The 144,179-nt window shown below is 44.5% G+C and overlaps 2 protein-coding genes and 1 long non-coding RNA gene across 9 annotated transcripts; 1 reads left to right on the top strand and 2 right to left on the bottom strand.

The window, feature by feature from the left end:
- Window positions 1-14,040: 14,040 nt before the first annotated feature.
- On the bottom strand, window positions 14,041-68,146 carry PHF2 (PHD finger protein 2). 3 transcript variants are annotated; one of them, XM_021539556.3, is made up of 22 exons: window positions 67,989-68,146; window positions 43,910-43,995; window positions 38,185-38,299; window positions 35,686-35,846; window positions 35,040-35,181; window positions 32,509-32,695; window positions 31,789-31,951; window positions 30,846-30,933; window positions 30,181-30,287; window positions 29,793-29,884; window positions 29,388-29,477; window positions 28,256-28,618; window positions 27,348-27,467; window positions 26,650-26,768; window positions 26,130-26,308; window positions 25,850-25,923; window positions 24,658-24,815; window positions 20,052-20,329; window positions 18,923-19,018; window positions 17,925-18,034; window positions 16,518-16,779; window positions 14,041-14,986 (listed from the first exon to the last, which is right to left on the bottom strand). In XM_021539556.3, the coding sequence occupies exons 1-22, from the start codon at window positions 68,084-68,086 to the stop codon at window positions 14,898-14,900; spliced, it is 3,177 nt and encodes a 1,058-aa protein (XP_021395231.2). In that variant the 5' UTR covers window positions 68,087-68,146; the 3' UTR covers window positions 14,041-14,897. The 3 variants fall into 3 exon arrangements, with proteins under 3 accessions (XP_021395231.2, XP_021395232.2, XP_021395234.2); XM_021539557.3 differs by lacking the exon at window positions 18,923-19,018; XM_021539559.3 differs by lacking the exon at window positions 16,518-16,779 and having other exon boundaries at window positions 67,989-68,145.
- Window positions 68,147-75,338: 7,192 nt separating this feature from the next.
- FAM120A (family with sequence similarity 120 member A) lies at window positions 75,339-122,958 on the bottom strand. 5 transcript variants are annotated; one of them, XM_021539553.2, is made up of 18 exons: window positions 122,426-122,958; window positions 116,810-117,056; window positions 112,034-112,116; window positions 104,388-104,516; window positions 103,838-103,934; window positions 102,652-102,749; window positions 102,076-102,359; window positions 101,312-101,399; window positions 97,783-98,007; window positions 95,266-95,440; window positions 89,375-89,624; window positions 88,556-88,670; window positions 86,823-87,032; window positions 85,800-85,983; window positions 84,784-84,921; window positions 83,218-83,359; window positions 79,788-79,884; window positions 75,339-77,312 (listed from the first exon to the last, which is right to left on the bottom strand). In XM_021539553.2, the coding sequence occupies exons 1-18, from the start codon at window positions 122,897-122,899 to the stop codon at window positions 77,001-77,003; spliced, it is 3,348 nt and encodes a 1,115-aa protein (XP_021395228.1). In that variant the 5' UTR covers window positions 122,900-122,958; the 3' UTR covers window positions 75,339-77,000. The 5 variants fall into 5 exon arrangements, with proteins under 5 accessions (XP_021395228.1, XP_021395229.1, XP_021395227.1 ...); XM_021539554.3 differs by having other exon boundaries at window positions 102,652-102,752; window positions 122,495-122,958; XM_021539552.2 differs by having other exon boundaries at window positions 102,652-102,752; window positions 122,426-122,957.
- Window positions 122,775-143,415, top strand: LOC110475425 (uncharacterized). The gene is made up of 7 exons (XR_002466270.3): window positions 122,775-122,900; window positions 130,480-130,620; window positions 133,309-133,395; window positions 135,735-135,951; window positions 136,976-137,029; window positions 139,628-139,919; window positions 140,960-143,415. It is a non-coding gene; the product is annotated as an uncharacterized LOC110475425 (long non-coding RNA).
- Window positions 143,416-144,179: the final 764 nt, after the last annotated feature.

Genomic DNA, 144,179 nt, shown 5'->3' with positions numbered 1-144,179 from the left:
TCTGAAATTTTCCTTGGATTTTCTGTCAATTGTTTTTGAAGCGCTGGACTGGGGAAGGAAGGCTGTGAGAAGGCATCCTTTAGGCTGTTGAGGGTTTTTTCCCCTCCTTTAAAGAGAAAATTGCTGTTGTGTAATATGCCTGAACAAGGAAGTCTGGGGTCTCCAGACAAGCCTGTTCAGCCAGTTAACAACAGATTGCTTTCATTGCTTGTGCATGTCACGATTACTCTGCTGCTAAGCTCTGGAGGAGTTGGGGGAGGCAGGGAACCTGCCCCAATTCATTATTTTGGGTGAGCACAGGGGTCAAGGCCTGCGCCCTCCAGACTGGGCACCTTGCGCACTGTGCACATCCTGGGAGCAGCTCTGACAGCTTTGATTTTTCCCACACACAGTCTGTTGGTACAAGATGTAATCTGGGAAAGAAAGGGATGTGGACAGGATGACTGGGGACAACTGCTCCCTAGAGGCCTCCCCACTAAATACCCTCTGCTTTCCATGGCCTCGGGACAGGAGTGGTGTCAGGCTGCTAAGAGGCACAGATGGAAGTGAACAGGATTAAGCAGCGCTGATTAATGATAAGTATTTTTTCAGTAATGTAATGGCCCTTAAACAGGGGAGGTGGGGATAAAGAAGGGAGGATATTTCCTCAGCATATCCCATCCATGTCCATCCTGAGGACGAGCCAGCTGTGACTGAAAGGGGCCACCTCTGTCTGTGGATTCATTCCTGGTGAACATCAATTGGCTTCAAACAGAATGAGTGCCTGTTCCTGCTCTGCCTCATTGATTTAATGATTAAGAGAAGGAGACATGTCCTGTTGTACAGATAGACCTTGAGCCCTCTTCAGTGAGCAGCAATGGCTCTGGTAGGTTTTAGCTCAAGTTTATGCAGTGCAAGAGATTTCCATCTTTTAACTAGAGTGCGCTATCATTTTTTCATTTCTTCTGCAGGCAGAGCTGATTCCAGCAGCTGTTCATTATTCCCTGCTTGCTCTCCTCTGCTGGTAAAGTGTGATGTGGCATTGTGGGTTGGAGCTAGACACATGACAAACCTCAGCAAATAGGCATGAGTTTGATATGGCTACTCCTTTTAGAGGGCCTTTGGATTTCCCAGGCTCAGATAGTTGACTGGATAAGACGTCTCTCTGCCCAGCTCTCTGGCCAGTTGGATATCTGCATCTCAGCTAGAACAGGGTTGCCTGAGGTCTTGGCTTGGGTTTGAATCCAACCTATCTCCACCTTATCTGCAGACTTGTTTTCTTCTAGGTTTGCTGAGTTTGGGGGGCAGCTTCAGATCAGCTGCAATGTGGCAGTAAAGGACACGGGTGGGGAAATTCTGCTGACCTCTAAATGGAAAGACTCTTTGCTGACCACATAGAGTTCTCACTTTTTTTTTTAATCAAATCTGAGATATAGTAAAGATGGATGAAGCATAAACACAATTTAGCTGTGATTTTCTTCTGATATAAATGGATGACATTCAAGTTTTTTAAAACTGGTTAACAATAACAAGAGCTCTTAGGAGGCATAAAGGTACCTTGGAAATTATAAGTTGAAGAATCCACAATGTTGTGATCAGAGATCCATAGAAAAACCTGATGTGCAGGATAACTGAGCTGTTTTCTGATGTTTTGATTAATCTGTGTCACCTAATGGGCTTTGGCTCAAACCAACAGTTAGTTTTATTTAACCTAGAATGAATGTTCTTTGTCTATCCTCTCAACTGCTTTCTCCATGCTCATGAGGTTCTGCAGTACTCTGGCAGCAAAACCTGGTATCAGAGTGATCATGCTGTATTTTGTTAAAGTTGTATTGCTTATTCTAATTCCTCTCACTTCCTTAAATAACCGGTTACAGCAGAATCAGCTGACAAGAGCTTTAATTTTCCTCTCAAAGGCACTAGCACAGGGATGTCCTGAGCTTTCCCACCTGGACTAATGGGAGTAGTGAGGAGATCCAGGAATCCTGGATCAGGCCCCCTCACAATGGGTTTCATGCTCACAGCTGCATGTGCTGCTACCAAACCTTCCTTGCACTTCACCATGTACTTAAGGGCTGCACAAAGAAGGATGAGCTAATCCAAAAGAGAAGGCATTTCTAACTCCATTAACTTTTACTGTAATCTGAGAAAACTCTTTCCAGATTGTTTGTGGGCAAATTGCTCTTGTTAATGACCAGAGTGGAACTGGAAATATTGCCTTTCCTGCTGCTGCCAGCCCCCTGCCTGCTCACAGCCAGCCCTCACTCTGCAGCCGTGATTCCCAACACATGGAAAAGGGGAGCCAGAGTTCCAAGTGAGATATTTGAAATTCTGCAAGAAACGGGTTGGCTTTAACCAGGGTTTTCTGCTTTATTTCTCCTATGAAAGCAGTGGTTCTGTGCCTGGAAAAGAAGAGATCTACTCAGCGATAGGACACTTCCAGTTTAATATAATGTAATTTAGTTTTAAAAAGTAATGGAAAGCCATGATAAACATGCCAGCACTGCCCCTGAAATACCAGTGAGCTGAAGTCTCAGTCATTTTTCCAGCACTCTCAGCTTGTGTGGGTGATTTTGGGACTGCTATATTCAGTTAAAGGGAATTAGACTGCCAGTACATTTATCCTGCCTTCTCTAGCAGATAAACACCAGCCAATAATGACAGTTCATCTGTCCTCCTCTGTGCAAGAACACAGCAGCCAGAGCAGCTGGGGCTGCCTCTGGATCCCTGGCAATGTCCAAGGCCAGGTTGGACACTTGGAGTACCCTGGGACAGTGAAAGGTGTCCCTCCCATGGCAGGGGGGCAAGAGATGAGCTTTCAGGTCCCTTCCAGCCCAAATCACTCTGTGATTTTATGACACACTGAGGCGTATTTCTCAGCCTCCCTTTCAGGGTACAGGCTCCTTCTGCAGCTCCTTTCTGATAATGGCCTCATTTTTCTGCCTCATGGACAGAGCAGGTGATACTCATTTTTTCATTTTTTTTTATTATTATTTAATTTTGTATTGACATATTGACATGGAAAGTATAATTTTGTAGTCAGTTAATTAACCTCTCTTTTTTTTTTCTTGTGTCCATGGAAATAGCTAATCAAGTAAAACTGCAGAATTTTAACTGAGCAGATACAATTTCATTCATATCCTGCTGGCTCTGCTGGCTCTGCTGGCTCCCTGTGAAGGATGACAGTGGTGTGGATCTCTGGCCCCCATTTCCCAGTGTGATATCCCAGTATGGATGGCATTTCCTTACACTCATTACACAGAAACATCTTGGTTCTCAAATAAAATGTTAACATAGGTAATGAGTTGCTCCCTTGAGGACAGGAATGTACCATGCAAGAAACTTCCAAGAGGAGAAGAGTGCTGTTTTCATGAACTCAAGTGCTGCACTTGGAAATGGATAATAATGGCTGGTTTGATTATGTGTTTGTACATGAAGCCAAAACTTCACCCTGAAGCTGTTCAGCCACCACAGGAAATTGTTTTTTTGCAACAACTTAATTCAGCTGCATGCTTGCTTCAGATGAAATTTTTAGATAAAGCTGATTTAAAATAGTCTTAATAATCTTATTTTTTATAATTGCACCTGCAAAAAAAGTCTGAATCCCTCAATCTGCCATAGCTGGGAATATTTCCTAATTCTTTATACTTTTATAGGCTATAGTGGGAAAATGTTGGCCTCACAACATAAAGTCCTGGCCTTGCTTCATCATGCTGTGTACAAGATGTGTAAAGGAATTCAGAAATGGTACAACACAGAATATTTCCATGTCTTGTCCTCTTGGACTAAGTCAGTGGGGAACAAGGAGGTTTGGTGTAGTTCCCTCAGTATCTTTAACTTTTACCTGCAAATGAGCAGAATGACTTGCTTGGAAACCATTTGCACACTGTGGCAATGAAATACAAGTTGGCAAAGTGTCCTAGAGGTGAACGTGCACTCATCAGCCATCAGGAATCTGGTATTATGCCTCAAAAAGGGGCTTTTACTTTGCAGGTGGGTCCTGCTCATTTCTCCATAGGTCATGTGGAGATTATGTTTTAGGTCAGCAGCCTGATGAGGAGTGGCCCTACCAGGTGAAGGAATGCCAGATGGCTTTTCCCCCCTCCTTAGCACATAATGAAAGCTGAAAGAAAAACGTTTGGAGCTGTCTTGGGTTGCTGAGAGCTCATGGGTAAACAGGACTAAAAGTGCCATGCAGTCTGTGAATAAACCCCAGCAGAATTACTTCTGTACCAAGCAATACCAATTTTCCATCTTCTAACAGATTCTGACGGTTATTGTTTAGCATGCCTTGGCAGGGCATGAAAAGCTCTGTTCTCTAAACAAGACCCCACCTAATTTTTACCAGCATCTCCTTTTCTGTTTCCTGTAAGTAGAGGCAGCTTCCCCATTGTTTCTGCCAAATGAAGAAGGCATTGAAATAACTCCTATGGATAGATTGGTCAATCTATCCTGGACAGTCCTTGCTCTGGACATTTTTGTAATCACAGGACTCCAAAGACTTAAAAATGTAGACATTTTTCTTCTTCTTCTTTTCCTTCTTCTTCTTGTAAAATTTTTGTCAAACATTTTTTGGTACTTATTCTATGCACTTGTGAGCCTGTCCATCTGTTTCCCTCACTTTCTCTTTTTGAGTGGAGGACTGAGAGGCTGGCAAAGAGATAGACTCCAGATGTCAAGGGAAAAAAAAGACAGGAAAAAAATTCCCAGAACTGATCCCACCAGTGAATGTTCTGAATCAATGGACTCCATAGTTAAGAGCCTGAAGAGCCCTGCTATAACAAAGGCATTATCTGTGCCAGGAGCAATCCTGCTCCACTGTATTTGTACTCCAAACTTATTCATATTCAGAGGAAGTGCCCTGGGTCGGTGAGTGCTCAGCTCTGTAACCCCAAGGTCAGGTTTAATTGCTCTAAAAGGTGGCACATGGCAATGAATGAGCTCTAATGATTTAGCTAGTATCTATTTCACATCAAGAAGTTTCCACTCTGAGCAGGCCCTAATTGAAAGTAATCTGAAAATTAGGGAAAATAAAAACCATGCCCACAATGACCTAAATACCTATTTCCTTGAATTTTATGCCCTAAATAACCTCATTCCTGTGAAGTTTAATTTTTCCCTTCTGCTAAATATACAATTGCCTGGGAGAAATGATTGGTCATAATCAAGGTTTTTAAAGCTGCAACTGTTAAAATATTATCATTCTACTAAGAATTTTAGAGGGGAAAGCAGGCAGTGTAGAGGGAGGGAGTGAATATCCCCAGGCTGTCAGAGTGAATGTCAATGGAAACTCCGCTTGTACAGTACTGCTTCCACTTCTTTATATATGTTCAAGTTTAGATTCTATATATGATTTGAATATTTATACATTTATGTAGTTACCTACATGCACAAACAAGATCCCCACTGGGCATATTGATATATTATTTATGATTCCCCAATATGGGAAATGCCTGCTGAAGAGTTGCTGAAGATGTGTTCATGTAACTGTGGAACATCAGGCATCTCCCACCCAGCCACTGCCAGCAGGATTTGGACAGCCACATGTTCTTCCCAATGCTTTGTCACTTATCAGACCCAAACTCAGCCTGACCTGACCTTTCTGGACATGCTGTGCCCCAAGTAACTGGGTGCAGTGCCTGAATTTGGTCAGGGAAATCCCAGGCAGTTCACCCTCTAGTCAGGCACACTGTCCTACACCCATCTCTGTAGGGGTTGTGGGATGTGGTTTGCAAGCAATTAAAATACTGAAGTATTTGTTTGGAAAAGCAAGTGATTTCTTTATGACCTTGAACCATCAAAGACTAAGTATGCAATTAGTTTTAGCTGCAGTGAGGTATTTAAAGTCAAGCATGTGTTTTAGGGCTTTGATAAATCAGGGCATAGCAGAAACAAATTTGAAAATAAAAAATATACAGAGAGTGAAGGGGAGAGTCATTTCATACTGCAGCCCTGCCATTTTTGCAGGTTACTCATGTTACACAGATCTTTTGCCTGACAACACTCTTGGTGCTGTGACTGCCTGTGCATGGACAGAGCTGCTCCTGCTCTGCCTTGGGGCAACACTGGCAGAGCTCAGAGCCCTGCTGTGCTCAGCCCAGAGCGATGCACTTCAGCTGGGGAAGCTGCAGAAGCAGAAACACTATTTATGTTGCCTTCAGGTACAGGTGGAGAAATGTCTGGTTTAAATCTGAGTATCGGTTTTAGCAGAGGAAAATTATAACCATATGATCGTTATGGAACTGGCACAGGGTGCCCAATGCAGCTGTGGTTCCCCATTCCTGGAAGTCCAAGGCCAGGCTGGACGGGGCTTGGAGTATCCTGGGATAGTGAAAGGTGTCCCTGCCCATCATGGGATATTTAAGATGATATTTAAGGTCCTTCCAGCCCAAACCATCCATGATGATTCTATAATTATAACCATAAACAGTCTTTGGGGAACGAATAGTGATTTAGAACTTAACAAAGAGAATTTCATGTTTATTCATTTACAAATTAGTAGGATTTAAACTTTCAACAATTTTTCCAGAAGGCTCAGCTGTGGGGAGGAAGGTGGCAGTGGCTTATGTGCTATACTAAAAAGACCTCTCAAGTCTCCACAGGGATGCTGAAGATTCACAATTGGGAGATGTGTGCACATCCTGGCTGACTTCTAGGGGAAGCTAAAGGGACCCCAGTCCTGCAGTGGTCACCCTTATGCTAAGCAGTGTGCTATGTGCACAGTGGGAAGCAAGACAATCCACTTATTTCAGCGGTACTTAATAATTTTCTCACAGTCTTTTGTCATGTTGAATCTGACACTCGTTTCTATTTTTTCTCACCTGTGTAATATATTGGTATTGTTGCTTACTTCTTTATGGCTTTTCTAATCTAAAGCCTTAAGGAAACATAAATGCAAGAAAAAGGAACACAAGCCCTACGTATGAAAGACTTTTCTTTACAAAATGATAGAAACACAGTGGACAGTTAAGGACCTGGGGAGGACCATGCCCTAGTCTGTGTGAAATGACTGGGTCTTGCCTACAGACAATGAACCAGCAGTCCCTGGGTGGGGATGATGCTGCTGGTGTGTGCAGAGTGAGTCTGTGACTCCAAGGAATGAAAAATGGGGTTATCCAACCATCCTGCTGTGTTAAAATGTCCCTCTCTTCCCTCCTCTGCTACCATCCAGGCATCTTGTTGCAAAATGTGGACATTTTAAACTATAACTTGCCCTTGCTGAGCTATTGAGCCTGATTGTGTCTGAGGTTTTGGAATTTCCCAAACACAATAAGTATGTTTACATGCAGTAGTCAGAGAGGAAATCACATGTGAAAGCACTCAATAAGGAGATGGTATTTTGTTGCAATGCTCCATAAACCTTGTGTTTATATGGGGTTTTTAAGGCGAATTCAAAGCATATCTCCTTTTTGTGATGCATCAACAAGCATATCAAATGATTGTTCAAAACGCTTATGCTTTGTGCAAAAATAGAAACCAAATGGCTGAGTAATTTCCAAGAGGAAAAAACCCAACCTGCTACAGCAATTCCATGGCCTGTTTAAAATTTCTTTATAAAACCTTTTAAATAATAAAACTCTATACTCCCAATTAAAAAAACCTACTGGCTTTTATGGTTTTTGTTTTTAAATATTCAACATCATAGGGCCATTACAGGGACAGCATTTCCCCCCACTCCAAAGGTTGTTCCTGTCTCTTCTGCTCTCAGCCCTTTCCTTGACATGTTTATGGTGCCATGGGACATCCCATATCCCATGTCCTTGGCACAGTTTGGAAAAGACAGGAGAGGAGAGGGGAGAGGAAAGAATTCAGTGTAGGGGAAGCTGAAGAAGAAAAAACTCAATTTATGTTACCTTCAGGTACAGGTGGAGCAATCACTTAATTAAATCAGTTTATATTTTCACCATGTAGATCTAAATCAGTTTATATCTTCACTAGACCTTGCACTGACTGCTGCTGCAAACAGATGAGCAGGTCTCACTCTCACAGGTGTCATGTGCCACTTGAACCTCCACAGTTCTTAGCTGTCAGTCCCCAAATTTCCAGCCACCTCTCATTTTTGACTTCACCTCTTTGCTGGGACATTCCAGGCCTGACCACCACCAAGCCAAGCTAGGTACCACTCCACAGGCCCAGTACTGGTTGTAGTAATCAGAGGAAACTTCAGTGATTTCAATCTGGCATATGGTTCTGTGTTTAATGCTGTTTAATGAAAGCTGCTTTACTCATGTGCACGTGTACACACACAATTTATGCCATATTTTTCCAATTACTTCCCAACAGCTGATCCCTCTCAAATGGAGCTCTGAGGCTGGGTGATGGTAGTAGGTCAGGGCACACAGGCTCCCTGCACACACTTGTGATATGCTAGAATCTGTTATTGACAGAGCTGCCTTGTTGATAATTTTCTTTTGCAAGAGGCTGGCTGCTTAGATAAAGAGGAAGTGCCATGTAGTGCCAGAGTCAAACCCCTGGTACTTCCCTTGCTGAGCACTGTGTGATTGCCCCTGCAATCACAGGGACCAAGTGCAGGGATCTGCCCCAGGGTTCATGGGCGCTCCCCGATGCAGGCACAGCTGGCAGTGCAAGCCAAGCCCCAGGTGCACCTTACAAAGTCATCTTCGCCATCCCCATCCTCACAAAAAGCACGGACAACACATGTTCCAGCCTTTCACACCTCCCCAAAACAATGCCACGTGCCAGGCTCAGGTTAGGTTAACACCCCAATTTTCCAGCTGCTGGAGTTCCAGGAACATCATCCTGATGGCCAAAGCAAGCTGCTCAGCCCATGTCATGTTTGTCTGCAAGGAAATGGGATGTTTATGTTTATCCCAATTGATCCTGATGGATGACACTTTTGTTCCATTTAGCAGCTGCTTGGCCCATTTAATACCACAAAAGGAGATTAAGGTCCAAAGTATGTACGGATGTGTTATGAGTAACAGCCGCTAATAGCAATAACACTGAACAACAATTGCAAGTTTGGCTTTTAGCTGTTATTATTGCCTAAGGTTGGTTTGCTTTTCATATAAATAAATACATATCTGTATATTAAATGAATATACCTAAGGGCAAAGTGATGCATTTCCAGATAAACTCTCCAACTGTTCTAGATTTCTCAACCGAATCATTCTGGAAAATAATGCCTAGGAAGAAGTGTAATATGTCTTGTGAATCCATGGGTAGAGCCAAGCTCAAGAATGCCCCCACGGAGCTGTGCAGAAGGGCTGCAGCCAAACTGATCACCCAGGGATCCATCAGTCACAAACTGGCTCACAGGAAAGCTAAGCATACTTTTCCAGAAGGAATGCCACTCTGTCCTGCCAGCCTGCCTTGGGTACATGGAATCAACTCATGGAATTCTGACAAGGGCAATGCTCCAAGAAAGAGCAAATCCTTCACCAGCAGCACCAACAACCCTTCTCCCTGTTGGAACTGCTGAATGGGTAACACATAATTCCTGCCCCTGCACACCTCCAGTGCCTGAGCCAGGGTCTGCCTTGGGAAAGGGACCTGGGCCAAACTTTATCTCATCCAGCATAATGTGGCTGGGTTGGAGACCTGCAGCCCAGAATTGTCTGCTTATTTATGCCTGTGCAAATCCATTCTGTGCACGGGATAACTGTGACTTCCCAGGACAGGCCTGTGTGTGGGAAGATCCTCATCCAGCCAGGCAGTTACTGACCATTGGGGCCAGAGGGGAGACAGTTTTCAGGCAGAAATCCCCTCGATTTCTGAATAAAAATAACTTACTGCTGCAAAACAGCTAGAATAGTCAGGACCCTTTCATTACTGACTACGCAATGAAAAAGTCCAGCCTGTCCTTGGACACTTCCAGGGATGGGGCAGCAGCAGCTTCTGTGGGCAACCTGTGCCAGGGCCCCACCACCCTCACAGGGAGACAATAAAAACTTTTCTATTGCAAGGATGCCTCAGGTCAGTGTGAGGTCTGTCAGAATCCAGGGGGTCCTACCTGGAACACACCCATCAGGGCTCTGGAAGGAATAAGAGTGCAAAGCATTAGTGAACATCAGAAGCTCAATGGAAATAGGACTGAAACAAGGGCAGCAAGACATGATGTTTTGAGAAGCATCAGGCATGAGGACTGAGTCATTGCATGAGATAAACATCCCCATCTGATGTTGTTTCCTCCTCATATGCTACTGCACACAGCAAAAACATACTGAAGACAAGCAGCATTTCTTCACTGCAGTTAATTGCTTTGCTTGGGTCTGTTTAATTCCCTGTTCAGTTTTAAGCATTGGACAAACAAACTCAAGACTTAATATTCTCCTTGTTTTAAAGAGCAAATCTTATTTAAGAAGTGTTAGTACAATGCTCTCAGGCACAGGGTGGGATTGTTGGGGTGTCCTGTGCAGGCCCAGGAGTTGGATTCAATGGTCCTTGAGAGTCCCTTCCAGCTTGGGATATTCTGTGATTCCACAGTTCTTTTTTTACTCAAATCACATTTGTGTCACTGCTCAGAAGATGGAGAATCACAACATTCTTGGTGGTTTAGTTCTCCCTCTCTGCACATAGCTCAGATGAAAAGACATGACTGTGAAGGTCACACACTACTTTCTCTTTCAACCTCTGTGGCTGGTGTTGGAAGTTGGTGGCCCTAAGAGGCATCAGCAACTTCCTGAAGCAATCCTGAATGAGGGTTGGTTGTTGGTGGAGATTTAGGAAAGCATTAGAGAGAATAATGGATTAAACGTGCAAATAGTCAGTTTAAGGTGGTTTTCAAATGTGTCCATGATAGACAAGCTACAGGGAACAGCCTGGCAGGGAACAGCCTCTTGGAGAAACTAAGGTGTGTGACTGGGGAAAAAGAAAGGTTCCCTTTGTCTCGAGAGTAGAAAAGTCACCGAATGTGATGAAGGTTTAATCCCTGCAGATGGTCTTTAGCCACAGCATCTTTATTCACTCCTCACTAGCATCTGTCAAAAAGCTGTCATCATCACTGATACCAAAAGCCAGGCAGGGAGTGATTTGTGCAAACCCCACTCAAGATAACAAGCTGGTTAATGGTGATACTCCCTGTCAGCAGCCAGCTGCACTCAGCCTGACAGCTCCCTTTCAGGCCTAGGGAGCTCTTATCCACTGTGACAGGGCCCCACGGGTGGAATGTGGGGAACAAAAGCCCTACACAAAGGGAGCACTTTGGGGCTGGAGTGTGTCTGGCTTCCCCAGGCTTTGGAGAGGCCACATAGTGATGGTGGATGACAAGGCTCTAATTAATATTTCATTCTCAGAGTGAGTTATCCCTTGGGGGAAGTTAAAGGTTTGCACATTTTGAGGCAAAGTACCGAGGCTGGTGATCTTGAATGAAGAAAGTATGTTGAAAGGAGCTGCTGCAGTCTTTAACCCTGGGCAAGGGACATGTAAACCATACAGCATTAGTGCACAGTTTTAACTCTATAACTTGTTCTAAGTCCTATATTAAGGTCTGTTCCCATAAATTCTTACATAAGTGTTTCTAGAAAGCCTTCACACCCTCTTTCCTTTCTCTCTCCTCTGGATTCAGACATCTGATATTCCACATCGTGTGGAAGGTTTGTTCCCCAAACCAGCCCACTAAATACGTTTTATGGCAGCAAATGAAGTGGCCGTGGGCTGGAACTGCTGAGTCCAGCAAAGAAGGGAGAAAGAATGACCAGTGGAGGGGAGTTTCTACTGCACAGCTACATGCTCCCCGCAGACAGCAGGAGGGGTTCTTGTGAAGGGACAGTGAGTTTTGAGAGACCACAAAGCAAAAGAGCTGTGGCCATAGCAGGGGTCTAGCCCAGGGTGCCCACTGCCCAGCCAGTGGTGAGAAATGAGTGTGAACTCTTCTACAGTCCAAAGATAAACCCAGGGTGCCCTGGTGACCTCAGGAAGAAAGGGTTTCCCTTGGGCTGCTAAATGGAGCTTATAAATGAAGGAGTAGGGTAAACACAAAGACTTTCAAGATATGTCACCTAATTGACTCCTAAATGACTGCTAATTATTTGATTGAGTTGAAGGTGAGAGGACGACACGTGGTCACACACAGCCTGCAAACACTTGCAGTGTGTGATGGGAGGAGTGAGCCAGGAACAAGCCCAGTGAGCCAGGGAGCGAGCCAGGGAGGTGGACAGCCCCAGGCTGGTCCATGCCTCTCCCCGAGGAGGAGCGCACGGTGGAGCTCAATGTTTAACAAATACAGTGAGCTGGGGCACAGAAGTATGTGAAGTTTGACAGGAGAATGACCCGAAATGTGTCTCAAAGTGCATCTTCCCTGCAGGCTGGAAACAGAAGAAAATCTAATTCATTATAATTATTACACTTCCAAGAGAAAATAAGCAGGCTTTCTCTTGTGATATACAGAGAAAAACTTCCGAACAGTTTACACAAATGCTGTGAGTCCTGTGGGGTGAGCACTGAGGTCTGTGGTAGATGGAATGGAAAGAACGGCGCCTGCAGCACGAGATGGCATCAGGCCGCTGCTGGAAGCACTCCACAGCCCGGCAGAGCCCGCTCCAGCTGGGGAAAGATGAGTGTGAGATCTGTGAGACTAAGGTGTGGTTGTGCCAAATGTCAAATGGAGTGATTCTTGTCAGTGTAAAGACAGAAACAACAGAAACACAAACGTTGTGAGTAGTGGTTTACTAGGAGCAGCCAACAGCCTCTCTGCACGTGTGCACAGAAAACACCTCCCTGGCCGGGCTGTCCTTTGTACATTGGGCAGCACGCTTACGAATTCATGGGTGCCAGTCACTGCAGAGATAATATCAAAGGTAAGTCGAGTGTCCCACATCGGCACTCAGGACCTCGTGGCAGCCCCGGGCTCCTGCACAGGGAGGCTGGCACAGCGACTGTCACCCCTTGTCCCTGGATGGGAGCGGCAGCTCTGCGCTGCTTTTCCAGCGCGCGGTTCCTCCCGGTTGTAGCATCCAGGCTCTGCGGGCGGCTCTGCGGGCGCTGGGCCCTGGGTGAGTGCCCCAGGTGGGTGCCCTGGGTGGGTGCCCCGGGTGAGTGCCATGGATGGGTGCCCTGGGTGACAACTTTCACCCGTCACAGCACATCCTCAGCTGGTGATCCTTGCAGGTCCCTTCCATCTCCGGATATTTGATGATGGGCCAGAGGTGCGCGCGTGTTCCCGAGCCGCGGGAGGTGCTCGGGAGGCTCCATCCGACGGGTCCCATTTTCCCGGCTGCGGCTTGTTTCTGAACTGTGAACTCCCCCAGCTGGCCATAGCTCGATATCGCCACCAGCCACCGCAGCCCGCCCGAGATGTCCCTGCGAGGGTTCCCCCAAAGCCGCGGAGCCGGGGATGAGCGCTCGGCCGGGCCGGGGCAAGGGGCTGGGCCAGGGGCTGCCCCGTGGGGCTGCTGCGGCCATCGGAGGGGAACAGGTGCAGGCTGCAGGTGGCTCGGACCACTGCCAGCACAAGGTATCCAAGAGCAGGAAGCAGAGAGGTGGGAATGGCCTCGCATCAGCAAAGAAAAAGATGCAGGTGAGCATGTCCCCAAGGTATGGGAATAAATGGTGAGATGCTGCACGTTTCAGTGAGCACAAAGAAGGGGAAAGGCTGGAGCACCTGGTGACCCCCAAGAGGGAGGAAGCAGAGAGAAACAGGCATGTATGTTCACCCATGGGAGGTGGATGATGAGCTGGGAGATGGGTAGACACCTTTGGGTAGACCATGAGGTGTCTCACTGGGATACTCAAGACCATGCCCAACTGACCAGTGCTTCTTGTGGTGCTGTAGCAAGCAGAGGTGTGCTTACTACACCACATGGGGGTGGGTGACAGATGCCAGCAGCAGAGCCACCCCCTGTCTGTGCCAACTGTGGGTCCTTGCTGGCTCCTTCACCCACCCTCAGGGAGCCCTAGCTGCCTCCCCACCCTTCACCGACCCCACAAAAAGGCCAGGCCCAGGCAATTGTGTACAAAACCTGAAATAGTTTTACTTTGCTTTCTTTTTTTTTTTTTCCTTTTTTTTCTTTTTTTTAAACTTTGCTCTAGGTTTACTTAAGATTTTGTGAAGTTGATACAAGAGCATTTGATATGAATCGGTAAATAAAACACCGTCATAGATAGAGATAGCCACGATAAACTTTGTTAGAAATGTACATGTCGCGAAAAAATAATAATACTACTAATAATAATCATAATCATAATAAAAAAAGCCGGCGCAACGCCCGGGCCGGCGCGGCACTGTTGGCCCTGGTGGTGGCCCCGGTGGTGGCCCTGGTGGCCCTGGCACACGGCGGCAGGTGGCTCTGGTTCCCCACAGGCGCCGCGCCCCAGTAATGTGTGTATATAAACAAAGCCCATAAGAAATGTACAAATATAAAAAGCTACAAACATTAATAAATTACATCGTCACAAAACACGGAACACTCCACAAGGTGCTAGTAAAATAACTGTCTCCCTCCTCGTACAAGAAGTTACGCAAAGAGCTGGTACCGGCGGGCAGCGCCCGGAGAGACCCTCCCCGTATAAAAACCCGGCGGTGGTTATTCCAAAAGCTATGTACAAGCTACATTCTAGGAAAAGGGGCCTGGCATGCGGCAGCGTGGAGCAGCAGCGGTGCCTGAGAAACGCGCCCGCCACCTCCTCGCCCGACGCCTTGAGTCCTGCAGTCCCCTCCCGCCACGTGGCCTTGTCCCGCTCCGGCACTGCCGCCACAGCGGCTCGGCCACCCGCCCTGCGCGCTCGCCGGGCGATGAGGGGCCCAAGGCCGGAGCCGGCGCCGCAGCCAGGGGCCCGGTGCGCTCCTCCGTGGCCAAGATTAGGATTAACTTTTTGCGGCTAGTCGCTCTCAGCACTCTGAGAAAAGACATCTATATTAAAAAATATTTATAGCAGGATTCTGTACAGTCTGACCGCTGAAAGTTAAAGGGATTATCGTAGTAGTGGCCCAGAACTGGGTGGCAGTGTCCCTGAGGCCACTAGAGCAGTAGCTTCCCATTCCGGTGGATCTTCAGGATCTTGCCGAGCCGCTGCTTGGCTGTGGCCATCCCCTTCTTCGTACGCTTCCCTGGAAGGACAGCAGGTGTGGGGTGAGGACCCACGCCCACCCCACACCACCCCACAGACAGACCCTCCAGCTGCCTCCTGCCTCCACGGCCCTGCTGCCAGACCTGCCCAGCACCTTCAAGGACCCCCACCGGCACCCCTCAGGAATGGGGCTGCTCGCCACAGGACAGGGCTTGGCTGAAAGCACTGCCCCTGGAGAGCCAGCCCTGCTGAGCTGGGGCACAGTGCACACCCACTCTCGTGGACACATCCACACCTGCTCCAGGGAGGTGCAGCTCTGTTGAGCACCCTCCTGCCCCCACACCTCTCCTGGGCACCCTCCTGACCCCACTGCTCTGCCAGGCACCCTTCTGCCCCTGCAGTGCCAGCCCTGCTGCCCTGTGCCCTCACCTGCCCTGGCTCACTGCTGTTTTCCCACAGGATGACAATCAAACCCAGCCCCACAATTGCCATTCTGCTCCTCAGGGAGAGGCTGCACACACACAGAGACACACAGACACAGACACAGGCCCTATAGCTTTTCGCAGCTCCAGGCTCCTGGGCACCTCTCTGTCTTGGACCTGTTTCCCACCATTTCACCACAAAAGCACAATTCCAGGCAAATACATTCTTTCTACTCCAGCTCTGCAGAGAGTCACAGGTACCACCAGCTTCTGGCAGTACCCCAGCCCCTACCACAGGCTACACACATCCTGCCCTATGGTCATCCAAGCTGCCAGGGTACTGTGCACTACCTCTAATCTGCTCCACTCAAATACACGGAATTCGGAAACATCTGCCACATTGCCTCACTTGTTACTGGGGCCTTTCCCAGTGGGATCACACACAATTTTCATGCTAATGCAGTGTCTGTCCCACACACCTGCCTCAGTTACACTTCCTGAGCCAAGTTTGAGTGGAGAGTAGGAGGTCCCAGTCCAGACTCTGGCCCAGCCTCAGCTTTCTCACGCTTTCCCTACAATAGACAGCAGGCAATATCTTCTTCTCTCCTGCCTTTGGTTGTAGTTCTGTTATTTCCAAGGTGAGATATTCCTCTGCTCCCTTGTGGCAACCCTACAGAGAGATCTGCGGTGTGCCCTACTCTACATGTCCTGGGAGGACTGTCCTCAGTTACAGTCAGCACAGAGCTGGCATACAGCCACTACCAACACCACAGTGTCTGCCCCAGCCCTGGGCAGAACAGCCTTCATGGATGCATCCTCCCCTGGCCAAGGCTCCACCGGCCAGGCTGTCTGGGATGTGACCCTGTGGGTGCTCCTCCCGAGCTGGGGCTGGGTTGGGCAGCGCTCCTGCCAGCGACACCTCGCACCCTGCAACCACTAGTCCAGCAGAAAAACACCTACTTGGCCCCACAGTGCCAGGACAGTCAAGGCCACAGGCCCTATCCCTGACCAGATCTGAATTGCATCCACACGCCTGCACCTATGCATGCCCACACCACACACTGCAGTGGAGGCCCTGCGGAAGGCTCGGGTTCCGTGGCCCTTCACCCTTCCCCACTCCTGCACCACAACCCAGGCGTTTCCTGGTACCTTTGGCGAAGGCATTGTTCTGCGAGGATGATGAGGGTCTCCTCTGTGTGAGGAAAACACCGGGTGCCATCGGCTGCGATCCCCTGTTAGGCTGGGTGACCCCAAAGGTGCTGGCCCCTGCGGTGTACTCGTGATCTGTGAGGCTGCTGGCCTGTGACTCCAGCTTCGGCTCGGGGGAGCTGCCTTCCTGAGCCGCTTTGCTTGCGTTGGGGGCTGACAGCTTCTTTTTGGTATTTTTTTTCTTCTTGCCTTTTTGTTCCTCCTTTAAAATGACAAAGATGAAGCTCAGATTAATCCCCAGAAGACCTTTAGCTAGGGCAAGGGCCAGCGGCGTTGCTTAGGGTCCTGATACAATGGCACGCCAGGAGTTGGCCATGGACAAGCGCTCGGGGGCTGCTCCAACACGTCTGGCTCACAGCTGCACACACACGTTTGCCTCTCGTGCCTCTACATCCTTGCTCTGTGCAGGGCCTCCTCGTTCCTTACCACTGTGGAGAGCAGGAGCCAGCCGGGGCCGCACCGACACCGCCCTGGCACAGCAGCGTGGGCAAATCTTTCCATCTTCCATAAAAACTGGCACCTCCTATCTTCGGGGATCTTCACACCCTTGCACAACAGCATGAAGGATATTAAACATCCCACTGATTCAGCCTCTGCTTCCTGCTAGGACACACACATCATCCCCTGACCTGTAACTGCACTTGGACATGCACACTGGGATGGCAGGTCTGCTACTGTTCTGTGTCCCTTGTCTACTTTCAGCTCCTTCTTCTTCAAATATTGCCACCATCCTTAAAGCTCTTCTACTCAATAGTCCACATCGCAGAAGCCCAAGGCCACCATAACCTGCATCTCCACCAGCTTGCTGAGGCGCCTCACCAACCTCGTTCCAGCAGACCTTGTCACCATAGCATCTCACCATGTCACCTTTATGGGGCTTCTCTGACCCCTTCAGAGACCAGAAACTTACCAAACATCCAAACTGCCCCAGTTCCTTTCCTAAACTGACTCTTTGCTCACAGTCCACCAATCCTTTGGAAGCAAACCCTGACACTTCCCAGCAGCCAATCTGCACAGACAGGCAATCACACCAGTCAGGTTCTCAAGTACACATCAAATACATTCCCTTGAGGCAGCCTTCTCCTGTTCTACCCCAGTAGCTATTCTCACCCCCTCATTCTTCCCTGTGCTTTTCTCTGTCCCTTGCTATCCTGTGACGTGCTCAGGTGTGTTGTGACACCACTGGGCTTAGATCCCATTTATTTCCCTGAGACTGCAGAGCCTCATGTCACTGGCAGGACCAAACACTATGCAGGACTGGCACAGCACTAGGCTTGGGCACAGCTCTGCTGCTGAGGACAGGGCTCTCCTTTCCTGACAGCTCCTACTCTCCAGGCAGCCTCTCACCTGCTGTGACAGCTTGGCAGCGGCAGCGGCGAGTCCAGTTTCGATGGAGGCGACTCTCGTGCCTTCTCGCACCGGTCTGTCCTGCCGGGGCACCGAGGGACCAACTCGTGCTGCAAGGAGAGCAGAGGCAGGTGAGGGGCAGGAATGTGCTTGTGGGAGCAGCACAGCCACCACAGTGCAGCATGCTCTGCCCTGCTCAGCCAGGAGAGATGGAGACAACCTCTGTCCTTCCCTTGCCCAGGTACGAGTGAAGGCACAAGAGCCAACAGCCTCTGGGCACAGCGGCATGGGCAGAAGCTGCCGATAGAGATGTCATAGAGCTGAGCAGCTCCACAGCACCTGAAGCCAAAGCCATGCGGGTTTGTGCCCACATCCTGGATTATGAGTGTTATTTCCAAAGTGCTCACCTGCAGCCGGGGGAGGACATGCAGGGCCACAAGATTATGAGGTCATGCATGGGCTGCTTGTCACACACAGAGGGTGCCCTGCTCATGGGCTACAGGGCTCAAAGGAGTCCAGGGGTCCTCTTGCCTGTCACTGCCCCCAGTGAGCTCCAACAGACCCAGGGCAGACCAAACCCTTCCAGATCATGAGCTTCAGCTGAGCCTGAAGGAGACTATTCCTGCTCTCTCTCACTATTCCCACAGTCAATTCCCATAGTCAACACCTGAAATCCACAGCAACTCAGCTGTCCAGAGCTTGATTCACTGTTACACCACTGCTAAGGTGGCAACCAAATGATCTATTACTAAGACTGTGAGGAAAAATAAACCAGCCAAGGAATTGCTTTCTCCTGCCAGCTGATTGCAGGAGGAAGGCTAAAACTTCTTGGCAGGAATCCCAGTACCTGGATCACCTCCCACTGCCCTGGAAAGAGTTAATCCTTCATGTGATAAAGGAATCACTAATTGTGTGTTGCAGTTGCCACAATCCTTGAAAAATTTAGAGATTTGCATGAATTAGCCTGAGTCTGGGTAGGACAGACCACATCGACTTACCCGTGGGACTGTAAGGGGCATCATCTGAACTTTTCCTTTTCTTTGATCGGGACTTGAATACTGGATTATCTTCGTCTGATTCGAGGGAAGGGTAAACTACAGTAGGAAACAAAGGCAAGAGTTTCAGTTTAGGAAACAGCTATACCCTGCACAGAGGACCCTTGCTCTGTCCAGGTGCAGTGACCACAAGCATCACAGCTGGATGATCCCCAAAGTGCCACTGAGCACTTCTGTCACAGCTGTGACACTCAGAGGACTTTCCTCTGTTCTCATCCATACATTACCATTGGGAGCTGCTGTCTTTAAACTGTGAATGGCTCTCTGTATTCCTCTTTAATCACAGAATATCCTGAGCTGCAAGGGAGCCACAAGAATCATCGAGCATGACTTGGTTGCCCAGTAAAGCTGTGGCTGCTCCATCTCTGCAAGTGTCCAAGGCCAAGCTGGACAGGGCTTGGAGCAACTTGATCTAGTGAATGTGTCCCTGCCCATGGCAGAGGATGGAACTAGATGGCCCTTGAAGGTCCCTTCCAACCTAAACCACTCTCTGATTCCATGACCATTATGGCAGAACTGATGTAACTGCTGTAAACTATCTTTGTGCACATTTCTGCTGCAAATGCCTGCCTTCTCTGCCAAAACTCAAAACAGCATTAGATCCCTTTTCCATGTACAAGTTCAACTTCTCACTCCTCTCAGCTGGAGGTTTAATTGCTACTGTGCAGACAAGGACATTTCTGTCACAAGTAGCAGTACCTGACCCACATTTCTAGGACAGTCCCCCGTTTCTGGGTTGACTGCTGCAGTTTTGGGGGTCTCCATGTTTCTAGAGAGTTTCTCTCAAAAAACAGTTTCTGCTTCTCATAAAAGAAGTTTTGTGCCACGCCTCAAATCCAGCCTGCCTGGATGGCTGTGTGACCGTGGGCCCTGCAGCCAGTCTGCTGTCACATGTCTTTGCTCCCTTTGGTGTGCAGGTCCCTGTTCCATGCACTGCTCCTGCGCACGCCCAGCCAATCCCAGGGTGACAGAGCAGGCAGAAGCAGCCACAAGCAAAGGGACATTCACCAGCAGGCACACATGCGTCCATGCAGCCTCAGGCACACCCTCACTCTGCTTCCCTCCTACTTACCATAATCCGAGTCCTTAAAACAGGCATCCAAGTGGTCCTGGTCCTCATCATAGTCCTCGATGTCGATGCTGTTCTTTGTGCTCTTCTTCAGCAGCCGTTTCCCAGCATTTTTGTTGCCACCACCACCAGTTTTCTTCAAGTTTTGTGTGGAGAAGGAGTTGTTCTTCGCCTGATTGGTGCCCCACGACGTCTGCAGGCAGGACTCTGAGGCCTGGAGGTTTGCCATGGAGAGCATGCCCTGGATGGCTTCCTGTGTGCTGGGAGAGGCAGGTGGCTGGCTGTGGGGCACAGGGAGAGATGCCAGAGCACTTAGTGATTCCAGAAACACCAACCCCTCACAGGCAGCTCGCTCCTGCCAGGCAGCTGTGCTAGGAGAGATCCCCTAATTCCTCTGAGCAGCTGCACATACCAATAGGGCCAGTGCGGAATTTTATGGGACAGGAATGCCACAAAGAGCACCTCAGATGTGGGGGTGATGGTCCAGGAGCCAGGGAGATGTGGGCAGGTCCCTGGGGCTGTCAGCATTCTGGGCACAGCTCAGAAAACTTCCCAAACCCCACAGCAGAATCCCTGACACAGCAGTGTCTCTATACCAACTATTATCATCATCCTCCTCCGCCTTCTCTCATCATCATCTTTAAATATCTATCTATCTATCTATCTATCTATCTATCTATCTATCTATCTATCTATCATAATGTTGTTTTCCTGTACTACCAAATCATCCTCCTCATCATCATCATATTTCAATATTATTATTTATAATTTACACTATCAGCTCCTGTAAAAGGAGAGCTTATGGATCAGCACTGGTGGGGGATGTTGCGCAGCGCTCTGCTCAAAACTGCCTGGAAGTTTTTGGTCCCAATTCACATCATGGGCTGTCACCACTCCAGGAGCTGCTGGAAATTAATTCTGAGACTGGCAGAACACATCAGTCAGTATTTCCAGAAGGTTGAAGTTTGGGCAAGTAGTGAAATGCAAAATAAACCTTGTGGCAATAATACTTATTACACTTGTTATGCATTTGTTGTGCAATAGAAGCCACAAACATACAAGAAATTAACAGCACCGTGTCACTTTCTCCTACTTGAGCTTAATCTGGGCTCTAAACAGAGTAAGGTACAAGACCATAAAAGAAGTTTCTGGTCACTAATGGCATTTAGTCATAATCCCGAAAGTGAGTTAAGACTAATTCAGAATTTAACAAACAGAAGAACATCAAAAAACTTATTTAGGAATGAGCCATTTAAATCCCTCCAATATCATGCCTTCTCCTCTGCCTTCTCCCCAGCAAAGAAATATTTTGCATCATCTACAAGGAATTACCATATTTTCTTCCAGCCTTTTCCCCTGAATTGTTTTTCCAAACACTGGACTCTCAAAACACTGCAAACAGACCATCAAATACTGACCACTAAATGGGCAAATCAGAAAGGAACTGCCTTAAGCAACACAAACTTCAACAAATAAATGGTAGGATATGATCAAAACCAGTGGTTCTGAGGCTCAAACACCAACCTGAAGAGGGGGAAATATCTCAGAGTTGCACATGGAGCAGAGTGTTTCTCATTAGGGCATGTGCCTGGTGTGTTTCCATCAGGAGTATTTCAGCTTTCTAATCCAAAAAAAAATTCAAGAAGACTCAGGAAGCAATTTTGAAGCTCTGTAAGAGCCATATCCCCTTTCTGTAGCTTCAGCAATGATTTAAAAAAAAAAACATTTATGAAAGCAAACTATCAGTGAGTTACAATTACGGCTAATAAAATCATTTTTTTAAAAGAGTATTGGAGCAGGAACAAAGCAGCCAAAGTGCTTCTGCCCCTGCTGTGTCCCCACAGCCATCTCCAGACACACTGGAGGTGGCACTGGGGGATAGCTCAGACCTGCCTCCAGCCCAGCAGCCTTGTTGTCCTGTCCTGGGGTAAGAGCTGCTGCTGTGGCTGCACAGAGAGGGGGACACTCTAACAGATACACTGGCAGTGCTTTGTGCCTTCACCTTGCTTGTGGCAGCCCTGGTGTGGCAGCAGGCCCAGTGCACTGCCCGTCCCCCGTGCTGGCACTGCTGCAGCCCGACCTGGAATCCTGTGGTCAGTTTTGGGTTCCTCATGACAAGATGGACATTGAGGGGCTGGGGCGTGTCCAGAGAAGGGAGCAGGCCTGGAGAAGGGGCTGGAGCTCCAGGAGCGGATAAGGACATGGGAAAGGGGCTCAGTCTGGGAAAAGGAGGCTCAGGGGGACTGTGGTACCCAGGTTTGCCATTCTGTTCCTGGCATGTCCCAGGACAGGTGGAGCAGGCAAACAGCTGTGCTGGGGACAGGACCAAGCATTGATGGACTCAGGTTTTACCTCCTCAGTGAGCAGGGCACAGGAATGATCCCAGCACCCTCCATAGTGCAGGATATTGTGTAGGGAGCCGGTGCCTTGCTCTTCACCACCAACTCTACAACTGTCATCCCTCTCACCCTCTCTAGGCATATCATCTCCTTCCTTCCATCAGGAATTACTGAGTCTCCTACCTATATCTTCATATTTAGAAACTGAATTTATAATATTCCAGCAGAGTGAAATATTGATTTCACTTACTTACTGACATTTCACCTACTGATTGGGCAGTGGCTCTGGAGAACTCAGAGTTGTATAAAACTAAAGAACTCCAACAATTTAAAGTACAAACCCAGTGTTTTCTTCCATTTTTGAGTCAGACCTGGTCACAAGTAATTTTGCTCCTTTCAAAATCAGGTGATAACCAGCCCTCCAAGCTTTTTGCATATTTCATTTCAGTTCTTTCAGCCTGTTCCCCCACTCACAGCAGCCTTTCTGCAGGAGCTCTGTCCTTCCCTCTCTCCCTGTCTTGCTGATACACACAGTTGAGCTGCAGCTCTCTAGTGCACTCTAGGTAGTGCCATCAGGGCCTCTGGGGTGACCAGCTGCTAGTGACAGCTCAGTATTTTACAGAATAAGGCTTGCCATGGTTCGGATTCAGCCACTATCACAAAAAGCCCTGACCTGCTTCCCAGTGACTGGGAATCCAGCACTGGTCTGACAGGGATGCAGGCACTGACTGCTTGTGTGGGAGGAGATCCATAGGGCTGCTCCACAGCATCCACAATATACACATACAGAGCTATAAATACACACATTCTCTACTCTTCATCTGCCCTGCAAGCAGAGAAAGGTGGGAATTGTTCCTGAGAGTCAGACATGAACATACTGGCCTCATGCTGTGACACAGTGTGTGTTTGCATATCATGTTTCTTCTGATTTATTTTCAAAAAGACCACGTTATGGCCCTTTGAAAAGCCAAGTGTAATTATGATATGAAACACAGTAATTACATTTACCAGGGGCTTTTTCCAATCAAGATGCAGCATACACTGCCAAAACCCCGTGTTTATCCCAGACCCAGCATTGATATGACACATTCCCACTAAACCACCCCACACAGAGCAGTAACTCAGCCGAGTCTGGGGTGGGACTTTGATTTCAGAAACTACAGAGCCTTTAAACACCCTGGGTACAGCACCCAGGCTGAGGGGGAAAAGGCCTGAGTTTAAACTCTGTTCTGGTTTAACCCCTTGCCAGACAGCAAAACACACCCCGAGCAAGGCAGACAATTGTCAAGGACCATTTCAAAGCATGCAGTGAGCAGTGTTATCCACAGAATGGCCAGCAGTGTCCACAGGACCAAGGAGGATTTCTTTAAGTTCTTATAATAGTTGATAATTTTTCTTTTTTTATACCAAACTTCCAGCATGGAAGTTTTATTAACCCAGCAACTTTGTTACAGTGTCAGACACAGCTAACTACTTTTTGATCCGTCTAATCACCTGCCAAAATATAACTGTAACATCAACATAAACACTCATCCTATTACGGACCATAATGCAGAATGGAAAAGGAATTCACAGGGATGGCCAAGCAGACAAGTATTAATGTGATTATTTCTTTCCACCACTCACTGTTTGGATTGTTGAAGGACCTGGTGCTGTACCTTACTGGCCATAGGGCGAAACATCCAAAACTTTCCACGTTTCACATAAGACACCACTAAGCCCAGGCAGACATTTCCATTTCAGGTACAGAAGTGCCCATGAAAGAGTGTGCTTTTTTTCCCCAAGCCTTATTTTATGGTGGGAAGAAGAGTGATAACCACAGATGGGAGGTAGAGAGGGTGGGTGGGGCAGGGAGAGCAGTTTCCTATATCATTCTTTCAAGCACTTGGCATTTGTGACACCTTAGAGTTCCTTATGGGAGAAATGCTGGCTGTTTAGATAACTTTATTACAATCTCATTACATTAAAAACCTTAATTCCCACCCTCAAGCTGCAGTCACTGAACTCTCTCCTTCTTTTGAATTATTCATCTATCTATGACAGCATTATTGCTAAAACTGATCTTCAGCATCTACAGATGTGAAGTACTCTATTTGTTCAAATTACCAAAATCTTTCCTCCCTCTCCCTCCAGATCACAGGATAAAGGAAAATTTTGCTTACTGGAGAAAAAGCAGTTACCAAGCTGCAAAATTCCTTCTCACTCACACACAACCACAAAAATGCAATTTTGTTCACAGGTAAGAGGGAAAAGCATCCCCTGGTGCATACCTGTTGGTGTTATACTCTAAACCCCCAACTTCCTTGCTTGCCTGCAAAAGATCAAGAATTCCTGCTGCACTTCCACTCTCTTTCTTTACTTTGGAATTGCGTCCTGGCTTTGCCTCTGTGTCAATGTGAAGCAAATCTTCATCTGACGAGTCCTCGCTCTGCGAAAACAAGGAAAGGGCTAAAAAAGATGGAAACTCACTGAGCTGGTCCCCAAGAACAGCACAGTGATTTCTGCAGCCTGCTGCTCCTCCAAAGACTGAGGACTAGCCTTTGGAATTTGCTCTTAAAAAAACCCAAAAAAGCCACCAAAACCAAAAACAAAACCAAGTACATGGTAAAAATCCATTTCCTTGTAGCCTGGAGGATGGTAAGTTTTTCTTTTCCCATCCAAAGCTTTGAGATGTGATCCTGTTCATGGGATCAATTCCCTTTAACAGTGGTGTTTCCATCCCCACAGCAGTAGACTGGGAGGATCAGGCAGAGGAATGGGACAAACATGTACAACAGTGTCATGTGAGACTCTGGAAGGGAGCTGCCTACATTTGGCCCTCTCTCTGGGGCTGAGATTTCTAGACACTGTAGTCAGGTGCCTAAGAAAACAAGTTCTTCCCCTTTCCTGCCCTGCTTTCAGGCTGCTACAGCACCAGTCGTTATTGCTTGGGGTGCCAGTCTGGTGTCCAGGGACTCCCTCCTCCCTGCTCTTGCACAGGGAGACACCTCAGACCTCATGTACTGGCTCAGACAGAGGTCTGTACTTCCTCCTGAATGTCCCAGACACAAACCAGGGTGAAAAGATCTCCTTAGTACTGAAGGCGAAACACTCTGGTCATCTTTGGTTCTGTCTTAGCAAACTATTTTACCATTTCTGACTTATTCTAATAATAATTTGTAATTTGATTTCCAGCACTGAGCTTCAGACACAGGGCACACTCACACCTGGGCTGTCCCATCCTGCAGGTGAGTTCCACCCAGGCTCCCTGACACTGCAGGGGCTAGGCTGGGTTCACCTGAGTTACAAGTATTCTAGATCTCAGCCCATAATGGGCAGGGAGGCTCTGCCAAGTGGCACAAAACAAACCTTTGAGTTACTACATCACAGGAAGAGAAACACAGAATGGTTTGGGTTGGAAAGGTCCTTAAAGAACCTCATGGTCTAGGAGTGTCTCCTTGTGAAGGTACAATAACCTCATACCTTGTATGGTACCGACTCCACCTTTGGCTTCTTAACAGGAGTGTGATGCAGGGCTTCCTTTTTATCTGATAAAACTGTATAAATAAAAAGAAACAAAAAGTCATGGTTTCTTTCCCTTCGAAAACCAGCCATCCTATTCTACTCACATTTGACTGACAGGTAGGACATGGCTTTCTTTATTCTAGATCACATAGATTTTAAAGATTATATTGATTGTTTTGGACAATCACCACCTAAGACTTTGTTGAGCAGATAAAGATAAACCAGGCAATATCCTTACATGGCAGTTCTCTTTTTGCAGTGTTTTTCTTTCTTCTGATTGGAAACTCATCAATTTTTAGTTCACCATCATCTGACACATATTCATATTCATCCCGTACAGGTTTGGCTTTTTCCTCTTTAAAATTCTGCAGTGACCCAAACACACTGGTATTCAGATGAGTTTTGACTCCCTTTGAACTGAAAAAAAATATATTTACAAATCAGTAACAACACTCTGAGTAGAAAACAGCTTGTGACTTGACAGACAATTAGTATCTATCTCTATGCAGAAATACCAGTCAAACTGAATTCCTTCAGGGGTGCCAAAGTAACTAGAATAATTTTACAAATACATTTTTGAACCTACGATTTATATCTCAAAATAGGACTCTGCCTAGAGCACTAGAAGAAGTTTTAATGATAGGGTATTTTCTACATTGACCAGAAAGGCAGGTTTTCATCATCTTGTATAAAAAATATAAATAATGACCTTTCAATTTACTTTTTTAGTTGATGTACGTTGTCATATTTTTACTTACCCAAGCAACTTCTTATTAGAGAAAGAGAATGTGAATTTGCTGTCTTTATTTCCTGATAAAGGCATCTTTTCTGATTTGTGTTCCTCTTCCATTTTTAGAAGTGAATCAGGTTTACTGTTCTGAAAGGCAAAAGACCAAAACAAAATAAATAAATCATTCAAATGAGTCCTTTATGTTTTAGCTTCCCAGGTACCCTCAGAATCTAAGTCTGTTAAATTTTCCCTTATTAAAAATCCTATCAAATTTTCTCTGCAGACAAAATGTTCTATTCTATTTCACTCACCCTGCATTAGCCATCAAGAAGGACAAGCTTTTAATCCCTAGGGCATAATTCAGATTTCATTAACTCTAATTTTATGCCATTTAAAGATTAGTTATTGATTATTAGCTATTAGTTAGTTGTTGATTTATCATTAGTTATTGATTTCAGACTTAAACTACTAGGACTCTGTCAGAGCAAGGATCACAAAAGGGAACAACACTGAACCACCTCACTGATGTCTGGTGAAAAGGCACATGCTTTTGAAGAATCCATCCACCCCCTCTTCCTTTATCAGGGATTGATTGTTTCCTGCTTTATTTTCTTTTCTTTGGGAACGGAAAATTGGTGCCTCGTTCTCTCCACTTAGGCAGAGCCACAAAAAAATCCCCTACCCTTGGCTTATCATTATGTGGCAGAATCTAGCAGGAAACATCACCTTGTATTTCCATTTGGCTTCTGTTTTGCTTTTACTTTGCTCTCGAACTTCAAATTTCTCCACCTCATTCTGCTTGCTCACAGATTCCTTATTGGGAACACTTAAAACATTCTTTGCAGCCTGGGAAAAAAGTCAGGATAAAGTTCTCTGAATGAAGATGGAGTGTTGGCATGTCAGAAACACAGGCTTTATCTGGGAAATAACATGACATATTTTTGAAAACTCTCATTTATTCTTTTTGAATCCCAAATTGAGGTTTAATCAAATATTGCTCCTTCAGAGCATGCAGAACAGCAGCTGCACTTTTCCTTGATACACCAATACTCTCCTCTCCCTGTCTGTCACCCCATGACAGGTTTCACAAACTGCACACAAACTCTTAGAACTTCAGAAACATTTTAGGAAAGATTTATGGATATTTCTTCACAAACAGTGTACAACCATTCTTCTATCAGTGCCTTGATGGATCCTGGTACCCACTGAAATCAGTAGCAAAATTCATGCTGAATTACAAGACACCAGAATTAAAGGACATCAAAAAGAAACTTGACAAGTTTCTACGTGGGTAAAAGTGGAAGAAAACTACTGTTATGTTTTCAGTCAGTCATTCTAGAGTAACATTTCGAGCAAACGAGATACTTTAGAAAAACAAGTTCTTTCATCACTGACACCTTTTGATATCAGTGGGTTTCTGGGAGGCTCCACATAAATGAATAACCAGCAAAGAGTCAAATCAAACCCACCAGCTGGGTAAGAGAAGGGCAATGAGCAATTATAAACCATTCCTTTGCTTCTGCAGAGCCAGGCTTTCACAATGTGCTGCACATATTACTTTTTGCATGAAACCTACAGAGGGATTTTATCTCTCTGAGGGTGGGAGAAGAGGGAGAGGTTAAAACAGAACCCACCTTCCCCTTCTTTGGCGTCTCGATCTTGGTCAGAGCCTCCTTCGTGTGTGCCTCCAGCAGGTCGAGGTTGGGGATGGCTGGTGGTGGGCTCTCCTTCACCTTCTTTCCTTTCTTTTTGCCTTCTCCTTTCACTTTCGGTGTTTTAGGAGGTTTGGAGGGTTTGGGAGTCTTCGGGGTTTTGGATGGCTTGAGTTGTTTGGCAGTTTTCACAGTTTTGGGAGTCTTTTTTTTAGGAAGCTTTTCTAGAGGTGGGGGCAGAGGGGTGACTTGGACAGGTGATGGAGCCTCCTCCTTCTCCACAGGACAGATCTCCTCGGCTGTGGGGTTGGCACTCGTGTCTGCTTTGCTGGCCTTTGAAGCGTTCTATGGTTTGGCACAAAGCACAAGGTGTTCAGACACGCCTGTCCTGCTTTTGATATTCCCTCCGTTAGATGGGGAAACAACCCCAAAGATGCCCAAAGATGTGGTACAGGAGATCTGTAGCATAGGTCAGTCTGACCGAGGAATGAAGATCCCACCAAGGCCACAATAACGCTCTGCTCATCAATCCTCACCCCCAGTTCCCACCCCCACATTCCTCAAGCCTGGCCTGCAGTAACTCCAGAGGCTTGGTAGGGAATGTAACCCTCACTGGGTTGTACCATCACACAGCCTGTCCACAGAGGATAGATAAAATGAACAGCCTTCTGCTAAAAATGCTGATCAGCTCGAGCAAAAACCCTTTCCATTTAATTCTGATGTGATAAATATAGCAGAATCACATTTCATACCCTCGGGAAAAATTAGCAGTAAAATAGCTACCCAATTAAAATTAACACCGACTAATTAAAAAGAAATTATTTTCTGCTTAACTTGCTGTTCTGACAATCAGAAAACTTAAATACTGAATCAAAGAGGATCAAACGAATGACTGGTTTCAGTTTTGAGGTCTCTGGATGTAGTTAGGAACAGGGTGGAATGCAGCACAATGTGGTGCTGAAGCACAATGAAGGAGCTGAGCCAGCTGTGGTCACCTTTTGCTGTCACGCGTGTCCACCCAGCAGGATTTGGTACCACACTCAATGGGTGATACCTCCATGCATTTTATAGCCTGGACTCCCAATACAGTAAATATAATAAAAACAGCACAAACCTCACTTAATCTTATTTCTTTGGCAAGGTCCTTGATAAGTTGTGCTGGTTTGAAGTTTTCTGGTAGCTCATCTTCATGCTCTGCTAAAGCCTAAAACACAACAAAGCCAAATTGCTGTTTCTGTGCATATTTTCTTAAAAAATAAATAAAAAAAAAAAACTCTTGAAGTGACTTGTCTGTATTTTTTCCTATGTATTTAAATCAATCTTGACTGCATCTTTTTTCAGATATTATTTCATTTTCTCAACTGCAACATCACTTTGCTCACCCCCCATTCTCCCAATTCTTTCTCTTTCACATCTTAGAATTGGATGTTTTGAAATGGAGATGTTCTTTGTTCCAGAATTTCCTCTCTGCTCCAGCAACTGACAAACACATAATATTCATTCAGGCTGCCTCTCCTACCTGTTTTTTAGTCCATGACCTGAAAGCACCATTGAGAATCTTTGCTCCCTGAAGGAGATGAGCAGGAGGTTGTTGTCCAGCTTTATGCAAACCTAACCAGAGAAAAAAAAGAGTGTCATTCGACCACTGACAGCTACAGTTGTTTACAGAAAGCATTTAATTTGAAAATTGTAACTGGGAAAGCTGAAGTTAACTCTTTGAGAGTTGATACCCACAAATGAATCCCTACTACAACTTGATGGTAATAAGCAGTGCTTTTACGGTGTCCCAAATCCAGCTGAGCCTTCCCACCCTGTGCCCCTGTCAGTCATGGCTGCAGAAATTCAGGGTAACTGTCCTCAGATCCCAAAGCTGAGCCATCAGGGTGGGCGAGGAAATGCAGTTTTACCTTTGAATTTCTCTAGCAGATGCTTCCCCATATACCAACATGCCGTTTCAAAGTTGGGAAACTGGGTCAGACTGACAATTTTCAATCTCCTTTCTACTTCATATGCCCTGCAAGACAAAGCCACAGGAAACTCAGCATGACAGAGCACGAGTGTGTCACAGAAGTGCCAGAGTCACTTTGCAGTGGGTCTCTTCTCTGTCCTGCTGCTACGCAGGCTGGCCTCACGCCAAAAGCAAAACATGACAGCATTACTGAAATACTGAGATACAGATGTATGATGGTTTTATTGCACTATTTGCCCAGAATCAGTAAAGAACTCATTGCATTGTCTTACACTGGGCAAAGAGCCCAGCTGAGCAGGTGGGGGCTGATCCATCAGCGTGTGGCAGGTGCCAGGGTAAAACTCCAGGCAGTGTGTAACCTTTCTGCCTTCAGGATGTGGCCACATCAATCCAGGCATCTCAGGCATCCTCTCGTGCATTATCAACAGGTGTAAGGACAGCTCAGGATAAGTCAGCACGAGGGAATGTGGTCAGAGGGGACAAAGGTGGGTGCACCAGCCAAAACTGCCCAAGAGTCACACCAGCAATACTGTCAGTGATCCATTATTACTCATTTATTTAAAAATGAGCTCTACATAACATTAGATTTTAAAGACAGATTACCTCATCTGCATTTCCACGCTTAGACTGTGTAGAAAATGTCCTGCAAAGGCCAGGCAGTCTACTGGTGTTAGAGTTGCATAAATCCAGCCTAAAAGAGAGAGGAGAGTCCTCAAGACAAGAACTGGAAGGCCATTAGCACAGACTTTAATCCCAAATGATGTCTACACTTCACTGAGCACCTTGCTCCACAGGTACCCACACAGCCCAGCCCCAGAACTACAAATACTTTTAACAAAGCTGCCTCTCATCCCTTCTTTGTTTTGCTGCATAATGGCAGGTGCTTTCCTGTCTCCGCAAAGACCTGAAACAGACCCTGACATGCTTTGTCACAGTGTCAGAATCAGGTGTTATCCAAACATATATTTTCATACAAAAATCTACGCAAGTTAGTGAATCTCTATAAATTGCTCTGTGTTTGTTCCACCATCTGCTCCACAGATAGTCATAAGAGAAACACCTACTTTCCACTGCTTATACCCAAGGTAAAATTCAAGTGTGTAAACCTTTGGTGCAAGAATCTACTCACACACAGAGATCTGTAGTTCCTGAGTGTCACAGGGGATTAATGTCTGTGACAAGGATTTGGGGGTGTCATGGTCAGAATGCATGGTCAAATTCACTCAATGCAAATTGTTTGTTAGATGTCAGAAAGCACCAGTGACATGGTGGATACAGAAAGAGAACTCACGAGTTACTACAACCCAGCTAGCCCACGAGTGGAACACTCTCCCTACTAGTGTAACTTTTAAAAGGCTGCTAAAATATTAATAGAAAGGAGTAAAAGCTCTGATTTGTTTTGTTTGTAAGCACATGAAATAAAACTTCTACTGAGAATTAGACTCCATAGTTTGCCAGAGAGAGTTGTCAAATCCCACTCCTCTGGCATTTTGGATGTGCTGCTACTCTAAAGCATGAGGAAAGCTTTCCTCCCCCACCTGCTCACCTGATGGGATGAAGAGTGTCTGGCCTTGTTTAACGGTGCATTTGTAACATTTATCTACTTGGTCTGCAAAAAACATCTCACTGTGATTTGCTGCTGACTGCCAGCGTTCATACAGAGAAATATTTGCAGAGGCTGGTTTGATGAGATAAAAGATCTTTTCTCCCTGAATTAGAAATATAAAATTAGCAATGAGCAGCCAAATCAAACAACACTGCACTGGTGCACACACACAAAGACACACACACACACACACACAGAGTTATCTAAATATACATGTATGTGTATTTTGGCAGTATTTAAATAAAATTAATTAGTCAACTTCTTACAGAAGGGCTGAAATAATTAAATCACACCCAAACACATCTGCTCAGATTTGTGGGAGTGATGGTACAAAAAGGTTTACAGTGCCAAGTTCCATCACACTGCAAAAATAGAGCATGATATCTTTAAGGCCTACAGTGATGTATGTGCAGAAGGCACTAAACAAATATTAAAATCCTAACAGAGAGAAAATACACAGAGGGCTTCCATGCTCCAAGTGCTTTCTCACTCAGGAGACCCTGGCATCTCTGGGAGGGCACTCAAAGCAGCTAAAGCCCAGATACAGCAGGACAATGACAAAAAAACCTGAGAGCTGAATTTTGGAGAGAATTCTATCATGGTCTTTGTGGATAAAATTGAGTTTGTTACTAGATACACCCAAAAGCCAGGCTCCCTCACCTTCAGCACGTGGTACCAGGCAGAAGCCCCCCCAGAGTCTATGTGGAAGTCAGTGTAGCTGTCCTTCACGCAGATCAGGCAGTACTTGGTCACTTTGGGTTTAGCCAGCAGAGCATCGTCAGGCCAATAATTTTCCACCCAGGACAGCTTCTTAACAATATCAGGAGGCTCTACAAAGCTGGACATCCTTACAGAGAGAGTGGAGAACAGACAGGCAGCTTTTAAAACAGAGCACCAGGACCCTGGTACAGCAAGAAGCAAGTATGAGAAATACTTGCATGGCAAACTGGAGCAGCTCCTCTTGTGGCAGTGGAACTGCTCTTCATTCAGAAAATTAGGGATAACTGTTTACAGACAGAGATATAAGGTTTTTTAAGTGTGATGACTTAACAACAATCCTTTGCCTTCTTTCAGCAGTATCATCTATGATCAAATATGTGCTGGTTGTAGTTTTCCAGCCCCTGCTACGCAGGCTCAGGGACCAACCTTGCTGTGATCACAGTCACCTTCCCAGCCCCTCCAGAACAGAAATTGAAATGTGTGCATTTGGACAGAAATCCACTGGTTAGCAAGTCAAGCTTAATATTAATAATCCAAATAACAACATCAATGCTCATGGATAAATAACTCCTGATCTGATGGTGAGAATCGGCAATCTTATTTAGATTGAGTAAATAACATTAAAAGCTCAAAAGAAGGAAGAAGTCTATTTTGGGTTGACAATGTGAATATAATTAAAATATAAGATATATAATACATATTTCTATAATTTATATGAATTAATATATATGTACATTAAGAACATAATCTTGCAGGATATGTATCTAAATCTATACAAAATATTATCTTCACTCACACTGAACATATGTTCCCATTGATTTATTTATATCATTCATGTATTATGTTTTTGTCAAATACATAACATATACTATAATCACAGTTAAGACAATGCATGGCATGACAACCAGATCTTAAATGTTTCATCCTAGAATGTGCTAATTTTTTTATTCAGATAGTCCAACATTTGGGCTGATAGTGCAGGAGGTGAAGACTCACTGCTAGGCACTCTAAAATACCACATCAGTAAGAATATCTGCACTTCAAGCCAGTATTATATGCTCCCACATATCATTGTGCTCAGTGTCAAGCCCTGATGACAATAACTCCATTTCCATGGCAGGGAAGATGGAGTTGTGCATTCAATTAAACTGTCACTGTCTATGCTAAGAAATAAAATATTTGCTACTTATGTCTCGATTAGTGAAGTATGAACGACAGCTGCAGCAGTCCTTCAGGAAAAAAGACATCCCATTATTTGGGGATAATGGCAGAAAGCTGAAAAAATCTCTGCTGAGAATCCCGGTGGTCTCAAACCTGCAGTGAGCAGAGCTGCTCTCTGCAGTGATGGGGGTGAGCCACTAAATCCCAGCCACAGGGATTAGGGGAATGCCTGGGAAAAATGAGCTTGTCATTATCCACCAGTCTTCTTTTTTCAGCCTTTGTGCTGAAGCAGAATGTTTTCCAAAACAACCATTCTTTGTTTTTCTGCTGACATTCATTATCATCTGTGTAGTGTTGTTTGTGTGTAAAAGGATCTTCTCCTTTTCCTGGTGCTTCCCTTCTGGAAGCATCAGCTACCCCAAAGGATCCAGGGCTTGTGAAAATAACCTGCACAGCTTTTGGTGTTCAGTATCTCAGAGATGCCCCTGCCCACTGCTGGAAGGAAAGCCCTGCTCAGTTATGGCAGCACAGCTCCAGAGAGCACCAGGCAATGCCCTCAGCATTTGCGTCAGCTAATCATGGAATCACAGAGTGGTTTGGGCTGGAAGGGACTTTAAAAACTATCTCATTCCCATCTAGTCCTGGGCAGGGACACTTTTCACTGTCCCAGGCTGCTCCAGGCCCCAGTGTCCAGCTCGGCTGTGGACCCTTCCAGAGATCCAGGAGCAGCCACAGCTTCTCTGAACACGCTGTGCCACGGCCTACCCACCCTCCCAGGGAGGAATTTCTTCCCAGTATCTGATCCCTCTGATCTGCACCATCACCTCCAGCCTGCCACTGGGAAGTCAGCATGACCCTGACCCTGAGCTGCTGTCAGACAGATCACAGGTTACCTGGCACAAGCACTGAAACCAGAACTAGAACACATGCTGTAGGATTAAAGAATTATAACAAAATTACAAAGGTACTCTCCTCAAAGCACACCCAGTGACATGTTACCCTACACCTAAAGTCAGAGCATCCAGAAGCTGCTAAACAACTATCCCTAAGGAGGAAAAGCACCGTGGAAGGCAGAGGCTGAACCCAGCCACGTATCCCAGACACAGTGTGAGAATCAGTAATTTAAAATTACAATGTGTATATCATTCTATGTAAGAAATATTAATATAATTCAAAAATAAACACATAGGGTAGTACAGGATAGTACACAGATATGATATATAGAAATATGTTATATACAAAATAACAAATAAAAATTAGAAATCAAAATAAATCTGTAGTAATTACTGTGCAGCAGGCTGGACCCTTACCTGGTGTCAGAGAACTCCAGATTTGTGACATTTAAGACCCTTTTCCTGTTTGTGCTGTAGTAGTAATCCACAAATTCCTTGAGCTTCATCTTGCAATCTTTCTGCTTGGTGACATCAGTGACATCAACACTCCGCTCCGGACCTGCACATGAATTCAGTGGAGAGTACAGGTTGATGGACAGCCTGGCTTGCCCCCTTTTCTATGCTTGAGGGTGAGTTAACCTGTCCAGAAACATCTCGATCTTCTGATTTTCTGACCTTTTCAGCCCTTGGATCCTCCCTGTTGCTTATGTATGTACCCACACAGACACACATGCATAAAAGACCTGCATATACATAAATACCCATCAAATGGTGCTTTTGCAGTCATGTCCTGGGAAAACCATTCCTTGATATTACTTTGGCTGTTACTGCTTATGCAGAGCTCTGGAGAGCAGTGCAGGCTGACTCAGCCTCACTGCCAAGCTGCCACACAAAACAAGAATGACTTAACTGCTAACTACAACCTCCCACTACATAAAAAGCACTGAGACCAGCACAGCTCACAGCACAGACAATATTTTAGAATGCATTTTACAATTTTCCATACAACTAATTATTTCTATGAAGCAGCTGAGCTCCAAGCACTGCAATGCCAGGTACCCACCAACGTAGTTCTCGACGTCGCTGACGTAGAAGGTGGGGGCAGGCACAGCCAGGCCCAGCCCATCCTTCTTGGGGACCAGGATGGGCTCTGCAAAGCCCTTCTCTTCCAAATACTCTGCTGTCAGCTGGCTGCCTGGCACTTTCACCACTATGTCTTCAGCACTGCAAAAGCAAAAACAGATTCAGTGGTGAGGAGCTCCACGCTGAGTTTGGAATGTTCTGCATTTCACTGCTGAAAGGAAGACACCGTGTAAAATGAATTATAGGCAAATTAGGTACATGAGCCAAAACCCCATTTATTGCAAAGCACGAAGGGCACAAAAAAGTCATGCAACATCAATCGCTTGAGCCTCATGTTCCAGGAGACTGGGAAGTCCTAAAATAACAGCTTATAGCAAAAGACCATTTTCCTCAGCTGTAGGATCAGTCGAGCTACCAGTGATCAATGTTAAAGAATTAATGTTAAATGTTTCACTCTAAAGAAGATGAGGTTAAAAATGTTACCCAATCTCAAATAAATGGTCCTAGAGATGCTTTGCAAATCATTTTAAAGCAGTCGAATAATGTACTCAGGAAATATTCTGCAGATCATTTTGAAGTGGCAGGGACACCTTCCACCATCCCAGGGTGCTCCAAGCCCTGTCCAGCCTGGCCTTGTAACCTTCCAGGGATCCAGGGGCAGCCAGAGCTGCTCTGGGCACCCTGTGCCAGGGCCTGCCCACCCTCACAGGGAATAATCAATGTAATTGTTATCACTGCTACTCTTGCTACTCCAGCACTATTTTGGTATTAAACATTTTAGAACAGGATTACATGAATAATTTTTTTTGTCTTTTTGCTCCATTCAGTGTTCCTTTTGACCTGAGACCCTCCCAAGCACTCGCTGGGGGTTGTCACTCCCTGCCCCATGCTGGGAGTCACCAGTGATGCTCCTGGTCTGACCTCCCTGTCCCACCCAGCAGCCTCTGGCTGCCGAGTGCTGGGGCCTGGTCTGTTCCATCTGCACATCCCGTTCATTTGATTTGGAGGTGAAAATTCCTCCACAACACTTTGTGTCCGAGTCCCGGATCTTGCAGACATTTCTTTGTACTAGAGACCCTCCTCCTGTCTCAGGAGATTTCATTTGGCAGCAGGATTTTCTTATGCACATATTAATGAGTAACAAAGATCAAAAATGGGGGGCTGTATTATTTATAACAATTTTGGAGTGACTCAGAGATACTGTATGTGTGACTGTAGTCTCAGAGGCCACCCGAGGTGACTGAAATCAGTCTGACTGAGCCATAAATCTTTCTTAAAATGAGCTGTGCAACCTGTCAAATTACAAATTGAAAAAAAAAAAAAAAAAAAAGGGAGACAAAGATAAAAAATCTTGCAGGCCCCAATGGAAATAGCCAGGCAAGTAAAAATACTGGATCCTGAGCTCAGCAAAACACATCTGTAAAAGCTGCAAAACACTTTACAGGATTGTTTTCAGTTTTTTCTTTAAGCAGCCTAAGACTAGTATCTTAAATAAAGTGTGAAATTAAATTCTCCATAAAAAGGAAGAAGTTCTGTGTTTATTTTTCCAGTCTCCAAGGATTCTTCTAAAATAGTTATTAATAATTAAGGATTTATTTGGCTACAGCCTACATTAAAGAGCCAAAAGAAAATGATCACTCTCACAAATGGCTGTGGAGCAGCCTAATAACATGTGGGACATGTCACCTAACAATTAGCACCATTCATTAACCCAGTGAGAGAGCCTTTGTCATCCAGTGACTGAGCATGTCATTGTTCTGTCCAAGATGGGGACAGACTTCAGCAAAGTCATTAGAATTTTAAAAACTGGAGAATTCTATGCAATAAGTGGGTTAGTATCTTATGTAAGTGGATATTCTAGGGGCCAAACACACTTTGGTTCAGCCTGGAGAAGAGAAGGCTCTGGGGAGATCTTAGAGCCACTTTCAATGCCTAAAGGGAACTTGTAAAGAACAGCACGAGTGAGTTTCTCCAGAGGCAGATAGTCATACGACAAGGGAGAAGAGTTTTAAACTAGGAGAGATTTAGATTGAACATTTGGAAGGAATTGTTCCCTGTGAGGGTGGGCAGGCCCTGGCACAGGTGCCCAGAGCAGCTGTGGCTGCCCCTGGATCCCTGGCAGTGCCCAAGGCCAGGCTGGACAGGGCTGGGAGCACCTGGGACAGTGGAAGGTGTCCCTGCCATGGCAGGGGTGGACCAAGATGGACTTTAAGGTCCCTTCCCACCCAAACCATTCTCCAATTCCATGACCCTTGCCTTCCCAAATCCCAGCATTTATGGAAATCCACAGGCACTGGGTTCAGCTGAGAGGAGATCTGAATACACTTGCACAAATGTGAAAAAGGGAAGAGCCTGAGACATCTGCAATCAAACAGCACTGATTTAATCACCAGTTTTCTGCAATGTTTCCAGCACAGATCATCCCCAGTCTCACAGGACCCCAGCACTGCCCCTGTACCCCACCAACACCGAAACCCACCTTGGAAATGTCCGACTTCGCAGCTCTTTTATAAACACTTGGCTCCCATTCTGCACAGGCTTGACCTCTGTTGTCTGGCTGGTATCATGCTTATGCCAATTTCTTTTCTTTTTCACTGAAAAAAATGAATTGGACAGCTATGTTAAGTTGAAGATAATTATTAAGACATTGGCAGGAAGAATGAATCTTCATTTAATTTCTCACACAAGCAAAGTAGAGGCAACCCCCACCATGCTGCCCTGCAGATTTTAGTATTGCTCTCAGCGCCCCATTTGATAATAGTAGTGCAGCTGAACATCCATTACATGGTGAGCAGTGAGCATTTTGGAGCAGAGGGCAGCAGTTGGGTAATTGCTGAGCTGCAGTGCCTGCAGCCTCACACAAGCACCGGTTCTGGACACCCTGGGCTCTCACACTGCCCCTCATCCTCACCAGGAAACTCCCTGAAAGCCCCTTGGCACAACCTGAAGGACAGATCTGTGAGTGCATTCATCAGGAATTACCTCAGAATAAAGCTCTGTCCAGTAGTGCTGCATTTGACACCAAGTTTGAAGGGATTTTAGTGTGCCCTATGCACAGTAAGGACAGGAAGGGGAGGAAAAGGAAAAGGAAAAGGAAAAGGAAAAGGAAAAGGAAAAGGAAAAGGAAAAGGAAAAGGAAAAGGAAAAGGAAAAGGAAAAGGAAAAGGAAAAGGAAAAGGAAAAGGAAAAGGAAAAGGAAAAGGATTAGTTGCTAGAAGTGCAGGGAATAGAACTTATTATGGCTCAGCACTGCAGCTGATTGAGGCCCCTTGACTGTGCTCCCAGTGAGGGATGGACACACAGGACAGTCCATCAGGAATAAAGGGCCAGCAGGAATGAGCACACATGAGCCAGTCAGGTTTCAGTGTGGTTTTGCCCTGCCTCTGATAGTCAGATAACACAAAGCACGAAAAACTGGTCCTGCTTTTTCCCTGAGTCAGCACTATCTCCCTCAGCTGTTCCTGCTTCCACAGAGAGCCTAGGGAAACTCACTTTGGTAGGAAACAGGGTTTTTCCTCATTTGCATCATTCAAAGCCTCTGTTAATAGAATTTTCATATGTCACATTTTCCACATATGTCCATTTTCCACCCTTGTTTTACAGCATGAAATTCATTTCACCCCAAGTCCAGACCTCTTATCAAAACAGTAAGGGAAGGCAGCAGATTTCTCACAGATGGCACCCACTCCTCACTCTTTGCACATACACAGATGCATACCCTTTTCCATTAGTAAAGGAATCTGGAGCTAGAGATACAGTACATGAGATTCGGAAAGAGCAAATTTTGCTTTCCCAGCCACAGCCCTGGAACAACCCAAGGAAAGACATCTCCCAGTGAGTCCATCCCAGGTTTTGCACAAAGCATGTTGGGTTTATTAGTTCCATGCAGGCTCCAGCCTAGCTGGAGATATTCATTAAAGCTGCTAGTTCTTTATCTTAATGACTCTCAGGCTTAGTGTATTAATTCAATGCTCGTGGTAACAAAGAAACAAGCCTGGCTTGAATGCCAAACCTTCCTCCTCTCCCTCCCTTCCCAACCTCCACATCTGAATCCACGCTACGAGTGTGCTGATTGCACTTGCACTCTGAGTGCAAGACCCAGGGAAAGAGGTGTCACTTGCCACAGGAAAATTAAAGAGCTTAAGCACGTTCCTTTATTACACTCCAGATATCACAGAACGTTGGGAAAGGAAGGCGACAGGTCAGTGCTGGGTTAACAAATTCCCTGCAACGCTCCCAAAATCTCTGGGGAGCTCTCTGCCTCAGCACCAAGAGCTGGCAGGCATCCACCTTTCCCATGAACCTCCCATCCAGCTCTCCCATCCAGCTCTCCAGCAGAGGCAGCCTGGATTCCTCACCCCAGAGCATTCCCCAGAAGGGGCTGTCTCCTGGATGGCAGCTGGAGTCCATTACACTGCAAACACTTGACCCTTGGCCATTTTCACCCACACTTTCTATAGTTTATCTTTGCCTTGAACACCACAGTAAGCACTAAAGGCTTATTCTCATGTGCAATAGATCCCAGCTTGGGCCAGAAAAGCTACTTTTTTGTAATTTATCACAGACTTCTTTTTCTGCAGATCTTTCTGATCCAAATTTAACCTTTGGGAAGTCAAACATTGGAAAAAAGGAATCATTTTTTGCAAAAACTGTATCTCAAAATGAGTAATTCACAGGTATGCATATATTATTTCAAACCTATTTGTGCAGAAGGGATCACCAACTTGAATTCTCAGGAAGAATTAAAGGGTGGTCAAGCAGGGGACAGGGCTGCCCAGGGAGGGGTGGAGTCCACATCCCTGGAAGTGCTCATGGAACTGCTGGACATGGCAATCAGTGCTCTGGTCTTAACAAGCTGGTGATCAGTCACAGGTTGGACTAGGTGATCTTGGAGCTTTTCCCAACCTAAATGACTGTTTGACTTTAAAGCCCATCTTCTTCCAGCCATGACCAGGGTGCTTCCCTAGAGCAGGGATACCTAGGAGCACACTGTGAGCTCTCTACTGATCAACACCAAAGGTTGTAAGTACTTAAAGCCAGCCACAGCCTTTGGCTCACTCACAGCTGTGTAACTCCACTGAATCCAAAGGATTTCTCCTGATTTTCACTGTGGCAAAAGAGGCAGCAATCAAACCCAGCATTTCAGACTGTGAAAATGAGCCAAGCCTGCCCAAACGAAGCCCTTACATTTTACTGAAATTTTGTCAGAAAATGTCGGATGAATATAGATGGTTTTTCCCAAAGAGAAGTCCCTACACATTTCATTAAGCAGGAATGGCTTAAAATGCCATGTGACAGGAAGCAATCTTCTGAGAGCAGCCACTCACCACAGTGGTAATATGGAAAAATATAAGGAGAGGAAAATCATTTTTAAATTTGACATCTGGAAAACATATCTGGTAGAAGGTGAGCTCCATAAATACATGTATATTTTTAAATCCAGACAAGTTGCATAACAGACAATTGGTGTCTGTGTTTCCCTTTGCTAATCTCACAATTAAATCCTACCAGTGAACTATGGCGCTGGAACAACTCCTACTCCTTTATTGCAGAGCTGATAGTGCTGGGTAACGGATCTGAAGAGATTCCGGAGCAGTTAATAAGCAAAGGAAGCAATCTCCCAGCAGTGCCCAGGCCCTGCAACAGGACATTCTCCATGCAAATTCCAGCAGATGCAATTCACCAGCCAAGCTGCTCCCTCCTTCACTTCTTCCAGCTTTTAACTCCCCTGGCCGGATGTACTCTGCAAAGATGGGCTAGAGTAGAAGAGCCTCCTTTTTCCACAGAATCCATGATTCTATACATTAGCAGGGAAAATTACTATGCAGCTTGTGTCCTTGTCACCAAAACTCAAGGTAAGGACAGCAATGATTTATATATAAATAAAATTTTTGCACTTCACTTCTTTGATGATTGGTGTTGCATCTCAATAAATTGCCTGTGCTGTATTCAAAGGGAGAAAAGGAAGTGCCCTTGCTGTCCTACAGAATGGATGTTGGTCTGTATTCCCTCCATGCTGCATCCCCAGAGGGAAGAGGGTCAAGGAACACCTTCTGAGACCCCAGCTGCAGAGCTGCCCTAGATCTGCAGGCTGTAACATCAGAAGGACATGGAGCTGCTGGAGAGATCCAGAGGAGGCCCTGGAGCTGCTTCGAGGGTTGGAGTTCCTCTGCTCTGGAGCCAGGCTGGCAGAGCTGGGGGTGCTCCCCTGGAGAGGAGAAGCTCCAGGGAGAGCTCAGAGCCCTGCCAGGGCCCAAAGGGGCTCCAGGAGAGCTGGAGAGGGACTGGGGACAAGGGATGGAGGGACAGGACACAGGGAATGGCTCCCACTGCCAGAGGGCAGGGATGGATGGGATATGGGGAAGGAATTGTTCCCTGGCAGGGTGGGCAGGCCCTGGCACAGGGTGCCCAGAGCAGCTGTGGCTGCCCCTGGATCCCTGCAGTGTTTAAGGACAGATTGGATGGGGCTTGGAGCAGCCTGGGACAGTGGGAGGTGTCCCTGCCCATGGCAGGGGTTGGAACTTTGCTCCAGTAGCATTTTCTGCTGGTCTGAATGCTCTGGGACACATCAGTGGATTTTTATTTGGTTGAAAATAACTGAATAGACAGAAACCTTTTTAAAAGCATCAGAATATTCTTGTCAATTCAGTTATCCTTATCATAACTGGTATATTAAACTTGCAATCTTTTTATCAAAACTGCCACATCTTATATTCTAGGCTGACGTGCCCTGGTTTTTATAGAACTGATATTCAATTCCTGATTATAGGCTTTTGCTTCTTCTGACTGGGTTTTTCCCCTTGCCCTGAAAAGCAGGTGTCTTTCATAATTTTTTTTTTTTTTATGTGAAAGAAATAAACGTATCAGACCCATCTCGATGTTATGCACTGACAGACTCAGAGGGTGGAGATCCTGTGCTGCTGCTTCCCTCCTGGGTTAGGAACAGTTTGGGAGTGCCTGTAATCACCCCACCTCCAATCCCAAATCATTCACTTCAAAATTATTTGTGGTTATTTGTGTAACCAGGAAAACAAAACACTAGAAAGGCTGATCCTTTCAAACCACAACATTTTGTAGGGACATACCGATTTTGTTAAGTCTTTCAGAACCAACATCCCCAACGGGGATTTTGCCAGTTTCTCAGTTGGATCCTCTGGGAGACAGGAGCAGCTGCAGGTCATTCAGGTTTACAGTTCACATTTGATTTTTAAAAAATCACAGTGAAAATACAATTCTATTTTTTGCCCACAAAACAAACACTTCGGACTCTAACCCATTCCCACTAGAAATTTCTTAAACTTTAACAATTAAGGAAATACAGAAATAATTGATTGGGTTAAAAATTCTGAATTTTGACACAACAGGAGTCACTTTCCAGTCATCCCTTATTTCACATTAAATAAAAGCTCATCAGGATTCCCTCAACTCCAGCAGATGAGCATGGTGCTCTTCCTCTGCAGGATGCCCTCAGGTTGCAGAGCAGCAGGATCCTCCCTGGCACTGTTGTTTATTTATAATTACTGGTTTTCAAGCAAAGTATTTCATCTTTCACAGGGACTGGTTTCTTTTTTTTTTCTCCATTGTATAATAGAAAGAATTTGTGAATTAATCTGACCAAAGCAAACACATCCCACAATTCCTTCCCAGACAAAACTCCCACTGAGATCAACTGTCACTTTTGCTCAGGAGAATCCTTTTCCTGTGAAAGAACTGCAAGAATTGGCACCCTCAGTGTATCCTACAATTTTGAGTGACACTGAAATTGCTGCAATTCTATATCCAGGCCAAGCACAACAAACTGCTTCTTACTCTTCTCATCTGCAGACAGAAAACTCCATGGTAGGTTCCAAAACTCCCTCTATTAGCACTTAGCTGCCGCCATAGGGTTTTTCTAGCCTGCATTACTGAGTGTGGGCACAATTCAACCAAGGAAGGACACTCAGTTTTTTGGGGCCAGGGACTGCAGTTTTCCAGGTAAGTGCCTGCATGAGCTCACACACGTGCCTAAGGCTGCAGCTAAAGCTCCATGATCCAACCTGCAGCTTCCTCCCACTAACATCTTTCTTTACCTTCTGGTTTGAACTCCAACATTAATGGCATGATACTGAGGCATGCCTTTTGTAATGACCAAAACAAAAAGCTCCTGTTGTTCAAACACCCCCACCCTGCTCCGTGTCGGGGACTGGCTGCACAGGGGTACTTACAGGTTGACTTTCCGTGGGTTTTCTCACAATTTGGACAATGATATATGTCAATATCTGGTGCCTCTTCTTCTTCCACACCAACACAGCTGGAACACAAGAAGGTAAATCTGACATTAGCCCACCAATGCCCAAGCAAACCATTAATGATGACAGCTCCATGTGCTTGCCATGCAGCTGCACTGACCAGCAGCACGCTGCCCAAACCAGCTTTGGGGCCGTGTACACTGGTACAGACTGGGTTTTTGTAGCCTACATTCCTGAGGGCTTGCTCCAAAAGCTGCCAGCCAGAAGCCCACCCAATAGCCCACTGTGGAACTGCATGAAAATGTGACAGAGAGATCCACAGAATTTTTTTTTTTTTTTTAAGGAGACTATTTTGCACCGACACAGAGTTTGCCCAGTACCATCCCACATAAACCTGATTAACAAAACACACCTTCACAAAATATGTGTGGGCAGGTGTGAAGTACCAGAGGGATCTTGGCAAGGGATACCATGTGCACAACTTCCATAGGTCTCACCTCTGCTGCAATGTAGGAAGATGAGGAGGTGAAGCAGACACCCAGCTCAGCACTCCTGGCTGTGCCAGAATGCCACAGAGGTGGGTTTGGATGGGACACACCAGCAGCAGCCCTGGGCACACCCATGGACAATCCTGTGGGAGCACAGGGCTGGGGAGGAGCCAAGCACACAGCTAAGCATTGAAGCACCCAAGAAAAGAAGTCTGCACAGTCCAAGTGCCAAGCAGCCAGCCAAAGAATCCAGGTCCAGCACGGCACTGTCCTGTCCACAGAGGAAAGGCAAATGGGCCTCTGCTCCTGCTGCCTGTGTCAGGAGCAGCCCTGGCTGTGAGACACCACAAGGGAAAAGAGCTCAGTGGAGTGCTGCGGGATTCATCCCTGGTGCCTTGGCTCCGTGAGAGCTTAGCTAGGCAAGATCACCCACCAGAGACATCAGAGGCACCTTGAGCTCCAGCACAAGAAAGGCTGGATCACACTGGGCCAAGAGCTCTCCTGGGCTTTCTCAGCTTCATCTCCTGAAATGCCTCCCCAGTGCTCTGCAGGGAGCAGGGAACAGCTGCCAGTGCTCTGAATCAGCAGAAAGCACCTCAGTGCTCCTCAGCTGGCAGAGAACACCAACACTGCTTTTCTGCCAGGAAAAAGATATGGTCAGGGGTCATGCAGAGCCACCTCCATGCACAAGACCACATTCTGCCTCCTGGCATTCCACAGCAGGGCTGAGCACTGACAAATGCAGGAGTTCAGAGTTTATAACTCCTGTTTCTGCCCAAAGGAAGCAGAGCAGAGGATGACTGCTCCACCCCAAAAGCCAGGCAGCAGTTCTACCAAGCACTTCACAGAACCTCTCAGATCATTCTCACTCCATTCAAGCTCTTCAGGACACCAATGTTTCCAAAAACTGGTTCAGCAATGGGAGGAATTCATACAGGGTGCCAGAATGCCACCGAGGTGGGTTTGGATGGGACACACCAGCAGCACCTGGTGTTGGTCCAGAAGCAGGAAGGCCATGACCTGGGTGCTGATAAAAGAGGATAACCCACAATCCTGTGCCCACCCCTCCCATGAGAGTCCCTGGACCCGCTCCCTGAGGGCTCTGGGTGCCCTTGGCAGGGTGCAGGTGTCCAAGAACCAACACAAACACACTGGGGCAGGGGAGCAGCTGTTAAAATGCACCGTGAGCCCCATTGCCAGAGGTGGTTTTGAACCCCCTGGTGACCCCAAGGCACACAGTGGGGCACGTCACCATCGCAAACCACAGACACACCTGCTGCTGGAGAACAGCAACAACAAAACCAAGGCTGCAACAATGCTGGGAAAGGCCAAACTAGCTAAGAGACAGCAACACATCCTTTTTCTTATCATTGTAACTGTTGTGTCAAAATAAGATCCTGCCAGAAATCCTGGTGGGTACGGTGCTCCTGCTGCAGCTGTCAATGTGGGACCTAGCTCCCTTCAAAACAAAGAGCCCAGGGTGACAGAAGCTCTGCAACTAAAGCCAGAGACACTCTCATCTCCGTGAAGCCAGACTGGGAACAGAAATCATTACTTTGGAATTGTGTCAAAGCAACTGCAGATTTGGCTGATTTTTTTCATTAAACAGTTACTTGAAAAAATACTAAATTATTGTGTGTCCCTGGGAAGCCAGCAAAGAAAACTGAAGTTTGCCAACAGGAAAAATCACCATCACAATAATCCAGTATTGAGAATCCTGTACATATATAGAGAAGAATATCAGATTGGTAGAAGACACCAGAAAAAATAGTAGAAAAATACCAGATTAATCAGTAGAAAAGTTAAATCTTGGTAGATCAGAGCCAGTGTAAGAGAATGTAGAAGAGTCCTCCACCCACGAAGCTGTGTCAGCTGCTTATGCCACTGGATTCAGCTGGCTAAACTCAGTAAAGGTATAGATTAGGCTCTCTACAAGTGCTTGAAAACACCATATTTAGCTAAAGTAAGGAGATGAGACCCTTGGCATGGGATGGGAGGAGGTTTGAGCAGCTGTGGCACAGGGCAGTAGCTGCCCTGGGAGCCATTGTTCTGAGAGTCAAGCATCTGAGAGAACAACACAGAGAAGTAAAAATAACTGACCTCAAACTCCAGTGGGCCCCTACAAGACACAGTCAACTTTTCCAACTACAGCATGGCTTTGGAATAAGGTTTGGCCACTCACAGCTGCTCACAGGGAGGGAGAAGCTGCTGCCCTCTGTGTGGGAAACTGGGAGTGTGATGTGTCCAAGGGATCCTGCGGTGGTGTGTTGAACTGCCTCAGGAGATCAGGAACCAAACAGCAACCCACTCCAGGCTGTGCTGCTCCTCTCACCCAGCAGAGATGGGCTCTGCAGGCACTGCAACCAGCAGGACTGTTGATGGCTCCCACACAGATATAGGCACAGAAAACCAAATTCCCACCAAAAGTTAAAGCCAGACTGCCAGACAACCCCAAGCAACCATTCCTGCCAGCAGAGGAACAAGGTTTTCCTGCTGCCTGTGCTGGGTTTACAGAGCAAGATTTGGGTAGCAAGGGGCTGTGACTGACCCTTGGGTCGTGCTGAGCATTTCCACCTGGGAATAAAAAGCAGAAGGGAACTGCCAGCTGTGGTAAAAGCCAGGGTCCAGTTCTGAAGCATCTCCTACTCAATTTACTGTTTTTTCTCAGGGTGGTTAATTACCAACAATATAGAATCAAAGCATTTCTCCAGCTGAAGGAAACCAAGTCATCTACAGTGACTGAACAGTGGTGTTCTCCCCCTCAGCCCCTGAACTGCAGCACAAATGGAACTCTGTGGTTTGCGTCTATTGGTTTTTCCCATGAGAACATTCACTTTGGTCCCTCCAGATTTTTTTCTCAGCCCCATCTGCCCAAGAGAAACAAACATCAAAAAGACTCAAACCAAGCATTTCAAAATTATCAGATGGGTCTAAGGCAGTTGGCAAGGGGTCACAGCCAGTGCTTGATCACAGATGATGTGCCTGGAATCCGGGCAGTGTGTTTGGGATCCAGGCAGCGTGCTCAGGATCCAGGCAGCTTGCTCAGGAGCAGGATCTCACAGTGTCAAGTGTGGGACCTGGGTGCATTACCATTGTCAGGGAAGAACTGGGAAAAGCTCCCAGTTGCACTGTTGTTAGAAGGAAAAAATTTTTGCTTGGTGAAGGACAGAATCACAGAGCCATAGAATTGTTTAGATTGCAAAAGCCCTCAAAGACCATTAAGCCCAACCATTCCCCAGCACTGCCAAGGCCACTACTAACCCATATCCCTGATGGCCACATCCACAGGGCTATTAAATCCCTCCAGGGATGGGGACTCCAGCACTGCCCTGGGCAGCTGTGCCAAGACTGGACAATTCTCTTGTTAGAGAAAACCCTCCCTAGACACCCCACAAATCCCCTCACTTGCTGTGCCATGGCCACTAATGCCTGAGGGGCTGCAACCATGCCAGCAGGAACTGGGGGTGCACCTGCTGCGCAGGGCAGGGATGTGGGATGCTGGAGCAGCAGCCAACAACACCTTGCACAGCTCAAAAAACTTTTCTGCCCAAACACAGCAAAGATGGTCTAAGAGACTGATTGATTGTCCTGCATCCAGGAATCTTGTTGGAACAATTTTGACCAACCTAATGGTTGATTTTTAAATGGTCATTAAGTGATTTAACTCATGTTGAGGCAGTGTACAACTAATTTGATAATGAGATAAAAGGGAAATACTGAAAATGTATTAGAATTTCACCAAAACTGTTGTAGGGGAAAAAAAGAATAATGAGAAGCAAAGGCTTTGATATTGCAGCTGTTGAAGCTGATATCTCACCCACATTACATGGATTTAAAGAAGAATTAGCACATTATAAGCTTTTGCAGTCAGAGGCTACAAATTACACTTTTATTAGTAACTCTGCCACTTTAAAATTAAATGGCTTCTGTGTTGTCAGTGAAGAGATGTTCATGTTTCAGTATTCTGATAAAGTTAATAATGATTCTTTTGTTATGCTGGCAACACTAATAAAAGGTGAGTAAACTAAACTGGTTTTATAGCATAAATTATTCTGGAAACCATGGGTTGTCATCTGCAGGGAGGTGACATTTTAAGTAGCTTCAGGAGCAAAATTAACCCACATGGTATCTGTTCTATCAAAACCATATCACCTCCATTATCAACCAGAAAAACATATAGAAAAATATGAACAAATAAAATAAACAAGAAAAATACTCTTAGATGGGGAAGAAAATCAAATCTAGGAAAACAGAAATAGAGCCAAAGATAAAAACAGTCTAACTTCCCTTCCCTTCCCTTCCCTTCCCTTCCCTTCCCTTCCCTTCCCTTCCCTTCCCTTCCCTTCCCTTCCCTTCCCTTCCCTTCCCTTCCCTTCCCCAGCTCATGAAGACAAATCATCAAAGCTCCATGAAGTGCAGAACTCACAGCATTTTAACAGGTCACAATTAGTGATTACCCTGAGCTCATCCCTATCCCTTAACAACTGGTACTCCTCGGTGTGTCACCAATCACATGTTGCACAACAATGCTCTTCCTTAACAAGCTGTAATTTCATTTACTTCTGTAATTTGTACAGAAGACACCTGTCCAGTTCCAGGAGCCTCTACCACTTGGACAAAGCCATAGGTGCTGCAGAAAAGCAGCACTGCCCAGCAGTGGAGACTCACAATTCATATTTTGATGCTGGGCTAGTGTTAATTGTGCACCCCAGCATCCAGAAATGCACTGTGAGCACAAGAGAAGTTAATAAAAGACAGAAAAGGGGAAAGAGGGAGGCCATTTTGAGAGCAAGAAAATGAGCTGTTCCATGGGTTCATGTCTTCTGGGTTGTTTTCCTGGTGGCTTTACAGGGTGAACCCTGACCAGAGTTCTCTCCTGTGTGCTATCCAATGTCTCCAGAGCAAACAAACAAGCCTTTTCTTAAGCAGAAGGATTTGTCTCATCTAATCAGTCACATGTTTCCATGAAACAGAGATTTTGGAGAGCTGAAGCCTGCTGTCAGCTAGGGTTAAAGCAAAGCAGTGAGCTCAGGAGTCATTCAGGAGAACAGGGACATATGTTGCTGTCACTTCAGCAGGAGATCCAAGACCAAGGACAGCAGAAGGAACCCACATGCTGGTGTGGACACAGGGGTGAGGGTCCCCTGCATGGACATCTTTAATTAAGGCCTAAATGCAAGAGAGCCCGAGTTCTACTGGACAACCAGGATTTCACATCATCTCTCACTTGCTCACAGAAACACAAATGTGGAGAGAAAAGGATGGGAAAAGGGAAAAGGGAAAAGGGAAAAGGGAAAAGGGAAAAGGGAAAAGGGAAAAGGGAAAAGGGAAAAGGGAAAAGGGAAAAGGGAAAAGGGAAAAGGGAAAAGGGAAAAGGCCTCCTCTTGCAAACTGAACAGCGTCTGCGCAGTCCCTGCAAGGAGCCCAGCAGCTTCAGCAACACCTGAATGCATCCACCACAACATTCCAGATCCACCAAGACAACGGTGATACCTTCCTTCTATCCTTATTTCTGGACCTTGGTGAACCACTATGGTTATTTCTGGGGCTGATGAGAGGAAGTCTGGTCTTCAATCAGAAACTGAGACCAAAAAAAAACCAAGGTCCACTTGCAAGACAAGACAGGAGCCTTGGACTGGGGGCTCCTCAAGGGAAGCTGTGCCCCAGCTGGAGCGATGCCCACAGCAGCAGGGCACTGTCCTTTCCAAACCACATCTGCTGCAGGCCCCTGAGCCAGATACACAAAGGTATGGCTGGTGACTCTGTGCTTTGCCTTGCTATAAATAATAAGGTTTCACTTCCTTCACAGAGCTTTTGATTTGTTTCCTTTGGGAGACTCACAGGTTACAATGGCATTAATTCCTATTTGCCAGCCTTGTCCTTATAAATGAGGATCTTCATTAAATGAATGTTAAGCGATGAGCACTATAATTAGGACAGATTTAAAATGCAGTGTGCCTAAATCAGAGACTGCTCAAGATGTTATCTTTTTTATTAAGATATAATTTGAAGGAGAATCACTGCTTAGTTTAGAATGAAATACATTTTCCAACAACCTCTTCTCACTGAGAGCGAGCAAGGAAATACACCCTGCTTCAGAAGTGAAGCCCAGCTATCCTGATCCCTACTGCTGGCAGATCACTCTCTTATGAAACACACGTGGCTGAGAAGTGCTGGATGAGACTCTTTTCCCCCTAATTATTTTATGTCAACTCAAAATTCTATTCAATCTTGCTGTCATATAATTTAAAATAATTGAAGACTTAGAGACTTACCCCAACAATCAATCACACAATTCCAGCTGACTGCACTGCCTGTCATCCCAATGACCTCAGAGGCAACAACTTGAAGAGGTGAACACCTTAACCACTGGCTAGGGAGAATGTCTCATGCCATTTTTTGCAACATATCTCTTGCCCTACCCCCTGGCAGTGCCAGCCCCATCCTCTGCCATGTGAAAGACCTGACCTGGGCACAGAACATCTGTGGACCCACTACTGTGCCAAGGTGCTGCTGCTGGTCAAAACTGAGCTCAGCCTGTTCAGCAGAGAAGCTGCTTAGCCCTGTGTGACTACAGATGCCCTGATGTTTTTTCTCCTCCTTCTCATCACTGGGTTTCCCAAAAGCAGATGAGAAATAAGCCAAGAGGTAGGGAACCAGAGAAAGAGTGGCAAAAAGCAGGAATAAATCAAAATTGAAGGAAAAAAATTGCCAAGCCCAAATTCAAGGTCTCAAATTCTTGACCCAAAAGGTCAAGAAGTCCATTAAACAAACTGAACAAAAATAACTGTCCTCTCAAAATCATTCTGTTAGTTTTTGTTTATTCCTTGTGTAACTTCACTGAAAGAAGGGGCACTGGTCCACAAAGGAATCTGGCCACATCCAAAACTTTTTCAGGCTGGGTGGCCATACTGCAACTGCAGGGAGCAAGAAGGGCTCATCCCAGCCTGGAAGCAGGGGAGGTGACAAAGCAGACAACACCATTATGCAGGCCCTCCACAGCACCCCCGTGCATCCCAGACCAGCCCCAAAGGGTGCTGCGAGGATGATGGAGCTCCCACCTCAAGGGCTGAGTCAACAGGCTGCAGGTGTGAAAAGTCAACTGGTCTGCACATGTCTTGTCTCTGCTATTTTCTTCCTCTCCCCTCCTCCTTTCACCAATCACCTTCTGTTCTCTGGGTATGGCTTCTATTTTATCTTCAACTGACATGCAGGTGTCAGCCCAAACCAGAGCCAGCAGAGCTGCGACACCCATCCCACTCGGCGTGGCACCATCCACACAGCTCTGCTCTGCTGCCACACAGCTTCAAACAGATACTCCTGAGCAGACACACAGCACTGGACAGAATTCAGAAACAAAGCCAGTGAGCAGGCAGCACGTGTCCCCACTGCCCTGCACAGCCACAGCCAGGTGCAGTGCAGGGGCCCTTCTCACAGCTCATCTCCCCAGTCTGTGGCACTCAGTCCTGTGACCAACACAGCAGCTCCTCCACCCATGACCCACACTGGACTCTTGGCCCAGCAGAATGACAGAATCACAGAATCACTTACATTGGAAAAGAATCTGAAGGACATGGAGTCCAACCATTTCCCAGCATTGCCAATGCCACCAGGTGTCTTAATTAATTTCCCCAGGTGCCTCAAACCCTTTCTGCTCCATCCTACGGAAAGCAGCAGCTCCACACCCTGATGGAGTCCATAGCACCGGGGGCTGTTGCCAGTTTGCTCCAGGGACTAGCCTAACACTCACTTTACAGGCTCCATGTCCTCTGATCTGTCATCCTCACAGGACACTCCTAGCCAGTGTCTCTGTCAGCAGAATAACCTCTCACATGGAGCTTCCCCATGGCTGAGATCTACACACAAATGGGGTGGACACCAAGGTTATCCTGCTGAGGTCACTGAGAGCTTTACAGAGTAAAGGGCACTTGCAAGAGGAGTCCTGCCCTGGGGCTCTGCCTCAGTGTAAATGCTGCGTCAGGTTTGTGGCCACACACCGGAAAGTGGACTCATGCATAAAATTGCCCTTTACCTTTCCTTCCTCTGGCTCCCAGCTCATCTCAGTCTGCATAGGCAACTCTCCAGACCCCTAAAAACCTCCTCTTCTATCTTCAAATTTCCTGCAATACTTCTCTATGGAATTAGTGCTGGGCTGATCAAATAAATTCTTGTATATCTTCTGCACATAACTGAAGGATGGAGTGATGGAGTGCATTCTCTCACATGCACTGAGGCAAGCACAGCAGGAAAAAAAAGATCCCAGGAATGGATTGATTTTCATGAGCATTTTAGAAACTATAGGCTGTATTCTGCCCAGTGCAGAAAGGAGTAGGAAGGAGAATTGTCTCAGGGAAAATAATCCTTCAATTATTGTATGACCAACAAAATTCTGTGATATTAGTGTCTCAGCATTTCTTCCTCACACAATGTGTCACCTCAGCTGTTGACCACTGCTCCATGAAGAGCTCCGGGAGGCAGCCCCTGGGAACAGCCCACTGTCATACCAGCCTTGTACAAACCCAGCACAAATTGTCCTCCACAGAGAAGTGCTGGAATCCAGCCTTTTTGTGTTTTCACTCACAGGGCACCTTCTGCCCAAGCACAGGTCAAACTACCTTACAAAAATATCTACTGTTAGCATGTGCCTTTTGTTCCTCAGCAAAAACCAACTGGTGACACTGTGTAATAGAAATATTACCCACCATGGAAAAAAGAAATCAACCAAACAGAAAGTTTCTAGATTGTAGCAACCTGCACCTACTGCACAGCCCAAGCCTTTGCCAGCATCACACTGTTATGTGGCCTAACTAGAACCTGTGCATGTCAGCAACAAATCTGTTATTCAAAGCTGGAAGTCAGAACCCCCAGAATCAGCCAGGGCTCATTGCTTAGTTCCTTGAGACTTACAGAACAAGGTCTCAGTTTCAAGGTTCAGTACAAAACATCACACATCCACAAGGGATGAGGAGTGGACACTGCCAACTCTCTAACCAAGATGTATCCAAACCCTACAGACTAACAGAGCCAACTCCCATGGCAGACTGGTCCGAGTGTGCCCTGATAGCCCAGTGTGGCAGCAAGCAGCATTGCAAATGAGACTGGATTTAACCTCAGCCTTTCTTTGCTGGCCCAAGGATCTCGAGAGTATAAGCATCTCTATCAGGAGTGGCACCCCACAAGTGGCCAGGCAGGTAGGCCACCTTTCTGGGAGAGCCCCACAGCAGAAGGAATCCCAAAAGCTGGGCTAAATCTAAGCCCTGAGGAGCAGCCACCAGGATCAGCTGTGCTGCAATACAGACCTGTGTTTACCAAGCACTGCTCAGTAAAATATATCCGTTAGGTTTTGCCCTCTGCAATTCTAGGAATTACCTTTCGTCGTGGTTAGCACCTGGAGTCCTGACATGGCCCATCTCTTGGCAGAGCCACATCCTTTTACTTGTAAATCAGTTTTTAATATACACTCAGTCTCGCCTGCAAGGCGATGGGAACTAATACAAACAGGCATAATCTAACAAGTATCTAATATTACACATTTCATACAAGGAATGGCGCGAATTATATTTACTACACATAACAGTTTGACATGGAAAAAGAATTTTTTCATAAGGAAGAGGTCAATCCAGTCAGGGGTCAGGTTTGGATACTGACACTTGGGGTGGCCAATTGAGGGTGGACACGCCTCTGAGAACACAGAGGGGTTAAAAGCAGAACTCCCAGGAGAACTCGCTCTCTTTGGCTCCGGTCATTGGAGAGTGCAAACCTCCCCTGCCCAGTGGTGAGCTGGGTGGGGAAGGGGAAGCCATGTGGCCTGCAGAGGTAGGCCAGGGGGTGAAGGGTCTGGAACCGAGCTGGGCCAGTTCCTGTGGACGGAAGGATGGAGAAAACCTGAGATTTCTTTGTTTCCCACTCCCCCCTGTCCCCCAATCTAGAGGGAAAAGAGATAGAGAGCCTGCAGACACCTGGAAGTTTGCCGGCAGAGGAGAAGGAGAAAGGGGGGGGGGGAAAGATGCCCAGAGTGGGAGACAGGAGACGGAGTCCTGGGCTGAGATTTCAGCCGTCCGGGGAGTCTGGGACGTTTAACCCTTTTCTGTGAAATGAAGGCTTTGTGAAATATTACTCCTCCTCAGTTTGAAGGAAAGAGAGACAGCCTGGGACCTCAGATGTTAGGGAAAGAAGGTTGGGGGGAGATGATGGAGTGGCTTTTGGCTGGACTCTTTTTGTCAGCCATTGACTGAACCAATCCTTCCTCCAAGAGAGACTACATTTTAGGGGGATGCAATGGTGAGCCAAGAAACTCCTTCAGCAACTACCAGTTCAGGAAGGAACAGAGAAAAGCAGAGGAGGGTGTGAGGATGCCCTCCGTCTTCAGAGAAGAAGAGAAGGCAATCTCTGTTCTTGGACCCTTGGCCCCAGGGAAAAATGGGGGGGACTGTAGTTCCAAAATGAGACACTGGACTGTTGTCCCTGTTGGTCCTTGGCAAAGAACCCTTGAAGGGGCCCTATAAGCAGTCTCTGTCCATGCACAGTGGTGAGAGCACTGTGACATGGAGAGGAGAGTGGCACACTAGCAGATTTTCTCCGGGCGGTGCCACGTGTGACATGGAAACACAAGAGGTGGCAGCCTTGTTTCCTGGGGGTCTATGGTGCAAGGGAGACTCCTCTCTCCCCTGATGGACTCAGGATTGAATATGTGAAAGGGTGAAGACTTAATTAAGGATCCAAATGTGTCTCGCTGTGGTTTGTTGGAGTTGGGTGGTGGGAGGAGGAATGTTTTGAAAGGTTTTCATTTTGAATTTTGTGTGTGTTTTTTTTCTTTCTTTTTTTCTTTTATAGTAGTATAGTAGTAGTAGCTTAATAAAGGTTTTTTTTCCTTGTTATTAAGCTTGGGCCTGCTTTGCTCTGTTCTCAATCGCATTTCACAGCATTCAATTGAGAGGTTGCATTTTCATGGGGGTGCTGGCATTGTGCCAGTGTCAAACCATGACACCTTTAAAAATTAGCACATACACTCCAGGAAATAAGTAATTGTAAACCCTTACAAACTGACTTGCCCTAATCCTGTTGTTCCGTTTCTCCCTCCAACAGAAGCATTACTGCAAGTACATATCTCTGCTGTAACATTGTCTGTGCAAGACCCACGACTCACCAAACTCTTGTAACACTGATCTGTTATAAACTTACACCTGCAACCAATGATCCCTCTGGAATTTCTGATTTTGCCACCTGTCCTCCAAAAGTCACGACACTGAGCAACACCACTCCTTTGTGTTTCCTGTTTCTTCTCTCTCTTCTTCATTACACTGAGGATCTGCATGCCCTGCATGTCACATCCACAGACACACGTATGGCAGGAGCAGGCTGGAGATGGGCAGTGTACGTGCGTGACTAAATGACAGATAAATGCAAATAAACTAAATACCAGCAAAGCCCCAGACATCATTAACTTTGCACAGCAACAACTACCTGTACTTGTGTATTTATACATCCATGTATGTATTTATACACATTAATACAAATCTGACTACTGTGTGTATTTGATTTGCTTTAATTGTGACACCCATTTATATAACTTACTTTTAAATCTGAGGTAACTGTAATTTGCATAAGCATGCTCAAATCTTGCTAAAAATACTGATCAATGGTTGGTTCTCCTTTTCAGTCACAGGACCATTTTCATGTATTCTTTATATATACATATAAATATATAAACACATGGCAATCCTGATAGTACTTCAATGTTATCTTTTAATGCTCTGTTTTGCATGGCAAACACTCTGAACCAACTGCGACACTCACAGGGGAAGCTCCAAAATGAGCCGACAGTACAAGGAGGGAGAAGGAACAGAAATTATTTTCACTGTCATATTTACAAAGAATTTACTATATTAAACCAAACAACCACACAATTAAAGAATGATAAATTATTAACTGAACCTTCAAACCACTCTTGACTGTTCCTGCTGTTGAGATGCATAACCTGCTCTTGTACCTCAATTTAATTTCAGCACTTCAAATACATTTTCAAAAGATTAACATCAAATTTCAAATGACCCAATTATAGCTTTATCGCATTTTATTCCTATTTCAAGATGCAAACTGGCTTTATACATCTCCATGTTCTTCCCATGCCATTTTCCAGCTGGCTCACCTCCACCATCACTAATCCAGGTGACAGGAAAGGGTCTCCTGCCTATGGCGTGCTCAGCACCACCCCACTGTGAAGACAGCCATGGTGGAGACGGTCCATCATGCGTGTTAGAGCATATGGCATGTGTGTGTGAGAATGATGGATAACATCCTTGATAGAGGGAAACAAAGAGAACCTGCGTGTTCAGAAAGAAAACCATGGTAGCAACAGCCATAAATCACAGGAGTGTCCTTGGATCAGGCATTCAGACTGGGCATGGGCTGGTATGAAGTGTCCATGGACTTGTAAGGATTTGCTCCACCTGGTAACTGACAGGGAAACCGCAACATATTTCTTAATCATCCGTTATTTTGAACTGTGGAGGACCAGTAACACTCAAAACAAAATACCCAGTGACACCCAGTGCCACTAGCAGTAAGTCAGCAGTGGAGATTGCTCATTGTAGCACTGATGTAAAGTGCTCTTTTCTTCAGCTGATTCAGACATCTGCACATCCATGCACGTTGGCAGGAAGCAGGAACAAGGTGAGGCTTAAGGTCCCTCCCAAGGCAAATGTTTCTGGGATTCTATGGGAAGTCATAAATTTCCTCTTTTTCTCCAGATACTTTTCCTGCCTTTTTACAAACACAACATGAAGTGGCAATATTCTTTCACTGCTTGTGATTTATCAACACAAAATTAGAGCTCTGCCTTGCTCTTCTCAAAGGGAAAACCTTACCTGACTGAGCCCTTCCAGTCTATGCAGGATGTGCTCCACAAGACACTCCTTTAAAAGTGCTCCACAAGTCAGTCTTCCTTAAAAAATTATTGTGACATTTTCTGTGACATTTCCATCCCATAGAAGCCCTGTGGCATAAGCAGGACCTGGAATGCCAGCAGGCCAGTGCCACTGAGCCTCCCCATCAGCATGGTTTGCACTTAAAGCAATCAGTTCTGCTCAGAGAGCGATTTCAGAGTTCCACAATTGCAAAGAAACACAAAATTCAGAAGGAACAATGAAAAGGCAGCAGCAGCAGGTTGAGGCTGTGACTGCAGGCAGCCAGATGGGCTCTGCTCCCACTCATTGTAAGATTCCAGGTAAGTGCTCTTCAGAAACACCTCCTTAACACACATTTTCCTTCCTCAAACCATTTGCCAACTCTCACACCACAAAAAAGCAGAAATAATTCTTCTGAAGAACATTTGTGATTTGTATCTGGAAAACTTCCTTGGACCAAAGCATAAAACAGTTTTGCTTGTTCTAAATAAAAAGTCCCAAGCAACCAAAAAAACCCTAACTAAACAACAAAACCTACCCACCCTCCCTGCAGAAATCCTCCCGGGAAAAAGCTTAGGTCTGAGAACTTAAAAACATTAAGGCTTGGGTCATCATTGAACACTACAGGCAGCAGCAGTTCTGACTTCAAGTGACATGTTGAATAGATCATTTCCTACAGCCCCTTGCTTTGGAAGCATGAGGGAACAACCCCAGATCCAGCTCATCCCAGACCTTTGGGTATTTTTCAAGTAGGACTGTAACTGAATTCCAACAACTACTTCAGTTCAGATTTTTTTTACATGGAAAAAATTAGCAGTATGGTAAAAAGGGACATAATTGTACATGGGACTTAGGCAGCAGCCCACACTAGTTCAGGGCAGCCCCAGATGGTAACTGGGAGCAGAATGCTCTGCCCAGTGCCACTCTCAGTGCAGGACTGCTCTTCACACCATCTCCTCCCTGCAGTGTCACTCACAGCACCCATTTCCTTACCTGCTTCCCTCTCCATGCAGTCTGCACAAGTGAATCTGAAACGTGAACTCCCACTTTTCAGTAACACTCACAGCATCCCACAGGAGCAGTGGGTTGTGTTCTGCCTGCAAAGCAAAGGAATATCACCACATTCCCCCTGAACTGCTCATGGGGAGCAGTGAACCTGCAGGAGGAGCACACAGCTGATCACACCCAAACCTTGGAGGTAGCTGAGATATTAAGGTGTTCCTCTACAGGGCTGAGCAGGAACTCAACTTCAGCACTCTGCCTTTTACAGGTGTTTGGGCAAAATTATCCTGTTCTCTGTCAGTCTGGTGCAATGTCAAAAAGAGGGTAAAACTTGATAAAACTGGAAAATGCTGCGGGTGCTGACAGTGCTGCAGGAGAACGGTCCTGCAAAGCCTGGCAGGGCCCAGGGAGCAGGGCTGGGGTGTCTCTGAAATCATTTGCTCAGTTCCTAACAGTTCTGTGCAACTCTGTGTGCAAAGAATGAAGGAAAATAATGTGTCCAAGTCCTTGTGAGCCTTCTCCATCCATTCCGAGCAAAGTGTCCTGACACACTGTGCCTCTGCCTCGCACTGACTGTCTCCTCCAGTCTGTGACTTACAAGCAGCATCAGGAATAGTAATAGTTTTTCACCTATAGATGCATTTCACCCTGGTATTGCTCATAGTCCCCTGCAGTTTTGCTCGCACATGTTCCAGCAATCCTTGACTTCTAAGGACTTTGCTGCATCCATGGACAGACAGCCATTCCTTCCACAGCACCTGGGGCTGGGGTTGTGGGGTGCAGCAGTGCCAGCTGAGCAGAGGGGTGAGCGGCTGCGCTGGTGAAGCGAGCAGCAAGGGCTCAGGGAATGATGTGCTGCTGCCTGGGGTGAGTGTGAGGCTGCTCCCTTGAGTGCTGGAAGGATAGCACTGTGGGCAGGCATCTCTCAGCAGGAGCTGGTGTGCAGCCACCACAGCGCCTTGTGATTCCACCAGGCTGAACCTTGTCACAGGCCCATGTAATAGTCTAAAAATTTATTTTGAGGGACTGTTACATGCTTCTATACGCTTTCCTTGGTCCTTCAGCACTTCAACTTATCAGTGCTAGTTCAGCAGATTGGAGAGGTTTTTCTTGCTCCAACTCTGAACAAGGTTGAGGCTTTCTGCTGTTATTCATGAATCAATTCCAAAGGTAGAAACCCAATTTCAAAACCAGACTTCTTAAAAAGTAGCTAGTACAGCCATATCTGGCTCCTTTACCAGTCAAATGCAGATAACCAACATTTGTCTGATAAGTTACTGCAAATATAAACAAAGAATAAGGGAAATCTGAATGTGGAGTAGAAGAGATGGGAAAAACAATCACCTCAACATGGTCAAAAGTTAAAAGGTATCAGTATAAAACTAGATAATGAAGAGTATTTCTCAGACTGTAGAAGAAGTGTTCTACTATTTTAGCCAAACCCAGACGAACAATTTTATCACCTCACAAGTAAAGAAGATGACTTGAGCAGAAGCACATCAAAACATACCTCAGTGAGAAAGAAGTTCTTCACTAATGCAATAATACAGCACTTGGAAACTGAAAATAAGCAAACTTGGATTGGAAATACACATGATTTTTTCCAATAATGAACTAATAAATATTGGGACAAGTCATTAGTGGATATATTGACTTTCCCTCAAGAACAGCTGTGCTTTCATTTGGCCAATGTGTTTGTCCTGATGCAAAAGAGTTGGTGGATAAGTTCTAGATACTGCCAAGAACCACTTTGGTAGTAAAAGCTGTGAATTCATAGGAGCTTCTCAGAACACATCTGAGTATTTTAAGAACTCCTCAGCCATCTCAACAAGAGCAAATCCACCCCTTTTAGAACAAGCCCCATGTTTACCTGTAAGGAAATGGCATCCTCACCTTTTCCAACCCTCTTTAACATGCTCTACCCACCTTTTCACCTTTCAGTGGAAGTTTCATTGAAAGGCAAAGCCAGAGCAGGAATTAGTCAAGTCTTTGGAATGATGAATCCCTTATCAGCAACCAGCTGCAGAGTAGCACCTCCAGAGTTCCATAGGAAGGAGCAGGGATGAGAGAGAAGAGGCTGTCCAGAAGCAGCCCCTGGACTCTCTGGGGGTCTTGTGGCTTCTGATGGCACCTCTGAGACTCGGATTTCTGAAGTGATCATGGAACAAAAGACTTGGCAGTCCCACTGATCATGGAAAAAAAGACTTAGCAGCCCCACCTGTTTACCATTCTTTGCTCAATGACTCCTCATTCAGGTATCCGAGAGGACTGCTTAGTGACAGGTTTTTTTTTATTATTTTCTTTTTTTTTCTTTAATTTCCTGGGAAACATTTCTGGGATGTGAAGGAGCTCATAGGCTGTTCATATGCTATCCCCATGGCCTGTAAGAAACTAGGAGTTCCTGTGGTACTCCTCCTGGGCAATAAACTGCTCATTTTGGCTAAATAAATTAAGAGTACACTAGATACCCTCCACCTTCCTTAGTAACTGCTGCAATCTATTTCAGGGTATTTAGTGATCATGAATGGAGAGGAAATCCCAAGTGGATAGTATGGTGATCCAGGAGACACTGTCCCTGTTAACACATAAACCCAGCAGCAACAGCACTGCAAGTCCTTTTGCTTCCCCCACCTGCCCCAGCCCAGAACTTTGCTGAGATGCTCAATAAAGGCATTAAATCTCACTTACAACCTGGCTGTGGGGACTGTGCTCCTGCACAATGATCCTTGGCTGTTCTGTGTGCTGCTGACACAAGGGACATGGCACATATTGTACAGGAACAGCATTCCAGCCAATTTTCACGTTTCCATTCCCTTCCATTGAGATGCTAACAGAAAAAATGGAGGTTTAATAAAAAATCACAGCTGCTGATACCTAGCAGAAATATTTCACTTCTTTTTTGACTTGTTACATCCTTCCAGTCTGCCAGATGAGGCGAAATGCTGTTTCTGAGAGTAAATGTATTGTGTATTTTTCTAAAAGAGGAAAACACAATGAAATCCATGAGCAATTCCATAAAAACAATAAGGCAGCTCTCACATAGTTCCAGATTACTGAGTTGACAATTGCAAACAGGAAATTTAAAAATATCTTTGTTTCTGCAATTCTGGTTTATTTTTTCCTGTCAAAATATACAATTGCTTAACTTTCTGCTTGTCTTGACTACTTGCTAAAATAATGGATGAAACACTAAAAATTGCTGAATATCCCATGTCCAAGTTTTTAAAAAAAAAAACGTTTTCCAATTCCCATCTGAGTAGGAGTTGCCTTGGGGCAGTTTTCCTTATCTGTTGTTAATGGCCCCATCAATGCCTGAGAGATAACACCTTCCAGGAGGAGGAGGTGATTAAGGACACACCTTGTGACTCATAATGACCCATTGTGAGATGCTCTGCCCAAGGGGAGGAGCTAGGCATTCCCACCTGGATAAAACTGGAGATTTCTACACAGAGGGGAGCCTTTCCACAGGTTCTCTGAGAAGACACAGCAACTACATCTGCCATCCCAAGAGGACTGCAGCTGCTCCAATTTGGACTGCTACCAGCACACTGGCCAGGTTGTATTCTGACTTTGTCAGTAGCCTTTCCCTTTGTATTATTGCATGTATTTTTGTCCTTTTCCCCTTTTCCCAATAAATTGTATTTCTGACTTGGAGTCTCTCACTGGTTTTGCTTTCAAACCAGGACATCCCAGGAGAAGTCTATCCTGGTTACCTGGATAAGCACAATTATACCCAGGGAAACTCAGCGTCCTCACTCCTGCTCTGCCTGTAAGCACAGGACTAAGCCCTGGCCTCACCTGGAGAGGCAGCAGCCGTCAGTTTTTGGGGACATGCCTGAGAGGAAAAGAAGGAACTCCTCCATGGATGGCTGGCTGGGAGCCCTGCACATGTTGTCAGCCTCTTCCAAACGCCCAGGAGAGTGCAACAAGGAGGGATTTGCACTCTCCAAGACCGGGAGAAAATATTCATCCCTGGGTGTTCAGGGCTGTGGTCCCAGTGCTGAAGAGCACCAAGCACCAAAACAAAGCAGGAGTTCATGGAATCATGGAATTGTCTGGATTGGAAAAGACCCTAATATCATCAGGTCCAGCCATCCCCCCAGCATGGCCACGTTTACCACTAACCACGTCCCCAGTCTACACCTCTCTTAAATCCATCCAGGGATGGTGACTCCAGCACTGCCCTGGACAGTCTGTGCCAGGAATGACAACCCTTTTGATGCAGAATTTTCCCCCAGTATCCAATTTGAAGCTTTCCCTGGCACATCTTGAAGCCATTTGCCTCAAGATGTTGCAGCCTGATCACACCACACTGCTGAAGACTACAGCCCCCAGGACACCCCTGTCCACTGACAGTGCCCTTTGTGGGGAGCAGAAGATGCTCAGCCATCACACAGGGTGGGAGACCAACACCCCAGGAAAAGTCTACACAAGAGATCTGGTGAGATTTGCCAAACATGTTGTTATTGCCATTATATTGTATACCAGAGGTACTTGGATGCAACAGCCAAGTAACATCAAAAAATAGCCACGCATAAAGTCATGAAACAGACTGTGAAAAGGCTCTTTTTTTTTTCAGATAAAACTCTGGAAAGGAATTACTATTGGTATAAGTCAGCCAGTGTAAGATTTGATAATGTACACCCATGGTACAGAGTTATCAGTCACTGATAAGATGCATGACATGGTCATTAAGAAAACCCCACATGATTCCAGAACATCAGCTCACCTGTAGCACAAACAAACCTCCAGCACTGCTTCAGGGTACCTTTATAAGATAATCTTAATGCCATAAACCATGTTTTTATAAAATATTTTGAGAACTGTAGACGTACAGGCTGCCATACAAGAGAGGGCTATCTGGGCAAGGAGAACACACTCATTCTTCAGTGTAAATATACTACACTGCTACTACAAAATTTATATTGGTCAGAAATAAGAAAATACATTGAGGTAATATTAAAGACGATGACCTCTGAGTTTTGGAAAGCCTTAGAGTGACTGTATAATACTTTTTCTCTTCACTGGTATCTCCCCATATGTAGTTACATTCCTGATAATTTTTGTCAATACATCTTTCCCATTTCCTTTATTATGGAGCTATTCAGCACTAAGGAGAAAGTTCACCTTTGCTTGCAGATCTCATTTCTTTGTTGTGACATGGCTGGTAAGGCTGCCATCCCACTAGTGCTGAGCTCAATAGGTACCTAGGTGCCCACAGGGCTGCTCACAAAACAGTGCAGCTGAAGGCTTGGAGAGTACTCATTAAACCACAGTATTTTTGTCTTTTTAAAATTGAACATTAATTGTGTTTAATATTTCTAAGATTTTATCTTTTCAGAGGTAAAATCTGGTAAAATCTTCTAGAATTAGAAGAATCTTTATATACAAAAATCTTCTGTGATCTATACTGGTTCTCAGGTACCAGGAGGTTCACGTAGGACATGAACCTACACTACTCTTGGTAGTGTGGAATTAAATGAAATTCTTGTCCACTCTTGGTATTACTTAGACTTGGATTTTCAAAAACATTCTAGTTCAAGCATTAGCATGATACCTGTTGTGGGCAGGCTCCTGGAAAAACTGAGCCTGACATGTCAACTAACTCTTCAAGAAAAATTGAAATAACCTGAGATTTTTAGTTATTTGAAAAACTTACACTTTGGTCCTATCTGAACTCAGCACATGAAAGGAAGTCATTCTGGTCACAGCACGATTAAACTCAGGGATTCCCTCTGCTGTGATAAAACCAAAGCAAATAGCACTCTAGTTTTAGGAATATCCTCATCTTCAAATTTTACCCAAATTTCCAAATTTGTCCATAGCTAGGGATAAGCCTGGATAAAAGAGTAGATCTAGATGCTGCCGTGTAAAATCAGACCTATTTTTGAAAGGGAAAATGCTGAATCCTCTGTTATGAGCATAAAATCTGCCCACACACAGGGTTTAGCTTTGCAGTGTAGCAGAGAAGTGCTTTTCTTTACCCAGCCGTGTTTACTCTGTGTGCCAGGGCATCCTGAGTAACTCCCATCATCACTTTAGGCTGCTCTGATAACTGCATGAGCTACTTTTAGGTAACTAAAGCTTTTACTAAGTTATTGACCACTGCTAGGCCTGGAGCAAGAAGGTTCAAAGTTTAAATATACACAAAGTAATAAAATCAACACTTGTTATTTCATTTAGTGAGCACAATCCCTACAGCAGCAGGTATGGGTTATAAGACAGGTAACAAAATACTGCAGAGAAAATTAATAATTTACCTCCCTTCACCTACAGCTGTAACAAGTAACCCCATACAGATTTCTAGTCGAACAAACTGGTACAAAAAGACTGGTCTTGGATACAAGGTTCTGTAATGTTTCCATTGCAGATGAGACAGTCAGAGAGTCAGAGACCTGTCATCATGTACCAATTTTCCCAGCCCCCAGCAACTTGCCAGCAAGCTGCTCCCAGGAAGGGAGAATGGAGGGTGTCCCTGCGGGACAGCACAGTGTCACCAGGAAAGGACAGCCAGCAGCATCACCTGCAACCTGAGAAGAAGGCAGAGCTCCTCACACCACACAGCTGAACCCCCTGTCCCACATCACCTGTGCCCAGGCAGCACCTGGCTGGCCCAGGGACCCTGGCCCACGGCCTGTGGCACAGCTGGCACAAATCTTCCCGTCCAGCCAGGCTTACCCCTGAGGCAGCAGAGTGACCCACAGCTTCTGTTGAGTCTCAGCTTCTTCGCACATCAAGACCACTCCCTCTTCTTCCTCCTTTCCTGGTCTTCTTCAAAGAGCCAGTTCCCATGCCAGCCAGTCCCCGGCCAGCCCTGCTGCCTGCAGACCTGCTACCAGGCAGAACAACACCAGGACTCCTCCTTAGGACAGGACCCAAGGGGAGAGGAGCCAGCACAGGCAATGGAGGGGCCAGGAAACCAGCAAGCACCAGGCTGGCTGCAGAGAAGAGCACTGAGGTGTGTGGGACTTCATCAGCCCAAAGAGCCACACCAGAGAACAGATGACATGGAGAGGACATAAACAGTCCTGTGCTCACTTTGCCATTAGTGTCCTTTGCCTCTAAGACCATCTCTGTCCTTTCCAGACAGCTGGAAGCTGCTTGTCTGGAGCAGCTCAGGCAAACAGAGAGGACAAGAATCATCAAACCTCAGTCTCATAAGGAGTCACGGGGTTCTGTGAACATACCAACAGCTCCACGGCTCAGCACACTTCAGCAGTGTCCAAGGGTCCCCAGTGCATTTGCCCCAGAAGTAGAGAGAGCTCCATTACCCTGTGTCCAACTTCTAAACTACATTACATAAGCTTACACACTTTAGATACTTTGAAAATATCAATTTGCCATCAGAACTGTTGAAGTTGCCACAGAGATGTTGCCCAGCCTTAGATGAAAGGAACACTGAGACTGCTGCAGGAATAAACCCATGAAAAATATTTCTTTTAGATATTTGTGAACCCCTGTCAGAGGGGAAACATGAAAACACCTGATCTCCTTCTACAAAACCAAACCAGAAATGCCACCTTTTTTTTTAATGAATTGCACACTGTACATCATGTTAAAAAGAAACAGAAGTATGATTAAAACACCAGGCAATCCTCCTGAGCACTGCGCAGTTCGGCACACTGGCTCATGTTTGGTTGCTGAACCAATGTAACATTGTATTTTTTGTTGCAGTTTTGTATAAACATTAACATCAGTGCTTTGAGTGCCCAGGAGAGACAAAATTTTATACAACTCAATCCTGATATTTTTTCTATTTATTTACTTATATATTAGCAAAAAAAGCAAAGTGTCATAGATAAGCAGTTTGCTAATACTCCATTAACTTCTCTGATACAATTATCTCAGGCTTTGACACTGTGAGAAGTGTCCATCCTCAGTTTTCTTTCTCTAAAACAGGATGAAACAGAATTCATCTTCAGTTTTCTTTCTCTAAAATCAAACTCTGGGCACTACCATCAATTAAGGAAAAAGGGTACAAACTCCTCCCCCCAGCAGTGCTACAAATCAATTCCGTCCCTTACGCCAAAAATTAATCACCTTTCCTCCTGCTATTGACCCTGAGGTGCCCACAACATGATCATTTACTTGATCAGCTGCAAGCAACCTCTCTTGGTCAGTTTCAATGGAAAGTCACCATCCTGTGCAAGCAGCTTACCTCCTTTTGCTGTTTACTCTTCAGCAATTCACGCTGTTATTACTTTGCCTGAAAACCTAAATTTTTTCATGTCCTTAAACTGTCTAAGTTTCAAAGGCACATGCTTGAGGCTTCTCTCCAGCCTCACCTCACCATCTGTGCCCGACTCCTCAGTGGCACGGGCCAGCGCCATTCCTGCGAGCCTCCTGTCCCGGCCCGTACATGCGGAGCACCCTTCTGCCAGCACCAGCACTAGGACCGCCTGTTTCTGTATTTCCCTTCCTGTTGCGGATGCCCCAGTGCCCGCTCGAGCCTCCGTGAGCCGCACCAGGCAGAGCCTCTCGCCTCCGCCCCCTCTGACAGCTGTTTGGAGACTCTGCTGGGCGCTGGTCGCGATGAAAGAGCGCCAGCCTAACCTGACCGGACCTTCTCGTAAAAAGTGCTCATCCAGGTGATTTACCTGATTTTAACTGCACTTTTTACACTTCAGTCACTCCTGGGGAATTGCTGCGATGCCGCTGACGCTCCTCCGTCATATCCGAAGGGAGCGGGGGATCCTGCCGGGGGCTGTCCCCGCGTGTACCCCCTTCCGCCCAGTGACCCCTTTCGTCTGCACGGCTGCCCGGGTGGCGCGGTGGCTCTTGAGGCTCTCGGACCCCAGTCGCCGCCCTCGCCCCCATCACACCAGGCGCCGCCGAAGTTCCGTCGCCCGCCCCAGCTCCGCCGCGGCCGCCCATTGTCTGCGCGCTGGAAGGCACTTTGGGGGGAAACGAGCCGAAAAGCCGAGTCCTTCGCCCCGCCCGGCCTGCCCCGCCGCTCCCCTGCCCGCGGCCCCGCCGCGGCAGGCCCCGGCTTCGGGCAGGGCCGGGGCGCGCAGGGGTCCCCGGGGGCGGGGGCGCTGCCCGGCGGGGCCGCGGGGCGGGCGCTGCGCCAGCGAGGGCTCGCCCGCCCGCTCCCAGCGCCCCGCCCGGCCCGGCGCCGAGGGGCTCCGGGGCGGACGCTCCCCGCAGCCCCCGGCCCTCCCTGGCCATGTCCGCCCTGCCACCGGGGAACATCCCGCGGGCCCACTCCGCCGCCGCGGGGAGCCGCGGCGAAGGTGCCCGAGCCCTGCCCGAGCGGGAGGCCGAGGCGCGGGGGCCGAGCCCGCTGACAGCGCGGCCGAGCCCCGCAGCCGCCGCCGCGGCCCCTCGCTCCCCACCCCGGGCCCGGCCCCGGGAGGGACGCGGCGCGGAGCCGCGGACGGGCGGCGCAGGGCGGCCCCATCCCCTCCCCGGGCGCGCACAATGGCCCCCACCACCCGGAGCTCCGGTGTCACCGCGGGGGGAGCAGCTTTGTGTCGGGAATCCAGCACCAAACCCACAAAACACACAAAACCAGCGCGCGGGGAGCGCGGGAGCGGCGCCGGGAATCGCGGCTCCTCCTTCCCCCGCTCCGGGAAGGCCTGCGGGAGGGAGCGCGGCGGCGGGAGCACCGGGGGCGGCGGGGCCGGGGCCGGGGTCGGGGTGCCGGGCGCGGTGCGTTACCTGCCGTGGAACCAGTCCTTGCAGGCGTCGCACTCGATCATGAAGCGGGTCACGTCGTAGGGCAGCCGGCAGATGCAATAGACGGGCACCGTCGCCATGTTCGCGCCGACCGCGCCGATCCGCTCCGCTCGCGGCCGCCCGCCCGCCCGGCCGAGCGGAGCGGAGCGCGGCGGGGCCGAGGCGCCGAGGGGGGTGGCACGGGGGAGGAAGGGGAGAGCGGAAAAACAGAAATAATACAAAATAATAAAAAACGCTACAAAACCGCGATAGTGGATTTAGGGCTCCAGAGGGGCGGGCGAGCGGTGCCGGAGGACAGGGGAGGGCTGCCCGGAGCCGGGGGCCATGGCCAGGTCCCGCCGCCCGCCGGCGCCGCGGGCCGGGGCTCTCTGTTGTTGTTGTTGTTGTCCCTCCAGGATGGTGGTTCCCGGTGCTCGGCGATCGCGGCGGTGCCCCCTGGTGACAGCCCGGCGCGGCCTCCCCGGCGGGCCCGGCCTTGCGTCAGCCCGGAGGGAGCGGGGCCGAGCGGGGCCGGGCCGGGCGGAGCGGAGCGCGGCGGAGCGGGGCTCCCCGGTCGGGGCCGGGGCGCGGCGGGGGTTCAGCGGAAAACGCGTGTTTTTGTTAACCCCCGCCTGCCGGGAGGGAGCTGCCCCCAGCCCGAGCGCCCCCGCCCGCCTCGCCGGGGGGGCCTGGGGGGCGGTGCGGGGGCACCGGGAGCGGGGAGCGGCCGGGGGCTGTGGGAACGGGGGGACCCCGCTCGGGGCGCCCGGAGGTGTCTGGGACAGCGGGCAGAGCCCGGGAGAGGAGCGGGCGCCCGCGGGAGCGGGGGGCTCCGGGCCGCCCCAAGGGCGAGGAAGCGCGGAGAAGTGGCCGCAAGAGCGGTGCGACCCACGGGAACAACGGCTGGCTGGCTGTGCGGGTGGGAGGCAACCAGATACACACCGCGGCTGGTCCACACCTAAAGAACCCGAAAGAACGAGCTTCTTTCTATTCAGTAACATGATCTTAGTGGGTGTTTAACCACAGGGAGGGGTTTTACTGGGCAGTAAACGGTAAACTGGAACGAGATGGTCTTAAAGGTCTCCGGCTCAAAGCATCCTGTGATTCTCCATTTGTATAATTTCTGCTTATAAAGTCACCAGCTCTGCTCACAGCAGCCCTTTCCCTGCTGTGACACCAAGGGGATGGTAGTGAACACCTTGTGCCCACCAAGAATCAGATCGCAGCAGCATATGGGCTGTGTGGGGGGACACTGAGACCATGAACCCAAGTACTGCACAGCCCCACTGACCTCCTCCCACGCAGAGGCCAAAGAGGAACCATAGAGTGTGAGCCGGGGCTGAGGATGCAGAATCTTGCTGCCCTGCCATGCCAAGGCTCTGACAGGAGGTAAACAAACAGGCTGGGGGCTTTTGGAATGACCTCTATTCCCAGAGTGTTCAAAGGCCAGTGGCAATTTTCCCCTGAGGAGCGAGAGCTCCCAGGACCTCCCAACTAAGGTGGGATTTTAACTCTTCTACAACGGATTCAGCATTTTGAATCCATTACATTTGGTGGTGTGACAGGGAATTTAAGCAAAAAACTAAAACTGACATTTCTTAGACTTTCTTCATCTGTCTGCAAAAATCCTCAGATGTGGAGGAAAAGGGTGATTCATGAAGCCAAAAAACTTCAGTTTCAAGATTTTCTACAGAGAGGCAGCTGTTGAATGGCTGAAGAGGTGCTGTCACGATCATTCCCCTGGCCACTGCATGTATATGCCACAGGCAGGACTGTCACACACAGGGTTGTGTGTGACTGACAAACTTAGCCCCACCACAGGTGGCCTCTGACACAGCTGGAAGTGCAGTGACACAGTGTGAGGCCCCAGGCATGTGTCCTAAGCTGTCACTCAGTGCTTTTGTGAGTCTCAAAGTGTACCAGGGGACCTGTTTCCTTCATCACAATACACCATGCAAGAACCTGCCCCCTAAAACCAGCCCTTTTTAAGTTTAAATCTATTGGTCATGGCTTAAATTGTTCAGAGCTTCAGCCAGAAAGTAGAAGATCAAGTCCTGGGAGTACAGCCGGATGGGGCAGAATGGCTTGGGAGCCATCACAGAGCTTCACACACCTTTACACTGCTCCTCAATGCCAAGGACATCTCCCAGCACCACTCAGCTCAGGGTTTAAATGAGCCTCTAGAGACTGGCATGTCCTTTGGTACAGGATGGACTTTGTGCCTCCACACACCCTACAACCAGATGCTGCAACCTGAAGGGCCTCCCTCCCTTCCTGAAACCAGTGTTGTCATGTTACAGAGCATGGAAGCACAGGGTAGATCCATGATCTTGGAGGCCTTTTCCAAACAAAATGACTGTTCCCTGAAGCAGTTAATCCACACCACTTTCTGTGCCCATGTTCCCTCTCCCACTTGTTTACGGCCTTTGCTCACCCAGCCCATATCAGCTGTGAAGAATTTTTCTCATCCCCTTTCCTTAGTCCCATGAGCATCTCCATGCAAACACCTTTATTTCCAAGGCACCACCCGAATTCCAGTATTGTGTCCCAGCTGCTGCAGTGGGTGAGCCAACCCTCTGAATGCCCTGGTGTGGGAACTCAAAATGTCTCTCAGACATTTTTAGAGGTTCCAAGCCTTAATCAAAAGCATTCTAGACCCTAGCAAACAGCTAAAAAACAGCTGTAATTTTAAGTTTGAACCATAAAATGAATTACCAACTTTAGAGGTAGAACAAGCAGTCACAAAAGGTTAAATAGTATAGTATAAGTAATTACAAAATAGAAAAGAAATTTTTTTAGTATTGTACAGGGGAGTTTTAACACATATACAAGGGGGTTTTCACTTTGTACATAGGGGTCAGAAGTTCTAAGATAGAAAAAAGTAAGCTAATCCTGTTCTTCCTCCTTCTTTTTCCTTACCTCCATGTTCCTAGTGATGTTAGCACTCACAGATTAGTTTAGAATAAAAAAACACTTAGCAACGTAAGTAGTAGGCATTGAGAAATAATTATAAACATATTATACATAATATATCTTATAAAAGATAGCAGCAGCCCTGGGCGGAGAGAGACTAAGAAGACAGCAGATAGAGAGGATGTCAGGGTGTGTGTGTGCCTCTACCCAGGCCGCTGATCAAATAGCCGCAGTCCAAGAACATAATCTGTTAGATAACTAGCAATAAACTGCCTTGAGACCGAACAGCTAAAGCCTGTGGAGTTTTTCTTTGGAAGCACAGGTTAGAGGAAGAATTTCACCACCACATGAGACCCCAGAGCAAGGCCGGGGTTCTCACACCCTGGGGGTTTGGTGCTCCCTACAGAGGGCAGTAGGGCCATGCCTGAGTGCAGCCAGGTGCTCCGAGGGGCTGGAATCATGTCCAGCTCTCCATTGTCCATTGCTGACCCTCAGGTGATGCCATACCTAGCAGCAGAGTGGTGTGTGTGTAGTTTTACTCCTGTTTTTATAGTGTTCATGTTTTTATAAATACTGCCATGTGCCATAGTCACTTGGGCCATCTTTAATTGTGCTGGAGGATACTGGAGCTAACACTGCATGGAAATGTAGAAGCTCTGTTCTGACAGCTTAGACATTTTACTCATAATTTTTACAGGGATTATTAAATTAATAAACTTATGGGTGAGGTTGTCCCACTGTCCTGAGCTCTTCATGAACATTTCAACCCAAAAGGTACCTGGCTGCCCTTGGGAGGGGAGGGTGAGCAGTGGAGCTGCGCCCAGGTGCTTCAGCAAAATGCCATTTGATCACAGAGTTCACTGTTTGAAACCTTGAAATGAGTTTTAATATGTATTTTTAAACTGATTGGAAAAAAGTGGCACAGGCCCAAACAGAGGGCAGCGACCCTCACAGTGTTTCTGTGCAGGGCCATGAGCATTCTCTAGCCCAAAACTCCAAAGAAGAGGGACACACACAAGCCCATCAACCCTCAGGCTGATCTCCACTTATTTTGTCTCTCGCTAGGGATCAGGATACTTCCTGAGGCATCAGAACGTTCATTTTTCCCAAATTCAAAGCACCCAGGAATTTCCCAGATAAAAGAGATTTTCCAAGTGTTTAGAACCTTTTCTATTTGCTGAGAGCTGTTAAGAACCAGAAATTGGAGTAAGATAGCAGAGGAATCACTGTTAGAGCAGTCCTCTGCTCCCATCCCATCCCATCCCATCCCATCCCATCCCATCCCATCCCATCCCATCCCATCCCATCCCATCCCATCCCATCCCATCCCATCCCATCCCATCCCATCCCATCCCATCCCATCCCATCCCATCCCATGCAGTCCATTCTTTCTGATCTTTCTGAAAATGGGTCAGAGAGCTTCAAGGGACATGGGTGGTTTTGATCACCTCCTGCAGCCGATGCTCACTCCTCACCCTCATTCCTGTCATTGCACTGGACTGTGTTGCACTTATCTCCAGAGACTGGAACAAGGATGTTTGTCCCAGACAAGTGCTGCCCTCCCCCTGCATCACCCCTTCTCCAGCCACATCTTGTTCTTTTCTAATGGAGTGTTATTACCAACAATCCTTGGTTGGCTCCACAGCTAGTCCAGCTATCGGTGCTTGAGACACACACATTATTAACCCCTTATCTTCTGGGATCCTACACTGTCCCACTTCATCCCATCTCTGTCCAATGGGTGGGACCCACCTGGGCCGGATTCACTTTACAGGCTTTGGATGCGATCTAAAGGATCACACAGACTCTCACCAGCACCGGTACTGCCATCTGCCGTGGGGCTGGATCATTGTGGGGCTGGATAATTGCGGGGCTGGATAATTGCGGGGCTGGATAACGGTGCTCCCGGGCACCGGCAGCACTGAAAGACCCGCCACGGCGTCATCCTCATCTCGTTCCAGCGCAGGAGCGACGGCTGCACGCCCCGTGCCCCATTCCCCATTCCCCGTTCATTCCCCATTCGCCATTCCCCCTCCTGGCTGCACCAGGCGCTGCGGCTCCGTCCGGCGGACAGCAGAGCTGTTCACTGAGCGAGAGAACGGCCCAGCCGCGGGCAGGGCTTCCCAACCCCTGCAACGCATCCCTCCGGCAGCTCCAGCACGGACCGGGCACACCCCGAGCGGCAGCGGCGCTCCACGGCCCGGCCCCGCCTCCCCCGGCCGGCCCCGGGCAGGAAGGGGCGGAGCGGGGTGGCGGGGGCGGGGGCGGTGGCGATGGCGGGGGCAATGGCAATGGCAATGGCAATGGCAATGGCAATGGCGGTGGCGGGGGCGGTGGCGATGGCGGGGGCAATGGCAATGGCAATGGCAATGGCGGGGGCAATGGCAATGGCAATGGCAATGGCAATGGCGGTGGCGGTGGCGGTGGCGATGGCGGTGGCGGGGGCAATGGCAATGGCAATGGCAATGGCAATGGCTGTGGCAGTGGCAGTGGCAATGGCAATGGCAATGGCAATGGCAGTGGTGGTGGCAATGGCAATGGCAGTGGTGGGGGCAATGGCAGTGGTGGTGGCAATGGCAATGGCGGTGGCAATGGTGGTGGTGGTGGCGGTGGCAATGGCAGGGGCAATGGCAATGGCAGTGGCAGTGGTGGTGGCAATGGCAGTGGTGGTGGCGGTGACGAGGCCTTCTTGCCCCGGGGCCGTCCCACTGCCCTCCCGGCTGCCCGGACACTGCCTCGCAGGCGGGAGCCGAGAACAAAAGCGGGCCGGGACGCTGCCCCAGGAGTCCCCGAGCCGAAGCCTTCCCCGCTGCCGCTGCCCAGCCCTGGCCTGGCGGGGACCCGGGGAAGCCTGAGGTACAGCGCATGCTGCCGGGGAGCGGCACGCGCCGAGCATCGCTGCTCGTTAACACACACAATGAGTGAGGGAAGAGCCCCGATGCTGCTGCTGATAGCACAGAACGGACAGCGGCCCCGCGTCCCACCCAAAGAGCGGATTATCCCAGTTTTACTCTTGTGTTGGAGCTGGCTAATGAGATGCTGGTCACACCCTGGCTTTCCTTACCGAGAGTGTGGTCAGACCCTGGATCAGGGTACTGGAGAGCGGGTCAGTGCCCCAAACTGTCAGTGTTCGAGGGGCGTTAGGATAATGTCCTTATTAATGAGCTTAAATTTTTGGTCAGCCTTGAAGGGATCATGCAGTTCAACTCAATGATCCTTGTGGATCACTTTCAACTGAAATATCCCATCCTAAGCTATATTCTGTCTTCTGTTCTATTCTATTCATAAATTCAGGTGTCAAAGATATTCTTCAGGAGCAAGCCCAGGCAGTAGCCACTCATTCCATAGGATCACTGATTCCAGAGTCAGTTTAACTCACTGTATGAGGACTGTGTCAGTGCTAAATGCATCTGTCATTCAGGAAGCTGCTTGGGACAGCAAGCAGGCGGCCCCGTGCTCATCCCGAGGGGTGCTGGGCTCTCACAGCCCATCCATCCCAGCTCATTCCCAGTGCACCCACACCGGGGACTGGCACTGCCACATGGGACCACTCCTATGCACTTTGGGTTTGCTGACGCTGGTTATTCCATTCCAGCTCCCAGGTTGGGCTCCAAAAGGAAACCTGCTGGGCAATGGGACACAGAGTGCCCTGCAGCTGCTTGAGAACCAAGAAGCTGTCAGAGCAGACAAGTGCTGGCACGGGGCGAGTCACACGGCATGCAGCACGGAGGGCAGGGACAGAACCCCTCGGCTGCTACAGGGGGATCTGACTCGGCAAGGAGAGAGGACCGATTGCTGTCCCTTGTGGAAAACATAGCTGTGCTTCGAGGCAGGGCAGAGGGAGCTGTGCCCACTGCTCACAGCCTAGGGGCCGGGCTGTCACTAACATGACTGTGGACACCAAGCAGACAGGCATAGCACAGGAGAAAGCTCCCCACTTTACACCGAGGTGTAAATCTGCAGCTCCTCATGTTCTGTCAGCTGGATCTTGTGTAACAGACTCATTGGTTCCTGGCTCTGTAGAGGCATTGCTCACCCCTATCAACCTCTGTGAGCACCTGCTATTCTTTTTCTTTGAACAACTCCCCTATTATTTCGGGCTTATTTGCATCTCTTCAACCATCTGACATTTAAAGGTGACATCTAAAGGAGCTGCACACACCAGCAAAGTCAGGGCATGACTCCAACCAGGTGTGGTGTCCCCCAGCAGTAAGCGAACTACAGAATCCCAGAATGGTTTGGATTGGAAGTAACCTTAAAGCCCATCCAATGCCACCCCCTCATGGGCAGGGACGTTCCACTGTCCCAGGGTGCTCCAAGCCCTGTCCAGCCTGACCTTGGACACTTCCAGGGATCCAGGGGAGCCACAACCAGAGGCCATGCTTCTCGCCCCTGCCTTTTAAGAGGACACCACAGATCCTGGCAACTCAACCACTTGACTTGGGCATAGGAAAAACTTTTATTTACATGTTAATTTAAAAAATACTTGACAAAAAAGGCATACAGTATTTTATACTAAAAGAATAAAGATTTTTATTAAGCACTGTAAGTTGCATTCAATAGCCTTCAAAGACACCACACCACAATCCATCTACAACCAGCCAAACCCAACAGTAGTTCATTCTTGCACAATCCATGAGTTGGGGCAGAACTCCCTTCAACTTACATTAAGATACCTACTTAGCTCTGGCGGGCAGGGAATGGGGAATTACACCTCATTTCTGATCACTAATGTGTGATGAAGAGCATCAGGAGAATTATATGAAAACGAATATAAAGAAATGATTCTGATTTTGAAGTACATTAAGTTTGGAAACACTAACAAAAACATCAAAATGATACAGGTATATTTGCTTATACTAAATTCTTGATGGGAAAGTTCTCAAGAACAAGCCATTTGTTTCCTGCTACAGAAGGGGGGTACTTTTTTTTGAAGATCAAAGCGTTTTTTTTTTGTTTTTCACAGAATTTCATATTTGCTAATATGAAGGCATAAAACAGCAACAGAGAACAATAATGCATACAGCAATGAGTACACCAGGGTAACGTTGATATTCAAAACGGCTAGATAATTTTTTTTAAAGTTTTAGAATAAATGCAACAGAGGTCAATAATCACAAAATTTTAAGGTTAGAGCAAGATCAGTCAATGACTAAACATAGTTAACATCTTTTATAGGACTATTACTGATTATTAGCTTTTTTTTGTTTTGCAAATGGGCACAGTACTTGTAAGAATGGAAGAAAGAGGACAATAACATGCATAATATTAACTACACACTTTAAAAATCATGAACCATGCAGAAGTTTAGCTCAAATAGTAGTACTAATGGTCTACGTCTGATTCAAAACCACATAGTTCATTGATCACAGATGCATGGTATTAGTCACAAAAAGTTTCCTAACACATTGTGTTTGTTTTGAAAGGTCGTTTGTATCTTCTATGATTTCAAGTTTATCTCCATTTAACTCGCTCATAACATATGTATGATGTCTATTGAACTCAGCAGAACTGCAGTGTTACTGAGAATTGGTAGTTTCGAGTTTGCACATTTTTAACACAAAAGAACCACGGCAACGGTGATGAGATTTCAGAAAGAAAAAACTGTGGTTGTGCCTTTTTCCCCCCATAATCATGAAATCAAAGCCTTAAAGAAAGCTTTATTGTGACACAGTAATGCAAAATCAAATATAATGGCATACATATGGTGCCAAGTACTAAAAATTATAGTTTTACGCTATATATACTTAAAGACTGCCAAAATTTGTTTTCTTTATATTTCAAAAAACAAAACTACAAGCTTTTGTCATAACCAGTTTAAACTTTATGTATACTTCATTTTAAGTGCGGGAGTCAAATGCTCTTCATTCTTTTTTTTTTTTTTTTTTTTTTGTTTTATTGTAGCATTTTGACTACAACTGGTTAAAACTAAAAAAATGTGTTGTTTAAATCTCTGACATCAAAGAGGGATCCGAATTTCCAAAGTCCTCATTTTTCTCTTACGGAAAGGAAAAAATGTACGTAACTGTAGGCTCTCTTTCTTTCCAGATATTCCTAATCCTGACCCTTCCCAACATCCTTCACCCTCTATAAAAAATAAGTTTACTCTTCTTTTTTTAAGACAGTGGCCTCAAGAGCATCATCTTTATGGCAAACACTGTCTGCATTTAGTGCATTTAAGTGAGGATTCGTATTGCACATTTTAGAGTCATTACTCAAGGCACTTTCAGACTGATTGGAAGCCCTGATGTCTCCTGTATTCCCATTCATCTGGGAAGCTGGTTTTTCCTCAGTCACAACTCCATTTTCAGCCAGGGATCCATCTGAAGACACAAGTGAGGATTTAGATTCCTCGGATTTTGACTTAAGTTCTTTGGCTACTTCTTCTGCTGAAGCAGCGTAAGGAGGTTTGCCCTAGTTGTTAAAAAAAGAAGAGAATTACTGAAGAACCAGTGCTAAAAATGTATATAAATGTACAGTCTGATATAAGGACACTACAACAGGCAGCATGCAGGGCACAGGGTTGTGAGTGAACACCAAATATTAGGCATTTCTGAAAGAAGTGGCCCACAAAATACATGGAGAGGATTTTCGGTGTTCCCAGAGCCTTCTGATGCCCTTGGGGCAATGCTTTAGTTTTAACTTTGCTGTTGCTCTCCTTTCACAACATGAGAGCTACATAAATGTCTGAAACACTGAAACTGAGAATCAATGTACAGCTGCACTTTGCTCCTTGGTTCATATGTGCTGTAATTCAGTAGCAGGATTCCATGTTACTCAAATAAAACACGACTGTTTCCAGCCAACATTTGGAGGACTGCAGAGGCACCATGCACTATTACCTGCACCAAACTATATGCTTCCAAGATTAGGAAAGACTTTCATAAAAAAGCATATAGTAAAATTGTACAAGAATGAAGTATAGCCATAAAAACCAGACTGATGCAGCATACAATTAGTTTTTAAGTATTTATAATAAATCTTAGTGTTCCAGAAACATAATACGCTTTAAACAAACCAAAATAAGCAGGTTAGGCTGCTAAGAAGCAGCACGCTGGTCTGTCACACTCTTCACAAAGTCAAGTGCTAAGAAATGGCTTAAGACAGCAGCAAACAGCTCTGCAGTATAAAAACCTCCACTGTTGCCTACTAGAACACCTGCAGCAAGCTGCTGAAGGATTTTACAGAAGGACTTTGCAGGTGGGTCAGAACTGCTGTTCTCTAGCATTCTCATTATCCAGATAATCACAATTCTCAGTGCCATTGCACAGCTATGGGACTACACAAAGTACACTGATCACTGTCATTGTGCCTCTTTACAGACATCCTTAAGTTCAGCTTTCAAGACATGCTTTAGTTTCTTTCCAGAACAAGAGTGAAAAGTCTCATCTTGGGATAAAACAGAGCAGTCTGGTGTGTTGGATAAATCCAAAGAGCTCATTTTGGTCAGATTCCCAAGCTGAGGGGAGGAAGTGCCTCGGGCTGAGCCTGGCCCTGCACAGGCACTGCCTCAGTGAGGCAGAGGGGCCACTGGCACCTCCCAGCCTCATCGGCCCTCACAGCCCACTGTATGGGAACTTTCCCAAGTTCTCCCTGCCATGTGCATTTTAAATAATCCTTTTTCTCTTCCTGTAGAAGGAACATCCTATATGGCCTTGATGACCACAAAATGCAATCAGCTCAGGTCCATAGAAAATGCCATTTATCTTCTCCAGGCACAATTTTACACATAGGTCATTTACCATCCAAATTACATATCATTAATAAAAATGCAAATACCCAAACTTGATGGCACTTGTCAAGACACCTGCAGCTACTACCTGAACTACACTCCCATATGTACCCCTACAGTAAGCCTGGAGTATTTGGGAGCTCGTTTTCAGGATTTCCTTTATTTCAAAGCTTAAGGTACTCAGAAATTAGATGCCCTATTATTAACACAATGGTTTCTCTTCTACTTAAAAATGTGAAGTTTCAGATCCACAGATACACTATATGTCTACTATTTGTAGACATATAGTCTGCATACACAGCAATTTAACAAGAAAGAGAAGTATTTGAATTTTTACACCTGTAAAACAGTAAGTTTTACTGGAAGTTAATAGTTGCTTTATTATCTACTGGAGAACATTTTTTTACTGTCTGACACCTGAAAACACCCCCCTACTCTCAGGTCTCTCTGACAAATGGCATATCCATATGACATATTTATTGTGGAAGTTTTTTCAACTATTTACTACTCATTCATCCAAACTGCACAGCAGCCAGAACCATAGAAAAGGGAGGAAAATAAGAACTCTGAAAGCAACTGGCATCTCATACACATCAGCTGTGTGCCTCAGCTATATTTGAAGGATCCATGGAACAGACAGAAGTCATGATCCATGGACGCTCTGCAGGGTGTCACCAGGAAGGAACCTGCATACTCAGGGGGAAAGGTTGCTCTGCTATTCCCAAGAAGTTTAGAGTAACCTCTTACATCTGGAGCAGGGCAGCAGCAAAGATCCTTCACTGCTACAAACTTTCCTTCATGAGGCTGGACTGTGGTCCCAGAAAAGAAACTGGGGAAGAGTGGGGCAGGAACAGAACTGCTAATTTGTTTCAGCTTTGTATTTCTCCCATTTTCTATATTTTCTTCTACTCCCGTGGCTGGTTAGAGCTGTGTAGGCACAGGATTCATGTCAAAATACATTCTTCCACATCTGTCTTTAGAAGCAAAGTTTGCTTTAAGTGAGCTGTGACACCAGCCTGTCCTGTCACCGCTGTGCAGCTCACAGCTTCCACAGGTCGCCAGAAACACTTGCAGCTGTTAAAGTGGTGCTGGTCTGGAGTCCACCCCAGCCCAGCCCGTCACAGAGCGTGCTGCAGTCAGGCACGTGGCTTCATTACCTGAATTGCTCCCTGGCTTTTATAACCTCGCCCATAGTACCTTCCACCTCTTCCAAAAGTTCTTATCACCGGAGTGGAGATAACTCCTCTAGGTCGCCTGCAGGGGTGGGGCAAAGGGAGAAAATAAAACACTGATCAGTTTTGTTTACAACTGCTTTACATTTAGTTTTGTCAGACTATTATTTCCCTAGCTTTACTGTCTAGTGCCTATCATCAACATATCTTGAAAGAGGAAAGATACCTAAGACTGAATTGCAGGGTTCTGCTGCTTGCAATTGTATCAAACCCGAGAAACCTTTCATGTCCAGAGCAATAAAATCTCTTTCTAGATTTCCATGCAAAAGAAACAATAAATTACATTTTCAAGCTTTGCAGAAGCATTTTCCAAGTATCAAATTATCCTCATGGCATTTTAAAACCAGAGCTCAAAATACTTTCACCTTACAAGAATAGCAATTTGAGCCACATAGAAAGCCATTTCCCCCATTAAGTAACAGTTCCCAATGTAAACACATGAGACAGGCTCTGATAAAAGAAAGTGAGGCAGAATTAAAAAGTCGTGTAGGCACAAAATTATCTAAGAAACGGAGGGAATAAAGGAGTTTCACCTTTATCTGGCATGTGGCAGTTGGTAAGCTGGGATGTTTTCCAATGGAGACTCCCAACTTAGACACATTAGGTGGTGGTTTATGGTGTGATTCAGTACAGATTACATTAGATGAAACCAAATTCTCTCACCTTGGTCTCAAAGTTGTGCCAGGGGAGGTGGTTTAGATTAGATATATTTGGAAAAATTTGTTCACAGAAAGGCCTGCTACAGGCTGCCGAGGGCAGTGATGGGGTTTAGAAGCAACAGCAGAGAATGAAGAGAGAGGAGCTGTGGTTTGCATGTGAGTCCCTCTCACTGTGTTCCCTCCTTGCCAATCTCACTGGCTCTCTTTTTACAAGGTCAAAGTGTGTCCTTCAAGAAGCTGAGAAAACTTTTCCCCCTCAGAAAATCATACTAAATACACTGATAGATTGAGGCTAATACGAAGCAGCTGGTATAATTTTACACAATAAGAACAGCATCTGAGCTCAGTGTTGCAGAGACGTAAGGTAATGGGGTGAACAAGCCTTACTCAATCCCCTCTGCTGAAAGAGATAAAAATGGAATACAAGTGTGCAAAACTGGGCCATGAAGTAAGACAATCTGCTGTGGTGTTTCCTAGTTGTGACCTTTGGTAGGAAATAACCTCTACCAACATGAACCTGTTGTTAAAGCACTGGAGATCAGGGAAAGATTCTATCCCCAGAGGTGCTGGCACTGCCCAGGCCCCAGGGAATGGGCACGGCCCCGAGGCTGCCAGAGCTCCAGAAGCCTTTGGACAGCACTGCCAGGGATGGACAGGGTGGGATTGTTGCTGTGCAGGACCAAGGGCTGGACTGCATGATCCTTTAGGATCCTTTCTAGCCCAAAATATTCTATGGTTCTGTGATTCTGTCTTTAGGCAGAACCTTAGACACAAATTTCCCCTTAACTCATGTTTTCCTATTGGTTCCACTTTATCAACTGATCCAACAAACAGGTAAGCTTCCTGCAGTCATTTTCCCTCTGGCCTATTCTAGTAACTCTACATGTGACCAATGTCTTATCAGTGCTGATCTGATGGAAACAGGAAGATTTGGCATTGATAGTTTTCCTGTCTCTTTGGAGTGACAATCTGCACCAAACATTACTGCCTTAAGACAGTACCTCCAACAAAAAGAAACTTCAAGCATTTTATCTCAAATTGAAATCTACTACTGAAAAATCATATTTCTCTGTCATAAAGGTAGTGGCAGGAGCAGCAACACCCTTTCAGTGATCTGTTCACTTCCCAGATAAGGAGAGTTCTCGGTTCCCAGCTACTGACATACTGCATGAATTCAGGTATTTCCCTCTTCAGGAGATGGAGGAACTGCTGTCTTGTGTGGATATAAGCGAGCTCTGAGCCCTAGGCTGCCCACAGACCTTGCTCAGGGTGCTTTGGCAGACACGGGCTTTGTCAGGACACCAGCCATCACCAGCAGCACCTCCCCACACAGACTGCAGATCACTGGGAGAAGCAATCAGCTTCTGTTCATGTATCCTCATGAAAAACAGAACTGATGATCATCCAAGAACCTCATTTCAATGGTGAAAAAGGTTATTTTGTCCCCTGGTACTCAAGCAAACCTCATGCCTCCCCATCTTTGCTCACTCCCACTCTCTCTAGATGCTGCTCTGGATTAGTGCAGGGCTCCCAAAAGCCCCCCACACATACCTGACAGCTGTCTGAAACAGCTAAAACAACACTCAATACTTCTGTTTTGGCAGCTGGATCTCATTCTTGAAACCTGGGCAGTCCTAGCTAAACGGGGTCACCTCAAAGGGTCAGTTCTGCAGACACTGAACTGGTTCACATTTGTTCCCACTGCTCCTGCCTCTCCCTGGCCCTATAGCAGCTCCTATTCTCCCAGGGCTTCAGATTAACCCAGCTTCTCAATCAGCCCAACACGACAGGCATTCCAACAGCTCTGTCGACTCCAGCATGAAGTTTCATAGTGCACACTGGAGTAAATTAACAGAGAGATGAAATTCATGCAGTGCAGTCTTTCACACTGCTGCTCCCCAGCTCAAGGCGGCAATAAATCCATCAGCTTTGCTCCACTCCTAATACAGACAGACATCATACATAAATCATAGTACTTTAGGATTGTCTCCTGTAATAGACACAACCTTAATGAAAGATAAAGAGAGTTCTGTAAGGCACAGAACCAGCAAGCCTATGGAAAAAATACAATCTTAAAAGTAACAAACTATATATTTTTGCAATAAAGTACTTGGTTTTCAGACATGTTGTGCACCTATAACTTCAGCTGCAGTGAAATGAAGAGCTGAAGAAACTAATATTCTTTTAAGCACACTTCCATCATGACTGTAACAGAGAACTATTAAACTCAGAAATTAAACTCAGAAAACTATTAAATCCAGCCCTTCAGGTGTTTTCTGCTTCACAGGATTACATAATGTAGTTATTAAAACTGTTATCATGCTTCTTAATGAATGTCCTTTCATAAAAAATAAAGGAATTTAATGTAATGTATTTACTGGTTTAATGGAAAAGTCCGAAAGCCATCTCCTCATGCAAAAGCAACCTCTGTGTGTGTATATATATCTATATATATTTCAGACTGAGTATTAATTTTATTTGCACATAAAAATGCTTATACCTATACAAATGACTGATGAAAAGCATCCTAAAAGGAATGCAAATGTTTTTCTTGAATATTCAGTGGGTATAATTGACCCTACACATCCTAAAGAGTGTCATATGCAATCTCTACTGCTTCCAACTTCTCCCCGTTTTCCTTGCTTCCCCAGTCATTAAATCCCATGTGAGAAGCACATTCCCAGGCTGGCACTTACCCTCTGGCTGGTCCTCCCACGGACACCACCTGCAGAGGAAATGGCCCTCTCCCCCCTCGTCCACGTCTGCTTCCAGCCCAATGGCCGACTACAGTGCCGGCAATTTCAAGTTTCCCTCCCTGAGAAGGAATAGGTTGGACTCCTGCACATAAAAGCAAAACCAAACTTTGATCTTCACAATAATCACAGTAAAGCTCCAAATGAGTGGAAAGCTGTTTTGTCCAGATTTCACCACATAACCCATTTCCTCTAGGGATACTGTGAGATCATTGCTCATTTTGCAGTATTCCAGATGTGTTAGAACTCCAAGAGCCTGTTTCCCCCCACCCCTTTTTAAAAATATATATGAATTCTGAAAAGAAAAATTATCTGACATGAATGCTTTAGTTTCAGTAATTAAAAATGTACTTGAGATAGGCCTCAAGAAACCAAGGGGAATTTTACAAGCTGGCTGAAGACTGTTTTTTTTTCCTGCATTTTCGAAGAAGAAGGAATTCTTGCAAGTTCAAGGCACTTTTTAGCCAATGGCAAGTATCAGCACAGATCATATAGATTATGTTGGCAATAAAGAACTTACTAGACTGGATAAGCTCTACTAACACTAAGTTGCTATAAAAATGTAGCATTCAAACAGATCTAGTTTAAAAGGTGTATTTATCATTCCCCCTCAAAGAAGGCAGCTAAAGTTACAGTTGTCTAAGATGCAACTACAACTTTTGTTGAAGTTGCTCACATCTTTATACTTAATCAGCTCTGGGGCATAACATATATTTCAAGAAAGCCAGGTATGTGAACTGAGCAAGATGTTACTGGTAAGACCATCAGCACCAAAAGGGTTACAAACCACAGCATTTACACAGCCATAATTAGTCTCCAAATGTTATAGGCTGGGAACTACACTACTGATTGCATCCAGAAGGTTCCTACTTCCCTGTGCAAGTCCTTCAACTCCAAATACATATGTTTTGCACGACCAAAGTTATCTACACATGAAGCACTAGAGGTATGTTTGCTCTTAGGATAAAAGCTCAGAGGCCAGAAAGAACACCTAAATATGCGGGAAAAATTTACCCTCAACAGGTTTCCATTATCTCACATCATACAGGAAGTGAGCAATGGGTACATAGTAGGGAAGTAAATCCCACTCCTGTGTCCACACCAGCACTGATGCCAGCAGAGAAGGGCCCAGCAGTAATACCAAAGTCAGTCATTTCTACGTTGGTCTCTGCAAAAAGCTCAAACGTCCCCAGATTTTGTAAACTCCCTGTTAATATAGAGGCCAGTGGGTTACAGATGCCCTCTTCACCAGTGAGAGCACAGGAGACAGGCTGCCCACTGGGTTTTGGCCTCTCCTGTGTTTGGAGAAGGTTTCTGGCATGAGGAGGGCTGGCGCTGGGGGCTTGCGGCAGGGATGGGAGCAGAGCAGACAGCAGATGGGCAGGCTCTAGAGAGGGAAGCTGAGACAGTTAAGGAGACAGGGAGTCAGTAGGAAAGCCTCAGATCAACCCGTACAGTGGAGGAAGCCGTTGCCAGAAGCTCTAAGAAAAGGGGTTTGGGTATAATTACCGCCCTGAAACTTGCTAGTCCTGTTGCTGTCATTGCCAGAGAAGGCTCCGGAGTGTCCTGCCGCTGCCGCCACCCGGAAGGCCCGGTAAGTGCCTGTGGCTACTGTTTCCCCATAAGGGCCTCCGAAGCCATAGACTCCTGTTAGACCCAGGGTAAAGAAAGACAGGGGAAAAGCTGTGAGGGGGCCAAGCAACCAGGAAGGCCCCAGCAGAGAGGTTGCTGCCTCCTTTCCTTCCACCCTTCCAGAGCCAGGCGGGAGGGCCGTGCTCCCGTGGGCCAGGCTCCTGTAGGCAATGCTGCAGCACTGCTGAGGGAGCCCTGGACAAAGGTGTCCTGCTGTCTCAGCCAGGCAGGGAGCCTCTGATCCGAAGGGCAGGCCTTGGGGCTTGGAAAGGGATCCCAACTTCTATGGCATTGCAAAGGCTTGTGACAATTTTTCTGGCAGTGAGTATTGGTAGCTACAGTCATGGCAGCCCTGAAATGCCTGTGGCCGGTATCTATACACCTCTGGGCCTTGGTACAGAGAGATTTTGAGGAAGGGAGCAATTCTAGGAACAGCCTGGAATGGTTATGTCAGTATTTACACTTGAGGGTGCCAATGGTTATATGACTGCAGCAAAACACAGAAGAGTGGGGAGGAGAAAAGGTTGTCTTCAGCCCTGACAGTTAAACTGTGTCTGGTAATTTATAAATGTTTTGAACCAATTTACTGTGCAAATCAAAGCTTTTTCATACGGTCCAGTGTTAATCCATTCCTCTTTTTTCTAGTTCTACAACAACAGTAAAAATATTTTGATCTGGCGTAGTTACTAAAACCCTGATGAAAATACGCAGCAATACAGCACATTCCATACCACTGGGCTTATAAAAGTAACCCCAAAATACAGTGACTAGCACATGCCAACACAAGCTGACCACTTGCTTTTCTGTATTTTCCCTATGCAATTGACCAGAGTTGGTAGTTTTGGGAATGTGTGAGGTAAGGTAATGTGTGGCACCGCTGTCCCATCACTTACCAGCGAAGCCTCTCCCCCTGCCCTGAGGTGGTGGGACTGGCCCAAAGTGTCGAGGATACATAGAAGCTGGATAGAAAGGCATGGCAGGTGGAGGTGGGAAAGGGAGAGGATGGTTCTGCCTGGAGAAATTTAATCCTTCTAGGATGCTCTGACGCATCTTTTCAACCTTGGCTGCCTGCTCAGCCTAGGAATAAAGAGAAGGTCACTGAGGAACATTAAAACTCTCATTTCAATTGCATGAAGCTACATTTACGCAGCAAATTCAAAGAAAACCCCAAAATAATAGAGAAGTAGAGACAGAATCATCATCCTAAACCTGGACTGCAATCCAGAGTCTGTGCATACAGGCTGCCTGGAGGGTTATAACCCTGAGAAGGGACCAGAGTCACCATCAGTAGCAAAGCTAGGATCAGCTTTCCTCAAGTCACAAAAAAGAAGGGATACTATTTCATATCTTTCAAAAAGTTAAAACCAAAAAATTTGGGTTATTCAGTAAATTCTTTTATCAGTTTCCTGGTTTTCCAGGTGGATAGTAACTTTGCATGATTTGGATAACACAAAAAAGGCCTTCATTCATATTTTAAGATAATTGTAAGAAGCGTGAAAAGATTTTGAGCTGAGGACCCCAAGAATGACTTCACAGTCTGTCAAATCAGTTAGAAAATACCAGTTTTCTTTCACTATAAACCCAGTGTAGCTTAGTCCTTTGGACAGTCTGACACAAAAAGGTGGGACTTGAACAAATGAGCAGTTTCCAACAGAGTTTCCAACTCATCATATCAGTGTTTCCGTTTCCAGAGAGAAAAAAAAAAATCAAATTCAACTTGATGCCTCTTCTTCCAAATTGACCCAAATGCCACCCTACTCATCAAGAAATAAGGAAATAAACAGCAAAAGCTACCCATTAGCCATTCCCCTCATATATGCCTTTAAACAAAGAGGTGAAACGTGGTGAATGACAACCCACACCATGGAACCCTTGTGGACACATGGGATACTCCATCACCCGGCACAACTACACACCTGACCATCACAGAGGTCGATGAGCGGAACTTTCTCCCGGCTTGCTTTGATGAGCTTGGTCTGGAATAATTTCCCATCAAAATACATCCAGGGACAGCAGTGCTCCCATGGAATCGGCTGTCCGCAGGCGTCATTGGCAAAAAGAGCCATGTCCACACCACTCATAAAGAGAGCAGACAGCTGGATTCCGCGGGGATCCAGGTTCTCAATCTGTTAAAAACCAGAGTAAATATGTAAGATTGCAATGAGATGTAATTCAAACTTATTCCAATAGTTACATTATTTTCAAAACTCTTGCAAACAGAGGGATTTTAAAAGGTCATCCAGACTTTCAGAGGTTTGAGCAGAAGAATGCCCCAGAACCTCATATTTGTGCATCTTCAGAAAAGCTGTTGTCCCATCCACCTGCTCTGGAGACCAGAGATAAACACAAACCCCTATTTTCTCAACACGAAGTGCAAGAAGATATTTCTAAAGACACTTACAGGAAATAAGCACTAGAAAACTTCATTCAAAATTTTATTCCAAATAATTAAGTGCTTCTGAGATGTGTGGCAGAACATCTCAGGAATGAGCTCAATGCAAAATTCCATTTTTGTTCCTATGTAACACATATCTTTCTCAACTCCTTTATAATGGATTTTCTATTAGTTTGATTCAAGATTTTGCTTTAAGAACACATCTCTTAATAACAAAGTAGTGTGTATGCATATAATAGCTTTATTTAGGATGTAGGATACGGACACTAAGGTAGAATTAAACAGTGAATAATAAATAGATACTGGTCAAAGCAAAAAGGATTTGCTTGCAGCAAGTGTATTTTTAGCTCTGGCATAAGAAAATATTACTACTGGTATTCTCTGAAATACTTCTCAAAATATCAGCCTTTGCTTGGGAACATTTTCAAGACCTTGGTATTAAATTTTAAAATTAAACTCCATTACCACCTTCCTTAGGCATAAGCAACCTTTAAGAGCCCAAAGACTCTCCCACTCATTTTGCAGATAACACGGCTGGGTTCAATCAAATTCAGCTGCTCTTTCTGTCTGATTTCACAAGCTGCTTCCTATGAAGACAGTAACAACCCTGAAGGAATTACTGCATCTTCCAGCTAACCAACATACCTTATGGAGTAATCCACATTACTTTATGTATGATTGAAAAAGAAAAAAAAATTACTATTAAACCAAAATATTATCTGCTATCAGTGGCCTTTTGTTCTGTGTTGGAATGGAAAGAGTATTTTCTCTGGGAATTTCTTTCTTAGGTCTCTAAGAACGGTGATTTTTACAGCGGAGTTTCTTCCTCTTTGCATCAGATCTTAAGACAGAAGTGAGACTTTGATAACTCTGTAAGAGATACCTTTGCCAAAATCTCTACCCCTAGATGTCATTTAGACTGTGGGCTCAACATCCCTGGAAGTGTCCCAGCACAGCTTGGCTGGGGCTTGGAGCAACTTGGGATAGTGGAAAGTGTCCCTGCCCATGTCAGGGAGTGGAACGAGATAGGCTTTAAAGTCCCTTCCAGCCCAACCCACCCTGTGATTTTGATTTACTGTGTTGTGTTTGGAAAATGAACATTACAGACTATTGCAGCCATCTCTGCAACATTTTAAGCCACTATGACTAATATTTTAGAATGTATAGGCTTTTAGTGAGCCACAGTCACTAGTTAATTCCTGGATCAGCTGGAAACAAATCTCTTAAATTATATGAGTCCTAGTTAAGAGTTACCTTGAGTTCCTGAAGCTGGTCAGGTTCATACAGCTTTGGAGACAATGCTTGGGCAAGGAAAGCATCAAGTTCCTGGCGACGCAGAATGCGCACCCCCGGCCACTGTACCATATACCTGTGAGGGAAGCACAGCCTCAGTCAGTGGCTTCTTAATGGCTAAATCAGAAATCACCAAGGTAGATATGGGACATGTGACAGGAGAGAAACATACTCTGCTATTGAAAAGAGGAGCTTTAAGATACCACTTTTTTTTGCATACCAAGTAGCCTGTAAGGAGAAACAGTGTTTTAGTGCTCGAAAGGCAAGATGAAGTTCAATAGACAAATCTACATTTATCATTCTCAAAAATTACATTAAATCAAATTTAATTTCAATTAAATTTCACCATGTTTAAGATGCTAACCATGGATTCTGAAAGAATTATAAGCTAGTTGTCTTAAATAATTACCCCAAATGTAAGCATCTCCCAGCTCCTCTGCCCATTTTCAATGTGAAAATAAAACAGTACAGGATTTTGGAACTTGTGACTTTTTCTCTGGAAATCTGGAAGCTTCACACACAGAATGCTCTGAGGCCGCGAAAGTTGTTTTTTTTACTGAGGTGAAGTCTTGAGTACACTAAGGTAAAACTAATTCAAATGATACAACTTCTTTGCAACAAGATTTTTTTGTCTTCCCTTTAGAGACTGAAAAAGAATTACACTCATGCTTTTCTACAACTAAACCCCCTTCTCCTCATGAGGTTGCAAATATGAATTAACACTTCCATCCCAGAGTAAAGCCTTTCCTCGGTTCTGATGTCCCTGGAGGTGACACTAACCTCAGCACACAGCAGAGCACCATAAGATGAGTGGGCACATTAGTTGGGTTGAGCATTGCTGGTGTGTCTGATCGCATACAGGCCAGGAATGCTCTCATCCGTCGGTTCTTGTCTTCCACAGCTTTGCCAAGCCACAGCTTCTTCAGGTTTGGGCAGGTCCACTCCCTAAAGGCGAGGGCTTCCACCAGCTCAGGGGTCTGAGGAGATTTGCCTTTGTAAGCAGCCCATTCCTTAATTATCACCGGTGAAACTGCAGAATGGCAACAGCAGAAAGAAATCAGCCTGACTTAGTATTTCATATTCCACCATTTATTTCAAACTTCACATGCAAGAGATTTTAATTCAAAAAGCATCACTTTGAGACAGCAATAGGGTGTTGGATTACACTGCCCATGAAATTCAAACCCTGCATGGAGTATCTTTTAATTGTGATCACTTAAAAATTACAAATAAGATGTATACAGACATGCATACACTAGGAACATCATGCTAATATTTTCAAATGAATATACAACATAGAGGAAATAGACATATTTTTCTAAAACAAACAGCACAAATTCCCCTGGAAGTGTTCAGTGCCAGGGTGGATAGGGCTTGAAGAAACCTGGTCTACTGGAATGTGTTCCTGCCCATGGCAGAGGATTGGAAATGACAGTGTTTAAGGTCCCTTCCAATCTAAACCACTTTGTGATTTTAACTTTAAAATGCAATTTTCCCCTTAAATATGTCATATATGTATGTGATCATACTGTCAGATTTGACAATACTTGTGTATTATCAGAAACCTGCAGCAATAAATAAAAATAGTACATAAACACAAACATATTCCATAGATGGTCTTTTAAGAGCAATACGATCTTAGTCATTTGAATAATATTTAAACCTGGTATTATTATAGTTGTCTGTATCTGGTCAGCTACTGCAAGGGAATGAGATCTCAAATACAGGCAAGTATGGAGTTCTCCCTAAAAATTTTACAAAACATTATATTAAGCCTTCCCATTTATTGCACTGTTTTCTATGAAGAGGTTAGTGGTTTTGCGCCTTATCTCCCATTCATCCCCATCAGCACAAAGACAGTTCACTCTACATTGCTGCTATATCATCTTCATCCTTCTATTTGAAGACAACCAAAACAAAACACAAGTTCAAGTCAAGGCTGAGACATGATACCTTTGGTCTTGGAGCAACCCTGAGCCTGACAGAGTTCACAATGTGTCTGCACCCTTCTAACTCAGCCAGTTATGCAGTGTGGAAAGGTTCAAGGAACTTGTTAGTGCAGATTCAGGTCACAGCCTGGGGAGATTCCTTGAAGGAGCCCAGACCTGTTCTTTCTGCTGGAAATCCACTGGATACAGCCTGAGGAATACATCCCACTGGTGCCAGCACATGCCTGATGGCTACAAAACAATGGGGCAGCAACCTAATGTGTGATTCTATAGCCAGGGGCAGGCAAACCACAGCAAAGGTGATGGTCAGGACTACAGATAAAAGCTCCAGAACACCCCCCCCCAAAAAAAAAAAAAGCTCTCCTGCTTTTCAGGAATAAACCCAGACAAACATTACAGTTATTCTTCACAGAGCTCAGGGCAGTTTTACAAAGATCACATGCAGCATGCAAATAAACACTGATATATTTAGCTGGTCACCTCACTATAAAATCATGTTCTATTTTGGTTGCTCCCAAGTTTATACACCACTACACTCTAAAGATGGGCTCTAACAGCCAGCAGAGCTACCCTGCCCTACTGCACAGCTCATCTCTCTGGGTTTCTCTGCTTGCTTAGGCCTGGAACAGCAAACACAAACAAAAGTATGTCTTTTATGTTTGTTTTCAAACTGTTCTGTAATTGCTTTAGATATCAGAAGCAAAGCTGTACACACCACCAGTGTTTTCCCAATGTTTCTTTCACTTACACTGAATACACTTCTTAAGCTTAGAAGAAGGAAATATCTATGTTTAATATCTATGTTTTCTACCTTATGTTTCACCATTCAAATATGGTTGAAAGCTTTTAATCTGTGGAGAACTTCCATGGCCCTGTGACATGAAGGCCACAGGAAGAATACCTCAGTCTGTTCTTCAGCCACAGGCTACACAGGTCATGCTAGAGATGCACACTGCCTTCTACATTGTGCTAAATACTAATATTACTACTACTACTAATAATATACAAGACCCCTAGAATGGCTGGAGTGGGAACAGATCTTAATGCCCACCTTGTTCCGTCCCCCACTGTGGCAGGACGACTTGTGCCAGGGCCTGACCACTTTCACAAGGAAGAATTTCTTCCCAATATTCCATAATTGCTCTCAGGAAGCAATTGCCCTTGTCCTACCACTCCAGGCTCTTGTCCGAAGTCCATCTGCAGCTCTCTTGGAGTCTTTTAAGGTACCTGAAAGGGTTCTAATTCTTCCTGGAGCCTTGTCTTCTCCAGGTTAAAAGAGTCCTCCCAGAGTGTCTCCACAGCAGAAGTGTTCTAGCCCTCAGAACATCTTCATACCCTTCTCTGGACTTGCTTCTGCAGATCCATGCCCTGTGCTGAGGACCCACAGCTGGGTGCAGGTAACCATGCTTCTTGTGGAAAGGTTTAACAGGAAAGTCAATCTAGTGTGCTGGAATAGAGCTTCCTCTCTGAGTGAAGAGGATGAGGAATTGCAGCTGAATCCATTAACAAGCAACTCTAGCACTGTCCACCTGAAATTAGCATTTAATCCAACAGATGAATCCAGGTCTTGTCCATACCCACTAATTTTTCTAGGGCATTTCTTAAGCCTTTGAAAAAACTCTACTGAGACTGCTGCCAAACTCACTGCATTCTCAGCAGACAGAACCATGTATGGCAGAGGATGTATGGCATTTCCTCACATGATTTCCGCTGAAAAATAAGCAGTGTCTACCCTGAAAACTACATAGACTACAACTACAATCAGCATGTTCAGCCCCATTACCGTGGTGTATATTATACTGTTTTCATACCAAACCTCATCCTACTGCTCATCAGCACGTATGCATACTCACTGAGGCACGCCACAATATATGGACCTCTGCTTTCAACAGTACCCTCATGACATGCTATGGTTAATCCAAGCAAAGAGGGTCTGCATCAACCTGTACAACAGTAACCTGTTTAATGAACACCTGACTGAACAAGGCATTACAGACTCTGAAGGCATCAGTCACAGCAGCCCAGCAGAGCTCTGGTTGCCAAGCACAGCACCAGTGGTTCTGGTCTTATTCATTAACTTTGATTTTTAACCTAAAATCCTTCCTGCCAGCACAGATTGAGCTCAGCACACTTGATTTTGCATGAGGGCTACTGCCCAAGAGACACGGCTTTCCTCTTGGCAGGGCCAGCGCTGGATGAGTAAATCTGCAATGGGAACAGCACGTCACAAGGCTGCTGGGCTTAAAGTAGCAAACCTTGGGATCCAACCAGGAGCTCTGACAGCTTGTGCAAGTGTGCCTTTTGCCACTGAGCAGAAAGAGCAGATGGTTTCACTACACACATGTATTTATCAGGACACAGAAATAACCTAGTTCAGGGCTTAACAAGCAGAGCAAGGGAGACCCTTGGTTTGCACCCCCTGTGAGGGAAGGGCAGCTCAGCAAGCACCATGCCCTTGGCAGCCAAACACAATTAGGCACTCTGTGACCCAATATCTCCTGTCCTCTGGGAGCAGAGATGAGGCCATGTACAGCAAAGGCATCACTTAGCAGACATTGATGACTGAAGAACCCCACTGATTGCTACTTCTGTTGTTTCTTATTGGCTTTTAAACTTCATACAAAAAATAATTATTTAAAAGACAAGAAGTCATCCGTTTCATGAAAGATCCATTATCTTGCCATCCATATATTTAGTAATTATCCCTATGTGTCAGTTTATTATGCATCTTTCCCACCTTCCCATAATCCTCACATACAATATCCTTGCCAATTATTCAGGCACTATTTTTAAGTGTTTGGTTTGTACAACAAAGATGACAGGATTTTAGATATTAATATTCATTACCTCTCTACATAAATCTTAAGGATCATTTCTTCAGAAACTAATTTCTTGATTCTCTTAACATACCTTAATTCCTAGATTTTCTCTTAATTGTCTTCATAACCGTATTTTATAATGTATTCATTTTTGAGAGCAGCAAAATAATTTACACACTGGAGGAGAATGAGCATCACCAGTTCATTATAACCTGGGTGCTCAGAAAAGTTAGAGAAGGCTAATCAGTGCTTCAGATGCTGTTCTCTCCTTATATCTCACACAGACTGCCCAAGCCTTGTAAGAGAGCCAACCAAAATAAAGACGCTCCTGCACCAGAGCCCTTTCACACCCCATAGGTGCACAGAAGCCCAAATCCATCTTTACTGGCACTGCCAGCTTTGCAGCGAAGCAAGGAACTTTTGGGCATATGTTCAAATTGGCTGCTGCTTTTTAAGAGCTTGGTCAGTCCTAAGCTAGAAGTAGGTCAGTAGCTGAATGCGTCCTGCAGCAAGATTTGCCAGAGCTCGTGTAACTAAACCAAGTCAGCAGCAGTGTGCTTACCCTCCAGAGGTAAACTCTGGAAAGCAGGATAAATGAAGAGAAAATAGAGATTATATAGGCTTCCCCAGTAGCCTACAGAGAACATTCTAGGTTTACAAGATTAACCTGAAGCAGACCTCCAACACTCAGAATTCTCAGGAGGATAAATGATGACTGCAAATAAAATCACTGTTTTAATCCTGAAATGACCTTGTAACCCAGAATATCACTATGTTGTGTGAGTTTTAAGAAATAAGAAGTTTGTGAGTAGGTGTGCTGAGGTATTATTCAAGCAGGGTAAATACTGATCCCCACAAAGTAACTGGCAAAAATAAACAGCTTTTCAAATATCATTGAGAGATTATCATCTTGACTACAAACATACAAGAACATTCACAATCATAAATGGAAAGAGCATTGGGAATTAATGTAAAGTTTACAATTGATACTTATTTTTATCCTTTTACATATGAAGCTTATGAATGATGATTTCATACATTTTGAATATCTAATTTTTAAATTTACCATAGTGACAGCAGACTCTTACATTTAAATACTTGTGCTGCTGCTGCCATACAATGAGTACTTCAGCATTCCTGTAACCTTTATAAGCTGCTACTGAAAAGTTCAGTCATTTCCTTGTATGCATTCATTATAACAAAAACATTCTAGAATGAGGAATGAAATTACAGTAATTCCTGGAAACTGAAGACTTAAAAAGACAACTTTCAGATTAATGAGAAGATTAACATCCATATCTCTGAACAAGTAAAAGGATCTTTCGACAAGGTTGTTTGCAAAAATCTCATCTGTCCTCACACAGATCTACCTTTGGTTACATTAACACCCTGATTTCTGTGGGGTTTAAACCAAGATTTTATATGCCAATACCTGAAGGACATGTTACTTGCAAATTTTCCTTGCAATTTTACTTGCAAATTCGGGAAGCCAGGGCAAGTTAACCTGTGCACCCCTCATTTTTGAAAAAAAGCAGGCAGATTTATATGTGTATGCAGAGAATAGAAGTTTCCTAAAATCCAGTTCTGCCATACACAAATGGCATCACAAGCTGACATCACTCACTGTAGGTCTGGCAGCAGCTTAAGCAGATCTTCAGAACCAAGCCTCAGAGCTTGCTTAGAAATAGCAACATTTATAGCTCTTAAACTACAATAGGAAATAAAATTTCAAATTTACAACATCTTTTTCTCTTATCCACAGCATCCAATAGGCCTGAAATTCCTCTGGCTTCAGATACCCTGATGGGATCTTAGCAACAATTTCCATTCACATCATGGTACAAGTGGCTCTGAAACCACAGCAAAGGGAAGAGGAATAAAGCATGGGTTCTGCAGTACGTACATTCTGGTGGAAGTCTGTTCTTTCTAAAAGCAAGCCTTTCTGTTTTCTTTCTGCTTTCTGCCAAACTAAACAGGACTCCGTAAACATACTGACGCACTGGCCTATACAGAAGAGCAGCAGGAGGCAAGTCTTTGTTGGCTTCGTCTTCTATAGAAACGGCGATTTTGATTTCACCCTTTGGCATGAAAAAAAGCAAAGAAATATGATATGTTACAGTGGACAAGAAGCATTCAGGTATGCATGGCAACCCAATCCAACCCTAATACATGTCAGCTAGTCAAGACAAATGTGATTCAGTAGTAAAGCGGATCTCAGTTCAGGGAAGGATTAGCCCAGCCTGCTTCACTTCCTCCAGGTTCTGTTGCTATCTTCTTTCCCTTCTCCATCACATACATATTTGTCTGGACAAGTGAGGATTAACTAAATATTGCTCTTTTAATACAGGCATTTGGAAAAACAGTATACATGGAAATAGAGCAAAGTGTTTTAGACAGCCAAAGCACATTTGAAGCTCATCTAGATTTCAGGCAGTTATTTTAAAAAGCACTCATGCTGTCCAAAAACACCACTCTGACTTTTTGAAGCAGGATTTGAAACAGCACTGGGGACTCACTGTAAAAAACCATGCATCAGCACACCTGGACAAAAACCACCTAACTGGGAATTACTACAATAAGGCTAGGTTTGGATTACTACAATAAGGCTAGGTTTTAACACGTATGTAGAAATTTAGCATTTCATACCTTTTAAGAAAAATAGCATGAAAGAACCTTACAGCATTGTCTCTTAGAACAGCAACACTGTTTTCTATAACTGCACATCCAAACATATTAAGATATTCTTGGAAAATGGCTGACTGCACTGCCCCCAAAAAGCAACCTTTATTTTTAACACTGACAAGAAAACACTCCATTGTGCTACTTTCTCTTAAAAAAAAAAAACCAACCCTATTTAAACTATCCCAGTAATGAATTCTGAAGGTGACACCCTGAAGTGGTTACATTAGGATATTGTCAGGTTTAACTCTGACAACACTACCTTAGGTGTAAGGTTATGTCTCAAAGGTCTCTCTTAACAACAGCAACATAACCTGGAACATGTGTTCCATGCCAGGGTTCAATAGTTCTGCACTAGGGTCACAGAGACCCCCTGAAGCTCCAGGCTGAGCCAGAGGAGCTGGAAAGGGCTGGCAGGAAAGGTCCTGGTGGTGCTGGTGGCAGTGGCTGAACAGGAGCCCAGGTGGGCAAGAAGGACCAGGGCACCTTGGCCTGTTCCAGCCCTGGTGCGGCAGCAGGGCCAGGGCAGTGCCTATCCCCCATGCTGGACATTCTGTGGTCAGTTTTGAGCCCCTCGCAGCAAGAAAGAGCTTGAGAGGCTGGAGCGTGTCCAGAGAAGGGAATGGAGCTGGGGAAGGGGCTGAGAGAGCAGGGGAAGGAGCTCAGTCTGGAGAAAAGGAGGCTTGAGAGGGACCTTCTTGATCTGCACAACTCCCTGACAGGAGAGCAGAGCCAGGGGTGGTCAGGCTCTGCTTCCAGGGAACAAGGAACAGGACAAAGAAAGTGGCTTCAGGTGGCAGTGGTGGAGTCCCCATGAAGGGATTTAAAAGCCACATAGATATGGCACTTGGGGCTATGATTCAGTGGTGGCCTTGGCAGTGCTGGATAAACAGTTGTACTCAATGATCTTGATGATCTTTTCTAGTCTAAATGATTCTGTGATTAAACATCAAGTAGCATTTAAACATGCTAAGAATATTTTGCTATTTAAAGTGTGAAACAGAACTGGCATCAATAGTCATCACAGACCTTTTGATGCTTCTTCACTTGTCTTTGACAAAAAAGTGTAAGAACACAAGCTGTGGTATTAAACAAACAAATGGGAAATAGGAAATCCAAACCTCAACCTCGATGCAGTAACTTATAGTTTGATGGATTTCAGATCTGCCTGTGGTCCTTATTGTCTTGATGAGGATTTTTAAGGTGAATACAAGTAAACAGGCATGGAGACAGTGCCATTTTGCTAGCTGCTGATACAAAAGGGATTTCTTAAGAGTTGTTTTGTTTCTCTCAGGGCCAGCTATCAGTAATGGGAGGGGGATCAGATTAGGAGAGCAAATCTCAGTACTTTTGAATACTGAAAATAGAGAAGACTTGGCACAGACACCAAAGCACATATGCAGAAATTTTTAGATGGAAATAGACTCTGCATAAACACACACACACACACAGACATATACATCCATGCATAGAGATATATACAAATAACTGCAAATAGTTGGGAAAAAATAATTAATTTTGTAAATAAACACTTTTAATTATAGCCATCTACTGTTTACTGGAACAATGTACCATATCAGTGGTAAGAAAACAGGGGGAAAACTGGCTCAAGCGACTAAAAAGTGACCAGAAGTTAGAGCATTAAAAAGGATATAAAAATCTGATATGCTAGCCAGAAATGCCAGGGCAACTATCTTCACAGAATCATTATCTCACAGGACCTAATTTTAAAATGTCATACCTTGGTTAGGACATGAAAGATGTAAGGATACATTAACCCCTTCTTGTGCCTGTGCTCTGCCACTCGTAATACTTCAGGTGCTACTGGAGGTAATGGAGGGGTGGTAATATCCATGTGGTTTCTGGTGGGCATGGACAACAGGCATGGGATTTGTGGATTACTGGTTTGATTCCCTTTGACATCAGCTGCCTGACTTCCTGAAGAAGCACTAGAGGAACCTTCTGCCTGTAACAGAACATACAAAATAAAATGCTTTGTATGTGTCCAGAAACATACCAAGGAGATCAACCAGGAGAAGCAGAAAACCTCCTTCCTCACCCCTAAAGAAAATAATACATCTTCACGTCACACTGATGCAGTGCGCAGAATACATTATCCAAAGCTGGCTGCAAGGTTTTCATGAAACCTTTAGCCATTGTTTGCTAGTAGAACCAAATTACTAACAAAATAAACTTTTAACTTATTAACAGCAACAGAAATTATTATTTTCTAAAAATTTTAACTACATAATGCAGAAGTGTACTGATGGCCTTTTAATGACCTGTGAATGGACTTTTAACTCAGTATTTCCAAGATATGCCCTACTCAATGTGTTAACTGACAGCCACATAGTCTGTAATTTATCTAGACTTCTATAAACATAGCCCTTCTCAGCTTGCAATTCTACTCAAAACAGGGGAAATCACACAGTTCAATTAAATAACATGTAAAATACATAGTGTCCAAACTCAAAACCTGGTAAACCTGTTGGATTTTTGGCTGTTTGGGTTTGTTTTTTTTTTTTTTAACATAAAAGCCCTTCGTCTGAGAAGACTGTAAGAGAAAATGCTGAAGTTTTCTGACTGGAAAACTAAAGCGGCCTTCTATTCCAGTTCTAGAAATGCAGTTCATAAACTTATGGGAAAAATATAATGCATAAAAATATACTGTAAACCTCCCAGCCTTTACAAGGATTTTATGCTGATTTCTCAGATACAACAATAAAATTTTTTTGAGCTCATTCCTAAAAATTCTGGTCTTCAAAACCAAAATCTGGTTTTAGATTAAGAGTTCATGTTAAGTTAGCTTCATGCCTATAAATTATTATAGCAATAGTAAAATCTTTTGAGAGGAAAATTTCATCACTTGATGATACATCATGTATGAGTATTTTCACAATACAAGTAAAGAAGTTCACATGTTTCCTAAGACTTGAAAAGCAAGGCTGAAATGGAAAGGGCCAAAGCACGAAATCCCACAGAATATGTAACATAAAAAACAGGCCCAAATAAGCTCAGGGGTTCACCTCAGACCCATGAAAAATACTAATCTGAATGCAAATAACAAAAAATCCAAACACAACTTCCGAAAGTCTTCTACAGGAAGGGGAAGGTAGTAATAACAAGCTCTAGCAAAATATCAAAGGGCAACCTTCTTTTCAGATGATGCTTTAATCACACAATCGAAGAGGATGTTACTGAAAGATTGTGTTTTAGTTGGTAATACAGATATCATTTGAGTTATAAAAATTAAAATATACAGATGAAATGGTTAAAACCTGTAAACCAGAACATTTCCAAACCAATATGCTTAATAACAAATGTATTTATATCACACCTTTATTAAATCTGTGTTATAGTTATATCAAATATATCTATGTCAGGTTAAAGACTTTCCCTGTCTTCTACTACCCCAACAACTCTTAAGTCAGCAATACTGAACCACAACAAGAAGTTTACTGAGGGCACACAAGGAAGAAGACAAAAACCCTCACATGACAGCAATGCTTTTCCTGACTGCAGTACCCAGGCTCTTCTTGCATCTGCTCCAGCAATATTTCAACACCTAAACTGAGGAAACACCACAGTTTAAGGGTGATTATTTTCTTTAGAAATATGCATCCAGCCAAATGAGAGGAGCTTATCTTTTTAATGTAGAATTCACACTGTGAGATAACTGCAAGGAATTTTGATGTTTAAGTCAAGTGAAAGGAATGTCAAGACTGCTGCTACCTGCCTGACCTATACTGGATTTTCAGCACTTTACTTCAGAAAATCACCTATAGCTCACTCAGTTGAAATCTTCGTAGAATCACGGATTGGAAGGGACCTTTAAGACCATCTTGTTCCACCCCTGCCATGGCCAGGGACACCTTCCACTATCTCAGGTTGCTCTAGGCTCTGTCCAACCTGGCCTTGGACATTTCCAGAGATGGGGCAGCTTCTCTAAGCAATGTCTTAAGGAAGTACTACCTCTTTTCTCAATCACTAATTAATGTTTCACCTCTCCAGGAAATGAGTTCATTCACAAAATGTACTCACAGTCCTTCCTTTTGTGCTCAAAAGATACTTCTGCCTTCTCCTGCTACTGAGGGCTGACAAAGTGGTTTGATGATAAAAAACAAACAGGCAAATAAAGCTCAGGAGCATTACTACATTAAACTGGATATATTTAAGTCAGCCTGTGCATACATCTCCTGTAAAGTTTAGTGAGTGCTCGTTCAGCTCTGGCTCAGTGTAGGGGCTGTCTGTGGGAAAGGACATGCTCAGGGCTGGGTCACAAGGCAGCACAAGGCCCAGCCCAGCAGTAAAGAAAGGAATGTAATAGGTCAAATTAGCATATGCATATGGTGACTAATCCCATGAAGACACAGTTACAGGCACAGTCTGCAGAAATAATAACTGCTGATGGATGAAATCATCCACTTGATATTTTAAGCACAAAAGCCCAAGTTTTCTGGAATTCCTATGCCAAAAGTACAGGGAAAATGTTCTGTTTGCTCATAGTGTAACTAACTCAAGATCAGAGTTTTTTGACAGAGTTAAGAGTTGGTGTACAGCTCCACCATCAAGGCACAGAGATACTAAGTGCAAATGCTCTTAATGCTCTTTCCAAACAGAGATCAACCTTGGAATAGAGACAATCATGTTCTTGATTTGAATGTGGCTTGAAATCTCAAATTTAATAATGATAAATCTTTATCAAAGGCCATCTCACCCATCTTTACCTAGTTAAACAGCAACACTAACTGGCCCCATGGAGCTACTTTAACAAGTATTAGGTGAAATTCCTACCATGCAGTTATAAAGGATTTTTAATTCCTCAGCTGAGCTTTAATACACCTTCAGTGGCCTGTGGCTAACACTGATGGTGTCAGAGCTGTGTTTACTCCACTGTGAGTTACAGGATATGGACTCTGACTCCATGGACACTCAGATTGTCACACTCCTTCCTAAAAATCCAACATGCACTACTGGAAGCCCAGAGAGCAACATATGAGGGTGAGATTGTTGGCTAAGAGCCAAACAAAGTTATTGATTTGCTCCTGGTTCGTATCTAGTATTTTCTAAAACATCCTACTTCATGTTTGTTTTTATGTATATGCTATAATGTTGTGGAAAACTTCCTCCTGTATTCCAAAGTCGTTGTTTCGTAACTAACGAAGTGTACAGGTTTGCACTAAATACTATGGATCTATATTGAAAATCCTCCTCGGAGTTTGCAGTAAAGTTTTAACACAAAGTAATAAAATGTGAATTTAAGGAAATACCTTTGTTTGGTCTCCCAGCTCTCCACACGTTTGACCTTCTGACTGGGTTCCTGGCTTTTCCCAGCCTATTTTGTTCCCACTGACATGGCTGAAGGACAACAGAAAGATAAACATCATACTAAAATGCAGTTTGAGAGATAGTGAAATTAATCCTTGGTGTCTGTGACTAGAATTTTGGGCAAGATACTCTGATTTTAAGGGATGTTTTCTATTAAAAATGTCTATTTGCAGGAGTCTTGAAAAAATTTCTGACATTCACATTACATTACGCCCAAATTTAGGACATGTAAACAGTACAAGTTCAGTGAGGTTCTGTAGATTTTAGCTTCTGAAATTTTAATGACTTATACTATGAAGAAGGAATCTTTTTTATACAAAGTAAAGGACTGGAAGGCTTTATGACATTTACCAAAACCTCACTCTTTCAGTAAAACGTAAGGGCAGAAGAGGAAAAAACACCCAACACTTTTTGGTTTTGGACTCCTGCTTAAGGAACAAGGCAAAAAGATTGAACAATGCACATGTCTGCAGTCATAGTGGCCCAAAACTATCTTTTTAAAGTCAATCACATCACTAATTTGCAGATTTCTGCGAAGTCCAACTCTGCCAAGAGTTGGACTTCAATGATGCTTGTGGGTCCCTTTCAGCTCAGGGTATTCTGTGATTGAGTCTATCATTCTTACTTTCAGGATACAGGTAAACTATTTTGAAAGTAAATTAATTTTAACCAAAGCTGAATAAGAATATCCTCATAAGAAACTTACTTCACTGCACCGCCATTGCCTTCATCATTGTCAGAGGACGAAGATGTAGAAGAGGCAGGAAAATAGGTTGAATCCACATGATTAGGGCTCCCACTCTGGGCTGGATTTATTGGAGAAGACCGTTCATACAATGGTGTGTGTTTTCCTTCGTGAGGAATGTTACTGTAATTGTTCTGCTCAGACAGACTTTTTCCACCTGTTTCCAAGGTGATGGCTGGCTCAGAGAGGCTGTATGGGTATGGACCCTGGCCTTGGGCCCCACCCTGACTGGACATCTGCTGGGCCTAAAATAAAGGGATCTCTCTTGAGTGAAGGCAACTAAGGCTTTGCTTTTAAAACAAAATACATTCTTTAATGAAGTGGTCTTTTCCAAATATATGTGTTGAAACTCAGCCATCTTGAACATCCACAAAAACTGTTCCACCAGGGGCCGTAGCATCACTTTAGTTTCAGATAGAAAGTTCAGTCAAGTGAGTGTCCACACTGAAAACGCTGACTACACCTTTGCCACCTGGATTCCAGTTTGTGGAGTACAACAGACCTCTCCCCAAGGAGAGGGGCAGAAGCTGTACTTACCACAGGTTTTGCTTGTAGTGAGGTCTGTGGAATGTTAAGCATCTGAGAAGGAACATATGGTGGCACTATCCCAGGCATACCAAACTGATTTGGTCTGGCTGCTGTATTGCAGGGGAGGAAGTGAAAAGAGATGGAAAAAAAATGAAAAAAAACCCAAGCACTCATGAAAACACTCAGTATTTGACACAAATGTTACCCTATTTGTCCTTTTGCTTCTATGGTTTATTTATTCTTGTTCTGTTAGCATTTCTGTTTTCTCCTATGCTTTTAAGTCCATTTTATCCATTTTTACCTTTCTATTGAAATACTTTGTAGCTTGTGAAGTGTATTTTATGTCTCACCTTCTTTCAGGTCTTTGTATCTCTCATTGCTGCACACTCCTATTCTGTCTGGGAGTCAAAGGTAGCTTACAAAAAAAAAAAAAAAACCCAAGACGTGCCATAATGGAGACATTGCCAACACCATGCAGACACAGAATGCTGGCATTTTGTCATTTAAATATTTGACCTAGAGTAGCTTCTTAACCCTTTAATGCAGGTCTTTGGAAGGAAATAAGACAGCCCACATCCTCCAGAAAAGCAGGAAAAATCTGTGTCAGTGTACTAGTATGGTAACTGAAGATCTTTACAACATTTAAGCGAAAATGACATTTTAGTGTTAAAACTGGTGCATGAGTAGGAAATTCTGTGATCACCCATTTTAATTTTTAAGCCTTGAGAATAATCTGCAACACCACAACAATGTGTGGCTGCAATTTAAACAGGTTTGTTATTACACCAAAAAATCAAAGTCTATAAAGGAATTTCTAAAACATGCCAGCAAGGCCAGTGAGAAACAGAAACAGTAAGTATGTTTTAATGACTAGAAATAGCAACTGCTCTCATGAATGGGAGTAGACACCAGACTTCAGTTGTTGACAGCACCATTCTCTCAAGAGTCCCAATGCCAATGGATGCTGCAATAGCCAAGAAGAAAAGTAATCTAGGTTGTTGTCTTTTGGGACAAGAACACAACCTCAGCATATATCTTATGAAAACCTTCTTCTGAAACCTCATCTTTACAGGTCAGTGGGAACTGCCAGAAAATATAAACATTTTTGTAAGATGCTGCCACCAGTACCATTTCTGATTTAGGGTTACCCTAAGTTTTAGCTAAAACAAAAAGCCTGGCTGCTGTCATTACTTACCTAGGTAATGTGGTGGATGAAATGGCATAGGTTTATTAGTTGCCGAGTAATAAGCAACCGCTCTCTTAAACCGAGTAACTTTGTCATCTGTTCTAGACTAAAAAAAAAAAAAAAAAGTATCTATCAGAAGCTGTGCAGGTTTGTCACCTGCAGGTCAACACAGGATTGTACAGTAGTTAATGTACACCGTATCTCAGGATTAATGCCTATGGTCTGCAGCACTGCTCCAGTACAAGAAATGTTACATCAATCCATGTAAGGGTAAAATTTAAACATTCAGTCTTCATGTACAGCTTATTCTCAAAGGCAGTGCACACAGCTAGGTTAAAAACCCCTCTGGTTATCAATAATTTAAAGCACTGAGGGCAAACACAGTATTTTCATCCTTAGAAAGCAAGGAACATGAAATTAGGAGAGCTGAGCCACTGCAAATATCAAGAGATTCCTATTATCAAATCACTATTTTATCAAGTGCAATTCTTCAATACAAATGTACAGCAAAATTGATTAAAAAAAAGAAAACAAGACAATACTTGGCTTTATACTTTACCTGCGAATGCTGAAAAACATCTTTTGCTATGGCATCCAAATCAGCGGTGTCCTGAATGTTGCGGACATAGTCAGCTACGGCTTTGATCACTACGTCACACGGCGGTAAAACTAACTGGTGAGCACGTACCTGTGAGCAAACACGGCAGGTGAGCACACAATGGGGCACACAGCTGAACTCCCCTCTACTGACAGTACCTGCAACCTGTACCCACATGTCCTAGCTAACTACTTCTGGGCCTTCTACTTTGTTTTTAAGACTTCACCTTAAACAGAGACTAGCACAATTACAACTCATCTGCTGGTTAAGTATCAGCTCCAACAGTAAATGTCAACAATGCTGGTTCTTTTACTGCTTTCTAGTTGCACATTTCCTCCAGTACAAAATACTTCATCTAATTCACCATACACTATAATCTTCACCTACATTCACATACATATGCTAGGAAATATTTTGACAGTTTATTTTCTGAGTGTAAAGTAATAGCAGAATTGATGAAAAAGACCCATTGGAAACCCTGGTCTTCCACCTCAGCATTCAATTGACTACTCCTGAAAATAAATTATGATTTGGCCTATGATTATGGGAATGGCTGCTCTTATCCTACATGGGGAACAGAAGCTTCTGGCCAAGGAACCATCCCGGACCTCTGTAAAATTCCAGGCAGGGAGCAGTGCCGCCAGCTGGATCTGAAGAACTCCTGAACCATCAGCAGCTTCTGCTCCCATCCCAAGTGCTGCACAGAGCCAGGAACGAGGTCTCCAAACATGAATCCTACATTCAAGAGGAAGCCTCTGGAAGCTCTGCACAATTCTGAAGCACTCTGCTTGGGCCTATAGGGGCAGCTAGGTTTTTGCTTTTAACATCTTTTAATCTGTTTGTTTGCAAAATTCAGTGATTCAGAACCTGAGAGATGACTATTATAATTAACAGTTCTATTTTTAAGATACAAAAAAATTTTGAATCTTTGAGTCCTTACATTCTACACAGAGAGATCACACTTTACTAGAAAACAGTGCAATTCAGGCTTGTCAGAAACATTTATGCAAAATTCTGATTAATATTTCGATAGTTTTATCTTTCCAAATTTAAAACCCATACCACAACTCCTTTTAATTTTATACAGAGTGGACCCTATGTGATTATTTTCTTCCCTGTCCTTATCTGATCTACTTATGATGTTATCTTACACTGCCCTCTTCATATTTAGACCATGGAATTCTCGCCAGATACCCATTTCTATTAATTTCCTTCTCCTAATATCTACTTTTTACAAATGTTAGCATATTTATTCTTTATCTGGTCATTCTCTACCAGATAGGAGCTCTATATTTTATAAGCCTAAAGTAAACAAAGAAACAGAATGGCTAAGGGACCCTGAAGTCCACCCAGTTCCACCCCCTGCCATGGGCAGGGACACCTTCCACTGTCACAGGTTGCTCCAAGCCCCATCCAACCTGGCCTTGGACACTTCCAGAGATCCAGGGGCAGCCACAGCTTCTCTGGCCACCCTGTGCCAGGGCCTCCCTATCCTCACAGGGAAGAATTTCTTTCTAATAACAAACCTAAACCTGCCCTCCCCTTCAGGTTAACACCATTACCCTGTGTTCTGTCAGTCGATGCCATTGTGAAAAGTGAACAGTTAAGAACAGTTTTGTTTAGCATAGTCAGTGGCAGGGTAATTATTTCTATCTCAGACACTAAAGTCTAAGTTCACACTAGTTGCCCTCTGAATATAGACAACAATACTAAATGTAGATCACACTCACATGTAAGCTTAGAGTCACAAATATTGGTGACAAAATTTTGCCCAACTTTTTTCTAGAAGGAGGAATAGATTTTCTCATCCCTGGTAATCCAAGTCAGTTGCTGAACATCTCCCATTTTCCTCCTATGTGTAACAAATCTCTAAAACAGCTGAATCATTCCATGGCTATGTCATGCTGGATGCGCTCTCTGCAGAGCCCTTGCAGAAACCCTGCACTGCTCCCTCAGTGTTCCTGCCATCTCTGCTTGGAAACACAGTGGCTGACAGAAGTAAGCAATCTCCTGTTAATTTATGTGATCTCCATGATGGCAATATTGAATAAACCATACAAAGCTGGCATCACAAGTGGATAGCGCATCATTCGGGCACTAACAGCCATCTAAGGCCCTGGAAGTTTGAAGCCCAAGTGAGGCCTATGAAAGACTCACTTGGCATACTGCTCCCATTCAGCCACCTGTAAACAGCCTCAAGATCTCACTGGAGCATACTCTTAAATCCTGAAGTGAGAGCTTCTGGAAGTATGTTTTACAGACCTAGAGACATCTCATGTATTTGGACTTTCTAGTTTCAAAGACATCCAGTGCAGATGTGAGAACATCCTCAAAACTAAGAGTATCACGACCTATGCTACACAAAAGTCTGAAATTAAAATTGTGAAATAAAAAGTACTTTCCTGATATTAAAGAATAAAATATTCTTCTATTAATTTCAGAAATTTCCAGGAATCTGAAATTGTAGATCTTGCAAAGAATCATAAAGAATGTTTCTAATCCTGTGTGCATTAAAAGACAAGCTAAGTCTTACTGCATGTAAGGGCTAGGAAAAATTCAGACTTGCAGCAGAAGTTACAGAGCATGTGTTGGTGGTTCAAACTCATTTTTAGTGTCACACAAAGCATTTTAGGGCAAAAGCAGCAGCATGTTTCACCAATTTCTTATTAGAAGTTCCTTTTTTTCCCTTATCCTCTAGAGAAATGTTTTGGACAAGCAACAACACAGAAAATCAATTTTGGAAGGCAAACATGGGGGTGGGTTCCATACTTGCAGATAATCAGGTTGGAGAGCTTACACATGGAGAGGGACCCAGTTTCTTTGCTAGCTGTAAAAGGACTCCTTCAGTTTGTGACAGAGCACTGATTAAAATCACAAGTCACTTATTTGTGCATTCTGCAAAGACGAAGTGGGGAAAGCAATGAATTCTATAGGGGCATTTGTCAAAATGAGTAGCACTACAAACATGGAAGCAACAAGATAAAAATGTCTTGCAAAAATGCTTCTTTGGAAGAGAACAGATTCACATAAGCACAACTCCATGGGATGATCAGGATAAGTGTAGAAGGTACCTAAGCTACACTTGGGAAAAGCTCCCCAACTCTGGGAACACCCCACTGTCTTCAGGAAGTAAAACCTGAAGAGACTAATCAACACCACATTTACTGCTGTTCCTGCTGGAAACAGATAACTGGATCAGTTTCATTTCCAAAGCATTTTAAAAGAGACCTCAAACATTCCGTTGCTGTGAAGCAACATACAGGGAACATTACTTTTTCGCTAGTCAGTGAAAAGACTGAAGGAACACAAATAATGAGGAACACAAATTATGTCAGAAAGCAAAGGAGAGAGCAGAAGCACAAGCCAAAGATGTGATACAGACAGATTTCATGAGACCCGTGGACAGCCCAACACACTCCGAACCTGAGGGCTGGGCTGCCATCCAGAGCTCCCTGACAAGCCATAGGGATGAGCCAATAGGATCCTTCAGAAATTCTATAGCTATAGAAGTGAAGCCTTACACCTGGGCAGAAATAACCCCTCTGGCTACTCCACAGGCTCCAGGTCTGCCAAAAGGGACCTGCAGCCAGAAGAGACAGCAGAACAAAGAGGAGGCAGACCCAGGGATCCTACTTCTCAGTGCACAGCAGATCCACTCCAGAACATTTCACTCTGAGGCTACAGCTGCGTGTCAGAACAGTTGAGCTGTTGCAGGTCATCCAGATTGTCAGAGAGGAGCAATTGCTCTGGAAAGGGCTGAGGGAATGGGGCTTATCCAGTGTAGTAAAAACAAGGCTTTGCAAATACAGTTTTGCATTACCCACAGAAAGGTAACTGAACACAGAGAGCCAAGCTCTTCACAGCAGTACGTCGTGCAAGAGCAAAAGGCACCAGACATACCCTGAAACAAGAAGGGCTCAGACAGCACACAAGGCAAAGCATCTTCATCGTCAGGGCCATGACACTGCAGGGCAGGCTGCTCAGACAGGCTGTGCAGTCTCCAATCTTGGAGATTTTTAAGACTAGTCTAGTCAGGGCCCTGAGCAATCTGCTCTGACCTCAAGCTCACTGCACTTTTCACAGGAGGCTGTACTACATGACTTCCTGAGGTTCCATCTGATCTGTATTATGATTACCCTTAGCATCAATAAACCCCATGAACAACAAGACATTTACTTGAAGTATATCTTAATAGTGTCACCTTTGTCATCTGAGCAGCAGCAAATTACCTAAGTATCTACTTCATATATTAGTCTCCATCTGGCAAACACCCTCTGAAGTCAACAGAGGAGTAAGACAGTAAGACAGAATTTCCTAGAAAGATTCAGAGAAGAAGCCTAAACTGCATAATCTGGATTGCTTTCTAGAAGTATCTTTGCCTCTCCACTGAGACACAACAACCAAGGAAATGGAGTTTCCCTACATATTCTTCTTACATATAAAGGGAGACTGCATTAAGATTTGTTTCGAAGGTTACTTTGTGAATGAAAAGTCAGCACTTCTTCAGTGGTCTGTGCTCCCAAACAGGCATCAATTTCTTCCAGAGGTAAGAAACTGCCCTCCAAAACTAATTCTGACAGTATTACACATTGATCTTGAAGCTCCATACTGTAACAAGTTTTTCCAGAATAAGAACCAAATTGTCTTAAAGATAAATCCCAAAGAACACAAACAAAAAGCAGGATAATGCTGGTCTATAAACAAGGTCTAGCAATCAGATGATTTCTGAGGAAACCTATCAACTCCTCTTGTTTCAAACCCCTGATCTGGGTGGTCATTTCAGTGAACTCTGCTCTCAGGTAGGTGACAGGACTCAAGTGTAGGTCTCCACTCTTATGGGATTTTTCCACAGGCACATTTGGACAGATGAGATCCTGACTCAGACCAGGTCACAGAGCCAGCTTTTGATTCCTTCTCCTTCTTGCAGCAACATTAATTCATATATCTTCATTTAAATTTGGTCATGGAATCTTCCCAGTTCTGCTCAGCTGACGGTAATTGTTGGTATCTGCTGAAAGGCTTTTCATCCAGCACATGGAGACATTGTCCTGACTCTCAGGTTCATTTCCTTCCAGATGTTACTGTACAGATTCTTCAGTCAGGTTTTTCATTTTCCTCTCATCTTCCCATTTCTACTCAGCTTTCCTGGGTGAACATCCCTCCAATTAAAACAGAAGTATGGGTTCCTCTGGTTTGGATTTTTCCCTTCCCCATGGTGACTCATGGGGAGACCCAGCAATTTCCACCAGCAAAGCTGGTAGTTTCTTTTTTAAGTTACCCTTTTTCACTGGTGAACTGTCAAAGCTTCTCTTTCAGGAAAAGTATTTTGCTACAGCATAATAAAAGATTGAAGGAGAATGCAGAAAATAAACTGTACTTTATTAACTCTCACAGTTCTCCCTGAAAAGCAACAAATCTGGCCACTGGAACAAAATCTGTCAGCTTTGATGCTCAAGACCATACTGTTCTAAAGATAAAAGATTAAAATCTTTACACAATGAGAAAAAGCCTTCTAAATCCTGAGCTGAATGAGGTGTGGGATTAAAGCCCTTGGTTCCTGAGCATGAAGAACACCCAGTTGTGACTCTAAATAGACACAACAAAGCAAAGTTTGTAAGCACAGCCCAGGAAGGACATCCTGGGAAACAACAACTTCCCCCCATTTCTGGGTTTCATGAAGGCTTGTGCTTTTTGGGACTATTCTGAAACTACTCCTTGCTATCAGCCTTGTGGCTAATAAAAATGTTTTTTAGGGTTTTTTGAGCATCCATAGAATCTACAGGCAATATTTCTTTGTGCACAGGTACACTGAAGATGTCCCTACATAGAGCTGTGGTGACATCACTGATATTCTAGCATGTCAAGGAAATTAAACTCAATTAATGAGCTCCTGAAACAAGTCATGATTTCAAACCATGAGCACTGTAAAATTAAAGCTGAAACAAACAGGCAGTTGTTCCATTACCAGTAACTAAAAAAGACTGGTATGTTACAAATGTGTCCTTCCACCTGATAGCCCTGCCAGGCTGGAGACAGAGGTGCTGCGCTCAGTTTGGGGCTGTGCACTGAACAAATGACCAGCAAGCTGCCGTGAAATTCCACAAATCCTGTGTTGTGATAGTCTTTCCTCAGTCAGGGCACTCATCTGGGGATTTGCATTGCTAACAGTGCAGCAGTTTTTACGGAACCTTTTAACAGCCAATTGGGAACTGCTTTCATATCTAATCACATTGGCCAACAGATAAAATCCGGCAGGGAGGACTGCCTATGGCAGGCCAGGATGCTCTGAGGTTACGTGTTGCATTTCCTTGGGATGCCAGCTTACAAAGTCCAGTTGGCGTTTCCACTGAACAGGTACATCTAAATGCAACTATGACAAATATCTAATTTTCAGTCAAGTAATTTAATATAAATTTAGAGGGCTTTCCAGAAGGTCTAGATGTCTGAAGTCATAATCTGACCTGACTAACAAGTCTTCTCAGGCTAGACTACAGGAAAAAATCACCAGAAACTTTATCATCCACTTGGCAAGAAGCTCTACATTTTAACCTCTTTAATAAAAAATGGAAATACAGGCACACACACTCATTTTTTTTCACCTCCAATTTTAAGAGGAAGTAGCGAATATGCATGCAGGTTTTGTTCTGCCACTAGAATGTTCTGACACTTACCTTTCTAAACAACAGAGCGGCAGCAAAATAGAGGATGAGTGTAACATCAAATTGCTGTTCTCTAAGCAATGCATGTGCAAGCCTTGAAAATTCTGCTGAAAATCTGGAATGTTGTTTTAAATTCTACATTTGGCATAATAAGTTTTCAAGGCTTAATAAACTTTCAGACCAGAAGGGGAAAAACCTACCTATTTTTGCTGTAGAGATAACTAAGCAGTATGACAGAATTTACAAAAAACCAGATTATTTGCTACATGGTACACCTTAGGAGAAAGGCAAATAAATGTAATAGATGTATCTGTTGTGGCAGAGAGAAAGGTCACTATGATCCCATTCTCTGATGTGTCCAGTTTCCCTTTTATAGCCCTCTACTTGGCAGATACACGAGGCAAGTGGGATGAAGCAACAGAACACACATATTGTAAACTAAGAGCATTAGATAATTTACTTGTCTCAACCCCTTCCCCCCCACCGCAAACGTACCAAAGGCCACTTTAGCTTTCTCATGCAATCTGTTTCCCAGCATATTTACACTTTAAATACCAAAACCAGATTATTACACAAAAACTCAGAGCAGCAGAAAATAAAACAAGATGGTAGGAAGATACACAGCTCATTATTTTTGATAGCTGAAGAACATGACTAAACAAAAAGCTCTCCTCTCCAAGAAAGAGGAGAGGAAGAAGTTGCATTCTACAAGGCAAACTACAGCAGAGCTCTGACTTTTGCAGCTGAAGGACACTGAGGGGGATCACGCAGGCTAAGTTTAGCCTTGTAAGGCCAGTGACCCCAGGTATCCCCTGCAGCCAGGCACTGGGACACTTGAGGGTGAGCAAGCATAAGAAACTTGCAGAGCTGCTCTCAATTAAGCTATCACATTGCTCTTGTTAACCAGTAGCATTGATTTAATTTCTCCTAGTTATATTAAATTTGTACCTTAAGTGAAGCTAGTGGATGTTCTGGACCAAGTAAACTCCAATGAAAGGAAGCCAAATCTTCATCAGGTAGAATATGATTACCTGGAACATAATGCAGAACTCATTTAAGTGCACTGTAAAACATACACTGTTTCTACATACAGCAAACAAATCTGCAATCAGTCCTCAACTCCTGATCAAGAGGATTAACAGATTAAACTTGCAGATAGCGTTCTGTTACTCCAGAAAAAACTAATCAGCATGCTGCTGCTGCAGCAGCAAGAGCCACTTGGTGTGTGAGGACCACTCTTCCATGAAACCAGCTCACCTACAGCAGCAACAGAGCCAGGCACAACACAGAATCCACCTCAAGCCTGCATGTCCTATTAGGGAATCCTCAACAGATTTCACAATGCAGGTGCAAGAGAGTAAGAACCCGTTCTGTTGCTCCCCGACTCATGCTGGTAGGGGCCTTTCTGCAGGCCAGCATGTGCCACTACTGATCCACATGGGAGCTGCCTCTGGAATCTGCACTCTGCTCCACTGTGCAAGCATGGGTCAAGCAGCAAGGCACCAGCCAGGTTTATCTAACCCTCAGGAACACCAGCAGCTTCAGTGACATGTAGCAGGTCCCCAGTTCCTGAAGTTTCTTTTGATGATCTGACCAGGTCAGATGGGACCTTGGGCTGGCAGCAGAGAAGGAAGTGGCAAATTATTCTGTTGTTTCCATGGACAGAGATAGAGACTGCATTTACCACAGTGTTCATGTGTTCTAATGAAACATCACCTACATTGTTGTTTTTTTTCTCCAAAGCACATCACAAAAAAAAGAAAATTATTACTAGGAAACATTTAAAATACTTGTATTAATCAAAGACATAACTAATCAACCTCTGATGGATTTCCGTGGCTGTGGACCCAAACTTTACAAAGAGCTAAACAGAATGTGTTAACACAATTCTGGACGAAAACTTCAGGATATATTCAACACCTGGCTTTATGGAGCAGCAGTTTATTAATGAATCCACTGTTCATAAAGAATATGAAAAGATTCTCTGACTATTACAACAATTGTTTTCTTTCTTGGTATTTTGTTGGTAAAATCATCTTGTTTGCTCTTAATGCTCCTTAACCTGTGAAAGCCAGGAAAGCTGCCTGGTGACAAGCAGATGTCTTCTCAGAGTGGGAAGTCTTTGTGTCCAATCAATACTTCACCCACTACCGAGATCTCCAGCAAGGAGATGTTATCGGTTTTTTTCATTCAGAGCTAAACTTTAATCTCACATCAGAAGGATTCAACAAGTTTGCATATAACAGCCACACCCACTAATTCTGGTCAAGGTAAGATTAGACAATCTAGTACAGGCCTGCAAAAATCTATTGTAGCCAGTGCAGGACAGTTCTGTGATAACTGACAATCACTTCTGCAGACGCTACCTTTTAAAACAGTCAGGGCCTCTCTCCCTTCCACCAAAACTTCAATTTTATTTGGTCTCCATCTGTCATTGCAGTTAATTCATCCCGCAGAACACACATAGGCAGTGTTTGATCAATTCTCACCATGTACACTGAAGTGCAGCAGTGTCTTCTGTGGTCCAATTACAAAGTGATGCCTGTACTTACCTTATGTAGTTCTAAAATTTTACTGAGGAGCAAAACAAGATTCCATAACTAAACATGTAACCAAGTGCTGTCACAGTGGGAAAGAGATCAGCATTACATAAGCAACCTCTATTTCTTGACCTGGCTGAACAACCTCAACATATATTGATTTTCCCCAATTTAATGGCTTATTTTAGTGTATGCCTTAGTTTTCAGGTTTTTTTTTTTAATCAATTAGATGCTAATTGAAGCCACTGTCCTTTCTAAAGAGTTCACTGAATTAGAGCCTATATCTCACACTGGATTTGTTTTTCTACTTGCTGAAGCCTGGGTTGTTTATCTTTTTAAAAATTATTCTGTAGTATTTGAGTCAAAAGTTACAAAATAACCCAAATCAACTCCCTGTTTACATCAGCAGCAATTAGAAGAGAAATTTGTAACACCATGCTCAGAGGATGCAGTATCCAGGCCACATTTTAACCACCCATTCCAAGTATATCCTTTATATTACAATGCTACAATTATAAACCCCTTTCTGATGTGAGGCTGTAAGAAGGAAAAAAACCTGTAAACCAAGCCAACCAGCCACAGTGTACACAGAACCCCATCTGAAAGCAATCTTTACAATTTTGGCTCATTGAGACAGTCATAAAAATATTTTGAGGGAATACTGCAATAGAGACTATATCCGTGAACAGAACTCAATCCCAAATCACTTGCCATTGAGAACAATTTTTTAACTGCCCAGTTTAGTGTTGTTCCTCAGGCATCTCTAACTGTTCAATGTGAGACTCAAACTTTGAGGATGATTTTCCTTTTTCAGCATTCCTCAAATTAATTCTTGGAGTTAATGACAAGAAAGATTCTTAACACAAAGAAACTTTAGTTTTCTGGATACAGGGAAATACATCTGCAGCCCTAAAGCTGAATATGGATATCACAGCTATAGTGATTGTTTGGGCCTGCTGGAATTGCAAGCGTTAAACCAGCAACTTAACTGTGATTATTTCTGAATACATTATTTTATTCCTACACAAAGTACTAGCATGGGGAGTTATACTGCTGTACCTAGAAAAAAAATCACAATGCCTTACCATGTCATCAAATGCTCACTCAATTCCTTCCCATTGTGCTTCTATTTAACACAATCAAAAAAGACCCAAAGAGGCCACAGGAACAAGGACAGAATAACCTCTGAAGCCAGAGAAGTCCTCAGATATTCAACAAAAATATAAAATTTTAGCTTAGAAAATGAGCCATGCTAATTTAAACACATTCCATGCTACACATACCTGTATGCATATAGGTAAAAAGGTTGCAAAAGTTAAATATGTTGCCCATACTTCAAGCCAAATTGTATTGTTTGTTGTCAGCTCATATAATCACTTTCTATCTAAATACCTAAAGTTCCTAAAATTCACTCATATAAAAATAACAAAAAAGCTCCAAGCACAGGAAGATCTTCAGAGTATCTTCTGTTCTAACTCTGATTTCCATGAACTTTATTCTGCTTACTCATACTGAATACATATACACAAGAAATGCAAAGGAATACTCAGAACTAAACTTATAGCTGACCTGGGGGTTTTTAACCTTTGTACCGAGTTGACAGGGAGAGGAGAAAGCAACCAAATCTCTCTAGAGTAATAATGTGAAATTACCTCCAATTTCTTTCTCCTAAGAACATGCTGAAAACTATTTGGTCATGCAAGACAAGAGAGGAAAACCAACCAAGAGTTTCTTGCATAAAACTGCAAAGCCTTCAGAAACTTTATCAGAACTTATCTCAACTACTGTTTGATATAAGCAAGAAAAGCCCCAGCAGGCCATACAGCTGGCATTGTGTGGCAACTTAAAGCCACAGCTCCCATGAAGTCCATAAAGCGTATCTGCAACTGGGAAACTGCTTTTCTTTCCAGAAGTAATTCTTACTCATTGAACTGGCATGCCCCAACTTATTTATAGAGTCCAAAACAAAGCCAAGCAATAGTAGTCTGTAATGCAATTCCTGCAATGGCAGCTCAGCCATCCCTACTATTGCCTTTCCTCCCTACACCCATGCAGGCAGGAAAAACAAACTGATAAAAAGCAAGTCCAACTAGTCAAATACTTGTGGCTGTCTACAGCAAGATCCATTGGATCTTTCCTTCTTAACATAGAAGGTGCCTTCCTGGACTGGGAACAATGTTAAAGACCGCTAAAATATTAGGATTTCAAACAGCAATACAAAGCCTCTCTCATTGAGAGTTTTCAAGAAAGTTTTATTCCTCTGTCATGTAACCATACTGAAACAAAGTGAGTGAGAAACAAAAAAGAAAATTCAGTTTTCTTAATTTGTTTGCACAGCATGACAAGATCAAGAACATGACTGTTCCCAGAAAGCATTTAGAATGCTATTATAAATAAATCTTATTAATTGGAGTCAACTTTGTCAGTACTTAATTCACTCTTCTGTCTGAGAGAGTATGACAGTTATAACTCTATCACTGCTATGGAAATAGAGTGAGTGTCTTAAAACTGTCCCATTTAAGCAGAAATGTGAAACTGGAGACACTTCCACCTATGCTACTGAGTATGAGAACCTCACGGGCATGAGAAGCAGGAGTGCCAAGAAAGTATACAGCCAAAACCAATAGAATAGTACAATGTCGGTCACGTGTGCTTTCAGAAATGCGGAGTTTCACTCAATTATAGCTCAGTATATTTCTGCTGCACCGGACATGCTGCCATATTTGCCCAATGCTCATTTCTGAAGGGAAAAAAAATGTCCCAGCAAACCAAGCACCTTCACTCCATAGGTATTATTTTTAGGTAGAATTCAGGCCAAAAGCATACTTCCTGTCAGGAAAGTGTACCAGCGAAACTAGACCTCATACACTATACAAGACCCGAACTAGAACTACAACTGTCCTGGTTACCCCCACCCACAGAGAATATTCTGGCTAGGCAGAGCTCTGCTGAACCCTTGCTTTCAACTCTTCTTTCTAGATAGCCACAATTTGCATTGCTTGAAGATTTCTACAAACTGGGCATGTCTGACCTCAAATACACATCCAGCCCACCTCACACAGCAGGAATGTTTGGAACAAAGGGATGCCTTTCCCCAAGTACTTTGTCAAATTACACACACATTATTTTAAAACCGTTAATAGCAACTGAAATCATAAGGCTGACTAGCAGCATCTTCACTTACCTAAAAGAGCAGCAAAAATAGGAAAGCGATTTGGATTCAGGTCCAGTTGCTTGGCAACTTCATGCATTAGGTATTGGCTTGTTGTGAGGCTTTTCCCATTCCGGCTCAGTTTTAGGGCATGGGCACTGAAATAGTAAGGGATGTTGCACAATGCATAATCGGAGTCATATGCAACCAAACCATGGAAACCTTTTTCTCTACAGAAAGCAATTACTTCTTGATGATGATCCTCAATGCTCTGCGCAACCTATAGTGGAAGACAGAGCAATTAGCTTCAGCATAAATGGAAGCACTGATTGATCAAAACTATCATAATATAGTGGGTCTTTCTGAAACTATACATGTGAATTTAAAATACTCAAGATATTTTTAAGGAATTAAAAAAAAATCCAGTGATGCAGCACATACAGACAGGACATAAGGAGCACTCAGAAGCACAGCACACGCTTCTGGAAGCCAGCATGCCGCAGCGGCATAGTGAACTCATCTGAAAAAACTGCTTATTACCAGAAACACTTGAACTCTGAAGACATTACTGTTCCAGTGTCTGTACCAGCTCATGAAGAAAGCCTTGAGGCTGTGGGTACCCCAGCAGTTCAGCACACCAAGATGCCCCTCATGATCAAACAAACCCATGATACTTTTGAAAGTTTTTTGGCCCTCTTTTAAACAGGCCAAACACAACCCCAGACGAACAGAGATAACTTTGTTGACCTTTCAAATGCAAACCTTGCTGTATTAAGCCAACTTTTTTCCCATTTCCACCTTCAGCCTAATCCCTTCATGCACAACTGTATCTGAGTGCAAACTGCTTTGAGTTTTTAGCCCAAACTTCACCTCTCCACTCCTGTTGCCTAGCAAAGCACGTATTTTAGGCTACAGAAATCAGATTACTTGAAAAGACATGTGCAGGAAGACACAGGCCAATGCCTAATGTTGGATATATAAAAGGAACCCTTTCTAATCAAGAAGCTTATACTGAACATCCCATGAGGACAGGTCAGGACCTACAGTCCTGCATTCCAACACAGGTTCAGAACTGCTACAATTACAGTATGTACACAAGCACACTCAGCTACAGCCAGCTGAGGGCTTTGGATCCCTAATGCTTCTGCCATCCACAGACTTAATACACACTCAGTGATACAGAAATCCCCTTGGAAGTTGGGTGTTGGTATAACCCACCCTCATTGAGTATTCCATTTTAACAACAATACAGAGACCAAGCTATCCCAAAACAGACTAGTACAAAACTATTAACTTCAGTCTCCACAGCACACATAACCACAGCCTTAGTGCCAGCAAGGCTATTTATTTCCTCTGCAGAACAGGAGTCAAGGTCCCAAACTCCACAGCCCCGCAGTCACCCACAGCAAGTTTATAGTGACACTTCCTCTTCTATTCATGTCTTGCACTTGCTCAACCTGATGCTGAACTACCATATTTCAGAGAGGTATGTCAAATTTTACTTCTCCCATGCACCTTCATGAGATGCTCCCTTTCAAGTCAGATCCTGAGCAGCAAAACAGCCAGCACCTCACCTGCTCCTGAAAGAGACCAGTTCTCACCACTACTAATTCTACCATCCCGTAGTCTTCAGAAAATGTTACTTCTTCAGAAACTTCCTTGATGGACTGTTTTTGAAATTTACTTTGTGAGAAGAACACACACACATTTTTCTCACAATGATGCTGTCCTCTAGCATAAGGTGTGGGAGAAACCATAAACATTTTTGGAAAAATTTAAAGACATCAGATTTACATAGTTCCTAACTAAAGGAAGTCAACTTAGGCTTCACCCCACCCACCGGTCTTCACAGGTTTTAAATTAGAAAAATCCCTCCAGTATTTTTTAATTAAGGGTAGATAGATTTACATCATGTTCCTATCTCTAAACCCAACCTCTCTACATGCACAAAGAGCTCTCATCTATAAAAAACCAAGTGAGAACTCCTTCTGCAGCACTAGGTGTGACATGGGTGTGCAGATAATGCAAGAGAAGCTCTGTGTGTAGCTCCTCTGATTTTCTATGAGTTATTTCCTCTACCTCCACAGCCTCCAGTTCCCTCCCCATTTTATAGCGCTCTTTAACCCAGCATGAATCTGCTGTGTGTTCAGGGAATACCAGAATCCATGTTCAAATAACTGAACCATCACAAGGAAAGAAGTTGTATTTACCGAAGTACAGTTAACCCATAAAGCTCTAGCAAGACAGGACTCAAGAGACAGACCTCATGGCTCTCACAAATGCAGAGGTACCCAGGAATATGCAGGCTTCAAAAGCAACCCAGGGAGAGGGATGTGGTGAAAATCACAGCCAGAAATTTGGAGTAATTTTCAAGTCTAAATCTTGTATAAACATTAATGGTGCTGGTTCAGAAAGAGAGAATCCTGCCTGAGTAAATACACATGAGCACCCTTCTAAGTACTGAGAACAAAACAGCCTACCCAAGTATTAGAGTTATTAAGAACTCCACTGCCTAAATATTTAAATTTTAGCAAAACTACTTAGCATAAAAGTTTAAGAGTTATTCTCCCCAAACTGAAAAACACCAGGTCACAATGAAACTAAGAACCCACAGGATATTTGTTATAACCTGGAGGAACCTGTTATTTTTATATCCTGCTGAAACCATCTGTGAATGATTTATAATTGTTCTGGATAGAAGACATTACTTTTTCTCCTCTCTAACTAACAAACTGGATTAAATTCAAGGCCAGTTCCTTCCTTCACACAGAAACCTACTCCAGACTCAAATGTTCCCAAAAATATGAAAATCAGTTTAATATTTAAATTAAATCAGTCTTCTCAAACCCAACTTCTCAAAACAAAGTGAGAAAACATTACAATTTAACAACTGTCTTAGGCATATGTAGATTTTTTAAATCAGCTATACATGTAGATAAAAATTGCATTTTCAAGATGCATTTGCTCTGTGCCCATGAGGAGGGCTACACCAGAGTGAGAGTGATAATAAAACTGAAGGAGGATTTAGAGAAAAACAGATACATGTAACAAAGCAGGTTTAGAAATATAATGAATCATGTAAGAGAAGAAGAACAGCAGATGTGCTTTAAGCTCAGCAGTATCTTTGATGTGTATTATGCATGTGACAACTATAACCATGAAACATCCTTCCTAACCTGAAAATTAATCCATTACAATTAGATTTATCAAAAGAGTTTCTTGACAAATGAAAAAAAATGAACATCAAACAGAAATTGCTGATATCCTTCCCATCCCCAGGACAGCTGAGCAATGCAGAGAACCAGTGCAGTTGGGACATGCATGGTGGTGGCTCAGTGGTGTGGACAGCAACAACCTCTCCACCCACACCCCTCGGTGTCTGGTAATAAGCTGCCAACTCCCAGGACTAACCCAACACAGACAAATAAATATATACCTCATAAACCTTCTCCATCAAACTGGGGGGGATACTGTATTTCATGAGATTTTCCAAGTTTGGGGTATTTTTTTAATGACAGAAAAGGCACACAGTTTAAGTGTGCTTACACTCTAATAATTGCTTCCATAGATTAGGAATAAGGCCTGTCACCAAGAAACCATAAATGAGCTAAAGCTGCTACACTGGAAAGTAAACAAAATGCTACAGGTAATACCACTGTGAAATGCAGCAACTCTGTTCAGATTTAATGTACCCAAGTCAGGTCTGTAACAGAAAATGCTTAACAAATGAACAGCCACTTCAACATACCACAAAACTACTGGAAGCACTAAATTCCCACTGATATCAAAACAGCTGGCTTCCTGTTGAGTACTATGCATTTCTATATTGCATTAAAACAAGTCTCTAACACATTAAAAGGAAAAAAAATCCTTATTTTACCCCATTCGTTGCTTTTACTAATGATCTCTAGGTCTCAATAACAAATGAGGAAGATTTGTAATGCAACCACAAACTGGTCAAGGTAAGGACCTTCACTGCATGGGCCCTAAAACTTTTTGCTGAAAGAACAAAATAATTTCTTAGCTACAAAAGGTCTCCAAAAGTTCAAATGATAGGATGTTTTACTTATCATGCAAATTCCCACCATCCAAAAAACATAACACCACTTGGCTTCTACCATGACCAGGAAAAATGACTGCAGCAGACACAGCCATAACCTCCTCACTTTGACCAAGGCTAAGCCCAAGGCATCACGTTTGGCAAAGCTGCATGTGCCCTGCAAGAACAAGCTTCACCTCCACTTCCAGTTCATTCCATACCGGCTTGGCCTGGCGCCCCAATCCCCACCACGGCCGGGGCCACCACAGGGTGGGACCTCCACTGCCGAGTGGCCTGAACTCAGGATGGCTGTGCTCTAGCTCGGTGCTCCTCCACCGATGGGCCGGGCCCAGCGAGCAGGGCACTGTGAGGGAGCAACATGATTCCCACCCTGCTGGCAGTACTAGAAGGAACTTCACCCCAAGACACCTGTGGGGTGAGCTCCTTGGAGAGAGGCCTCTGTACCCCAGGGCTGCAGCCCAGCCAGAATGTTTCTAATCCGCTGAAAGGCCAAGTAACATTAAGGTGCTACTAGTGACCGAGCAATTCCGAAGGTAACATAATATTTTTCTACACAAGTAATTTAAGATAATAAAGCCTACGAGTACGTGTTTTCCTCCTGCTGCTCTTCCCCCACCAGCAGGAAGGTGAGCAGACAACTCCTGAAACTGCAGCTTCATCCCTGGGATTGCTTTTCCAGCGTCTTTTGTTTCAATATAGACAATCGCTCAGCTGAACAGAAACCATCCTAAATCAGGAACGCCATGTGGAGAGATTCGACGTGGTCATATCCTGCAACCTTTGAAATCCTAGCCTTCGAGCGCAAGATGGCCATAGAGCCCAGCTCCGACATGAAGGGCAGTTTCTGGGGCGGGAAAAGTGAGGTTGCCCCTTAAAATAAGGCGTTTAAAAGAAGGACTGTCAGCTTGGCACTGCCGATTGCACAAACTAGAAGTGTTGCTTATGGAGTAAGGAGCCAGTTAGTCTACAACTGGTTCTAAAAGCTTGTTGATACTGAGAAAACCCTGAGCAAACACGAAAACCTCCATAAAGCCAGAAGTGGCACCCCTCTGTTTTTTGCAGCGAGGCATTTCGCCTTCAGCCCAAGTTTAAAACACCTCGCCTCAGCCGAGAACTTGTTGCAGATCCATTCTGCGCGAGAACTAAACCGATTAATTATTTTTATCTCCCCTTAATAACTATAGAGATGCTTTTCGCCCACCCGCTCTCCCCTGCCGCACCACAGCCCACAAGGCAAGAAGGGACATTTTGAGGCAACAGAACGAAAGAACATGGAGGCAGAAGCCGCCCTGCTGCGGGCCGGGCCATGGGCGCTGCCAGTCGCCCCGCCAAGGCCTCCCGGCCTCCGGCCTTGGCGAGGCGGCGGGCAATGCCATGTAAATAAGTCAAAATTCCTCGGGGATTGAGGCCGCCGAAAGTTGTGCCGCCCCCGCGGGTCTGGGCGACATTTTGAGGCGCTGAGGGGAGCGGCTGAGGGTGCCCTCCCTCCCCCCGCGGGCAGCCCCCGCTGCCATCTTGGAGCCGGGAGGGAGCGGCGGGGAGGGGGCGCCGGGACCCCCGGGCGGGGGGGACCCCGGGCTCCTCCTCACCTTGATGTGGAAGCGGATGAGGGCCAGGCGGATGCAGTGCGCCATGCAGACGGGCGGCAGGAACCAGACCTTGGGCGGCGGGGTGCCCTTGTTCTGGACGTGGCTGACGATCTGCTGCGCCGTCTGGCGCTCGTTGCCCTGGCGCTTCACCCACTCGTGCAGCCGGGCCTTCTCCAGGGCGCCGTTGAAGAAGACGAAGAGCTCGATGTTGCCGTTGAAGCAGGCCTTGGCCAGGGCCGCCAGGTAGCCCAGCATGTGGTTCCACTGCCCGCCGCTCACCCAGTCCGTGTAGAAGCCGCCGTAGAGCCGGTGCAGGCAGTTGTCGGCGTCGATGAGAAGGCGCAGCGGGGTCTGGGGGGGCCGCTGGCGGCCCCCACCCACGAGGCTGCCCCGCGCCAGCTTCTGCAGCTCGACGGGCACCACGGCGCTGGGGCAGTGCTTCTCGATGTAGTCCTGGAATCCCTGCACTCCCATGGTGAGGACCGGGCGGCGGCGGCGGGCGGGCGAGCGGGGGCCCGGCGGCGGCGGCAGCAGCGGGGTCTGGGCTCGAGCCGGGCGGCGCGGCGGCGGCGGGCGGGCGGTGGGAGCGGTGGAGCCGGGTGGGAGCGCTGGCTGCCGTCGGTGGCCGATCAGGGGGGAGTTGTATAGATTAGTGGGGGGCTCATGGCTGCCGCGGCCGCCATGTGCTGCGCTCACAGAGCCATAGCTCGGGGATCCGGGCGGCTGCGGCTCCGACTGCCGGGGGGCGGGGGAGCGGCCGGGCGCGCAGGAAGCCAACCCGCCGCCGCCGCCGCCGCCTGCGGCAGCGAGAGCGGAACGGGCGGGACTTGGCGGCGGTGCCGCTGCCACTCACACACCGTGCGGAGCCGCAGCGGGAGCGCGGGGAGAGCGGAGCGCCCTCGGCGCCGCCCGTGCTCGGGGCCCCTCACCCCTCACGGCCCCCTGCTCTGCCCTGCCCTGCGGCTCTGGCCCGGCCCGGCCCAACCGCCGGGGCCGTTGCATAACCCGGGCATGCGCGGGAGCGCGGCGGAAGCGAGTGGCGGGGAAGGGGAGGGGAGGCAGCGAAGAAGGGAGGAGGAGGAGGAGGTGGAGGAGGCCGGGGGCGGCGTGAGGCGGCGGGATCCGGGGCAGAATTCTCCGGGCTCGGCTCGGATCGGCATGGCCCGGTCCTAGCCCCAGCAGCGCTCCATCAGCCCCACGGCCGCCGTGGCGGGCCCAGCTGGGGAGAGCGGCGCCCCGGGCACGTGTTGCTCGGGGGTGTCCGGCCGTGACAGGGCAGGAGAAGTGTTCCCGCAGCGGTTCGGTTCCGGCGAGGCGCCGCGGGGCTCCTGGCCTGATGCCGCACCCGACCTGGCCATAGCGCCTCCAGGAAAGGTGACCGGCTGGCCTGGCCTATCCCGGCTGAGCGTTGGCTGCTGCTGGTAAAGCTTCCAGGTTGTAGAATACCCCGAGTTGGAAGGGACCTACAAGGATCATCGAGTTCAGCTCCTGCACGGACTCCCCAACAATCCCACCCCGAGTATCCCTGAGAGTGTTGTTCAAATGCTCCTGGAGCTCTGGCAGCCTTGGGGACATGGCCAAACCCTGGGGAGTCTGTTCAGTGCCCCAGCACCCTCTGGGGGAAGAGCCTTTCCCTGATACCCAGCCTAACCCTCCCCTGGCCCAGCTCCAGCTGTTCCCTGGGTGCTGTCCCTGTCTTCGGGAGCAGAGATTGGAGCTGCCTCCTCGGCAGGAGCTGCAGCCCTGGTGAGGTCTGACCTCAATCTTCCCTCCTCCAGCTGAGCAAACCAAGTGTCCTCAGCCACTCTTTGTAGGGCCCCTCCAGACCCTTCACCATCTTCACTGCCCTCCTTTGGATATTCTCTAATTGCTTAAGATCTTTCTTGTATCGTGGCACCTGAAACTGCACACAAGACTTGAGGTGAGGCCACGCCAGTGCAGAATAGAGATTCACAATCACCTTCCTCAAGAATTTTGGTAGCCTTTTCACCTTAGACATGCTTAAAGTGGCAACTGCTTGCATCTTGAGATCTGCCATCCACAGGGCAGCCAAACTGTTGCCATAGCTGGTAAATAAGCATAAGTATCAACTATCAGGGAAGAAATGCATACATGAGCATTAGTATCAACTACTGGAAGAAATCTGTTCTTCACTGCACAGGCAGTGAGGAATTAACTGTCTTTGATTTTACCAGAAGAAATCGTTTCTTAAAAGGCCAAGGTGCCCAAGCTCCAGAGATTTCCTGCAAGTTTATCAGTGCAGTAATACCACAACATCTGTGCAGTTCTCTGCTGTTCAGGTGTTGGAAAACTACAGGAAGTATCAAGCTGCTGATGCTGTATGTTTGCATTAATATTTTATTAATTATTATATGCTTTATTAATGAGGAAAAGCATATTGTTAATGAGATTTCAGTCAGGCTGGATTGGCACCCACAGTAAATATTCCCAGCAGGGAATAGCTGTTGCAGCAGGAGTGGGCCAGCTCACTTCCAGGCAGTGAATGCCATGGGTGTGTGTCTGAGCCCAACTGGTGCAGCATCAGGATGATGGAGTAAAGAATCCTGGAAAAGCTATGGAAGTAATCAATGACAAGTGTATGTTTCTTTTTGGAAATCTGTTTTTGCTGTAATCTGAGAGTGTGGTTTCCTAAGTAAATATTCTGGTCTCTTTCTGAACTATTTTTCCCTTAGAATTCTTAAATTACCCTATAAGAATAGATATGTTATAGTAACATCGAAATCATAAAACTATTTGGAACTCTCTGAGGAACACACAAAATATGGTAGCAGGCCAATAGTGCTAATATAAGGAAAGGGGATCAATGAGAAAGAACTTCAGAATTTCAAATATTCTAAAAATTACCAAAATTTGTTCAAAATAACACATACTGCCATCCATGAGGTGTCTAAAAATCAGACTTTCAGACAGCCCTGCATGTATCCAATACTCCAATAGTGCAAAGCTTGATCACAAACAAGCCATTCTGTAAGTAGTCTTGTGAGTAATAATTGAGTCAAGAAGAATTCACTTCTTATCATTAATTGTCTCACAGGGTCTTCAAGCTCAATAGTCTTAGGAATGCCAAATATTCTATAAATAAAAGATGTATTTTTTTCTGTTTTGTTGTTTAGGAAGCAAACTAGTCCAGAGCACCTGCCACCAGGAGCCTGGCTGTCAGCATCTTTGGAGTCAGGGAGGCACAGCAGAACTGAGCACTGCCAGCTTGTGCCCAGCCACAAACACAGCCCTCCCTTCCCAATGAGAAGAAAGAGAGAGGAAAAGCATAAGGGGAAGCAAGGTTAATATTTAATATAAACTAAAAGTTTGGTCAGACAAGAAGACAGTGGAAAATAAGTTAAATTTATGGAAAACAAAATTACTCTGGAAAGCAGGTAGATTAAGCTAGACTCAAAGAGCAATTAATTAAAGACACAAGACAAAGAAAGTGTTTTTCATCAACCAGCAACAGAAAGCCTGCAGGATTCATCAATCTTCTTGCTTAGCACTGAGACACAACGTGTTCCACAGTTCCCAGATGCTGGTTGTGTAAGGAAGGGTTAATAGCAGTTGCTATTAAAGCCAGTGACTCATTATCCAACCTGAACAGAGGCAAATTAGGAGTGGCTCCCTCAAAGGAAGGAACTGAACAGTCATTAGGAAGAACTAACAAATAACCATGTCAGAGCAAGAGCAGAGGTGAATGTTATCAGTTTAGTCTTGGTTGCTCTGTTAAGGAAAGTCAGTCCCACAGCAAGATGAACATGGACACAGACTGTGGAAAAGACTAGCCACTGTGACCTGAAAGGTACGTCTGCCTGGGAGGAATAGATAAATAAGTTATCAATGGGAAACACTTGTTCAGTGTAATTTCGCTTAATATTTCTCCTCTTTTCTCACCTTGGTGCATCTTGCTGTGGACCTGCCACCCCCGAACTTCCCCATTCTTGCTGCTGTAGAAGAGCTCTCAGCCTTCACCTCACTGCCAGATCTACAGGTGGCCATGGGCTCACCCTGTGGGCAGGTGCTTTTCTGCATTGCGACTTAAGCACTTGCAGTTCTAGGCATGCCTGTCACTTAGTCGGAAAAAGTTGCAAAAATAAAATAAATTGAAGAAAAAATGTTGAGGTTTGAAAAAGTATTGGGGATAAAATTTGTCACTTGTTGCAATCTTGCTCTGATTTTGTATCATCATATTTGCTACCACGTGTGACATCCCTTTCTTGTCTCTTACATTGCTACAATTAAACTATACACCATCACACAACATTTATAGGAGGAGGTTTTTCACATTCAGGTATCTCCACAAAATATCAACAAACACCATCTTGCTTAAGCTTATAATAACTTTTTTTAAATATCTGTGATACTTCGGATGGAAGATTTTCCTCTTAGGACAAAGATGTGAATGTAGAAGGCATATCACTGACTTATTTAAAATACTTATTGGTCTCTGCATCAGCTTTCTAGGGACCACCAATCCAAAGAAAAGATTATTCAAAAGGTAGCATACTTTACTGGAGCCACTGCTATGCTCAAACTCAACATTTCTGATTGTCCATAGAGGCCAGCCTTTTAGAAGTTTGGCCCTTGGCATATGTGGGGTAATGTGGAGTATGATGGTGTTGCTCCAGCAAACTTTTAGGGCAAGAAAATGACTGACTGTGAGTCCTCCAAGCGCCTGGGAGAAGCAAGCTGGAGGAGGAGGGGGCAAAGTCGCTGGCTGAAAGAATTCCTCCTTTCAGAGAACAAGCGGCGCTTTCACAGCAGTGGATGCTCAGCCACAGCACACTCTACACAGATTACATCAGGGCCATTAGCTGCCTTTGATTAGTTTTAAGAAACAAAAGCATGAAAATTTTAAGTTCTAAACTTGAATTTTCAAGAGAAAAAGTATAAATAATAAGGGCATTATGGAGCAGGCAGTGAGAGCTGTTGGGGAGCAGTAGCACTGCTTCTTCAAAAACCTGGAACAGTAAGTAGTGCGCTGTTCCTGTGGCAGTGGTTTGAGACATACAAAAAGCCTGGGTTTAAAGCCTATTCTACTGCAGTTTTTGCGAGACTACCAATAATATTACAAAAAGATACTAGTAGAATTCTACAGGTTGATATTATAACAGATAAGATGCACTTGCCAGTGGTATCATGAGAGCACATCCGAGGTAAAATACATCTACTGTGGCCATTTCAGAAGAGCAGCTATCACTTGGAACACTTTAAAAACATGTCATTTTTGTTGGCATTTTTGAGATTAACACAAGTATCTCAGGCATGGAAGTAACAGAATTAGCTACTTAAATGTGGGGTAGGGCTGCCAGGTTTGGGAATACCATCCATGCCAGACCTTCACTTTCAGTCTGCTACAGCAGCTGATATCTTTATCTTGCCCAAACGCACAGCAGCACAGTCTGCCAGCACACCACCTGTAGATGTGGATCACATAGTTGCGTGTCTTACCATGGTCTGCCCGTATTTCATCCCTACAGTTCTTGCTGCAGAGTCTAAAATGGAGGTATTTAAAAACATTAAATTTATTTGAAATGCAAAGTATAAAGTTCTGGTGCTGCGCCTACTTGAATCAGCACACACAGAATGAAATGAGGTTCATAAATGCAGAGTTTTCAAAGTAGTGGCCTGGACATAAGGAATAGTTTGTGCTGTTCCTTTCCTGTCACATAATGGCTCTCCCATATCCATCCCAGAGGCACAGCCACCACTCCTGGGACAGGGTGCTCCTTGAGCTGGTGCATTTGGAGAAGCAGACAATCTTCCTGTTGTCCAGAACTGGCCCACGAGCCACCAATTAGACTGCTCTGAATGGCAGCATTCTGTTCAAAGGGCTGCTAATTGTATTTTAATGATAATTTAAATGCTGCTGCTATTTTCAGAGACATCCAGATCAGTAATTACTCATAGTCTATGTTGAGCTTTAAGCAGGTGCAGGCACAGCACTGTAGAAGCATCAGCTAATGTTATTAATGTTCTCAAAGGCCTTCACTGCCTTCCCACATGTCAAGAGCATCATCTCCTGTTCCCAGGCCTAAGCCCAGCCTGGGCTGTTCACATCTGGGATCCAACAGCCTAGCTGTACCACAGGTTGTTGCAGGATTCTGGAAGTAAGGAAAGAGAAGCAGTGAATCAAATTTACTTACATTCATTAAACAAAATTCTACCAATATTAATAAAAATTAACTAAAATTCTTACAACAAGGCCACTTCAGATCATTTTTCCATTAAGATAAAATACTAGCTTGATTGAACTGCATCCCTGAACACGGCATGGTCAAAATGTTTGAATAAACTCACCAGAAATGCAGATCCTAACAAGCTGCTTGCACAGCCAGGAAGAACATCAATCTGTTAGAGCAAGTCCAGAGGAGGCCGCCAAGATGATCAGAAGGATGGAGCACCTCTGCTACAAGGAAAGGCTGAGAGCATTGGGGCTGTTCAGCCTGGAGAAGAGAAGCTTCAGGCTGACTCAGTTGTAGCCTTCCAGTACCTGAAGGGACCTTACAAAAGAAATGGAAAGAGGCTGTTCACAAGGACCTGGAGTGACCAAACAAGGGATAATGGCTTCAGACTGACAGAGGACAAGTTTAGGTTAGATATTAGAAATTCTTGGCCATGAGGGTGGTGAGGCCCTGGCAAAGGCTGCCCAGAGCAGCTGTGGAAGCCCCATCCCTGAAAGTGTCCAAGGCCAGGTTGGACAGGAACTGGAGCATCCTGGGATAGTGGAGGATGTCCCTGCCCATGGCAGGGGTGGCACTGAATGATCTTTGAGGTCCATTCCAAGCCATTCAACTCTAGGGTTCTCTGACTCTCTCCTTGCTGTTGCAGCAGGAGCAGTGATGTGGTGGGAATGTGGCCAGCCTGCAGAGCTCACACTGCCAGAGCTGTGCTGTGCAGTGAGTCCAAGGGAGTAGAGTTTCCAAGGCTAGCAAATCAATACCTGCCATAAGCATGAAATTCCTTCCCAAATGTTTACTTGTATTCTGTACAAGATGCTCATAGTGTGTGGAGGAATCTATTCTCCAGAAAAAATATTTAGAGTGCAAGTCACAGTTTTCCCTTTCAGAAATTCAGCCAAAACACACCAAATGTGCTATCCATGGGCAGTGTAGTGCTGGTCAAGATGTTTATACATAAAACATTCTGTCAGTGACAGTAAAGCACTTATCTTGCCTGTGTAATTGATATCTACAAATGGGGAAGCTGGCTGAACCCTGTTCAAAAATACATGCTTTTAAGAGAATGTAGGTTAGCTTTAGTACAGTGGATTTTACATGCCAAACATAATCGGTCAAAATTCGGAAGAGACTGTTAATGAGACTGTTAATGATGCAGGAACAAAAGGGAGGCTTTTTTTCTCATTGGAAAATAAAATGCATGTAAACGAATCCTAATGCTGTTTGTTTTTGTTTGGTTGTTTGTGTTTTTTTGTTTTTTTGTTCTTTTTTTGTGTGTGTGAAGATTTATGTGAGATTAATCACTTTATAGTCCCAGACTATATTAGTCTGTATTAGTTTCACAAATCTACCCTCAGTTTGATGTGAGATTGCTGGCCTAGGACAAGAGTGAGGAGCTTGCTCCATTCTCTGACCAGGCACACAGTGAAGAGAGTGGTATCCTCTGTGCACTCCTTCCCCCAGTGGTGTTGTGCCTGAAGCTGCAAGAGCACCTCTGCCTGAGCAAGGCCCTGAAACAGCCCTAAAGGAGACATTTGCTTGTGCAGCTCAGGTGGCTGCTACAGAGCAATGAGATTCGCATGTGGGAAAAATTTTACATGCAATTTTTTGCAGCAAACTTACCTGAGAGTTTTATTTTCTATATAAATCATCTGTCTTGCTTGTCTGAGGAAGCTTTTAAGTGTGTTTTTTGTGTATCTCCCCATTTTCTGAGGGCCGTACAAGCCGTGGCAACTTTGGAAATGAAAAGTCATGAAAAATTCTTGCACTTTGTTACCGAGTGCTGGGGTTTTTTTCCTTTTACATCATTGATGGTATTTGAAACTGAGTAGGTACAAGGGCAAATAATTCCTCCCTTTTCTGTTTCAGCAAGCATGTGCCTCAGCTGCCAGCCTGTTCCTACAAACCCCACAGCTTGCACAGAGCAGTCGAGCTGAGCTGATGCCAGGAAAGTGAAGATCTTGTAAGACAATGTTTAAACTTGTGTATTCCCAGCTTTTGTAATTACAGGTTAGTAATTTGGTTTTCATTCTCTTCAGCAAGATCTGAGATGTTGGTGTCATAGGTTTTCTGTCTGATCTGCACAGGTTACTTCCATATCTTCATTTATTCTTTTAAAGATACATCATTTTAACTTTGTCCTGTGGCTTTCTTGCCTAAGATCAGTCAGGAATGTTTAAAATGTTAAAAAAAATTAAAGAATTAAATATTTTTGTATAATAGATATAAAAGATGAAAAGCGTTAAAACCCTGCTGCAAGCTTGTCACTCAATGACAGAAACTTCTGGAAGTTGTACACACATGCAGCCTGGCCTGCACTCAATGTCTTGACTACCATGAAACTAGAAATGTTAATTAGCATTAAAAAATTGTAATAGAGTTCTGAAAAAGAAAAAAGAAAACCAAAACACCAAGAAAAAAGGCAAATACTACACATCTTTCATTTATGAGAGCATTCTTATCTTCCAGAAGACATCAGTTTAATTTTCCAGTTACTCTCACTATACCCAGCAACTTTTGATCTCCCCCATGTAATACAGCACTGGAGAGTGTATCTTTAAATTCATTTATAAAGTAATTCAGGGCTGTGGGTGTCTTTGATCTGTTCCTCTCTGCTAAAGTACAGAAGAGAAGAACATGTCGCTTAGCAACCCTGTTTAGCCAGCACTGGAGGAGGCAGGAGGTATGGATGGTCCAGAGCCACAAAAGGGGAGGATTAAACCCCATCAGGAAACTAAATTTTGGAAAGTAATCTTTCTCAAAACTGAAGCAAGCAAACATGGCTGTTTGCAGAATTAGGTAATTGGATAATCTCACTTTTTCCTCTTTTTTTTGGTATCCACTTATGGTCTTCTAATAGCAATCTTCCAGCCAAATGGGAAGTTCTGGCATGGGATGGACAACACAGGGTTTGACAGCTTCAGGGCTGGGTTGCAGGTGAAGGGAACCTGAAATTTAATTTTAAGCCAGTTCAACAGATCTTAAATAGAATTAGTGTTGTCAAGACTAATGGTAAAGAATTTCATACTACAAGTTTAATCTTAACACTTCAAAAAAATTTTGTGTGAGTCTCATCCTATTGTACAATTGGACAGCCTAAGTGTCCCCAGCCTGACTTATTCAGGGTCACTTACCTTGTTGTAAATAAACCCAGAATTCTCTGAGTGGTTACCAGGCTCTGATTCACTGGTAACTAGGTAACATCTTAGAGCTGCAAAAAAAATACCATTTAGGAAAGTAACTTTGCACTGAAGCAAACAAGCAGCCCTCAGCCCTTTGTCCTTCTTGCAGCTGCAGGATGGTGATAGCCCAAGAGCCGTGGCAGGAGCAGGCACCAGCTCCCACTCATGCCCTTAGTGAGCAGTGCTGGCCTAGAGCAGATTTGATTGATTTTTTTTTTCCAAACATCAAATCCCACAGCAAGGTATGGCTGAGTTATGGAAGAAAAAATGATGATAAAAACCTGTGTCAGAGGAAGAATCACAGAACTACCCACTTCAGCATCTCAGATAAAAAATAGCTCGAAATGAAATACAAGCAAATTGTTACACATGGTCTTCTGTTAATGATCATAAAGCTTGTCCTAAATCTTCTTAATTTTTGCACTACTTTCGTGTACTAATCACCTATAACTTATCAGTGAACAGTTAAGAGAATCCCTAAATTCTAATGGTTTGGGTTTCTCCCAGAGCTCAGTGCAGGCAATCCTGTGCTCAAACTCTGTAGTAAAACTGCAGTTTATTAGACTGAGTACCTACCTCTATCCACAGACAGGGAGCTTGTAAGGGAGGTGGTAAGTGCTAGTGTGGAGCTCATTCAGAGCTGAGGTTCTTAGAATTAGTGTACTGAAGAACTTAATTCATAAGTGAGAAGATAATTTTTATTACCCATATATAGCAAAGATCTGTACAGTAGAATAATGTCTTCAATGGGAATTTTACTGGTTACTGTAGGGGTGCCTGGATTTTACCCAGAATCTCTGAGTGTGCTTTTTGTATTGGCAAATGCTCATGTAATGTGATTCTTTGGAGAAATTTAATTACAGAAAAATGTGTAAGGCACTTGGCATTAAGTGGCTTAAGTTTGTTAACGTACAGTATGGAGAAGAAAAGCCCAAATTAGAAGCAAATAACACTAGCTCAGCTGTGAGCATTTCCATAAAAACTGCTTTAGTAAGAAACTTCTATTTTTGTAGCACATATTTTCTCTATACTTTTATGATTATTTTCTCTATACTTCATACTTTGAATTTTATGATCTAAACAAATATAGAGGCTTTATTTGAAGTGTCACAAGCTGAAGCAAATCCCTTGGACTTGACTTTGTCTTTGCTCTAAGTTACACCACAGTTAACAATTCTTAACTGTAACTCAATATGAGAAAGTAATTTTGCTGAGGAAGACGAGGAATCCAGCAACAGTAGAAGTCTTTTACTTGCACTTGTGTTTACAGTAGCAGTTAATACATGTAGTGAGTTTTAGTTTTAGGAAACAGAAATATGTCACATCCATAAGGCCAAGATGCTCTTTGTTGGAGATTCTTGTTAAAAACACTTTCTGTGATTCCTGTAACAGATACACGACATCTCTAGCTTCTGGAGCAGACCTTGTGGGGCTGATGGTCTTGAAGAATATGTTTTGGACTACACTGACTTCCAAAACTGTACAATTAACATAGCTTTCTGCTTATGGCATTCAGGTTCCCAGATCAGGATGATGCATGGAAAAAGCACTCAGATAAAGCATCATTTGCCCAAACGTGTCATCAGAAACTGACTTCCTAAAGGTATGTCTCAAGTTGGAGAATACAAACAGATGTGTGATATTTTTCCATTTCAGAGCAATCATTATAATATCACTATGATGCAGATTACCTTCATGACTTCTTAATCTCAGTGCTGACAGAGAGAGAGTGATCTAAATTTGCAGAAGCATCATGTTGAAGAACTCTCAGTTTAGTGCAGCAATTCTTGAAAATATATTGGCCCAGCTGACAGTACTGGGGAAAAGAAGATTATCTCTTTCTTGGACCAACATGCAATAGCCCCTGCTCTCCGGGAAGCAGCTCTAATCTAAAATCTATCAGACTATTTCTTTGTCTTGTAATTTCCTCCTAAATGCAAATAGAATTATTCAGCTTTTTGTCATGATGTATAGAAAAGTGTGAAGTTAAAAATAAATCTCAGCTCCTCCTCAGTGGAGGGACAATGGCTGTCTTTTTAAACTAAAAGCCCACTGGTCCCATTGTCTTTGCTAAACAGTTGGGCTTCACAGAAAGGTTTTTTGGTGTTTGAGGGTCAGTTTCTCTAGAGATCAATAATTACAGCAAGGAGAAGTGCAGAGAAGTTGGACATCTTTGCTGCCTGCAGTACTACCTCCACATGTCTGACTCCAGCACCAAGCAGCTGGAATATAAATGGACTGAAAAATTCACTGAAATACTTTGACATTCTGTAGATGCAGAATTTGAAAGGATTATGAGTGTCTATTTTTAAAAGTAAATTAATAAAAGATACTGTAAGGCTATGAAAAATACTGTGTGGTATAAAGGAAGATCAGGAAATTCTAGTTTTTCTCACAGTGTAAGGCACACAGGCATTCACACAAAGAGATACAGTGTGCAAAAATATGGAAACAAACCAAAGAAAGCCATTCCCTGCTGGATTCCACTGTGTCCTGTTGCCTGGTTCCGCTGAGTGGGCATCATGGGACAGCCTGGCCAAGCCAGCCCTGCTTATGCCTGTCTCTCACTGAAATCACCACGAGTATCACCCCAATGGTGCTGCAGCTCTGAAAATTTGTGACTGGAAGCAAATGGTTTTGAAGGAGAGAAAAAACAGATGCAGAGAGGTCCTTGTCCTTGAAAAGCCTGTTGAACCATGCTTTTTTTCCTTGGAGGAAGTTACCTGTATATGACAACTTTACATGTAGCAGTGACAGTGACAGCATATTTCCAAGAAAGTGGAATTACTAATGTCTTGGCAGCATGAGATTGTTTTTATCCCAATTGCAAATATTGCTCTGTATGTCACAAAACCATTAGTTCCAACAGCCTGACCTTCCCCATTAAAGGGGCATAACAACACCTCATGTTTGTGGCTGAGATAAGAGAAGACAAAGGTGATACCAGTGTGTGACATATTACAGTGGTGTGTCCTGTTGGCGAGGAGTTGGCTTTGAGAAAACAAGCCAGCTGGGGAGGTGTGTCGTCCTTCCTCCTTTCTGGTGTGTGAATATTAAGTTAGTTGTTTGACATCATCTATGTTAAGATTTTCATAACACCACTGGCTTAAATCTGAATTATACCATAGAAATACTGGTTGGACAGGGCCTTCAAATCAGCTCCTGCCTTCTGCTAAAAGCAGGACTGAACCAACACTGGATTAGGTCTGCTGTGATTTTACCTGGCCAAATGTTTGGTATCCCCCTCTGGGTAACCTCTTCCCTCTGCAGTCCTCAGCATTTTCAGATTTTAAGATCATGACAGATCTGTCTCTGCAAAACACTGTTTTTAGCAAAACATCACATGTCCACAAAGATACCTTCCTGATTTCTTTTTTGAAATCTGAGTTATAATGAGGATAAATGGTATGTGATTCCTTAAACCTAAAGGAGACATCCAACATAAAAAAGCAATCTTAATTCTAAAATGACTATTTTAGTCATGACTTGTAAACTATGCAGTTTTGTCTACTTGATAATACCCATCTTAGTGTTAGATCTAAAAAAAAAAAGAAATTAAATCTGAAAACTACTCCTTTGATACACATTAAGTTATTCAGTTAGTAAATTAGTGAATATTATCCTGTTATTAGCTATTAGCATGTTACACTTCTTGATGTTGCTCATGAAGAATGCCTATGGAAATGAGGGGAAAAAATTGCCTTTTGAAGTTCTGCCACTTGATATGTTGACATTTCTTTTAATTTGTGACTGTCCTCTTGAATGCAGTATTCCACTGTTTGGTTTTATGAGAGATTCTTAATTTTTAATTTGTTCTCCCATTGATCAAACTTTTTTTTTAATGGGTAACTCTCAAGAAAATTAGCCTTTCAAGGAAACCATGTTCTCCTAAATAGTTCTTAATATCTTTCCCATTCAGTACTTTTAGCTCTTTTTCATTAGGGGACTTTCAAGGCCTGGTTAACCTGTGCCTGGTGCTACTGAAGAGAGCAAGAATCTTGCTGCAGATTTCAGGGAGAGCAAGAGAAGAACCCTGGGAGTGAAGAAACATCATTTGTATTCACTTTGGCAGATGGCTGTGTTTTAGGAGAACCTACAAACAGTTCTTGAGGCTCTAGGGTAGACTGAGGAGGGAGTAAAATGAGTGAAAGTAAACAAGGTATGTTGCCTTCTCTTCCTTATGGTCCAGGTTTCCATTTTCAGAGGATTCCATCAGCTGCAGCAGCTGTGCTAAGGAGCCTCAATTAGACTGCCCTGTTCACAGTGCTGGAGATGAAAAGTTCCCTTTTATTTGAAGTCAATGTACATTATATAAACATAAACCCATTCAAACCAACAGTCATTCCGTATCTGATGCTATTTGCTGTTTTCATCTGCAGTTATGCGCAGCTAGTTTGAGTGGGGTCTCATTCTCTACCTCAGGTTTCCATAAGCAACAGAAAATAACAGTTGGCTATTTTGTCTCTGCTAGTCCTGATTTTGCAATCCCTAAAGACCAACATCTTCTTTTTAAATAGACTCTGGACATTTTTGGGAAGAAATAGATCAAGAACTTTTAATAGCAAAAAGGCTCAGAAACATCAACACCTTTCAGGAAAAAAAATTATATGAGATTAATGAAATTTTAAAAAAATTACAAATAAAACTCAAAGTGATCCCACACAGGTTGTAAAAGTCATTATAAATGGCTGACCAAACAACCGTCATGGAGTCATAATTTAAAGGGAAGCTTCACTTTGGAGAACAATGTTTATAGAGATGCTAATTTTATCTTTTTGAATACTATTAAAATACCTATTAAAAGTAACAAGTTGTCATCCAAAATACTGCAGTGCAGCTCAGAGGAGAGCTAGCTGTGAACTGGCCTCACATGGTGATCTATGTCTGATGCCATAAGAAATACACTATTTCAAGAGCCCAGGCAAGCTGTATAGGTAGAGCCCTGTTCTTGCTGCAATGATATCAGTGAATTGATGTTTTTCTCTGATTTTAGTCCATACAAGTTTACATACTGAGCCAGGAAACCGATAGCAGTTCTACTGCATGTAATACCAGTGATTTTAAACATATTTGCTTAGGAGGATTTCTAAATGGAATTTGAAAAGTGATTTAGTATTGGAAATTATTTTTGTTTCTTTATTCACCCAGTTTTCCTAATTGTGACATGTTATTTTGTATGGTAGTGTGCCTCTGCTGTACCAGGACATGATATGCACTTAAGCCTTTGGGCATATGAGGTGAGTTGTTTTCCTTCCCCATTCCACTGGAAAATCAACAAAAGCAAGCCTTCAATTGCATGAATTTCATTATGACCCATCTTAGCAGACACCTAAATCCTGCAATGATAATTTATCTTTGAACTCATTAATAGTGGTGCATAATTAACAAGTAAGCTGCAGGAACATGCAGTTGCTCTGTATTTACCTGGTATTTGCCGTGCAGTTGTGGCATAATTACGGAGATTATACCTGCTCTCTAGAGTAGGAGTACATGGTGTACCTCATTTTGTGCTATTTCACACAGCAAAGCAGACCCCAGTGCGACAGAGCTGAACAAAAATTCCATTCTGCAGCGGGTGGAAGGGAGCCACGGGCAGGGAGTGGGCAGGAGCCGCACAGAGAGCCGCGGTCCAGAGCAGCGCCGCCGTCGGGGCTGCCCGGGGTCACAGCCTGCCTGCTGTGGCTCACAGGGCTTGGATTTGGGACTGCCACCCTTGCAGTGAGGTAGTCAACTTGAACATGCAGATTCAAAGTCAGGCAGGTGGAGTTCAGGGATTTTTAGTATAGTAACTTTCCCCTCTGATGTATACTATGGTAGGTTTCTGTACTGATTACAGGAAATGCATGGGAAGATTCTATCTTCTTAAAAAGTTTTAATTTTTTAAAGTTTATTTGATGCTAGCACATCCTCACTGCGTGGCCCTATTGGTACAAACTCCATTGGTATCACAGTACCAAATGTGAAATTGCAGCACGTAGGTGCTGGGAAAAAAATACCAGCAAGTGGTGAAAAGTGTAAATAAATAATGCTGTGCCTCTGAGTTGATCACATTTTATATGATTCAGCATAAAGTATAAGGGAAACTAAATTTAAAGTTTCTATTATGTTTGAGATCCGCATCGAACAGGAAGGGGAATACTGTACACATCACTTGGTGCAGAAACTGCTGTGCCACTGCTCCAAAGCAGACTTTCCACTCCTGCATGCAGTTTTGCCTTCTCTGAGGAGAAAGCACAGGCCTCTCTAGAGCATGGGATACAGCACCACACTAGTTAAGCAACTCAGCAGAAGAAATATGGATTTATTTGCTGTTGCCAAAGAGTAAAATTTCACTTCAGCAGACAGTAAAACTGTCTAAGAGTTCCCTGTTCTGCTCCAGGTGGAAGGAAAAGGAGGGAGCTTTTGGAAGTGTAAATTATTGTTGTTCAGCTTAATAATAATTTTCCTGTCTTGAGGGACTTGATTTCTGAGTACAGAGTTAACAGATTCTCACTCTGAAGGGCCAGCAGTGTGACATGACAGGACATGAGCTGTGCTGTATTGATTTCTAGCATCATATTGGCAGTGTTCAACTACATCACCAAAATGAGATACAGATTACAACAATATAATTATTTCATTTTAATGTCTCACAGTGATTTCACTCTGTGCCACAGCCAGAGCTCTCATGGTTTTTATGGGTTCTGCTGACCTTGGCAAGGTGGGTGGGGCTCCCCCATCCCCGTGACTGGGCTGCATCTGGCACCCACCTTGGTGGACAAGCCTAAAACTGATTGTTTGAACCTTGGGTTCAGGGAACTTTGATGCTTAACATCAATAACTTATTTCTGTCACAACTACATTATCTGAGGAGTTGTTCATGAGCAGCGAGAGTTAACATTTCAGTCTGTCTCAGATGGTGCTAGTTAAGGACATGAACACAGTGCACTAAGTCTTTTCTGCACTGACAGATTTAAAAATCATTTCAGAAAAAGATAGAGAGCAAAAATAAAATAAAACTTCTTTTCCAAAAGTCATATTTGAAAAAATGGCAATTGGTTTCTCACTAGCAGGATTTCTATGTGGATTTTTTAAATTTTTAAATTAAAAAATCTTTTAAATAAATATATTTTATTTTTAAATAAAATCTTCCTGTTTTCATAGTGGATAGTAAGGAACAATGGAAGACATGCCTGTCTGTGTCCCATTTACAATCACAAACATCATCATCCATGAATTCCATGACTTTTTCATTTCCATTTTTCCTACTTAACATCACAGAGTGCTGGGGTGGCAGCTGGAGCAGCTGTTTACTGCAAAGCATTTCCCTGGCACATCAACCAGAGCCAAGCCTGTATTTTACAGGTGCCTTCAAAGCAAATATTTCAGGCCAACTGTGAGACTTGGATTTGAACTTCTGAAGCTCCTTAACTCTGGTGTACCATGGCACTCGGGTTTTGACTTTTACTTCCTTTTCCATATTGTCAGAGTCACTCGAATGCTTATGCTTTTCTTTGTGAGAGGATGCAAGGTACCCAATCTAGCTCCCATTGAAAAGTGCAATCATTCCTTTCAACTGCTCTTTTAAAAGACAGTGTTTTACAGTCTGATGAGAGTACTTTCCTCCCTCTAAAAAATGGAGAAAGAACTCTGCACTGTGTCCAACATGGTCCTGGTCAGACTTTTCAGCTGGGATTCCAATACAGCCTTGTTTTTAATTCAAGCATTACAACGACCAGGAGAATCCTGCCATTATTTCTAGGAATGAAGTAATTTTTAAATGGTGAAATTGTGCATAATTTCAGTTTTCTTAGGGAGAATACTCAATACTGGCTCTTTTGATGTTTTGTTCACAGAAATCAACATGTGATTCAAGTGTATATATAGAATGAATGGACTTGGGACAAATGTTTGAAGACTTCTTGCAACAAGTTGCTCACAAATGATCTACAGCAAGAGTTACTTCCAGAATAGTTACTGCACATGTGTTTGGAAAAAAGATACTCAAGCAAATCAATCTGCTTGTGGACAAATAGTGAAAAGAGAAAAAGGAAAAATTCCTCTAACAAATATGAAACTGCAAATTATTCACTCAGCTGAGTTGGCAACAACCAATTTTTTTGGTAGTAGGAGCTGATGGAGTAGGAGGTAACTGTGTGAAGAATGATTGGTTTGATATCTTATATTGGAATTCTGGAAGGGCTTCAATTTCTAATTTAAAAGCCATCTTCCTCCTTTTACCCAGTAAAGAAAACAAAATGATAGTTGATTTCTATGAGCTGTTTTGGGCAGATAGGATCTATTTTATGTCCTCTAGACACTGACAATGGCTAGATCATAAGAAAGAGTGGTTATTTATTAGAAAATATCTCTCTTGCCAGGAAAAACCCCCAGAGCCTTCCTAAGGACGGCTATTGCCATCGCAATCCTCTTTGCATCTTCCCAGGAAAGATATGTAATGGGTCTGAACTTGGTGCATCTTTGAGTTGTGGAGCCTTGTGTAAGCTTCAGCTCCACAGCCCATTTTTTGGTACAAACACTGATTTACTTTCCTCTTGGAAGAATGCAAAGCACATCTGGGACATCTCTCAACTAAGAGCACCTTTTGCTTCTCCTTCCCCTGGGATGAAGCCAGCCACCCTTTTGGTGAGAGGCTCTGGGATGCTGCAGTGGGATGCCAGCAGAATTGTCTTCTTTTCCAAACAAAGTGACTGTAGCATGCTCTGTTTATGCCTGTGGAGTGGTGATGAGAGTTTAGCATTCAGTTCTTCTTAACTCCTTACATGTGTATTCTTGATTGAATATGCAACTCCTAATTTATTCCTGAGCAGGCACATGCTCTCTTCCAAGGCATAGCAGATGTGAGGGAGTCCGCTTGATCGCTACAGCTTTACTTCACAAAAACCTTAAAATGCTAAAGTCATAAATAGGCATTATACCACAATCTTTGGCTGAATGATCTACAACGTTACTGCAGATCTTAGTCATAGTGAAAGCTTTTACAAGCTACTTTGAGCTAATGGCAAAATAGTTTTCCTTTAAAGCAGTGATGTGTTCCTTTCCACAAATGCTAATTGCCATGATTCTATTGTAAGTTCTGGGCTTAGTTACACTGAACTTGCATTAGCTTGTTATAACTTAACCCTAACCATTGACAAGAGATTAATTTTTTCTTTCTGTGGTTTTAGAGAGAAAGATACCAGGACTGAGACTCTTTTGTGTCACCGAAGTCAACTATGGCAAAAAGGTGCATTTCTGCAAGAATGTTCAAGGCAACCTCCTCAGCAACAGAAGGATGTGCTGCAGAAGGTGATATTCAGTAGCTGTTTCTGCTAGGATACAGGATGAGGATATCTGCATCCAGCTGAGCTGTGCCAAAACTACCTTGACTTCCTGCCTCATACCTTTCTTTCCATGCTGCAAATCCATGTTAGTTTCAAGACTGCTTGAAATGTCTGTGGCTGGCAATGTCAGCCCATGGCTAGTGAACATCCTACCCACTGCTGATACTTTAGGAGCCCTTTCTGCAGCACCTGCTTCCTTGGGACAGGAGCTGGGGCATACAGTAATTCATCACCTCATTGTCAGAACATACGTTGGTGGACTAACTTCAACAATTTCACTGCAGGAGAGCTTTAATTCCTAACTATTGTAAGAATATAGACAAATTTCTCAGCCTGCTTCAGTCTACAAATTGCAGATACATATATAGGTTGTTTGATCCTGGATACAAAACTCACCACTGCCCTCTATATCTACCTTCTTCATTGCCTACAATTTGGGAGCATTTGCCCAGAGAGGGTAAGAAAATATTCAGCTGCTGCAGATCCACCTAAGCGCACCAATTTTTTTGTTTGTTTGTTTAATTTGCTACATATGATTAACTCCACTGAGTTTCTGCCAGGCAGAATTTGCAACTCAAAGTACCCCATGAGTGTGCTGCAACACTGCCAGGAACTGAATACCACTAGTCTTCATAATCGCTGTTTTTCCAAAGATCAGGTATAGCAGACAGACTATTTTAGGCTATAAATGGAAATCAGGAAATGAGATCTTCTTTCCCTGCTAGTTCCTCTCCTGGGAATTTTAGTCCTTTTCTCGGTGCACATGCTTTGGTTGTTGGTATATTGGTAATGTGGGTCTCTCAGACCATCTGTCACTGGAGTCTGTTCTGAAGTGCTGCAATGCCAGTGAACATGGGAAATCATTCCCACTAGTACCAATGTGCTGTTTGTTGATATAACATCACCTGTGAGACCAAAACCAGATCAGGATAGCCTGATTTACCCCATGATTCTGGGAACAGGTGATTCAAAAGTAAAGTTTACAAAGTAAGTAAAGGTATTTCCCAGCTACCTGCACTTCCTCTTCTAACAGTTGTAATCCATTTGCAACTCTCAGTTTTGCAGATTGCCTGTTACCTCCTGTGGATGATCAAAGTCTAGTCATGAATGCAGGCACTCTGGACTTACAGTCCTGTCTATATGAGGGATGTCTGGCCTAGCCTTCAGTTTATAGGACAGATATTGCCATCTAAATCATCCATATCATATAGATCTAATGCAAGATCTTTGCATGGCCTTTAAATCTGAGATGTTCCAATTATCATTCTTCTGTCATAAATTCTTCCATCATCAATTCTGTCATTCTTCATGAATTATGTATTTTTCTATTTTCTGGAAAAAGCTCTGCATTATTAGGAGGTAAAGAGATTAGGTTTTGCTACAGCAACATGATCTCAGAACTTGAGAACAAACCCTTAGCATCATAGGCTCTTTTCTGTTGCCTCTAATGATAATGAGAAGCATTTTCTGGGCTAGAAAATACCCTCATTAGTTCATGACAGGGTGATTCTAGGACTGTATGCCCTTGTTTGATTAAATGCTAATCACAGGTGTTCTTTGATAGGGTCAAAAAATAATTACCCTTTGATATTTTAGTCAATTGTAGTACTACTGAGAAGCACTCTTTTCCTGCTTATAGAAATAAAGATTCCATTTAACCTTGGAAAAACATTATTCATGCTATTTTCTTTACTGAAGGAAAAGGAGTGGGCTTTTTTGAGTACAGACCTATTCAGTGAGAGATATCTTAGTGTTCTGGGGTGACTTTATGATGCTTGTATCCCCCCTTGTCAGTTTAGCCCTGAAATAAGTTTTGCACCTTTAGGACTGGTTCCAAGAGTGAAGGGGGGCTGGGGCTGAGAAGAAGCGCAGAGTTTGTTGTCAGAAACTGCACTTGCTCCCCCACATCCTTCTCCTGGACTGTGTTGTCAGTGGACAGACAAGACAGCAAGATAGAGCTCTCCTTTGCTTTTTAGTTAGTATTTAGCTAACTGAGTCAGGGACTTTGTCTGGACTGTGGTTTTTATTTTTCCTTGGAACTATTTAAACCTGCTCTGGACTGAACACCCAGAAGAGCACCAGCAGCTCACACCTGTGGCCCACCAGGCTGGGCCTGGGCTGTGGCATTTCCAGGGCCAGAGGGACTGATAAGAGACTGAGTGAGCTGACCTACAACCCTCAAAAGGGACTTTCTGAGTTTGTCATAATTTCAGAGCAGTGAGAGGGTATATTGTTTAATATTGTTAATTTTTTTGTGCTCGTGAATATTTTGCCTGTTAAATAAAGAGGTTTTTTTTCCACTTTCCTCCAAAGAAATCTTTTCTCGAACCAGTTAAAGGAAGGGCCACATAAATCTCCTTTCTAGAGGAATGTCTTTGGTGGTTTTCTCACTAATTTGCCCTAAACCAAGACACTTAGTCAACAGGGGTCAGCTCTGGCACTGAGAGAAGATGAAAGAATTTGAGACAATATGTGAAAAAAAACCCAGATGCCTTTAACTAAATTAATAGAAAATATATTTTGTCTTTTATCCAACCATCATGTGATAATCCTGACATCCCAAACTGTTGTCACAGTCATACGTTCTCATTCTCTTAGTCTTCCACTTTGCTTTGTCATTTACAGCATCCATGTGCTTGACTTCAATGCTGTTCACTAGTTACTTGGTTTGATATTAAAATATTATTAAAATTGAAAAAATATTTAGAAAGTTGGGGGACTGTGACCCAGTAAAAATTCTCAGAGCACAGTGAAAGATGTAAAGTGACCGAACTCTTGGATTTACTTTTAAGAGGTCCTTTCCCCTCTGTCTCTCCTTGCCCACCACATGCTGCAGCCATCCTTGTTGATGGTGCTTCCTCTGCACCTTTCTTATGAAGGCTCCTTTTTTTTTTTTCACATGATTTATTGAGATGTCTTCATCCTCACCCCTCTCTAGTCCTCCTTCAGAAACAGCTGGCAACCCAGCTATTACCATCTTGCTCTATCACCGGCTCAAAGCCTTTAGACTATTGACGGTAGCAGCTGACCCCCATCCTTTAATCCCACAGTTTTCTCTGTAAAG

The sequence above is a fragment of the Lonchura striata genome, chromosome 12, assembly GCF_046129695.1.
Source record: "Lonchura striata isolate bLonStr1 chromosome 12, bLonStr1.mat, whole genome shotgun sequence".
In the NCBI taxonomy this organism is placed as follows: Eukaryota; Metazoa; Chordata; class Aves; order Passeriformes; family Estrildidae; genus Lonchura; species Lonchura striata.
This window is presented reverse-complemented; position numbering and strand designations above follow the sequence as displayed.

Excerpts from the sequence above, each read along its gene's own strand:
- PHF2 (XM_021539556.3), bottom strand. The coding sequence starts at position 68,086 with ATGGCGACGGTGCCCGTCTATTGCATCTGCCGGCTGCCCTACGACGTG. Across the intron at positions 35,847-38,184 it reads CGAAGTCGGACATTTCCAAG|TGCTGAAGACATAGTGGTGA; the intron begins GTGGGTTTCGGT and ends TTGCTTTTGCAG. Across the intron at positions 30,288-30,845 it reads AGCGTGGAAATGCAGATGAG|GGCATATGAAGTAGAAAGGA; the intron begins GTAATCTGTCTT and ends TTTGTCTTGCAG.
- FAM120A (XM_021539552.2), bottom strand. The coding sequence starts at position 122,899 with ATGGGAGTGCAGGGATTCCAGGACTACATCGAGAAGCACTGCCCCAGC. Across the intron at positions 88,671-89,374 it reads GTGCTCTGCTGTGTGCTGAG|GTATATGGTACAGTGGCCGG; the intron begins GTTAGTGTCACC and ends CTTCCCTCACAG. Across the intron at positions 83,360-84,783 it reads GACTAGCAAGTTTCAGGGCG|GAGTCCAACCTATTCCTTCT; the intron begins GTAATTATACCC and ends TTTTATGTGCAG.